The sequence below is a fragment of the Hypanus sabinus genome, chromosome 16 (genome assembly GCF_030144855.1).
Source record: "Hypanus sabinus isolate sHypSab1 chromosome 16, sHypSab1.hap1, whole genome shotgun sequence".
NCBI classification, from domain to species: domain Eukaryota; kingdom Metazoa; phylum Chordata; class Chondrichthyes; order Myliobatiformes; family Dasyatidae; genus Hypanus; species Hypanus sabinus.
This window is the reverse complement of record NC_082721.1, coordinates 61,715,361-61,837,256: the sequence shown is the minus strand read 5'-3', so window position 1 is coordinate 61,837,256 and position 121,896 is coordinate 61,715,361. Positions and strand designations below refer to the sequence as shown.

The following is a 121,896-nucleotide window of genomic DNA, read 5'->3' as shown; positions in this document are numbered from 1 at the left end:
CCTTATGAGGATAGGTTGAGTGAACTCGGCCCTCCTTGGAGTGATGGAGGATGAGAAGTGACCTGATAGAGGTGTACAAGATAATGGGAGGCATTGATCGTATGGATAGTCAGAGGCTTTTCCCCAGGGCTGAAATGGCTAGCATGAGAGAGCATAGTTTTAAGGTGCTTGAAAGTAGCTACAGAGAAGATGTAAGGGGTAAGTTTTTTTACACAGAGAGTGGTGAGTGTGTGGGATGGGCTGCCAGCGGCGGTGGAGGCGGAAATGATGGGGTCTTTTAAGAAACTCCTGGATAGGTACATGGGGCTTAGAAAAATAGAGGGCTTATGGGTAAGCCTAGGTAGTTCCTAAGGTAAGGACGTGTTCAGCACAGCTTTGTGGGCTGAAGGGCCTGTATTGTGCTGTATGTTTTCTATGTCCTATGTACTATTTAAAAAATGACATTCAATTTAAATTAAATGTAAATTTGTCAAAGTACTGAGGAGCAGTATCCAGAATCTGTTTAATGTTTATCTCATTAAAAATAAAAGGCTCATTAGATGGAATGTAACAAAGCATCATGTGTCCAAGGGCCAAATATCATTGACTGATTCAATGAGCAAGCTAAAATAAAGGACCAGGAGGAATTTGCTGATGAATGCTCAAGGTATTAACATATCAGAGAATGAAGTGGACGAAGGCCAGAAGCAGAAATACCTGCAGCTTAAGCACTAGTCAACTTAAAGTGTAAGTGTCTTCTTGTCAAAGCATTTTATTGCCACTGCCCCCAATATTTGGGTTTACTTTGACCAGAAACTGACTAAGCCCTGCTAGTACTGCAGCTACAAGAGGCTAGTAGTTCTTGGCCATCACTCAACTCACATAAAACCTTTGGACCACCTGCACGTCTTCACTTGTTTCAATGATGCACAACTCCAACACTGTTTAACAGTAGCCAGGGCAAAGCAGACCTCAATAAAACACCCAAATCTGACGGTCTCTTGAGAATCAGAAAATATCATGGGCACATGTTGTGACATTTATTATCTTAAACTTGTTGCTTGCAGAAGTTTAAAATTCAGTGAATTACCAGCTGCAGCCCTCACCATCTACTAAATTTCCAGGGGCAGCATTATAGAGTAGCAGTTGGCATAGAGCTTTCAGGGTTCCATTCCTGCCACTGGAAGGAGTTTGAACATTCTCCCTGTGATCAGGTAGGTTTGCTCCCACATTCCAAAGATGCATTGGTTAAAGTTAGTAAGTTATGGGCATGGTATGTTGGCACTGGAAGCATGGCAAGACTTGCAGCATGGCCCCAGCTCATAATCAGACTGTGTTGGTTGTTGACACAAAAAATGCATTTCACTAACAGAAGAGATTCTGCAGTTGCTACAAATCCAGCACACATACAAAATTCTGGAGAAAGGGTCTCGGCTTTACTAATTTCCATAGATCCTGATGAGTTCCTCCAGCATTTTGTGTGTGTTGTGATTTATTTCACTGTATGTTTTAAATGTACCTGTGACAAACTAATCTTTAATGTTTAAATCTGTAACTCCACCACCTAGAAGAAGATCAAAGGGTCATGTTAAAAGAAAGTTTCATGAAATGTGGATAGCCCTGGCAAAATCTGCCTTTACTACCCATTCTAACGACGAGCCTTCTCTGCTATGACTACTGTTGAGTAGGGCTTTGATCAGTGAAGTTGCAGGAATGACTGGTACTTCCAAGACATTATGTTATACACAAATACAATTTTTTCTCAACAAGCCAAAGTATTTAGCTTTGAATATGAATTAACTTCTGGTAACTTCTTCCCATCCCCTTCTCTTTCTTTATCATTCCCCATTTTGGCTCCTCTTACTTCTTTCTCTTTACCCACCAATCACATTCCTCTGGTTCCCCTCCTTCTTCCCTTTCTCCCATGGTCCACTGTTCTCTTCTATCAGAATTCTTCAGCCCTTTACCTTTTCCACCTGTCACTTTCCAGCTTCTCACTTCATCTCATTACCCCACCCACTCACCTGAATATCCTTATCACCTTCTAACTTGTGCTCTTTCCCCTCTCCCCACCTGCTTATTCTGGCTTCTTCCCCTTCCTTTCCAGTCCTCATGAAGGTCCTTGGCCTGTAATGTTGACTATTCCTTTCCATAGATGCTGCCTGACCCGCTGAGTTTCTTCAGCATTTTGTGTGTTTCACAAAGCATTTAACTGTTTGCATCTCAATCAGCTTGTGCATTTCCATTTAAGAACACTGACATTGCAAGGATGTTTCATATTGCCCAAGGTCATGCATTCTTTGTGTTTTGTTAAACCAAATTCAAGTCAATAACAAAATGATACATTTATTGCTTCTTTTGCAGATTATACACACACAGAACATAAATCACACAAGTAGGACTGTAATTATTAAATGCACATACAAAAGGTATTCTGTCTATTACTACTAAAGATGAAATATTTACATCACTTTTGCTATCCAAATAAATCGTGTACACACTGTGATCAACTCCACTGAGCTTGTCTACAAGCATATTACCTGGCAGAGGATGGAATTAATTAGTCCACTTCCTATTTAAGGTATGTGGGTTTTAAATGACAGGGGTGAACTTGTGATTATAGCAACACCTGCCCAGCCAACCAAACCCCTCCCACATCCTCCCTCCATTTTCACAAAAAATGAGAAGCCCCAGCTGATTGCTGAAGGAAGCCCGGGTTCAAGAGCTGGTCAATATGAAGACTTATATTGTGTACAGCACCAGAAAAAACCTGGAGATCTAATGAAGCCTAAGTGATGTGACAGAGTTTTGGAGGAGGTGAGGAAAGGGAACAAAACATCTAAATGATGGCACCATTTGGAGCACAATACTAATGTAGCATGGCTTAAAAAAAAGATAAAGCCACAAGTATGTGTAGTCTGCAGCTACTGATCTTAGATTGGAAGCCAAACTCTTCTCAAAAGAAACCAAAAAAATGTTTATCACATTTAGCCAGTCACAGATTTGACAGATGGCCTTTGAACCATTTAAGAAGTTGACCATGTAGAAACCAGCTGTGCTATAGATATTTTTGGTTCAATGTAGAACAGATTAGGCATTTCAGAGCATTCTGAACGATCCAGTATCATTCTTTTAAATGCTCCTCTCAAAACTGTAGAGTCAGGGGAGTTCAAGCATTCATTGCAATTAAGATGGACACAAATTATGAACACGTGGATAAAGACAAGAACTTGAAAATTAGCATGCTAGCTATCCTGTGGAATAGTTTAGACAAATGCTAGACTGCTATGTTATCTATAGCCCAGAGGATCTATCTAAACTATCTACATGTCATTAAAGAAATTCTCAATGCAGACAAATGAATTAAACTCTGTATAGCTTTAGATCAAATTTACAAACTTGGGGAAAAAACATCCCATTTACAATATTAAGCAAATGAACTTATTTACAGAGAAACCGCAATGTGATTAGTTAGTGCAATAAAGCTTCCAAAAGTGAACACATGCTATTAGGTAGACCCCACCTTGACCAGAGACCTCACCTTATCAATGCCCCATAGAGCTAGGAATTCTTGGAAGCCCTTTGCAAACTAGCTTTGTGCTGCAAATATAACAACATTCCCTTAGTTGTGAAATCCAGCAACAAGTTTGTTGCAGCTTGGAGCTGTGTCCTGGTCAGGCGACAATAAGACTACACTCACTACATACAGCTGGACTGAACATAAAACAACTGCAGGCTCAGAAACATGGATTCAACTTTTAGGCTGGGATAAAGAAAATAATTCTGTGAAATTTACTATCAAATAAATTTAAAATATGCCCTTAAGGAAATACTCATTCTAATAAAAACTTCATTCATAATTTATCTTTGAGGTATTAAGTGTTTATGATAAATGCTATGAAAATATCTTTGGATACAAATGAGGTTAAATAATTTAGATAAATCAATTCAACATCTCTTAGTTTACATCAATGAAACACTGTGCAGTGTGCCAAAATCTGTAATGCAGGTTGCTATCCTGTGATAGATGTAGGTTCATGACATTATTTGACATAAGCTACTTAGCTTTGTTGGTGCTAGGGGCAAAGAAGGTGAGGGTTGCAAAACAAAAACCCAGAAGCTCAAATTCGGTTAATTCAGAGTAAATGAACATTAACCCCTTCCTTCCTTCAAGTGCGCTCAATAGATTTGTATACGATGACCAAGATAATGAAGGAACCAGTACAAAAGGAAGAGGACAATCAAAATACCGTGTCTGCTAAATAAAGCATAGGCAACCTGTCATCAATCGGAGATTATCCTGCAGGATGTTAATTTAAAGGAAGATTAATGGCAATGGAAAATTTTATGAATATAAAATGTGTATATATAATCTGCAATACTTTATATTTGGTCTCAGATTAAATGTGTTTATTGCAATTGTGAAGTTCAAATTTAACGTCTGCCTCACTGATCTTAAAATAAATGTCCTAAATTTGATTTTCCTTATTTGTTTTATTAAATATATATAGTTTAATAAATGTTAAACAGATTAATACATGCCTAATGCCTATAAAAAGCAACAATGGGATGGCTTTACTGTTGGTATTCTAAGGGTGAGATCAAATGCATATAGAAATACTTCACCTGAACCTATGGAATGTAAATAATTAAATATACAAAATTAATCCCTTGTTCACACAAATGCAAAAGAGGCACGGCAAAATATTATGCAATGCAATACAAATATATAATCTTTTATGATTTGATCCCCAATTCCAGTTTACAAGTTATGCAAAGTGCAGTAAAAATTCTCAGAAAGTGATTCCTGTTGGTACGAAGGCACACTCTGCAGTTACAGTATACGTTAAGAAAGGCTTTTTAACCTCGTTGGGAACAGAACTAAAACAACTAACTAGAAAGCAAGTTGCTTATGAGCTTTGGTTGAGCTTACAAATCGAACCCCTTCACAAATTAGTAGTTCACCTTATTCCTCCCTATGCAGCTTCTGGGTCTTCCCACTGCTTAGAGTCAATTTCACCCTCTTTTCATCCTTATCAGGGTGAGCCACAGTTCTTTGGAATAATCTGCTGGTGAAAAGTATGTGGTGGGGTGATGGAGGAAGGGGTTCTGACAGCAGAAACCAACAGAAGGGCAGAGCGAATGATAAGTGGGAGGAAGAGCCAGTTATGCCAAGCATGGGCAAGTATGGAAATATCAAGGGCCCATCTGCACTCCTTGCCACGGGACAGTTACAGGACTCCTTGAAACTCACACAGAGCACATGGCCATGTTAGGCAACAAAATAAAGAGCTTGCTGACTTGCATAATACCATAACCTAAAGGTTAACCTGCCAGTTATTGGAAAAAATACACACACACAAACCAACCTTTATTCCAAGATGAGTATGTACAAGGTGATTGAGAACTGGCAGCATGTAATGAATTGCAATCCAAGTGGCACAGAAACGGAGAAATGTTGGGAAGTGGGGGGTGAAAGAGGAAGAACTGATGGGAAGTTCACAAAATAGCAAGTGAATTAGGAGTGACGGTAACCACGTGCGACAATTAAGGATACAACTGTAAACTTCAGTTGAAGGATAAATAAATAATTACATTTATCTCTGTGAGCTTAACACATAATCAGTTGACTTAGAGTCACTTCCACTTTCCTGCAAGTTTAATTAAAGTCAGAAAACTACGAGCTGTTGAAGGGACGGGAATATCCAACAGTTGTTTCAGCTCTGGGTCTCCAAAGGCTTATCTAAATCCTTCAGACTGCTCAGGAATTTTTCCGGAGTGAGGATGTGAGTGGAACCTACAGTGGAAACAAAAAAAAAGAGAATGTTGTTCTGCTATTGATCAATTTTTTTTTTAAAAAGTGACCGAGCCTCAAGTGAAAGATCAAACTTGTTGCCTTGGTAAAGCAGACTGTATAATCAAAGGCATTAACCATCCTGGACATTCTTTCCTCACTTCCTCCTCCACCCTCAACCCTCCCTCCAATCTGGCAGAAGTTACAAAAGCCTGAAATGAAGCACCCTAGCAGTTATATTTCATTAAGAGTTTGAGATGATTTGGCACGTCACCAGAGACTCTCAAATTTGTGCAGCTGTACTGTAGAGAGCTTTTCGACTGGTTGCATCACCACCTGGTATGAAGGCACTAATGCACAAGATCAGAAAAATCTGCAGAGGTTGTAACGCAGCCATCTCCATCATGGGCACTAGCCTCCCCACCGGAGAGGATATCTTAAGCTCTGCAAATACAGCACCACTTTAATTATTTAATTCTTCTTCATATGTGCACTGGAAACTTCATGAAACAATCTTGAAGCTAAAAAAGGATCTAGTGCTTTTCTGGTACACTTGACGAATAAATTCTTCTTGGACTTCCAGCTGGGTACAGGTATCAATTATAAACAACATTTATAATTGATACCTGTCATCAAAACATTAGTTATAATCTATATCTGTCATCGAAACATCGATTATAATCTATACCTGTATTTGGCTGGGAACAAAGAAGAGTTTAACCTTGAATCTTCAAAATGGCAGCATCCAACATTAAGGACTCCCACCATCCAGGACTTAACTGAGGAGATACAGGAGCCTGAAAACCCACACTCAATTTTTTAGGAACAACTGCTTCTTTGTCTGCGCCATCAGATTTTGAAATAGCGCATGAACCCAGTTACTACCTCACTATATACTGCTTATATTTCTTATTGGAATTTATAGTATATTTTATATATTGTATTGTACTACTACCATTAAAAAAAATCACAACATATGTCAGTGATAGTGAACCTAATTCTGATAGCTTCTATTCACTGTTAAAAGACTATTGAATGATCTCCTTGTATGACAAGATGAACTCTTGACCTCACAATCTACCTTGATATCTTGGAAAAGAATGATCAGAGTATGCTTGAGTATGTCAAACAAACGGAAGGTGCATAGTTCCAACTAAAACCAGTGTATAATGCCTAAACAAAGGAGACAATAATGGTTCGAGGGAGGAGTTGGATAGGGTTGGTTGGGAACACAGGCTATATGGTTGCAGAACAGAGGAAGACTTTCAAAGAGATCTTTCACGGTGCTCAACAGAAATAAATTCCAGTTAAATGAAAGGAGAGTAAGATATGGAAGAGGCAGCCATGGATAACTAAAGAAATAAAGGAAGGCATCAAGCCCAAAGGTTATGTGTACAAAGTCACCAAGAGTAGTGGGAAAGGGGAAGATTGGGGACAGAACCACTAAATAAAGGGAAGATATATTATGAAAATAAACTAGCACAAAATGTATAAATGGATAGTACAAGTTTTTATAATTATATAAAGCGGAAAAAGGTGGCCAAAGTGAATGTAGGTCCCTTGGAGGACAAGAAGGGGGAATTGATATTGGGTAATGAGGAAGCAGCTGAGGTGTTGAATGACTATTCTGAGTTGATTTTCACGGTGTGGAGGGCATGTTTAACACGCCGAAGAGAAATGATACGGATGCAATGGGAGGTAAGGACCTCGACACAATAATCATCACTAAAAAGTAGTGTTGAGCAAAATTGTGGGCCTAAAGATAGACAAGTCCCCTGGTCCTGATGGAATGCATCCCAGGGTACTGAAATAAATGGCAGAGATTATAGTTGAGGCTTTGGTGATAATTTACCAAAATTCTCTGGATGCTAGACAGGTCCCGACGAATTGGAAGGCTGTGAATGTCACACCACTTCAAAAAAAGGATTAGGCAAAAGGCCAGTAACTATAAGCCAGTTAGTTTAACATCTGTATTTGGGAAAATGCTTGAAGCTATCATTAAAGAAATAGTGAGGCATCTGGAAAGAAATGGATCCATCAGACAGATGAAGCAAGGATTCAGCAAAGGCAGGTCCTGTTTCAGTTCTTTGAAGATATAACAACCACAATGGATAGAGGGGAAAAGATGGCTGTTAATTACTTGGGTTTCCAGAAAGTGTTCGATAAGGTGCCACATAAAAGACTTATCCATAAAATAAGATGCAAAGAGTTGCGGATGATGCATTAGCGTGGCTAGAGAATTGGTTAACCAATAGAAAGCAGAGAGTTGGGATATGTGGGTGTTTCCCTAGTTGGCAATCAGTGGTGAGCGGTATGCTACAGGCATTGGTACTAGGCCTGCAACTGTACACGATATACATTAAGAGGGGACTGAATGTAGTGTATCTAAGTTTGCCGATGAGACTAAATTGAGTGGAAAAGCAAATTATGCAGGGGATACGGAGAGTCTGCAGAGGTTATGCTGCAACTGTTCTGGATACTGGTGAGGCCGCACTTGGAGTACTGTGTGCAGCTTCTGGTCTCTTTACTTGAGGAAGGATATACTGGCTTTGGAGGATGAGCAGAGGAGGTTCACCAGGTTGATTCCAGAGATGAGGGTTCCATTATGAGGAAAGGCTGAGTTTCAGATGACTGTACTCGCTGGAATTCAGAAGGATTAGAGAAGATCTTATGAAAGCAAAGTTATGAAAGGGATAGATAGATAGATAGAGGCAAGAAAGTTGTTTCCACTGATAGGTGAGACTAGAACTAGGGGATATAGCCTCATGATTTGTGGAAGTAAATTTAGGACGGTGATGAGGAGGAACTTCTTTTCCCAAAGTGTGGTGAATCTGTGGAATTTTCTGCTCAATGAAGCAATGGAGTTTACCTCACTAAATATATTTAAGATAAGGTTGGATAGATTTTTGCATGTTAGGGGAATTATGGGTTATGTTGGAAAAGGCAGGTAGGTGGAAATGAGACCAAGGTCAGATCAGCCATGTTCTTACTAAATGGAGGAGCAGGCTCGACTGGGCAGATGGCCTGTTCCTGCTCCTATCTTTTTATGTCTTGATATGGCCTTGCACCTCATCATCTGCCTGCACTGTACTTTCTCTAACTGTAATACTGTTTTGCATTCTATTATTGTTGTGCCCAGTAGTAGTTCAATGCATAGTTGTAATGGTGTGCAAAACATACTTCTCACATCTCAGTACAGATGACAACAATAAACTGATTTACCAAAATTCCTCACAGGAAAACTTTCATTCAGAAAGACTGGGGATGACGGTTTAACCTTTGCCTAAAGCCAGTCCTTTTATCATACATGCTGCAATATTCAATCCATTCTTTTTCAAATGTGAGCTGATATTGGCTCACTTGCCCAATTGTACGTCAGTTATTGCACATCTTCTTACAAAACATTTCATGAAAAAGTTCTAGCTAACTTCCCATCTTACTCTGAATGTCCAAGCTAGTAAACTTCTCTTCTCAATCAGAGGTGTTGTCTCTTAGGTTCTGAAATTATTCATGCAGTTTATTCCAAGTTTTCAATGAATTTAAAAGAGTTGGTGAACTCAAATATTAAATTTTTTGTATAATCAAATATTAAGTGGATATCAAAACAACCATATTACAAAATAAACTATGCAGAAAAAATTTTGGGAAGAAAAAGCTTTGCAGAATTTTGTGATATCAGCTTTCAATTTGGATAGCTTAGATAAGATTCTAAGGTTAATGGCCAAGCCCATTTTAAATAGTTTGTAGAATGGAGAAGGTGAAACCGCAGCACCCGGGAGGAAACTACACAGTCAAGCAAGAACATGCAAACTCCACAATGAGCAGCAGCCTAACACAAGTATTAGTATCGTTCAGGTGATCCAAGGTCGTGGGAAGTGCCAATGGCATGCATCCATTGTAGACCTGTTGTAGTGACAGACAAATGGGTTCTGATTCTTCTTTAGCAGGAGTTGATTTCTGGCATAACCAACCTCTCAAAGCACTTCATCACCGTAGATGTGAGTGCTCCTGCCTACTCGTTAAGGCAGCACACCCTGCTCGTCTTGGGCCCTGGCATGATTGTTGCCCTTTTAAAGCCTGTGGGAACTTCCAACTGTAGCAATGAGAGATTGAACACATTTTTGAACACACCCACCAGTTGGTTGGTACAGGTTTTCAGAGCCCTACTAGGTATACCATCAGGTTCTGCTACCTTGCGAGGATTTACCCTCCTGAAAAACATTCTGATGTCAGCCTCCGAAACATTAATCACAGGGTCACCAGATGCCGCAGAGATCCTCATAGCTGTAGTTTTATTCTTCTTTTCAAAGCTTGCACAAAAAGCATTGCGCTCATCTGGGAGTGAAGCATCACAGCTATTCATGTTAGGTTTCACTTTATAGGAAGTAATAGCCTGCAAACCCCACCAGAGTTGACTTGCATTCAATTTTGCCTCCAACCTCAATTGGAATTGTTCTTTTGCTCTTGAGATAGCCCTCCACAAGTTGTACCTGTACCTGTATGGTCCTGGATCACCAGAGTTGAATGCCACAGCAAACTGTTTCTCTTAGTTCATCTATGTCATTTGATTCAGGTATGTATGTATATATGTTCCCATAGGCACACACTCATCCACACAAGTTTTAATGAAGTCAGTGACAACTGTGGCACATCCATTCAGACTCCAAGATTAATCCCCGAATACTGTCCAGTCCGCTGGCTCAAAGCAGTCCTGTAAGCACTCCTCGTCTCCCTTGTTCATTCGTTCGTGGTCCTCTCTACTGGTGCTGCCTATACTCAGGGAGTACAAGTACAGCTAGGTGATCAGACTTTCCAAAGTGTGGATATGGGATGGCACAGTAAGCGTTTGTGATGGTAGTTTAACAGTGGTCCAGTGTGTGGGATCCTCTTGTTTCACAAATGATATGCCGGTGATAATTATTTAGGGACTTTTTCAAGCTAGCCTAGTTAAAATGTCCCAAAAATGATGGAAAAAAGTATCAGGGTGCGCTGTTTCATGCTTGTTGACTACAATGCTCATTTTGTTTGGAGCCTGTTTGATATAGGCCTGAGGTGGAATATACACCACTACCAAGACGATGGCAGGTAAAATGGATGACAGTTTATCCAGATGTTCCAAGTCAGGAGAGCACAACTAGGACAGAACCACATCCGTGTACCACAAGGAGTTAACTGTAAAACACACTCCACTTTTTCTGCCTTTGAAAGGCTCAGCAGTCCTATATTGGAATTGAATCATAAAGCTGTATCACTGCGTCTGGAATGGCAGAGGACAACCAAGATTCTGTGAAGTAGTCTCAGATGTCCCTCTGGTACAGCAATCTTGCTGAGGTCTTTGATTTTATTTTTCAGAAACTGCCTGTTTGCCAGCAGAATAGATGGTAGTGGAAGTTGAACCTTCTTCTCCGCAGACTTGCACTGAACTGTGAAGCAGCAGTTTAACAAGCTATTCTGCTCTGCCTCGTCATTGAAAAGAACTGATTTTATGCAGTTTATTTAACATAATCATATCCACAGAATGTAGAAACTGAATGGAGATTCTGCAGATACTAGAAATCTGGAACAACATGCAGAAAATGCTGGACGAACCCAGCACATTAGGCAGCATCTATGGAGGGAAACGAAGATGAATCTTGACTTGAAAAATCCACTGTTCATATCCCTCACTAGATGCAGAGTTCTTCCAGCATTTTGTGTGTGTTGCTTCAGTTAGTAGTACACTTGCCCAAAAAGAAGTTTGTGGTTAAAGTGCTGCTGCAGATATTTGAGCACAAAACCATGGCTAGCAACCGAATACATACTGGCAAGAGTTCTCAGATGAGACATGGAAACATACTGCAATCAGATGGATGCTGCTGATCCCATGGCATTATTTCAAACAGCAGGCAAGTCTCCCTGGCATCCTGGCCAATACTTTATCCTCTGTTTAGCATAACTGTTGAGCATGGTCATAATCATGATATTTGAGACTTTTCTAAACACAAATTAGATTTTTGGTTTCCTATACTGCAAGAGCAAATTAGACAGCAAGAATATTTTGCTAGCAACAAAACAATAAATACTGAAAAGAACACCAAACCAAAAAAGCCTTCCATTTTGGAGCCACTGATAGTATTCCTGACTGCAGAATTGAGGTTTAAAAATTCAGAACTAATACTGCCCAAGGTGAGGAACAGGGTAATAGGCATGACAGGGCTGGGAAGCTCCCATAAGCGACGGAGGTCTAGACTCCAGGCATGACCCAATCCTCTAGGGGTTCCTGACATTAGTAGGTACCTCACCAGAGACTCACTACAAATGCGCTGTAGAAAGTGTCCTGACTGGCCTAGTACGGCAATTCTAATGAACAACAATACAGAGAATAGTGGACACAGCCAGGTCTATCAGGGGCATAATCTTCCCCTCCATTGACAGCATCAACAAAAGGCACTGGTTTTAGAAGGAAGCATCACCAAATGGACCATGCATTCTTTTTATTGCTACTGTCAAGCAAGACGTACAGAAGCGTGTAGTCCCACACCACCAGGTTCAGGAGCAGCTATTTCACTATAATAATCAGGTTTGCACAACCTTAACTCTACCTCAGCAATGGAACACTACTGAATGCCTCTTGCACTACCATGGACTTGCCTCCGATTGGGATTTTGTTTTGCTGACTTCTTCTCTCTTCACTGTCATATATAACTTATGTCCTGTGTGCTGTCTGTGCCTTAATGCCTGTGATGCTGCTGCACATTTTTGCACTGTACCTGTACCTCACCATACTTATGCATATGACATTAAACTCAACTTGACTTTTGAATAAACTGAAACCACAGTACTCCCCCACGCCACCAACATTCCAAGTATTAGCTGTCATTTGGATAGATTAGGTCAGGGGATACAATATTTGGTCAAATGCACAAAGCATTCCCAGGAAGTGCAATGACAGAAATCAGTATGGAAAGTAAACAGAGCTGTGCCACACTTACCGATCAGCACCTCCCATTTGTTGTCGGTGGCCTTTGTAACTTCATACGCACAGCGCATCTCTGACATGGCAATGCCTCCGATAACAAAAACAATGAGTCGGGGTCCGGTTCTGTACTCTGTTGGAGTCTTGCTCTTATGCCAATGACCAAAGCGGGCGCTGAAGGCGGAAGAAATACTAACTTTAGTTAAGGATCCCTCACATGCTATTAATGGAAGCATTGCTCTAGAACTGTGAAATACACACACAGAATCTAAAGCTTCATGAATGCAAGATTTAAGCCTTCAAATTGGCAGTGGGCACATGGTCAGCATTTATTGCCTGCACTCAACTGTCCAGTGACGTGCTTGGTACAACTGAAGCCAATTAAAAGTGAGGGCGGCACAACAGTGTAACACTACAGTCTGAGCAATCTGGGTTAGATTCCACTAGTTGGTACGTAACTTATGCGTTCTCCCTATGAACGTTGTCCTTCCACATTCCAAAGGTATGCAGTTAGGATTAACAACTGAAGCCAGTTAAAAATGAGGACTGCACAGTAGTGCTTCGTATAACATTTTACAGCACTGACGGACTGGGTTCTATTCCTCTATTGTCTGTAAGGAGTTCTTCATATGTGGTCTCCTTCCACACTCCAAACTCACTATGGATTAGTGAGCTGTCAGTAGGTGCTAGAAGTAGGTGACACTTACAGACTGCCCCCCACCCCCTCCCAGCACATCCTCAGATTGTGTTGGTCATTGATACAAATGACACATCTCGCTGTATACTTTAATGTACACTTGACAAATAAAGCTGATCTTTTTTTTAAAACTATCAACCTTGTTAGTTAAGACTGGAGCTGCATACAGTTCTGGCAGGATAAGGTGGCATGTTGCACTCCACACACGAATGGGGGGCTTTAGCAGCATGACAGCTGGGTTTCCATTTAAATACTTCAGCACAAGTTCTAATGCTGACAAATGAACTCCTGACAATTATACTTTCATGTCTATGATTAACAAATCCATCTCTACATTATGTTAGCTTCACAGACACATAAAATTATTCACACAGTATCTTTGTAAGGGAGAAAAAGTTACTTTACTGGTCAATCTGTGCAACAAATCCCACCACTGATTTGTGATTTCCACCCAATAAGTTAATGTCAGTATTGATCACATACCTCACTGCCGGCTGAGTGGCAGTTGTTGGAGTGGGGTCTGAGACAAATGGCCACTGCTTTTTGCAAAGCTTTTCCTCTGTGGCATCCTGTGAAAACCACAAGTGATTACACAAAAGTACACAAATGACTGACTCTCATGAATGGTCCCAAACCCAGCTACAAAAGGAGGGTTGGGCACGGGACTAGCAACCCCATCCCGTTTAAAAAAAAAGTGCTTCAGAAAAACCAGCAGAAGCTCAAAAGACCTCATCCCTAGGAGAGGAAGGATACACCAAGAGGGGGTATACCTGGAGACAACGTGAAAGACTGACCTAGGAGAGAGGACTATTGTGGTGGCTTAAATTCATCACTGCAAACATCAGATTTGGACTGATTAATATTCTTTCAGACACAAAGTAAACTATATTAATCAGGATGATCAATATCCAGCATACAGATATCATGAACTGTGGCATCTTTCTTGATGACATGTATATTCAAAAAATTTACAACTGCAACATTTCTAAGAATTCACATTTTAAAGCCTGTTTGCCTAGTTGATCTATTAGGACAAGATATATACCCTCTGCTTCTCTGTGATACGTGGCACAAGCTTGTACTGATATTACAAATACTGATCATTTTATATTGCAAGTCAGGTAGATTGTAGCGGTCATTTCACGATACCTCTAAGCGAGAACAAATTGCTGGAGGAACTCAGAGGGTCAGATGGCATTTGTAGAGGGAAATGGAAAGTTGGCATTTTGGGTTGATACCCTTCATCGAGACTGAAAGAAGTCACTATTTCTACTCTCCTCTCCTTCATTTCCCCATCAACCCTCATCACCAGGATCCACCTGTTGCTGGTCAGCATCTGCTCCACCCCTTCCCCTCACCTCATATTGGCCAACTCTCCTATACCCTTCTAGTCCAGTTAAAGGGTCCTGATCCAGATTATTAACTGTCCACTTTCCCCTTCAAATGCTACCTGCGATCTCCCAGCAGTTTGCTTTGTTTGCTCCAGACTGCAGCATCTGCAGTCTCCAGTGTCACCGTACCTCCATAATATCTTTAATGATTGGTGTCCACCTGGAGAGCTGGTACGTTGACTCTGTTCTTACTTTTCTTTCCACTTTTGACTTTGATGGTGATCCAGTCTGAAAATGAAATTAAAAAAAGATAATCATCTAATTTCAGCAGGTCAAAATTTGCTATCTTTTAAACATATCTAAAAAGGCACATCATTGTGCTGAGACCTTTCAGCATTTTGTGTGTTGCTCCATTTTGCAGTCTTTCTAGTATCTCTATCTTGCTGAAGAGGTATGCTCACAGTGAAAAGAATACACATGCATGAATTGTTACCATATTTACATTCCTCCAACCAGGGAGTCTTTTCCATTTCCAAATCAATGAAGAATGATTAACTCTTTTGATCTTTATCAGACTTTGTAGTATCTAGTCTTGATGAAGCAAAGATGCAGTGTTCCAGTAATTTCTCCCTTTTTCTATTCCCCATTCTGACTCCTTCTTAGCCCTTCCTTCTCTTCTTCTCAACTGCCTGTCACTTCCCTCTGGTGCACCTCCTCCCATCAAATCATTTCTTCTTCAGCCCTTTACCTTTTCCACTTATCACCTCTCAGCTTCTCACATCATACCCCCTCTGTCACCCACTCATCTTCTCTCTCACCCGGTCTCACCTATCACCTGCCAGCTTGTACTCCTTCCTCTCCCACCACCTACCCACAACCCCCCCCCAGTCTTTCCAGTCCTGATGAAGGGTCTTGGCCCGAAACACTGATGGCTTATTCTCCTCCACAGACTCTGCCCTGACCTGTCGAGTTGCTCCAGTATTGTGTGTGTTACTCTGGATTTTCAGTATCTAGAGAATCACTTGTGTTTAAGAACTCCAAATTCTTTTCCACTATCAAAGATGACCTGTGCATTACTCATCTCCACTCTTACCAGGAGAAATCTTAGTTCTTGTTCCTGTATTCTCCAAACTAAAGTTGCCCAATGTATCATCTACTTCTTCCCCATTTTCCATAAGTAACTGAAACATCACAGACTAATGACTTGATAGAGGTGTACAGGATAGAGTGGACAGCCTGTGCCTTTTTCCAAGGGGACATAATTTTAAGGAGATTAGAGGAAAGAATAGGGGCAGATGTCAGAGGTGTTTTTTAAAAATATATACGCAGTGGTGAGTGCATTGAATGTGTTGCCAGCAGTAGTGGCAGAGGCAGATACAATAGAGGCATTTAATAAGACTCTTAGATAGGGACATGGATGTAAATGGAAAAATGGGGTGTTAAGTGGGAGGGAAGGGTTAGGTTGATTTTAGAGTAGGTTAAAAAGTCAGCACAATGTTGTAAGGGCCTGTATGTGCTGTACTGTTCCATGTCACGTCAAAGTCCTTTTTAATAGGCTATGAACTTCTATTTCTCTCTCCACAGATGCTCCCTGGCCTGCTGAATGTTTCCAGCATTACGTCCTGATGTATACAAATACAAAACAGAAGAGGTCCCATCTTGAAGCACAACACTAGCAAATGCAGCTAAAAGTACCCAAAATATAGCTGAATGTGTATAAAATTGGACAATGATATCTATTATCACTTCAGTAAGTACAATAATAAAAATCAATTATACTTGATAATGTTAACTCACACCTAATTATATTTCTAAAACACATTGAACAAAAGCAGTAAGAATTTAATTTGTGGTAAGTAGCTAGATTTTGTTTCCAGTCATTGTAACTATGACTGGAAACAAAACTGAACTACAGTCAATTTGGGTAATACATACCTCAGTTATGATGGTAGTATCTAGCTTCTGAATATTATGGATGATACTGCTGTCTTCCTGGATGTTTGCGTGCTGTACAAGTTTGGCGATGTTCTCCTCCGTGATCCCTGAAAAACCAAAGACCAAGTTCACTTCCAGGAATTATACAATTAAGTACCCACTATGGCTTAACACGTAACGTTATTGAGCAACACACACACAAAATGCTGGAGGAACTCAGCAGGTCAGACAGCATCTATGCAGGGGAATAAACAGTTGACATTTTGGGCTGAGAAGACCCTTCATCAGGCCTGGAAAAGCCAGAAGCCAGAACAAGGTGCGTGGTTGGGGGTGGGGGGGGGGGGGGAGAGAAGAAAAGGGAAGGACTGGCAGATGATAGGTGATACAAAGTGACGGGGAAAGGGTGTGTGGGGGAGGGTTGTTAAGAAAGCTGCTGGAAGGTGATTGCTAGAAGAAGTAAAGGGCTGAAAGAGGATTCTAATAGGAGAGGACAGTGAACCATGGGAGAAAGGGAAGGACTGAGCGGTGGGTAGGTGAGAATGTAACCAAAAAGGGGAATGGACCAAGAGAGAAGGACGGAGGGAGGAGAAATTAATGCAAGTTGGAGAAATCGATGTTCATGTCAACAGGTTGGAGAATACATTGATGGAATATCCGGTGTTGCTCCTTCAACCTGAGTTTGGCCTCATCACGGCAGCAGAGACAGCCATGGACAGACATCCCCCTCCCCTACCCACAATGCCTGACTTGCTAAATTCCTCCAGTGTTTTGTGTGTGTTGCTTTAGATCTCCAGCATATTCAGAATCTCTTGTATTTATGAAACATTATTATCTTGGTTCTATAACAAGACTTTACTCTGAGTACAAAGATTTGAGGGCAGTTTGGAGGGATTACACCTTTTGAATAAGTACTATCTTGTCAACTGAGTGTAATAGTAGTAATGATTCCTCTGAAGTGCAATGAGACCCTCCGTTGGTCAAGATTGACCATGGATGCTGCGTCCTAACTGTCTATGTGATATGCAAGCCAGTACACCAGCTAGGACAGTACCATATGGAGAGCAAGCTGTCCCCATCCAGCACTCTCTCTCTCCATGCAGTTGATGAATCCAAAGTAATGGTAGAGACTGATAGCTTGGCACCAGTGATATCACAGGAGTTGCCAGTCAGCTTTGAACTCAATGTAGGACTACCTTAGAAATTCCAGCTCTAGATTTTTCCTTGGAGTTTAATCCCAAAGCTTTCCTCATGAGTAGGCATAGCCATAAGGCAGGGAGGTTTGAGATCAGAGTTTTCCTTCTCCTAGATGAGTTGCCAACTACAGCTGACAAGCACCATCTGCCTGAAGTGAATGGTTTTAAAGGGACAGTAACCCACCTTTGCTCCTTGTCCTGTTTGTAGAAATGGTTCTGCTGAGGCTAAGCCATATGTGAAGTCCAGGAGTTGAACTTAGTTAACAGAGGCTATTTGAAACACACACCACTGAGAGCATTTCATAGGTAGTGGGAGCTTATTCCCACCACCACCCCTGTCTATAACAATCTTAGAAAATTCTGAAGTGCTGTGAAGCTGGCTACCCCGGCATCTCTAATCAACACTACCAGACCGCCTGTTACTTATTTAAAAAAATCATATCCTGCTTTGTGGGAGCTTCCTGTACAACTTACATGTGAGCAATGACTTTAATTCAAAAGTATTTCAGTTGTTGTAAAATGCCTTGGGAAATACAGAGCTAAATGTTACCAGATTAATGGAAGTTTAAATAATATCAAAACAAAATAACATTTATAACTTTCTCTTGCATTGCAAAATCAGGCTGGGATGCCTAGAAATTAAATTGGAACCCTGGTCCAGAAGGTGTAATGTCAAACCACTTCATCGAAGACATCACTTGTCAACATGGCACAGCCCAGCAACTATCTTTATGTCATTATCTTACTGAATCTCAAACAAGGCAGCATAAGAGAAATATCACACCAGCCACTTTGCTACAAAGACTCAAGTTCCCGGTCCCTGGCACTCAATGAGTGAAATATAAATGACCATCACTCCACCAATCTTTCTACCACTAATGCAAATCTAAGCTTTGGTTTGTGGTATTCTATAAATGGGATCTTCCTGGAACTCTGCTTTATACCCTGCAATTAAGTCTGAATGCAAGAATAAATGAATATTTTTCAGAAAAAAATACTGCACCATTTTTGAGGAAGATATACAGAAGGATAATCCTGATCTTGTCATAGGATTTAATGTTTATATCAAGTAAAATCGGCACAATTATCTTCATTGGATCTTTGACTTTCTCTCCCTCCGAGTCCGTCCCCATTGCAAGGTCCTGTTTATAAACCACAGATATATTGCATTAATCTTGTCTTTGAATATTCTGTTTAATTACACAGAGCAACTGCAAAGAAAACTTTACTAGTTTATGACTGATTCCAAACTCCTTTGAAGTCATTTTGATCTGTCCTTTCAAAGTCAAAATAAATTTATTAACAAAGTATAAATATGTTACCACAAATCAACTACCCTGAGATTCATTTTCTTGCAGGTATTTACAGGAAAATAAAGAAATACAGTAGAATTTATTTAATTCTACAAAGACCAACAAACATCCAATATGCAAAAGATGATAAATTGTGCCAATAATAAATTTAAAAAGTAAATGTATAATGCTTTGTCAAAGACAGTTTGTGCCTTATGAGTCTGATTGACTTTTTTTGAGGATGTGACTAAACATGTTGATGAAGACAGAGCAATAGATGTAGTGCATATGGATTTCAGCTAGGCATTTGATATGGTACCCCATTCAAAGCTTATTGAGAAAGTAAGGAGGCATGGGATCCAGGGAAACCTTGCTTTGTGGATCCAGAATGCAAAGAATGCACAGAAGGCAAAGAGTGGTTTTAGACTGGACATATTCTGCATGGAGACTGGTGACCAGTGGTGTGCCTCAGGGATCTGTTTTGCAACCCCTTCTCTTTGTGATTTTTATAAATGAGCTGAATGAGGAAATGGAGGGATGGGTTAATAAAGTTGCCGAAGACACAAAGGTTGGGGGGTGTTGTGGATAGTGAGGAGGGCTGTCAGAGGTTACAGTGGGACATTGATAGGATGCAAAACTGGGCCAAGAAATGGCAGATGAAGTTCAACCCGGATAAGTGTGAGATGGTTCATTTTGATAGGTCAAGTATGACGAACGAATATAGTACTAATGGTATGAGTCTTCACAGTGTGGAGGATCAGAGGGACCTTGGGGCCCAAGTCCATAGGACACTCAAAGCTGCTGTGCATGTTGACTCTGTGGTTAAGGCGGCATACAGTACATTGGCCTTCATCAACCATGGGATTGAGTTTAAGAGCAGAGAGGTAATGTTACAGCTATATAGGACCATAGTCAGACCCCACATGGAGTACTGTGCTCAGTTCTGGTCACCTCACTACAGGAAGGATGTGGAAACTATAGAAAGGGTACAGATGAGATTTCCAAGGATGTTGCCTGGATTGGGGAGCATGCCTTATAAGAATAGGTTGAGAGAACTTGGCCTGTTCTCCTTGGAGTGTCGGAGGATGAGAGGTGACCTAATAGAGGTGTATAAGATGATCAGAGGCATTGATTGATCGTGTGGATAGTTAGAGGCTTTTTCCCAGGGCTGAAATGGCTAACATGAGAGGGCACAGTTTTAAGGTGCTTGGAAGTAGGTACAGAGGAGATGTCAGGGGTAAATTTTTTTAAACATGCAGAATATTGAGTGCGTGGAATGGGTTGCCAACTATCGTGGTGGAGGCGGATATGATAGGGTCTTTTAAGAGACTCCTGGATAGGTACATCGAGCTTAGAAGAAGAGGGCTATGGGTAACCCTAGGTAATTTCTAAAGTACGTACATGTTCAGCACAGCATTGTGGGCCGAAGGGCCTGTATTGTGCTGTAGGTTTTCTACATTTCTATGTAATACTGATGACATGAGCTGTAGAGTGCTAGAAAGTTAGTCTATAGGTTGTGGAGTGAGTTCAGTGTTAAAGTGAATGAATTTATCTAGTACCATTATTGTCACTGAGAACAAACAACAGTGTTTAATCAATAATATGAACTCCATTAAAACATGCTCTCAATGATCTGACCTGTTCCACTTTGCACATCTTCTCCACTGTGCCTTTGAAGTGCTTCATACAGTCTTCAACTAGGTGTAAATGCATTGAGTACTGGAAGGGAAAGAGGTTATTACTGTCAAGGTGATGCAAATAACTAAAACATCAGGATGGTGGAATAAAGGTAGGGATTGGTGGACAAAGGAAAAAGATACTGACTATGCCTCTCATAACCTTATAAGTCTCCCCTCAGCCTCCACTGTTCCAAAGAAAACAACCAAAGTTTATGCAATCGCTCCTTATAGCATATGCCTTCTAGTCACGGTAGCATTCTGGTAAACCTCTTCTGCACCTTCACCAAAGCCTGAACATCCCTCCTGGTGATAAGAACTGAATGCAATATTTCCGATGCAGCCAACTAAAACCTTACAATGCTGTACCATAGCTCTCCGACTCTTGAACGCAATTCCTTGACAAATAAAGACAAGCATGCAATATGCTTTCTTTACCATCCTACCACCCAGTGTAGCCACTTTCGAGGAGCTACAGACTTTGACCTTAAGATCCCTCTGCACAACAGCACTGCTAAGGGTCTTACCCATTAACAGAATACTGTCTCTGCATCTGATCTCTCAAAGTGTAACCTGGGCAGGTTAAAAATGTTCTTATGACATTTAAAAGTTGGACAATCACTTAAAAGTCCTTAACCACTTCACTTTTAATTGACTGTTCCCCCTTATTTTGTAACTACGTCCCCTCACTTAAGATTCTTTCAACCATTGAAACATCTCAGCATTTACACAAGAGATCCTGCAGACACTGAAAATCTTGAACATAAAATGCGGGAGCAACTCAGCAGTTCAGGTAGCATTAATGGAGAGGAATAAACAGTAGACATTTTGGATGGAGACCCTTCATCATGACTCAACATCTACTCTGTACTGTTCCTCCAATAATCTTGCATATTTCAATATAATCACCCTCATTCTTCATAACTCCAAAGAATATATATCTAAATTTCTCTAGCTGTTGGTGATAAGATAACCCTCTCATCCCAAGAATAAGCCTCATGAATCTCCTTTAGAATGCCTCAAATTCCTCTACATCTCTATATTCTTTCTTAGATATGATGACCAAAGCTGCAGTTCTCCAGACATTGTGTTTGTCTATCCAGGATATTTTCATTCTGGATTTAGCTGAGGTGACAGATTGCTAGGTGTACTTTTCTTTAAGGGTGTCAAACTACCAGCCCACGAAGGGGTCCATTCTGGCCTGCGGGATGATTTGGGGAAAAAAATAGTATATTCACAACCATTTATTATGTATCTGTACAGCAGCTGTACAATAAGCGGCAGTTAACCACCTGCTGTGCATAAGCACCTACCACCCTGCACTGAAGACCACTAGGGCCCCACTTACGTCATCAGACACAGTATAAACACACAAAGTACTCAGGTAAGTAACACCTGCAGCAAGGCTGAGACTGCTTGCTGCCGTGGTTCAAAATGCTTCCAAGAAAAGTTGACATCAAAAGTGGGATACTCAACAATAATTGGAAAGATTGTTTTTTCTTCTGTGAGGTCAACGGCAAACCTGTGTGTCTGATATGCTCACAAGTGGCTGTGGCAAAAAAGTAAAATATCAAATGACACTATGAGATGTCACACGTAAAATATGACAAGTACGCAGGACAACTCAGAATGAAAAGGTAAACGAGCTTGAAGCAGCTCTGAAAAATCAGCAATCAGTGTTCACCAAAGGTCGAGGGATTCATGATGAAGCAGTCAAGGCCAGCTATATTATTGCCAACAAAATAGCTGCTGCATCGAAGCCATACTCAGGGGGGAATTCATCAAAGCATGCATGCTGACGGCGGCTGAGCTGGTGTGCCCTAAGAAGAGACAGGCTTTTGGTAATATCAGCTGCCAAGAAATACCATGGCAGAGAGAATCGGAGACATTGCAGGAGATTTGAACAGTTAACTAAAAGACAAAGTGAAGTCATTTAATGCCTTCTCTAATGCAATTGATGAGAGCACCAACGTGACTGATGTAGCTCAGTTGTGAATATTTATTCGTGGTGTTGATGCATCTTTGACTGTCACCGAGGAGTTTGTGGAGATGGTGCCCATGACAAACACCACAACGGTGAATGACGTTTTCTCCAGCCTCGTCGAGGCCTTGGACAGACTGGGGGTTGACTGGAGTCGATCTGTCAGCGTGGCAACTGATGGCACACCGTCCATGGTTAGGAAAAGGGCAGGTGTTGTTGCGAAACTCAGAGAGAAAGTTCAGTCAGAGAATCCAGAGCAGGAATTCTGGAATTTTCATTGTATTATACACCAAGAGGAGTTACGTAGAAGAAGCCTGAAAATGGACAATGTCATGGATGTAGCAATCAAAACAGTTATTTTTTATTAAAGCCAAGGGACTCAACTATCAGCAATTTGACACTCTTTTGTCCGAAAGTAATACTGAATATGGCCTACCCTACCACATTGAAATCTGCTGGTTGAGCAGAGGGGTTGTGCTCAAACGTTTTTTTCATTTACAAACGGAAATTGGACTATTCATGAACAAGAAAGGGAAACCAGTGGCAGAGTTGGATGACCCAGACTGGCTTCATGATCTTGCATTTTTGGTGGATATAACAGAGCACTTAAATGTGCTTGATGTTAATATTCAAGGCCGCAACAAACTTGTTACGGAATATGACGACAGCATTCGTGCCTTTCAAATTAATTTAGGCCTGTGGGAGATACAACTATCCCAGAGCAACCCAGCTCATTTCCCCTCTTTGTAGTCTGTGTGTGTCGCTCATGGGAATAATGACAACATGGACAGGTACAAGGACAAAATATCACGGCTGAAAAGTGAGTTTCAGAATCGTTTCCTAGTCTTCACTCAGCTCGAGAAAGAATTCTCTCAATTTTGCTTGCTGTTTGCCGTCAACTCAGTACCAGATGTGCCGGAGGAACTCCAAATGGAACTAACTGAAAGTCAGTGTAACTCGGCTTTGAAATATAGATTTGAGACTGTGGGTCTGGACTCATTCTATCAATACCTGGGACCGATGTACTCCAAGATGACAGACTGCCTCAGAGATCTTTTGCATGTTCAGGACAACATATCTCTGTGAGCAGGCTCCATAATGAACATTAACAAATCCAAACTGTGCTCACAGCTGACACACAGACATTTAAATGACATTATAAAAATCACAACTGCCCAGAAACTGGTCCCTGATGTTGACAGGCTGGTTAAAGCCAAGAGATGTCAGGTGTCTGGAAGCAGCAAGTGAAAAATGAGTGACACTGTTCGATGTACTGCGACATGTAAGGAAAATAAATGCATTGTGAAATATTGAGTGTCATAATATTGTGATTCATTCATTTTATGACTATTCTATTATTGTAAAAGTGATCACTTCAATAAAAATTAGAGTCTACCTGCGTTCATTGTCTGAGTTTGATTGATGGAAGAAGGCGAATAAAAATTAGGTGCAGTTGTATAGACTACGTTTACAATTTGTTTCGTTAGGTCTACATTTGTGTCTGCTAATATTCAGTTTCAAATGGTTTATTAATGGAACGGGTGTAGCTCCCAAAACAATCTTAGCTAAAATAGCATCGTTTTTTCTTTCTCTCATCACAACTTTCTTGTAGCCTCCGACTGTAAGTTAATACCAATCATAAAAATAATGCTTGCTAGGCAATTTTCTTCATAAGAAACAAAATTCATAAAGTGAAACCCTTTGTAGTTATAGCAGAGAGTGAGACACATGACAGCAGGTTGAAAAAACGAAGGCAACGAAAGCTGTGGGAACATGCGTGTGTGTACAACTGATCCGGCCCGCATGAAGTCGCATTTTGCCCAACCAAGCCAGTGACCTAAAATGAGTTTAACACCCCTATATTAACAGAAGGAAAACAGAAAACTCACTTTGCTGAGTTCCTTTTGATATTGCGGCATTTTCTTCAGCATTTGAGAAAGGTCCCGCAGATTTGCCTGAAAGAAACAAAAGTACTTTTGTCATCAGTTCCACTTCAACATTTCCTCTTCAACACAGAGGACCCTGCGGCCTTCCCTCACACGTGATTTAACAGTAATGTTCAATTATTGATGAGTCCTTTAGGTACATGGGCCGAATTGGATTATTTTCATTAATCCATAGGGCCAGGGGAGGTTTAAGTAGATGAGTGGTTGATCTTGCTGAGCAATCCCCCTTTGACTTTCAAAGTGACTCAGAACTCTTATTAACTTCTTTGATGCTTCTCCAACACCTACGGACTTGTGCCAAGTGCTTTCACAAGTTGGTGAGGAAGTTATATTCATATTTCTGAAAAGTGCTAGAAACTCACTAACTGTGACTGGCAAAGCAGACTGAAGAGTCCATTAAACACAACAAAGCATTGGAATTTAAATTTATTATTAGCATGCCTTATGTCTCAACATTGGTTTGTTGCATGTTCTTCATCTTTCATATTTAATTTCTGTGTAATACAAATCCTGTTCATCTGTAAATGACACTAAAATTCTGAACCTCAAATTATTCTGATACTAAGGATTACTGTCACAAACACACACCATATAACTAATGTATCTCATGACAAGGAATAGATGCAGCTAAGCAAAAAAGGTTCAAGTAGTCTTCATTTATGATTAGTTATTATACTCCATTTTGTTGCAAAAGTGAGGAGAGAAAAAATATAAAATGAATGTGCAGCACTTATTCCAATAAGCCTAGGTTACTGCTTTTACCTCAAAAAAAGTCTCCACCCATTCCATTTTCCACTTAATTCCAGAAAATCTTTCTATTCCCTCTGATCTTACGGTCATCCATACTGATGAAAGTGCCCTTACTCTGGATAGCTCTTCCCTCCTTTCAAAGTTATTATCAAAAAAATTATTACACCATTTCTGACTCTCTCCTAACAAGTTGAGTTAGAGGAATTTTAAATTTAAAGTTACTGTGTGAGAGCAGTGGTGGGGTTTGTATCAAGAAGCTATGCATCTGCTATAAGCATTGAAGAAATGGCTGCTCACATTATCCGTTGTCATCCTCTTGCTTTCACAGAATGTCTTCAATAACTCTGTCACTTGCCTGTACGTGAGGATATAAAATCACAAGATGCATGTAATTGCACAGTCTTGGACAGAAATAAGCAATCGACGGTACATCATAACATTTATACTCGCAGTGCAGTCCCACAGGACCCAGATACAAATCAAGAAGTCACTGCACAAATACATTTATGTCTCAGAGTTGCAATAATTGATTCACAGGACATTCAGGAAATATCATTGATTTAAAAAGTCTATCGATATATTTTAAGTGGTCTTTGTACTAAACAGTTATTACACAATGATTACCTTCTAGCCTCTAAATCTAGTCATTTCTGAAGATTAAAAGATTAACCTAATGTGTCACACGTGCATCAAAACATACAGTGAAGTGCATCGTTTTTTGTCAATGACCAACACAGCTTGGGGGTAGCCCGTAAGTGTTGCTCTGCTTCCAGCACCAACATAGCATGCCCCAACTTATTAACCCTACACCATATGTCTCTGGAAAGTGGTAGGAAATTGGAGCACCTGAAGGAAGCCCACAAGTCGTGGACAGAAAGTACAAACTCCTTACAGACAGTGGCAGGAATTGAACCATACTCTTCCAATTGTGCTACTAAAGAATACATAATTTATCCTCTTAAAATGGAAAACAAAGTCTCATTTCCTCTAGGTTATCAAGAGAATTTAAAAATTCTGTTTAGACCACAGGAAAGTCTTATAATGTTGCCAAAAATAAGAACATTAAAGTCTAAAAAAATTTCAGTAATCAGCAAGAGTACCAAGGGATTAAGGGAGTCAGCTAGCAAGAAACAAAAACAAATTTTAAGAGCTTCTAAACTACAGACATAAAAGAAATAGATTATCAATTTACACTGGATCCCTTGCAGATTGAGGAAGGAAACACTATGTTCTGATGGACGCATTTAGATTTAGAACATTAACTGTTTCTCTTTCCAGATGCTGGCTGCCCTGATGAGTGGTTGCAGCATTTTGTTTTGTATCAGATTCCAGCATCTGTAGGTTTTTTTAAATTTCAGGAGAAATTAGATTGGGGAATTATTGATTTGTAATTTTATATCTAATTTCTTTCCTAATGTGCGTGAACCAAGCAACTCAAAAATAGATGAGAGCAGGAAGATTGGAAAAATTGTAGTATTGTTCTATTTCACAATTTTGAACCCTTTGCAGTTACCTGGTCTTCTGCATTAATTACACATAAAATGTGGTCTGATCTTCATCAGAGTCACAATAATAGACAAACACAATCTGTCTAAACTCATAATGCAAACAATTGTACTTCTTGTCATTACTGAGCAGACCATTTAAAAAAGTCTAGGTTCTAGACTAGACAGTCTAGGTTCAAGAAAGTATGTAAACCCCTGGGGTAATGCCTTCTACAAAAGCTATTTGGAGTCGGGTGTTCCAATCAATGAGACGAGATTGGAGATGTGGGTTGTAGAGGTGCCCTGCCCTATTAAAAAAAAAGACAAACTCAGGTTACTGACAGAGCCTGCTCTTCTCATGAAAGATCTGTTTATGTGCACCATGTCTTGATCAAAACAAGTTTCAGAGGATCTTAGAAGAATTGTAGAGATACATGAAGCTGGAAAAGGCTACAAAAGCATTTCTAAATCTGAGTGTTTATCAGTCCACAGTAAGAGAAATTGTCTACAGATGGAGGAAACTCAGTACTGTTGCTACTCTCCCTAGGAGTGGGCATCCTGCAAAGATCACACCAAGAGCACAATGTGTAATGCTGAAGGGGGTGAAAAAGAATCCAAGGGTAACAGCAAACGGCCTGCAGAAATCTCTAGAATTTGCAAAATTCTGTTTATGTGTCCAGTATAAGAAAAACCCTGAACAAGAATGGAGCTCATAGAAGGACACCACGGAGGAATCCACTGGTCTCCAAAACAAAACAAACATATATTGCTGCACATCAAGTTTGAAAAAGACCACGTAGATGTTCCACTATGCCTCTGAGACAATGTACTGTGGACACATGAGACAAAAGGTGAATTTTCTGGCAGAAGTGCACACCTCTATATTTAGAGGAAAAAGGGCTCTGCACACCAACACCAAAACCTCATCCTAAATGTGAAACATAGTAGAAGAAATGTCATAGGTTAGGGCTGTTTTGCTGACTCAGGGCCAGGACAGCTTGCAAACATTGAAGGAACAATGAATTCAAAATTGTATCAAGACATTTTATAGGAGATCACCAGGGTGGCGGTCCATCACCTGAAGGTTAATACAAGTTGGATAATGCAAGAAGACAATAATCTGAAACACAGGAGTAAATCAGCAACAGAATGCTTTAAAACGTGAAAATTCATGTTTTGGAATGGCCAAGTCAGAGCCTAGACCTTGACCCAATTGAGAGGCTGTGGTATGATCTGAAGAGATCATGCAAGGTATCCCAGAAATACTGATGAACTGAAACAGTTTTGTATGAAGGAATGGTCTAACATTCCTCCTTGCCATTGTGCAAATCTGATCAACAGCTGCAGGAAACCTTTGGTGGAGGTTATTGCTGCTAAAGGAATTTCTACCATTGATTAAATAAAAAGGTTCACATACTTCTCCCAGCCTGGACTGAGAATGATTAAACAATGTGTTCAATCAATACATGAAAAGTGTAATTGTTTGTATGTTATTAGTTTAGGCAGATTGTGTTTGTCTATTATTGTGACAGATGAAAATCAGACCCCACTTTATGAGTAATCAATGCTGAAAACCAGGGTGTGTCTGTACATGTGTATATGTATATATATTTACTTTTATATATTTTTTCATTGCTAAAGTGACTTAATTACATGGGCGTGATTATTTAGTTAGCTTTTTGCGAACGTATTCAACCAAAGGACATGGTACTTGTGTGAAAATTCTGAGCGATATTAGGAATACATAGGAAATTACGAATATACTGAGGTTGTTAACCAAGGCATCACGAACTGGTATGGAAACAGCAATGTCCTTGAATGGAAAATCCTACAAAAAGTAGTGGTACGGCCCACTCCATTACAGGTAAAGCCTTCCTCACCATTGAATACATCTACACTGAGTGCTCTTAGGAAAGCTCTACCCATTATCAGGGTCCCCACCATCCAGGTTGTGCTCTTTATTCATTGCTGCCAGCAGCAAGGTACAGGAGCCTCAGGGCTTACACCACCAGGTTCAGGAACAGTTATTACCCCTCAGCCATCAGGTGATTAAACCAGATGGCATAACTTAACTCACTGGTAAATTGGTTTATTGTTGTCACACGTACAGATGTAAAGTGAAAAACTTTTGCATGGTGTCCAGACAGATTATTTCATTACAACAGTACACTGAGGAAGTACAAGGGAAAACAATAAGAGAATGCAGCAGCACGATAGCTTTGTACTTAGTATAACACCACTGCAGTGCTACTGACCTAGGTTCAATTCCTGCAGTCGTCTGTAAGGAGTTTGTACATTGTCCCATGACCATGTGGGTTTAGTCTGACCTCTCCAGTTTCCTCCCACATTTCAAGGATGTATGGGTTAGTGTGTTAATTGGTCACATGGATACAATTGGATGGCCCAAGCTCATTTGGTTGGTAGGGCCTGATACTGCTCTATACAGTAACTCTAAATAAAAATAAATAAATCCAGAATGAGCAATACACACCAAATGCTGGAGGAACTCAGCAGCATCAATGGAGGAAAATAAACAGTTAGTAGTTTTAGGCCCAAAATTATGACTGTTTATTTCCCTCCATAGACATTGCCTGAACTTCTGAATTCCTCCAGTATTTTGTGTTGTTTAAGACTGGCAGCATCTGTAGAATCTTGTGTTACAGGAAATGCAGCAGAGTGCGTTAAGTTACAGAGAAAGGGCAGTGCAGCTAGATAATGATGTAAGTTTTGAGGGCAATAATGACTAGATAATCTAGTCCATATTAGCCCCGGACACCAGGGACAATTACCCTGCTTCTCTTAAAAATAAGGGAGATTTCTTGCACATCCTCGGGAGGGCAGGTGGAACAAAAAAGGTGACATCCCTAAGTATGGCTCTAAACTTTATGCTGGAGTGTCTAAGAGTGGGGCTTCAACACATCAGTATGCTGACTCACAAGGAGGGACCTAGCCAGTCACAGTGAACACTTTGTTAGATTCAACAGGCTGCTCAATACCCCATACGTACTTGGAGACATCAGCAATGTGCATATGGCGCAGCTTTAACCAGAGCTCATCGTCCTCGTCAAGAAGAGTTTCTTTAACTCGTGACTCTCCAACTCCTGTGGTTTTATATCTGAAGAGCAAAGTTACAGTTTTCAAACATGTCCCTAAAGTAACACAAATCTTAATAGTTGTATCCTGTTGAAATTGAATTTCATTCTCCTGAGTTATATGCTACTACCAAACAAAATATCTTAAGTTTCATCAGCTTCTGTTCTTTTCTCATGAATTACAAGGTATTGAAAGAAGGAATGTTAAAATCAACTAAAGGTAGAAGAAAATCTCAGAATAGTCACTGGAGAGTTAAAGATCACAAAGGAAACAACAAAAAGCATTTCATGTTGTTCAAATTAGCATTTATGCCAAACATCATACTAATTTTTAAAGGAATAATTTTGCAACCTTAAATTGTATGAGAATGGTGATATGACTTGAGGGACTGAATTCTAGAGAGGTTGGGTAGTCTACTCATTGGAACACAGAAAAATGTGGGGTGACGTTATTGATGGCTATAAGATCACGAGGGGAATAGATTGTACTACCTGTACTTCCCCCCCCCCCCAAAAAAAGGTATGGAAAATTAAGAACTACAGTGCAGAGGTGTACAGAGAGAGAGGGAGAGATTTAATAGGGACCTGAGAGGCAACTTTTTCCATCTGGAGAGGGTGCCTCATAAATGGAATAAGCCACCAGAGGAAATAACTGAGGTATGCACATTAACAACATTAAGACGTTCAGACAGCTACCTGGATTGGAAATGTTTAGAGGGACATGGGTCAAATGGTGGTGAATTGGACAAACGTAGATGGGCACCTTGGTTGGTATGCACCATGTGGGCTGTAGGCTGTAGGGCCAGTTTCCTTACTTTATGACTCTAATATATCACAAGAGTTACAGATTAACTTACGAGTAAATATCTTGATCAATCGACAGAAGATCATAGGCCATTGCCTGGAGGGTAAGCTCATGCAGTATTGGTGACACGCAGTCATAACCCCGGTCAAGGATCAACAATTGTGAACGTGACTTTTCAGGACCCTGGTCAAAAGGTTGCAATTTGAGCACATGCACTACACACAGCACCAATGTTAATCTTTAATTATCGACAATGACAGCAAGTTAAAATGTATTCCATAAACCTCACTGACTTCTTGGTTTAATCCGAGGCAACATTAGGTTGGGAGTTATTGAAGTTTAAAAAAAAATGAAACCAGTTTAATGACCACAAACCTCCTCTCCAACTCCCTAATTCCACAAACTTGAACTGCTTAATACCCAAACCACAGTTGATACAATTCCAGGGACTAACCAAGTTCAGAACAGTCCAATGTAAACTGCTGATGGTGGAAATCTGAGCTAAAATATAAAATATCGGAAACAATCAGCAAATCAGGCAGCATCTGCAGAAAGAGAAAGATTCTTTGTCTTCCATACCCACTTCTAGTGAAGTGCCTCTGATCTGAAACATTAACTCTTTCTACATATGCCACCTAACCTGCTGGTTTCCAGCATTTTCCAGTAAAAGTTTATAAATGATATCAAAATAGCTTGATTCAGCACCATTTCGTAGGTCTGTTATTCCAGCCTGATATCACAGCAGCGGCATTATTTCAGAAGAAGTGACATTTCCTATAAACTCAGGCACTATTTCAAATAAATAAGAACTGCTTTAAAGTATGTACTCCTGTTAGATGACAAAGTAAAAGCAGGTAAAAATATTTATGTCAATCCACAAAGAAATCTTTATGGAATATAAAAAGGTACAAAATAATGAGCAAAATGAAACTAACACCTCTACAATGCCAAGATCTATAGCTCTGCTCAGACATTATTGCAGAGTGAAATGACCCAAGTTACAACTATGGCCAAGAGTTGGAAAAAGGACCACGAACTTGCTGTTGCACAGTGAGCATAGAGGGAAGACTTCAATCACCATTCAGCAGTTTACTCACAAGTTTCATTACATAAGTCCAATACAAATGCAGAGAAAGCAGCTGAATTGGACTGCACTCCTACAGGGGACTGTACATGGACCCTATACAGACTACAGAGGAGGAGGTGTTTACTTCCCTGAGGCAAATCATGGTGGATGAATCCCCAGGGTCTGACAGATGTTCCCTTGGACCTTAAGGGAGGCAAGTACAGAAATTGCCGGGGCCCTAGGAGAGATATTTAAATCCTTAGCGACAGGAGAGGTACCAGAGGACTGGAGGACAGTTAATGTCGTTCCACTGTTTAATAAAGGCTCTAAACATAAACAAAGAAATTATAGGCCAGTGAATCTGACATCAGTTGTGGGAAGGCATTCTAAGGGGCTGGATAAACAAGTATTTGGATGGACATGGACTGATTAGGGATAGTCAGCATGGCTTTGTGCGTGGTAGGTCATGCCTAAGAGTTTTGAGGAAATTACCAGGACAGTAGATGAAGGCAAGGCAGTGCATATTATCTACATGGAACTTAGCAATGCATTTGACAAGATTCCACACAAGAGGCTGGACAAGAAGGTTCAATTGCTAGGCATTCATTAAACACTGGCTTTGTAGGAGAAGCCAGGGAGTGGTAGTAAATGGTTGCCTGTGGCTAGTGGCATACCCCAAGGATCAGTACAGGGTCCATTGTTATTTGTCACTTATGTCAATGATCTGGATGGTAATGTGGTTAATTTGATCTACAAATTTGCAGATGACACCAAGATTGGGGGTGTAGTGGACAGCAAGGAAGGCTGTCACATTTTGCAGAGGGATCTGGATCAGCTGGAAAAAAAAATAGACTGAAAAATGGAAGATGGAATTTAATGCAGACAAGTGTGAGGTGTTGCCCTTTGGTAGGGCCAGCCAGCATAGGTCTTACACAGTGAATGGAAGGGTATCGAGGAGTGTGGTAGAACAAAGGGATCTGGGAATACAGGTCCATAATTTGTTGAAAGTGGAGTCACAGGTAGATAGGGTTGTAAAGAAAGTTTTGGAACATTGCCCTTTATAAATCAAAGTACTGACTACAGGTGATGGGATGTACAAGACATTGGTGAGGCCTAATTTGGAATATTGTGTGCATCCTACCTACAGGAAAGATGTAAACAAAGTGAAAAAAGTGTAGGGAAAATTTACGTTACCGGGTCTGGAGGACCCAAGTTATAACGTAGTAGATTGAGAGGAGATTTGATAGAGGTATGCAAAATTATGAGGGATTTAGATAGGGTAAATGCAAGCAGGCTTTTTCCAGTGAGGTTGATTGGGACTACCAGAGGTCATGGATTAAGGGTGAAAAGCAATAGGTTTTAGGAAAACACAAGGGAAAACTTCTTCACTCGGAAGTGCATGAGAATGTTGAATCAGGTACCGGCATAAGTGGTACATGAAAGCTCAATTTCAATGTTTAAGCGAAGTTTAGATAGATAGATGAATGGTAGGGGTATGGAGGGCTATGATCCTAGTGCAGGTTGGTGGGAGTAGGTAGTTTGTGGTTTTGGCATGGACTAGATGGGATGGAGGGGCCTTCTTCTGTGCTGTATTATTTTTTGAACATGACTAACTATGTTCACTAGCAACGCACACTAAGTGCTGGTGGAACTCAGCAGTTCAAACATATATGGGCTGAGACCCTTCATCATAACAGGTCTATGTTCACAAACTATCCAAATTCTAACTATATTTGCGCATGATTTGGAAAAATAAAAAAAAACTATATTATATTCATATATTACATTTAGTCCTGATGGGAGTGTTTTAGCCAGAAGCGCCACCTATTTATTCCTCTCCATAGACACTGGCTAAACTGCCAAGTTCCTCCAGCATTTTGTGTATGTTAGTCTGGATTTCCAGCATCCGTAGAATCTCATGTTTATAATAGATTCATCATACTTTACAAAACGAATAAGAAGTGAATAATGTGATAATGTGGTGGCAACCACAGAGGCAAATGAATATAACTGAGAAATATTTCTATTTAAATGAAGCTGTTAAAAGATTGCAAATCCATGTTTATTTTAAGTAGTGCCATCAATGACAGGCTATAATAACAGAGTATACAAAATGCATAAACTGTATACTATACTACACAGAGAAGTAAATATGACAGTTGAGTTAGAAGACTATATATTGTAACAGAAACAAGTGGAATCTGTAGTGATAGGCTCCTATGTATTATTGTAGCTTCCCACAGATACAAAACATTTCTCTAGGCATGTTCTGAAGAGGAAGACCCGAATTCAATATGCTATCAACTTTGCTGAAGCATTCTTTAATTAATAACATTGTTAATAGAGTAATAGAGACTACCAAAGTCTCCTCACTTGGACAGTGAGCTGTTTACTGTACTGTTTACCTTGCTGCGCACTTTACATGCATTTTGAATTATATTTTATTAACTGATTTGTGGTAATATTTTGTTTTATGTTATGCATGTGATATATGTATTGTGGGTGCACAGAGGAACATTGTTTAGTTTGGTTGTGTATATGTGCAGTCAGATAACAATAAAAAACAGGTACTAAACTGAAGATTTACTTTAGCCATTTCCAAAATTTTTCTTCAGCTTCTAACTACAGTTGAAATCCACTCCCTCAGTGGATGCCTGGACTCTACCCAATCTGGGGTCAGTAGTGGAACTGGGTGGAAATCTTCAATTATGATACTTACCTTCTCTTTCCTTTCTACTCTTCCAAGACATTTTGTTTTATGAATGTCCTTTGTAGACAGAACTTGTTGGGTTAAATCTTTACAAATTCAAATATTCAATGCCCCTACCCATATCACACTTTGCCAATGTCAAAAACGGGAACTTACGGGACAATGTCAATGATAAATGATCCTTCCTTGCTGTTCCTGCTCACTCCCAACATTTGATTGCCTAACTGGATGAAAGCCTCCTGCTTTTTTCAACCATTTTGTCAGAGCCAGGGAACACCAGCAATTGTTTCCCTTCCCATCCTGCAACATTACCTCAACAACCAAATAAGGATCTAAACCCAGTCCTCCCACTTTCCATCCAGGTGACACGTTTCACAGATGGCATCATAATAAAAGATAGTCATAGAAAAGTACAGCACAGGACTAGTCCCTTCAACCCATCTAGTCGGTGCCAAACCAATTAAACTGACTACTTCCATCGCCCTGCATCAGGACCATAGCCCTCCATACACCTACCATCCATGTACCTATCCAAACTTCTCTTAAATGTTGAAATCAAGCTCGCATGTACCACATGTGCTGGCAGCTTGCTCCACTCTCTCACAACCCTCTGGGTGAAGTTTCCCTTTATGTTCCCTACATAGTTTTCACCTTTCACCCTTAACCCATGACCTCTAATTGTAGTTCCACGTATCATCAGTGGAAAAGGCCTGCCTGCGTTTACCCTATCTATACCCCTCATAATATAGTATACCTCTATCAAATCTCCCTTTAAATTTTCTATTTTACAAAGAATAAAATCCTAACCTATACAATCTTTCCTTATAACTCAGCTCCTCCAGACCCAGCAACATCTTGTAATTTTTTTTCTGTACTCTTACAGCCTTGTTTGCATCTTTCCTGTGGGTAGGTTACTAAAACTGCAAAATATTCCAAATTAGGCTTCACCAATGTGCTATGTTGAAGTTGTATAAATCCTTTTTCCTATACTCAATTCTTTGATTTATGTGGACTAATGTGCCAAATGCTTTATGACTATTTATCTAAGCTGCCCTCAATAAATTATAGACCTGTATTCCCAGATCCCTTTGTTCTACCACACTCCTCAGTGCCCTATCGTTCATTGTCTAAGACCTACATTGATTGGTCCCACCAAAATGCAGCACCTCACATTAAATTCCATCTGCAATTTTTCAGCCCATTTTTCCAGCTGGTCCAGATCCTACTGCAAGATCTGGTAGTCTTCCTCGATGTCCACTACACCCCAATCTTCGTGTCATTTGCAAATTTGCTGATCCAGTTAACCACATTATGATCCAGATTATTGGTATAGATGACAAACAAAGGACCCAGCACCAATCCTAGTGGCTTCCACTTGTCACAGGCCTCCAGAGAGGCAACCATTTTCTCTATGCTTTTCCCATAAAGCCAATGTTTAATCCAATTTACTACCTCATCTTAGCCAGCCAGTGGTGTAGTGGCACGAACACTGGACTTTGAGATGAATGATCCCGAGTTAGAATCTGGCTGGCAAGTTGTCTATCTGTGAGCATCAAGCTAGCAACTTGCCTCATAAAAAAACAGGCAAATGCTATGGAAGTGGCAGAAATGCCTCCTGATGCACTGCAAAGCATGAAAAGGAACATCACAGCCATCTTGAATACCAAATGACTGAACAGTCTCGATCAACCTTGCGGGACTTTGTCAAATACCTTCATCAGCTTTCCTGGCAACTTTCTCAAAAAACTCTAAGACTGGTTAGACACAACGTACCATGCACTAAGCCACGCTGACCATCCTTACTCAGTTTATGTCTATCCAAATATGCATATATCCGGTCCCTTAGAATACCTTCCAAATACTTACACATGACTGATGTCAAGCTCACCAGCCTATAATTTTCTGATTGATTTAAACATCTCTTTTGGCTTCACACATGGATTATCAGAAGAGAATTTTATCTCTTGTAAACCTTTTGCTCTAACATATCCTTAAAATCCTTTTGGATTCTCCTTCAATTTGTTTGCTAGGGTATCCTCATGCCTTCTTTTAGTCCTGATTTCTTTCTGTTCTCTTGCATTTCTTATACTCCATAGGCTCCTCATTTGTTCCTACCTTCCCTATACCTGCTGTGTACTTTTCTTTCTTTTCACCAGCACCTCAATATCTTTTGGAAAACCAAGATTCCCTAAACCTGTTACATTTACCTTTTATTCTGACAGGCACATACAAGCTCTGTACTCCCAAAATTTCACTTTTGAAGGCCTCCTACCTTACATTTTTACCAGTAAACAGCCTGTCCTAATGTACACTTGCCAGATCCATTCTGATACCATTGAAATTGACCTTTCTCCAATTTAGAATGTCAGCCTGAGGACCAGATGTATCCTTTTCCATAATTATCTTGAAACTAATGGGATTATGACCACCTGCCTCTTAGTTCCTAATAGCACACTCCCTCCTTGGGAGTCCTATATAGTGATTAAGGAAACTTTCCTGAACACATTTGACAAACTATCCCATCTAGTCCTTTTACCATATGAGAGTCCTAATTAATGTAGAAAGTTAGAATCACCTTGTATTTCTTGCAACAGTCTATGATCTCTCTGCAAATTTACTCCTCTAAATCCCACAGACTGTTGGGTAATCTGTATATAGCCCCATTAAGGTGGTCACACCTTTCTTATTCCTTAGTGCCATCCATAACACCTCACTAGACAAGTTTTTCAGTATATTTAACAGGGCTCTGCTGTGACATTTTCCCTGACAGCACCACCCTTTAAACCCTCTCGCTCCGGTGTCTAAAACAACAGAAACCCAGAATACTGAGCTGCCAGTACCGCCACTCCTACAACCAAGTCTCATTAATGACTACAATATTATAAATCCAGGTGTTGATCTATGTCCCGAATTAATCTGCCTTTCCTAGACACTTCTTGCATTCAAATATACGCAGCCCAGAATATTAGCTGATTCCCGACCTTGTCTGAGGGCTTAACAACATGTGTCCACAACCACTCCACTATCTGTTCTGGCACTCTGTTTCCCACCCCCATGCAACATTAGCAAACCTTCCCGCTGGGGTATTAGTCCCCCTAGAGTTCGGGTGCAAACCATTTCTTTGGTACAGATCCCACCTTCCCTAGAAGAGAGACCAATGATCCCAAAAATCTGACACCTTCACTCCTACACTAACTTCTTAAGCCACATGTTAAACTGTATAATTTTTCTGTTATTTCTGGCCTTACTAACATGTGGTATGGGTAGCAATCTGAGATCACAACCCTGGAGGTCCTGTCCTTTAACTTAGCACTCAACTCCCTGAACTCATTCTGCAGAACCTTGTCACTCTTACTACACATCATTGGTACCTACATAGACCAGGACCTCTGGCTATTCACCCTCCCAATTAAAAATGCTGAGGGCTTGATCCAAGATGTCCCAGACTCTGGCATGCAGAAGGGAACATACCGTATAATCAGAACAAAGATAAAACCTCAAAATACCCATTTTAACACTGTCCTGTCCAATGATGGTTGCTCTGCTTGTCCCTGCCTCATTTTAATTTGTTCTTGCCAATCAATCCTGATAGATGATTGGCCGCTGCTCAAAACATCAAACTGCTATGAGTCAATGCCTTATGTCCTCAATCGGCAAAACTGAGTGAGCCCCTTCTTCTCATGCTTCGGATCTCTGGTTGGCCGCTGCTCAAAATAAGAGCAGGAATTGGTCATTTTGCCATAGTTACTTGACTCACCTTTCAAAATGATCATGGTTGATTATTTCAACTCTGCCAGTTCTCCATATTGCTCAATTCCCTGAATGTTCAAAAATATATCCATTTCCTCTTTAAATACCTTCAGTAATTTAAACCAAATATTATCGGAGCAGCATTCGGTACATCGCCTGTACTCTCCCATTCCATCAAGGCTGATTTATTATCCCTCTCAATCTCATTCTCCTGCCTTTGCCCCATAATCTTTGACTCTCTTACTCATCAAAAACCTATCAACTTCGATTTAAATATATCCAATGACTTGGCCTCTACCACTGACTATGGCAATGAATTCCAGATTCACCACCCTCTGGCTAAAGACATGTCTCCTCATCTCTACTGCCCTGGCAGTGTGTAGGTAGGTAGGAGGTTAAACACCTTCTCAAAAATCATCCGAGCCAGAAGCTTTCTTCGGGGTTTTCAATGAGAAAACTTTGTGACTGCAGAAAGTTAAGTAAAATACAGAATCGCCTATATACACTAATGTCTGAATACACTTATACTATTGATTACCCTCATGAGAATACACATTTGTAAAATTTCATAATTATGCTGTGCAGACCAGAGTGAACACATGGCACAATAGCTCAACAGTGATAAACCATAAACATTATACTTCCTTCAAAGAACATCTACTTAATGTTTACCAATGTTAAGAAAGCTCAAGACTCAGATATTGCTGTTTCAAGGGCAAGAAGGGTGGATGGAGATTAATCTCTTTCTATCGTGTGTGCTTCAAGTTCAAATCCAAATTATCCTATGTGGGAAATGATGGAAAAACAGCTCACTAACAGGAGGTGAGGCTTATACAAAAACAAACTGCATGCAAAATGTACAGTGCCTCTAGAAGCCAGAACATCTCTTCCAAAAGTGACACCCTACGATTCAGAGGCAGTACCTTCTGGTCCTAGACTCCCCCATTATTGGAAACATCCTCTCTATATCCACTCTACCTGTCCTTTCAATATTCTGTATATTTCAATGAGATCCCCCTATTCTTTTAAGCTCCAACAATTGATTATAGACCTACAGCCATCAAATTATCATCATGTTAATCATTCCATTCCAGCAAACACTCCTATAAACCTCTGCTAGACCCTCTCCAGTGCTAGCACATCCAATCCTTAGATATGGGACCCAAAACTGCTCACAATACTCAGAATGTCATGTGACCAATGCCTTAAAAAGCCTAGCTCTACAGTGCTATGGCATGGAGATTACTCTCCATCTCTTAACCTCTTATCTAATGGATTCAATGATTCCACTAGTTGGTACACACAGCAAGCTCCCCTAGTGCCCTGAAGAACATTTATCCTTAATATTATATGACCAGACATCAACAAGTCACTTATCAGAACATGGTCTGTGGGACTAAACTTCCCTCAAAGGATTTCTGAAAATAATAGAAAACAATTCTTGAAGCTCCTGGTGATGTCCTGTAGATGTGATTAAAGGTGTACAGATCTTCACATGTTCTGTATTGAAACCCAATGTATCTTTATCACACCCCCTTTACATTAGTCATCTTTGAATATACCCATCATAAAAAAACCTTCCAAAATTGCTACAAAAAAAACCCCCAAAAAGGAAAAAGAATGGTCCGAATGATTGTAGCTCAGGATATTTAGACAACTGCAACCACCCAATCCACAAAATTGCAATTTCTTGTGGTATGTAGGGTTTCCGTTCCCTCAGTTTTAGTTTGGGTATCATTCTACAGATTGGGATTTGCATGTGAAACACATCATGTTTTTATTTACAAGAGCAGAACACGCGAAAACTAACGAATTGGTATTGTATCTTTCCAAATAAAGACACACAGTAAACAGATAAAGGTACAATTATTTACCCTTAGCTGAAATGTAGTAATTGTTCGCATTCTGGAAGAAAAAACACAGGAAACTGGAATGGACAAGGAAGGATGGGCCAGAGGAATGAGAAAGAACAGAATTTAAAAGAAAAAGTGAGAAACAACACTGATACAAGAGCTGTGCCCCTACCCCACAAGGTTTACTCCAGAGATGTTCCAGAAAAATAAATCTCGTTTATACATCAACATCTAGGTAACATTCAAGTTCAAATCTATTCTAAAAAGTCATCATTGGTAGTCTGTAGCATAACTGATATTCAGCTGTCAACATGGCCTAGTATCGTTGAAGTCAAGGGGTTCCCAACCATAATGGCATGGACCTCTAACAGAGGGGTCTGTTGTCCCCCAGGTTGGCAGCCCCTAGCTGGTTGTTCACTGAACAAATCTGTGCAATTGAAGCAAACACATTAATATAGCTAACTGTCCCTTTTGGGTTCCAGCTTAATGTCTTTGTTCTGATTATATTAAGACATTTTCTCATTTTAACGTGTGCAATGCTACAATACAAAAGGAATACTTTTTCAAAGACGGGAATTGTTTTCAATTCAAAGGAGTGATTGCCAATAATATGTCTGGGACTTTCCCATTCTGAGACACAATACACCTACTGAAAGCAATAACTATAGTCCGGAGGAGGAAGTTTTACACACAAAAAACTAAAAACTCCAGAAGCTAGAAAATAACTAAAGCAACAAACAATTTGCTAGAACTCAGCAGGCTGACCAGCATCAGTGGGAGGAAAGGAATGTCAACACTTTGGGTTGAAACCCTGCATCAGATCCTGACGAGTTCTTCCCAGAAGATTGTTTGTTGCTCCACATTCCAGCATTTGCAGTCTCTTCTGTCTCTCTAGAAAATAATTGGTTTGATTTTGGACCCAGGTGCTAGTCAGGGAAACAGCCATTTGCTACTTGAGTTCCCAAAGAGAGACTCATTAATCACAGGAGGCATTAAATACAAACTAATCCTGTGTTAAAGATGACAGCACGGATAACCAGATGAATAAACAAGTGACTACTTACTTCTCCCATGCTTGGATTATCAGCTTTGTATGCATTCAGTTTATCATGAACCAGATTTGCCAATACTGAGTTAAGTTTTGGGCCCCTAAGACAAAATAAAGAGAAAACAAAATTCACAATGCAAGTAGTTTGCGTTAAGAAATGAGTGTTTGTGGGCCGGAATAAAGAGGTGGGAGTAATATTGGGTCCAAACCTTGTAGTTGGTCAAGAAAGGAGGCATTATTGAAAAGACTAATGTGCGTTTCTTAAAATGAGGGGGTTCAAAGCTCAAAGTAAATTTATTATCCAAGCACGTATATGTCACCAAATACTACCAAGATTCATTTTCTTGCAGGCATTTGTAGCCGAACAAAGAAATACAACATTGAAAAACTATACACAAAGACTGACAAGCAAGCAATGTGCAAAAAAGTGTGCAGATGCAACAAAAATAAAGCAAAGCAAAGCAAAACAAACCACAAACACGAGTCGCAGAGTCCTGGAGGCAGGGTTTAGGCAATGAGCAGAGATTGAGTTGCCTTGTACTATACTCTCTGGAATTCAGTAGAGGGGTTCTTATAGAAACATAAAATTATGAAAGAAATTGTTAAGGTAGGAGCAGGAAAGCTGATACTGTTGGTAGGTGAGACTACAACTAGGGATGTAGCCTCAAAATTCAAGAGACTACATTTAGGATCCAGATGATGACGAATTGTTTTTCCTGGAATCTATGGAAATCTCTGCCCAAGGAAACAACAGAGGTTATTTCATTAAACGTTTAAGACACAGTTAGAAAGATTTTTGCACAATAGGGGAAATCAAGAGTGATGGGGAAAAGTAGATGGAGCTGAGTACATCATCAGATCTTACCGAATAAAAGAGCAGGCTCAGCGGGCCAGATGACATACCTCTGTTCCTATTTCTCATGTTACGTTCTTTATGTTTTATCACATAATACTTCAACTCCCACAAAATTTGCTGAATCACAGTGTTGCTTGGCCATCATTGAACAGTCAGTCAAATAAAAGAATTTCAAATACAAACACAAGAGATTCTGTAGATGCTGAAAATCTTGAGCAGCACACAAAATGCTGTTGGAATTCAGCAAGTCAGGCAGCATTTATGGGAGGGAATATGTAGGGATGTTTCAGGTCAGGATTTATTTCCCTCTATAGATGCTCAAATACAATGCTGTATACCACCTTTAAAAGAAGCAATTGCAAACATTTTCTTGTCAGAGTTATACAGCACTAAAACAGGCCTTTTGACCCACTGAGTCCATGGTCCGATTCCCTCTTATATTAGATTCTCACTTTTTCAGCCCTTTAACTCTTCCACCTATTCCCCTCCATAGATGCTGCTTGATCTGCTGAATTCTTCCAGCATTTTGTGTATTGCTCTAGATTTCCAGCAGCTGCAGAATCTCGTGTTTATTAATCCCAATTTGCTTTATTCTCTCCATATTCAACACCTTTCTAGATTATACTCACTCATCTACACACGAGGAAATTTAGAGTGGCATATCACCTTACCAATTCACATATCTTAGGGATATAAGAGAACAGAGCACCTAGGGGAAACTGACAAGGACACATGGAGAAAGCGTAAACTCCTTAGTCAAAAATATTCCAAAATTATCAAGCACAAACCTTGACTTTACTGTGGAATGATGATAAACTCTAAGTTAAAAATTTACTGAATTGCTTTCAGAATATTCACTTTTCCAGAACTTAAGTTTCATCTTCCTGCCATTAATAAGATCTTTGCATAATCAATAGTCTTTTTTAAAACCAAGCTGTTAGAAATTGCATCACCCCTTACTTATCTCATTACCTCCCTTGCTCTTTTCAGTTTTGGTGACAGGAGCAAGTCAGTGCTCAGGGGATTAAGCTTCTCAGGTCTGTTCCTTATTCAATCATAATCTGTACCACAAACCTATCCATCCACCTTGATTGGTAACCGAATGAAATTTAACCTCCACTCAGTACACTGGCAAAGGGTATTCCAGAATTGCACAATCTTTTGTATGATAGTGTTCTATCAGCGTACATCAAAAGCCATGCAACTTTTGAAATGACATACTTTCTGTATCTAACAGCTGGATATTCCTTTAGAGTTTCACATAATGTTGCTATCTGTTCAGCCATATCCTCCAGCAAGGCACTGTTGCTGTCTGCTGCATGATCATTGAAGAGGTGATAGAATGAATCCATTGAATCCAATGAGAACACCTTTTGGAGATTAAACAAGCAGAACATGGATCAGTCACTCGAACTACACAAACAACATTATACTGTCTTCAATACTTGAAGTAAGAATTCTGTTTCATTAAAGAAAAACTTGAAAATATACTTTTGACAATATGGCACCACTGTAGTGTAGCTGTTAGTGCGATGCTATTATACAGTTTGGGGCAGAGTCTGGAATTCAATCCCAGCTTCCCCTTTAAGGAGTTTGTACTTCCTCTCAGTTAAATGCATGGATTTTTTCTGGGTGCTCCGGTTTCATCCCATAGTCCAAAGATTTACCGGGTAGGTTAATTGGCTTTTGTAAATTGTCCCATAATTAGATTACAGTTAAATTAGTGTTGTTGGGGGTTGCTGACTCGAAAGGACAGAAGGGCCTAATTGTACTGCATCTCTAAATAAATAAACAGATTTTAAAAAATGAAAATGCAGCAAAAGCATCCAAGTTAATTTTTTCTTTTTCTTTTTAAATCTTTTTATTGATTTTTAACAAATATTGATGTTTGTTTTTGTAGTACAAAGAGCTTGAGAATACATAATAGGTTAAAGTATAAATACAAATATGATAATCCATATATAACCTCCCAAACTCATAGTAGTTACAGAAAGTGGAAAGTTAATTTTTTCTAGGAGTTTATTTAAAGCTATACAAAAAGAAATCAATAGAAATGCTGATGAAGTTAATTCTGCAGTATTGTGTTGTGAAATGTTCCTGAATCTATTAACCACTCAATCCTAAAATACTGAAGAGTACTAGGATCTTGGTAACAATGTGTACAGTGCTTTAGATTTCACTGCTAATGTAATGACTGCTCTATAATGTTCCACTGCTAAAGTAACAGTTTCTCTGTAGCAGCAATGTTTGGGTTATGACTGGAGATAACGGGGCCTTTGAGGAATGTATGTTAGCCAATGAGTGGGATGTTGTTCTTTCTTGTGAGTCTGGGATCAGGGATTTCGTGGTCTTTTGCCGGGGAGAGAAGACATGAATGGAGAGTGTTGGTAGACTGCTGGACAGAGTGGAGGAGGAGCGAGGGTCTGAGGGTCGGCTACATTCAGAGGAGGTCGACAGGGAACAAATGAACGGAACAGTGAGCTCCAATGTTCAGCATTAGACTGTTTCATGAGAATGGGCCCTTTTTTTTTTATTTACCAACTATATATACTTAAATTAATTACAAAGCTCAATCATTTAATCACATATTGTGTACTGTCTGTTATTTTGTGGTACTGATTTGTAACAGGGCATACATTGCGCAGCATCCACCCAAACAAGATTTCTTAAGTTTGGTCGAGCCAAGGGCTGTTTCCTCCTAGATTAAGCCACTAGACAAACTGAGAGTTACAAACGTATTTGCAGATATTTTAAAAGTGTTGACTAGGGTACAAATGAGATAACAGTTTTAATAGATACAATTATGTAGTCAGATCAAAATTTCTCATTTAAAAGTTGAATATGCCGAGTTGTCCGAATGATTTTTATTGAATTTGAATATATTAAATGAATTTTAATACTATTTGATGTAAGTTCATAAGCACAAGGCATCACTTTAACTGTATTGCAGAAAAACTTTAAAGGTAGCTCCCCAGAGTGCAGTATCTTTTAATTTACCTCAATCAGAAAGGACTTTATATGGTAAATTTATAGTAACTGCCATTCATCCGCTCATACAGTACAATCTAAAAAAAGTTGCACACAACTTAATTGATCTATAATTCAAACACACTTGTGGCAATTGCTCACCTGGGACTCAAGAGGAAGAAAAGATGCATGTATTTCTTTGAGGGTTTTGATGACTTTTGTGCATCGAGATTTTCCAAGCTCAGTAAACAGTGAATTGGGGCAAGCTGTGAGAAACAAATATGATTGAAACAAATTCACATTCACATTTTTCAGGTACATTATGACAGCAAATGCAAAGACTTAACAGATGAAAAGGATAGTGCCAGAGTGTGGGGGAAAAATGTAACCTCTGAATGACTGAAACTGAAAGCTCAAACAAAAAATGTTAATTGTATTGTAAAGGATAAATTTAGTGAGCATTTTATAATAAAATTCTAATTTTGATTTATTTCTCGTTCTTCACTGTCCCATAAGCAGACCATTCCTCTGGGCTATGGACAAATTAGATTATATGGAAGACTAGTATAAATTATACCTTCACATCAGGAGTTAAAACATTTTTGAATTTTGCTTTCAGGAACAATTTGGTAGGAAAAATAATACTCATCTTCAAGCACAGTTAAAATCCAGTCCATAAGAGCATAAGATATAGGAGCAGAAATAGGCCACACGGCCATCAAGTCTGCTCCGCCATTCAATCATGGGCTGATTCAATTCTTCCAGTCATCCCCACTCCCCTGCCTTCACCCCATACCCTCCGATGCCCTGGCTAATCAAGAACCTACCTCTGCCTTAAATACACCCAATGAATTGGTCTCCACAGCCACTCATGGCAACAAATTCCACAGATTTACCACCCTCTGACTAAAGTAATTTCTCCACATCTCAGTCCTGAAGTTGTGCCCTCTTGTCCTAGAATCCCCTACCATGGAAAATATCTTTGCCATACCTAATCTGTCCAGGCCTTTTAACATTTGAAATGTTTCTATGCGATACCCCTCATTCTCCTGAACTCCAAGGACTACAGCACAAGAGCTGCCAAATGTTCCTCATAAGGTGACCCTTTCAATTCTGGAATCATTCTCGTGAATCTTCTCTAAACTCTCTCCAATGTTAGTATATCCTTTCTAAAATAAGGAGCCCAAAACAGCACACAATACTCCAAGTGTGGTCTTATGAGTGTGTTATAGAGTCTCAACATCACATCCCTGCTCTTACATTCTATACCTCTAGAAATGAATACCAACATTGCATTCACTTTCTTCACAACCAACTTAACCTAGAGGATAACCTTTAGGGTATCCTGCACAAGGACTCCCAAGTCCCTTTTCATCTCTGCATTTTGAATTCTCTCCTCACCTAAATAACAGTCTGCCTGTTTATTTCTTCCAAAGTGCGTGACCGTACAATTTCCAACATTATATTTCATTGCCCATTCCCCTAAACTATGTAAGTCTTTCTGCAGGCTCTGTTTCCTCAACACTACCTGCTCCTTCACCTACCTTTATCTCATTGGCAAGTCTAGGCACAGACACACACACACACGCAATATTGGAGGAGCTCAGCAGGTTAAGCAGCAGCTATGGAGAGGAATAAAGAGTCCGTATTTTGGGTCGAGAACCTTCTTTCAGCATCGACAGTTTATTTCCCTCTATAGATGCTGCCTAACCTGCTGAGTTCCTCCAGTATTGTGTGTATTACACTGGATTTTCAGCATTTACAGAATCTCGTGTTCAAAACTCTAATTTACATGCACTGTACTTTTGCTGAAATTGCAAAATTTTATTCTGCATCACTTTCCACTCACTACCTCAATGTAATTAGCATGGAATGATCTGCCTGGATGGCATGTAAACAAAAGTGTTTCCTGCATCCCAGGACTTGTAACAAATACAAAACAATGCCAATAACCTGGAATTCAACTGTTCAGAAATCTTGATGGTTCAGCATCTGGAGAAGTTATTGGTCCAGAATGTCGGAGCAGTTCAGATGCAGGTGGTGAGAGGCCAGAGCTGTGAGTTCAGTGCACAAATAGGACTATGACTGGGTTCCAGAGCACCACTGGTCAGTACTGTAGGCAAGTCTGTGCCAGAGTGAGTGTGTTGGCATTTCCTTTGCCTTTTAAATATCTACTAGGAGCACCATAAAGGAAAGCAGCATCCAGCATTCAGGATGCCCACCATCCAGATCATGCTCTTGTCACACCATTGCCAAAAAGAGATACAGGAGCCACAGGACACACACCACCTGGTTCAGTTATTATCCCTCAACCAGCAAGGAGGAAATCTTCACTCACTCCAACACTGAACTGATTCCACAACTTATGGACTCATTTTCAAGGTGCCAGCAACATGTTTCCAATATTATTTATTTATTACTGTTTTGTTTTTTAAATTTATTTTGTATTTACACAATTTTTTGGCATTTCACATTGGTCATTTGTCTTTGTGTGTTCAGCATTTCATTGATTCTATTGTGTTTTTTTGTATTTACTATGAATGCCAACAAGAAAATGAATCACAGGCTAGTATATGGTGACAAACATGTGCTTTGATAATAAATTTACTTTGAATTTTGAATTCAGCAGGCTCGCTGTAAAATTTATTATACCACTGTAACATTTGAAGTAAAATAAGTGTTCAAATATTAATATCTAGAATGATCTAGAAAACTTGTTAGCCTGGCATCCAAGTCCTAATGGTACAGAATTAGAGTTTTACTGCATAATATTTCCATTGAGTAAATGTTCATGCAGCTGAAGCTAATATATCTAGCTTTTGACAAGGATGGTTGGTGTGGTGAAAAGGAAAGGAATTATAACCAACTGTCATAGGCGTAATCTAAGGGGAAACTTTGCACTTACATTAAGAAAAAAAACCCAACTTGACCAGATAGATTCAATGGAAAAGGAAATGTCAAAGTAGGACAGTATTCTGAATATGGAAGTAGTTCTAAATGTTTTGAATTCAAAGGGATACAAAGCATATCTTAATTAACCTCAGGTCAGCTGTTCAAAACTGTTCTCTCAGGTAGAAACATTTCAATTACAGTTATTCAGTTACAATATGGATGCTTTTTCTTGCCATATACTTCTATATTCATTTCAAATACAGACTAGCCACCTTGAATCTGGCAATACTGTTCCACTGATGGTTCAGACATAACTTTCGCCTAATTTCAAATTTCTCATGTCACCGCATCATCCCATTGCCATTGTTTTGGTGGTGCCATTAGCAGAAACAGCTGTTGGCAGGGTCATTCAAAGAAGCAAGTCATTACTCTTATTCTGCATTTCTTTTTATAACCTATGCTTATATAGTCTCAGTCATATCTTCATTGAATAAAGGAAGTGCTTCTTGTGGTGTAAAGCACAAACACCACATGTTATCTATAAAAGATAAAGTGGAAGTTCTGAGAAAACAGTGGTGTGTCTGTGAAAAGCATACATGATTTGTATAACATTGGCTCTTCCAGCTTATATAAAAGAAACTAAAAGTTGTTCCATTTCTTTGCTGATAGCAAATCAGAAGAACAGATGTGCATAAGGAAAACAATGAAAGATGGAAGATGTTCATAACTAGATAAAGTTTTCATAAAGTGGTTTAAACTGTGTCAGCGAAGGTGTAGGACTATCAGGAGAGATTGTTAAGGAACAAGTAAAATTATTTCATGAAGAATTAGGACTGGACTACGAGTATGATTACAGTGAAGGGACGCTTCAGCATTTCAAACACAAGTATGGCATAAAATTTCATACAGTGTGTAGTGCGAAACAGTCAGCAGACAAGGAAGTAGCTGCTGAGTCTGTTGACCTGTTTGCCAAGTTAGTTTCTGATGGAAACTTATTAAGTAATAAACTTCATTTACTTTTCATTTATTGTTTATTTTTTCTTTATTATCCATATTGTACTATTTAGACGGTGTCTTAAAAGTAGAGCGAGGTGATCATCATGTGGGTTAGAGGTGTTTATTTAATCCTAACCTAACCATCAAGTTCTTGAAAAAAAGGGGATAGCTATACTTTAAGGACTCTGTTGTATTGTTATTCCATGCTTATTATTTATTGCTATTTATTTGTACCTACATTTGCACAGTTCGTTTACAGTCAATAGTTCCTGATGTTTACAGTTACTGTTCTATAGATTTGCTAAGTATGCCCGCAGAAAAAGATTTTTAGGGTTGTACCCTGTGACAGGCACGTACTCTGATAATAAGTTTCACTTTGAACTTTGAGCTAACCACCTGTGATTCAGCAAAATCACTAATCCGGTACTGCACAGGTCCCAATCACTTCGTATTTGTGGTAGTCAACCTGTACTTCATTTCCAAATACAAAAATATTAGGCTCTGCCTCAGCTGTCATTTGTAATTAACCCAAAAAATAACAAGACATATTGCTTCCATGAGTTAACATAAGAAACAGATGTCCCTCTTCCTCCATAAAGAACTCATACATATTACATTTAGAAATGATTTGCATAGATAGCCCTGCCCTCTAGAATTAATATCACAAAACATCAGGACAATGGTACATACATGCATATTTAAGTTAGTACTATCTCCTGCAAGATTAAGGAATACAATTAAGAAACTTACTGTCAGTGAAGAACACGTGGGCTGCTTTGTACATAAATGTTGGTGTGTCTTTGAAGTCATTAATCAGGGCCCGCACAGACTACAAGAAAAATAACTCAGAACAAAAGAAAATACATGCATACTTTGCAAATAATGTATTATGTACAACTATGAATAACTAAGGTACCTTAGTTACTGACTTTGGAACTAGCCTGACATTACAAATGTTGCAAATTTAAAGACATCAATTGCACTGTTAAAATCCAAAAGGTTTGATCAGTTACAACAGTTAGATATACATTTTTCATCAGAACAGTATTGAGACCCAATGTGTTACAATCCATTCATCCCTTTAACAATGCTTACTGGCATGTTGTTTTAATTTTTCATCTTTCAGTTCTGAACTCAAAATTTCAAAATGGATGAAGACCCAGAAACAGTATAGTTTATGCATTTTTGACCAATTTCAGATTGCTGAAAGTTAACTGTAGAAATTATGCAGGCTTCCAGTTAGGTGATCATGAGTTAAACCCAGGCTGGTTATCCCCTTACAAAGTAATTTAACACTGGGGTCCCAGAAGTTCAATTCTTCTTTTTTACTCCCATCTTATAATGATTTGTCAAAACTGCCCCCCTTTACAGTTCAGTTCTGGTCACCGAATTATAGGACAGATGTCAACAAAATAGAGAGAATAGAAAGGAGATTTACTAGAATGTTACCTGGGTTTCAGCACCTAAGTTGTAGAGAAAGGTTGAACAAGTTAGGTCTTTATTCTTTGCAGCGTAGAAGGTTGAGGGGGGACTTGATAGAGATGTTTAAAATTATGAGGGTGATAGATAGAGTTGACGTGGATAGGCTTTTTCAATTGAGAGTAGGGGAGATTCAAACAAGAGGGCATGAGTTGAGAGTTAAGGGGCAAAAGTTTGGGGTAACATGAGGGGGAATTTCTTTACTCAGACAGTGGTAGCTGTGTGGAACGAGCTTCCAGTAGAAGTGGTAGAGGCAGGTTTGATATTGTCATTTAAAGTAAAATTGGATAGGTGTATGGACAGGAAAGGAATGGAGGGTTATGGGCTGAGTACAGGTCGGTGGGACTAGGTGAGAGGAAGCTTTCAGCACGGACTAGAAGGGCCAAGATGGCTTGCTTCCGTGCTGTAATTGTTATATGGTTAAATGGTTTAGCACAACTTAAACCATGTTTGAAACAATTCAAATGAAGAAAAATCTACGTGCCTAGTAAAAGCCATTTCTATTGTAATGAGAGGAAGGCAATTTACAAGTTAAATTCCATCTAGAAGCACAAGACTCATCAACAGATTCTGACAGTGTATATAAACAAACCCATCAAACAGGTTCCTTTAAATTCCTGCATAGGTCTTATCAGCTCTCAATCAGGATAATAAAACAAGATTGCTGTCCACCGAGACAAAAATCTAGCAGGACAGGTACACATTTTGCATGACCACCCTGGAAACTCAACCTACAGCTCTGCAATAATCAGAAAACAAACTAAAGATCAGCCAAACTTAAACAAGGCCTCTCCATCATTGTGTATACATTTGCACTGCCACTTTGTCCAATCCCTTTTATCTCAGCAGGAGAAGACCAAGAGCTGGCAAGACTTTCACAGAGGGATGCCATGGAGTATGGTATTCTTGTCAATGCAGAGACACAGAGACCATTGCAGAGACAGTAGGACAGGCAGCATCTATAGAAGGGAATGAACAGTTGATGTTTTGGGCAGAAACCCTTTGTCAGGACTGGAAAGGAAGGAGGCAGAACCAGAATAAGAAGCAGAGGGAGAGGGAGGAGTACAAGCTGGCAGGTGACAGGTGGTGGGGGGGGGGGGAGTTGGGTGCATGAGGGAGCAGTGATGAAGCTGGGTGATGACAGGTGGAAGTAGTAAAGGGCTGAAGGAGGAATCTGACATGAGAAAACGATGGGTCATGGTACTGCCAGCAATGCCATGATAATTCCATAGAATTAATGGCTTTATTACTGAGTTTAAATAAGTGAAACTTCCAGCTTATCAAAAATTACAATCTGTTAAGCAGCCTTAACCAGAAGTTGCATTTTTTAAATTTCTACTGATCTTTAAAGATTATAGCTGTGTACTATTTGAATTTCTACAGTATTATTTAACCTCATTTTTTTTACCAGGTGTTTATATTTGTGTAAAGAAGTTAATTAACAGATTTAAAACCCTAATGTAATAAACCCCACGAACAATTCAACAGGAGAAATACTTAAATTGCTTAACACACCCAACATGTTTAAATTTCTGACATTTAGTGCTACTCAACCAGGAGGCAAAGTGCCCATATTTGCTAATACCAGCCTAGCCTAAATCTTTTAGCAAAAACATTGAGAACAGACTTGCAGCAAGCAACTGCATTTTTTTCCTTACTTGCTTTGGGGGTGCAGGGGCATGGTGCAGTCATACTTCCCTTACCTGCCTCTGTCTCTCCCCTCCTTCCTTTCCTCCATGGACCTATCCCGTCTTAGTAGATTCTTTTGACTTCAACGCTTTACACTTCTATCCGTTCTGTCCCAGCATCTTACTTCATAACCCCACCTGCATCCACCTACCTTCTCCCTCACTTGGTCTCACCTGCCAGTTTGTACTTCCCTTCCCTCCACCTTCATATTCAGGCTTCTACTCCCTTCCTTTCCAATCCTGAAAGGTCTTGGTCTGAAACATCGACTGTTTCCCCTCCACAGATACTGCCTGATCAGCTGAATTCCTCTGATACAGGGGTTCCCAACCTTTTTCTCATGCTACAGAACCCTACCATTAACTGACTGGTTGGGAACCCTTACTCTAGTGTTACTTACAGATTTGTATTTCAGATTTCCAGCAAATGTGTTTGCCTCCCAGTTCCACCAACTTCTTTTACTGTTAATTCTCCATAACTGCCCTCATTCAGCCGTTAATTTCAATATTCTGGAGACGCTGCGTCACTTGGATTCACTCCTTCATTTTTTTCCAAATCCTCCCTGCAGTGGAAGAGCACATCCCTAGTTCTGATGAAAGGTCACTAACCTGAAAATTTAATGGTGTCCCTCCCTCTATAAAATACTGGTTGTCTTCTGAGAACCTGAAGCATAATATTTCTAAACCAAAAAACATCTGATATAAGCAAACACGAGGAAATCTGCAGATGCTGGAAATTCAAGCAACACACACAAAATGCTGGTGGAACGCAGCAGGTCAGGCAGCATCTATAAGGAGAAGCACTGTCCACGTTTTGGGCCGAGACCCTTCGTCAGGATGGAGGTCTCAGCCCGAAACATCGACAGTGCTTCTCCTTATAGATGCTGCCAAACATCTGATATAACTGGGAAAAGCAAGTTACCAAATGCAGCAATTCACAAAATGCTGGAGGAACTCAGCAGGTCAGGCAGCATCTATGGAGGAGAATTAACAATCGATGTTGCGGGCTGAGACCTTTCATCTAACCACCAGAGGCAAATTTTTATGGGCGAAATGCAGATGACTGGATAGCGTATTATATTTATCTATCTATCTATAGAAACATAGAAAATAAGTGCAGGATTAGGCCATTTGGCCCTGCACCGCCATTCAGTATGATCATGGCTGATCATCCAATTCAGAACCCTGTACTGGCTTTCTCTCCATACCCCCTGATCCCTTTAGCCACAAGGGCCATATCTAACTTATCTATCCAATCTAGTTATCTATTTATTAGAGATACAGAAAAGTAACAGTCCCTTCCGGCCTCATGCCATCAAATGACACCCATGTGACCAATCAACCCACTAACCTATTTATCTTGGAGTGTGGGAAAAGACCAGAGTAGCCAGAGGATGCCCAAATATTTATGGGGAGAATGTACAAACGCCTTATAGGCAGCAGTGCTAACTGAACCTGGGTCGCTGATACTCTGTAATACCAATCCACTAATGCTATGCTACCATGCTTCCTTCAATATTACAGACTTTCTTACTATTTCACATTTTCTTTGAAGAACTCCAGCTTTCAATTCTAATCTAATAGAAGACTTAACCCTCTCATTGTCAAAACCCACTCCCTTCTCCCAAATCATCAACTCTTTACTCACTGATTTTCATAAACTTTGGTTTGAGAGCACCTAGATTACAATATTCTTGTCCTTGCTCTCAAATATTTCCTTGAATTCTTCCTTTCCTAGCTGTCTCCTCCGGTAACAGTGAAAACCTTAAAATGCTGCAATCCAGATCTGGCCTCTACCACACCGCAGATTTTCTTCACCCGACCTTCGATCATGGTGTCCTCTGTGGTCTCATCCTAGAATGAAATTGCACCTACATATTTCTCCTCCAGAAGACTAAAATCTCTTTCCTAATATCAACTTACTGTGGCTGGCAGTTCCATATTACTTCTTGAGCTTACCATGATAACAATAACATGAAATTCATGTTGGTGGTACAGCATATTTCTACATCCAACACATTTTGGATTTACATAACTGCAGTGCAAGTCACACCTCCTTTTCACAGCCCTCAAACTGTGGTGTTTCTTTTTGGGGGTGGAGTTTTATTCTTGGGTAATTATTAGAGATACATTGCAATAGCTATGTGCCACACCCAGAGTGCACTGAAATAACCATAATGGCCTGTGTGGTAATACTGAGAGCAGCACATGCAGCTTGCATTCAGCACTTACCTTTTCTGATGGTGTGATTAAGTAGATGGCTTCCAAACTTGGAATAGGCTCCCGTCGCTTATTGATATCTTCAACAACTGGAAGAATAAATCAATGTTAGAAGAGAGTTTTAATTGTTGCCATTTTGTATTGTGCAACTAATACATCACAGTAGAATATAGAATCTGCTAATGTCTTTCAACACAAGTACAAAGAAAATGATGCTCACTAATTAAAGGACAGAATTTTTAATATCAATCTTTCACAGCAGCATATAATACTTTGGCAAAGAGCCTCTCAACAGAAGTTATATACTGACTTTAATAAATTCACACTCATTGTAAATAAACTAGAAGGGAAACATCTTAATTGTAATTTTGGAAAATTTCTGACACTTTTACAATACCCTAAGTTGAAAACTGCAGTGTACTGCATTAACAAACAATCTGCCTTTCTTCAAATAGTGTTACATAATACTGAAATATGTAAATAGTCTTTCACTCCTATTTCACACTGATTCCTTTCTCTTTAATTATTGCCAGAAGAGAGATTCAATCAGCTTATTCCCTTCAAGAATGTATAGTGAAAGGGGAAACGCAGGGATCAAAGAGGATGTTTTCCCCATCATTAGAGATTAAGGATTAATGATAACTGAGTAACAGGCTTGTTTCTTATTTCATGGATTTTATTAAATTTTACTATTGGCTAAGATGGTGTTCAACATCTGTTGGTATTTTAATAAGGCAACTTTCACATTAGAGTTGATGATGCCAATAATGAAGTTGACAACATTGTCGTTATAGCTCTAGTCAATTATAGTTCATTAATCTAAATTATAACTCAAAGTTGTGGTGTAAAATGGTTTAATAATCTGTCAGAAATGAGTATTTTTGAGTTAAATACAGGCTTATACTGGAAATACCTCTCTGTTAGTAACAGGTACTTCAAACCAAGAGCAAATCATGGAGTCATAATTGTAAAACTGCTTCTCTAAATCCCTAGATTATATACCACCTTTCAATTAACTGCTCTCTATCTCCTTCCTGATTACGAAATGGTTGCATTGTAGATCTCCTCAACTTACTGGTTATGCCTTCTGCCATGATGTCTGACATCTTGCAGCAGGAAGATAAGATCCTCATGCTCAGATGATCCACGAGTAACACCTAGTAAAGGACAATGGTAAATTAAGTTCAATTTTGACACTTAAAAACAGTAGAAACCTAAAATGTCCAAGGTGAAGTTCCTTCAGCATTTTGTGTCTTCTCGTAATTCAAGCCCTTATGTCCCAGAAACATCATTAAAAATTTTCCTGCCCCTTCTCTAGCATAATTTCACATAATTTCAGATACAATCTATCCAATGTCTTATACAACTGTAACATGACTCTTGTACTCCGTGCCCCGTCTAATGGATGCAAGCATGAACACAACATACACAAGGGATTCTGCAGGTACTGGAAATCCAGAGTAACATACGCAAAATGCTGGAGGAACTCAGCAGGTCAGGCAGCTTCAATGGAGAGGAATAAACAGCTGATGTTTTGGGGTGAGACCCATCATCAGGACTGGAAAGGTGGAAAGGAGTACAAGCTGGCAGGTGATAGGTGAAACCAGATGGGGGGGGGGAGGTGAGTGGGTGAGGGGGGTGAAGTGAGAAACTGGGAGTTGGTAGGTGGACTGGGGTAAACGGCTGAAGTTATCAAATAGGGGAGAACCATGGGTAAAGGGAAGGATGAGGGGCACCAGTGGGAAGTGTTAGGCAGGTGAGAAGAGGAGAAGAGTGGAGCCAGAGTGGGAAATGGAAAGGGGAGGGAAGAATTACAGGATATTCATTCTATCATGTTGGAGGCTCCACCAATCTGAGAGTGGCCTCATCACATGAGTAGATGAAGCCATGGACTGGCATATTGGAATGGGAATGGGAATTAAAGTGGTTGGCTACCAGGAAATCCTGTTTTCTGCGGATGGAGCAAAGGTGCTTGATAAAGCGGCTTCCCCCTCAGTCTATGTTTGGTCACACTGATGTACAGAAGGCTGCATCAGGAGCACCGGATACAATAAGCAACCCTAACAGATTGCCATAAGCCTTCTGCACCACTTCCAGAAACTTACGTACCCTAGGTCTCTCTGTTCTACAACACTCCCCAGGGTCCTGCCCTGGTTTAATATATTCTCCCAACAAGCATGCATCTTTAGATCTTTCTATAATTTGCCCATCTCAAGCCAATTCATTGAATGAGGAAAATGCATTCACTCTTCCAACATCTAATTTCTTTCACTTTTATTTGAACTTATAAATTCTGGATCCTTTGAAATTGTCAGAGCTTCTTAGCTAGTACATTAACCTCTCTTCTAAGCATCAACTGATTCACATAGTGTTCTCTTTAAATCAGTGGCCTTAAGCTTACATTTCAGCATATCAAGAGAACATTATCTAGCACTTCTAGAAATGTGAAAAGGTAACATGATTCAAATATTTTGCAACATACACAAAATGCTGGAGGAACTCAGAAGACCAGGCAGCATCTTTAGAAAAAAGTACAGTCAACATTTTGGGCTGAAACCCTTCAGCAGGACAGGAGGGGAAAAAAGCTAAGGAATAGATCTGAAAGGTGGGGGGGGGGAACGAAGAGGGGAGAGAGAAACACTAAGTGATAAGTGAAACTTGGAGGGGGAGGGATGAAGTAAAGAGCTAGGAAGTTGATTAGTGAAAGAGACAGAAGGCCATAATGTCGACTGTAATTTCCACCCCCCACCCCGTAGATGCTGCCTGGCCTGCTGAGTTCCTCATTTTGTGTGTGTTACTTGGATTTTCAGCATCTGCACTTTTTCTTGTTTGTGATCAAATATTTTGCATTCTATGTTAGCTACTGTGGAAAATTTCACTATCCTCCCATTTTTGTGCAAGCCGTGGATGTAGAAGACAACTTTAGACATCAACATTTGTCACTTAGAGGGCCGCATTCTAACTCTAAAGGGGTGTCCAGAAGAGGGGCTGTCCACACACTAAGGCAGTTTATCACTAGGGCTTGTTCGTACGACTTTCATCTAAAAGCATAAACTAATATCACAAAATGACTGCAGAATTGTTGATACTTCAAGCACAGAACATCTCATTATTTTCAATGTCCACCATAATATACAAAGAAACTTTTAAAGCACTAGTTCAAAGATCTGCAACATTTGTACTAATGAAGTTCAAATGAATGACTAAACCCAAAACTCAAAGACAGCCTCTGCCTCTTCTCTCTAAGCTGTGGATGCTATTACTTCTGAGATCTAAAAGTCCTTTCAGAAGTCAAAAATGAGGTACAAAACTTAACACTTACAATCATTTTATAAAGCGTTACGTGAGCGAAAAATGACCAAGAGAAGTTGAGAGAACAAAGACAAAAGAAAATAAACAATTATAGTTGTCTCATACTCAGAATAAAGATAACAAAATTCCATTGATACATAGAAAACCTACAGCACAATACAGGCCCTTCGGCTCACAAAGTTGTGCCGAACATGTCTCTACCTTAGAAATTACCAGACTTACCTATAGCTCTCTATTTTACTAAGCTCCATGTACCTATCTAAAAGTCTCTTAAAAGACTTTTATCCGCCTCCATCATCATCACCGGCAGCCCATTCCATGCACTCACCATTCGCTGAGTGATCTATAAAATAGCCACATTCAAGTGACATGACGTGCTAATGGAAACTACAAGTTTCTAGAAAAATACAGAAGCAACTGCACTATGATATTGGAAAATTCATTGAACAATTATATGTATATCGTACAATATATAAATGTTCAAACAAGCATCGGGAAGTTAAACTACAATAAAAATACAAGGAAAATAATAATTTTACACCCCAATCCAACAGTGCCAAAGTATTTGTGTTATTCAGAAACAAGCTGTCACAAACCTTCCATTCTCCGTCTTTCTTCAAATTCTTTATCACTCCAGATAAAATTTCTAAAAAAGAGAAAATAAAACCATTAAACTACCAGAAATTGAAGAAATGGGGGGGGGGGGGGGGGGGGAGAGAACAAATTTTGCTCATGTTACATCGCAATGCAACAAGAGCATTAGTGGTATTAGTTACATTAGTGGGTGGCCAAGGACAAGCTGTATCCTTAGAAATCAAATTATAAACATTCAGCAACAGATCTAAATACAGAGAATTTAAATGTTCTTCAAATAACCCTCGAGGAATGTGTGATTCAGGCTCTCAATTTTTTTCCTAAAGAGTAGATATTTTTCAAATGAACAGAATCAGCTAGAGTTAAATTATTTTACAAAAATTGGTACCTGTCTGTAATATAATCCACAAACATGAGGAAATCTGCAGATGCTGGAAATTCAAACAACACACACAAAATGCTGGTGGAACACAGCAGGCCAGGCAGCATCTATAAGGAGAAGCACTGTCGACGTTTCGGGCCGAGACCCTTCGTCAGGACTAACTGAAAAAAGCAATTAGTCCTGATGAAGGGTCTCGGCCCAAAACGTCGACAGTGCTTCTCATTATAGATGCTGCCTGGCCTGCTGTGTTCCACCATCATTTTGTGTGTGTTGTTTGTAATATAATCTGTATTTTACACATGGTGATGTCTTAATTTTTTTGCAAGCTGCGATACAAGTAAGTCACACATAGCTGTAATACTATTTGTCATAATATTACCCTCTAGTTGCACTTATGAATTTATTCAGATATTAACAGCTATCAAAAACCCTTTTTTTTAAAAAGTCCTCAAAATTCTTAATGGTTTAAGTTTTTTGTCAAATTCAAAGGGTACAATTATGATGAAAACTGATACAGGTATTTAGTTTCCTCCTATAATTCATGGAATGCATAGAAATAATTAACACAAGAGATCCTGCAGATGTGTGTTTCTCTGGATTTCCAACAAAATTTTAGAGGAACTCTGCAGGTCAGGCAGCAAATATGGAGAGGAAAAAGCAGTTGACATTTCAGGCCAAGACCCTTCATCCCTATCCCAATCCCTAAAGGGTCTCAATCTGAAACATCGACTGTTTATTCACTTCCACAGATGCTACCTGACCTGTCCCATTTTTGATAAAAATGGAAAACTCCATTCAATTAATTTGTCAAATCAAATGAAATTTACATTGTTTCTCCACATACTTGCGGGGTGGGGGGGGGGCAGATAAATGACCATTAACATCATTGGAGAAAAATAATCCTGGTAAAACAGCAAGAGTCTGCAGCCTGCCTTATTTTATTAAAGTACAAAATGGGAATCTGCACCCTGATAAAATTTGCTCAGACACCAAGGATTTTACAAAAATGCAAGTTGCTGCAATGAAATTACAGTAAAAATCTGAAATAGTAGAAACCTTGAATGTCACAGAATATGATTCCTTATTTATAATTAACCCATCTGATTCCATAATTATTAAATCACAACAAATGAGTTACAATATTATTATAGTTCCATAGCCACCAACTCATTCTTCTTGCACAGCAATCTTCTGAATTTGAAAATGGACTGGTAAAAATAATTTAAATAAATTATTGAAATACACCTAATGATGAGGGGCATTGAGAAGGTGGGTACAAGAACCTTTCCCCTCCATAACAGAGACATCTCATACCAGAGGGCATAGGTTCTAGGTAAGAGTTTGAGGGCTGGAGAAATTTTACTCCCATCCAGGTAGGTGACTGCAGTTTGGTTTGCTCTGCCTGAGCACAGAGTAGCACTAAGTATCCCATGATGTTTATAAAAGGCATTGGAGTAAATATTTAATTTACCAAGGCATTGTAGGCTATGGACCAAGTACTAGTAGATGTGTACTTGAGGGAGGCATGGGCAAAGTGGGCAGAAGGGTCAGTTTCTGTGCCAATGACTATGAATTCCCCAAAGTTAACCTGAACATTAATCTTTGATCAGGTTAATACCAAAGATCTCCATCGTGTCATTTGTAGTTATCCCTGTCTCAGATCATTTGTTGCAGAAACCCTCGGATACAGGCAGCCTCAGCCCTCATTCTATGTCCTATTGTCCGATTAAAGTTCATCCAAAATCCTGTTGCTGGTATGCTAATTTGCATTAAGTCCCATTCATGCCTCCAATCCCATTCTTCCTAACCTACTGATATCACCTTTAACGACCTGGTTACGAAACACCTCAACGGAAAAAATACTTCCCAATTCTAATATCCATCTAATCTCCAATTTATTGTGCATAGCTTGGTCATTTCAATTCACTCTGCTGTCACAATGTCAAGATCTTTAAATACTTCATCTGTCATGACTCACTGAAAATTACTAGGAAAAGGAGAGGCTGATGAATCGCTGGAATGCACTCAGTGCAGAACATTCACATTCCTGACAATACTTAGATGGCAATTTAGATTAAAATGCCACAAATAATGCCATCGCTAAAAAGTGAAGTATTTCAGAAAGTTCTAGCACACCTCCCTAAACTCAATCGTTTGAGGCAATTATTAGCAGCAAGTAGACATTTCTTTTATATTTAAATAGAAAATCCAAAAACAGCCGTGCTTAAAACATGCATAAAGCCTCAGAAAACCTCTATTTTAAAAGACCAAGATGCTGTGGTGTACAACAGCCTTAAGAATTCAAGATGTCTATGAACAGTTGGTACACAACGCTAACAAGCTGGAATACATTTTAGTACTATCCTACAACACTTGCTCAAATTGTAAATTAACACGTAGAACTGAGCAATTACTATTCAATGAATATGCTAGTGTAGCATGAGCTCGTTACATTAGGTACATTAGGTAAGAGCCTTACATTAGGTACATTAGGTAAGAGCCTTAGACACATGGATGAAAGAAGAATGGAGGGCCATGCAGGGGTTAAATGCAAGATTAATCTTGGATTAGGTAAAAGGGTTGGCACAACATCATGAGCTGAAGGGCCTGTGCTGTTTTATTGACTAATACACTGGCTCAAGATCTGAGCCCAAACAATCCTTTAAGTTAATCCGGACACTTAAAAGCCAATATTTACGCTCAATAAACCAAAACTTGTGCAATATTTAATAAATATACTGTTCAACTTCCTAGATTCTGTCCAGTGCATAAAAGCTATAGTGTTTCTTTTTTTAAAAAAAGCCTAACTTTTAATTGGACAGAATTCCTGACGAAGGGTCTCAGCCCGAAACGCTAACTGCTCGTTTCCACAGGTGCTGCCCGACCTGCTGAGTTCTTCCAGCTTGTTGTACGTGCTCCTTTCCCCAATCTCCAGCTTTCCTCTTAAGCCTCAACTCAAATCCTGCCTCTTTGACCATGCACAATTGCTCACTTGTTCCTATGCTCTCTTTGTAGCAAAACATCAATTTGAGGATTCCTTGAACCACTTTGAATAATAGTAGTCTATATGACAACTTAAGAATTCCACCACAAAACCACAGCAACTTTAACAACTCTTACTGAATTTACAGGAAAACCTACATAAAAGACAAATTCCAGGGAAGATGGACTTGTGTGACTAAAGAATGTGTAGTGGAAGAAAGTTCTCTGAAAATGAGCAATTTACAATGGTACATATTCCTTGTTTTGTCCAGGACACACCACTGTGATTGTTTCTGTTTTTCAAAATGGTTTACTTTAAACAATCTTCAAAAACTAAAATCCTTAAAATTTTAACCAAATACAAATCAATTTAGAACTCAGACAACAAAACAGCTATTGAAATAAAATCAGGAAAACAAGCAGATGCCGGTTAATCTAAAATAAATGCAGAAAATGCTGCAAATTCTCAGCAGCTTAGTCAATCTAGAAGTGCTTCTCGCTGAAGACCATTCCACAGAACTCTGTTTATTGTAAAACATACAGTAATGTATAGGGAAAAATTACAAAAGTGAACACTTTTCAACATTGCACTTCATTTTCAATATTTCACTTCAAGCTGCTTTAATGATTTCCAGCCATACAAATGAAAGCTCTTTGATCACATAAACTTCAAATGTCTCCTCAGTCAAACTCAGGTGAATGCTATTCAATCTATCACATCAACAAAGAAATACTGTCGGACCCATCACCCCCCCCCCCCCCCCCAAGTACACTCCTGTAGACCTGCAACTTATGCTTTCCTCACAGAAAAACAAAAACAAAGAGAAACTCAGGTCAGGCCTGACCTGAATTCTTACAGCATTTTGTGTACTTTGTTCTGGATTTCCAGCATTGTTGAAGATTTTAAAGATTAGTTTTTTAAAGATTCACTTTATTTGTCACAGGTATATTGAAACATAGTGAAGTATGTCATTTGGATCAATTAAAATTAGTGAGGATTTTGCTGGGTAGCCCACTAATGCTTCCAGCACCAGCATGGGCATCATGTGCCCACAACTTTTTAACCCTATCCTACACTTCTTTGGAATACGAGAGGAAACCAGAGCACCAGGAGGAAATCCATGTGTTCATGCAGAGACTCCTTATAGACAATGGCAGGAATTGATCCCCGGTCAGTGATCGCTGACACTTTAACGCAATGTGCTAACAGCAATGCCACTATGCTGCCCAGTGACACTCGTGTGTTTATTATTCAAGATTGTTTATTGTCATTCTTCAGTACACGAGTGTAAAGGGACAACAAAAAAAGTGATTGTCATTCCAGATCCGATGAAGCATGTTCTTTCTCACTTACCCTCAACTGATCATCAACTCCCTTTTGAACCCTTTGCCATTTAAGGGATAATTTAAAATAGTCAGCATATCTTTGGGATCTGGGAGGGGAAAAATACACCCTTCATAAGCACTCACAACCATAAGCATAAATAATGCAAACTCCAGACAAAATGCATTTATATTCCTTGGCCTGAGAGGCAGCAGAGCAACTGATATACCATACATGAACACTAATGATGTACAATTCAATAAAGAAATACAGAAAACAAAAGCCATTTTGTCAGCAAACACGAGGAAATCTGCAGATGCTGGAAATTCAAACAACACACACAAAGTGCTGGTGGAACACAGCAGGCCAGGCAGCATCTGCAGGGAGAAGCACTGTCGACGTTTTGGGTCGAGACCCTTCACCAGGACTAACTGAAAGGAAAGATTCTAAGAGATTTGAAAGTAGTGGGAGGAGGGGGAAATGTGAAATGACAGGAGAAGACCGGAGGGGGTGGGATGAAGCTAAGAGCTGGAAAGGTGATTGGCGAAAGTGATACATAGCTAGAGAAGGGAAAGGATCATGGGGCAGGAGGCCTCGGGAGAAAGAAAGGGGGAAGGGGGAGCACCAGAGGGAGATAGAGAACAGGCAGAGTGATGGGCAGAGAGAGAGATGGAGCGGATGGGGTGAGGGCAGATGTGCGGGAAATGGGAGATCCTTCCTCTTCCCACCCTGTCTCTTGCAAAAATGCCATCCCCTTCTCACAATTTGTCCGTCTCCACCGCATCTGCTCTCAGGATGAGGCTTTTCATTCCAGGACGAAGGAGATGTCTTCCTTTTTTAAACAAAGGGGCTTCCCTTCTTCCACCATCAACTCTGCTCTCAAACGCATATCTCCCATTTCCCGCACATCTGCCCTCAACCCACCCGCCCGCCACCCCACTCGGGATAGGGTTCCCCTTGTCCTCACCTACCACCCCACCAGCCTCCAGGTCCAACGTATAATTCTCCGTAACTTCCGCCACCTCCAACGGGATCTCACTACCCAGCACATCTTTCCCTCCCCCACTTTCTGCTTACCGCAGGGATCGCTCCCTATGCGACTCCCTTGTCCACTCGTGCCCCCCCATCCCTTCCCACCAATCTCCCTCCTGGTACTTATCCTTGTAAACAGAACAAGTGCTACACCTGCCCTTACACTTCCTCCCTCACCACCATTCAGGGCCCCAGACAGTCCTTCCAGGTGAGGCGATACTTCACCTGTGAGTTGGCTGGTGTGGTATACTGCGTCTGGTGCTCCTGGAGTGGCCTTTTATATATTGGTGAGACCCGATGCAGACTGGGAGACCGTTTCATTGAACACCTACACTCGGTCCGCCAGAGAAAGTGGGATCTCCCAGTGGCCACACATTTTAATTCCACATCCCATTCCCATTCTGATATGTCTATCCATGGCCTCCTCTATTGTCAAAATGAATCCAAACTCAGGTTGGAGGAACAACACCTTATATACCAGCTGGGTAGCCTCCAATCTGATGGCATGAACATTGACTTCTCTAATTTCCGTTAATGCCCCTCCTCCCCTTCTTATCCCATCCCTGACATACTTAGTTGTTTTTTCTCTCTCTCTCTCTCTCTCTGCCCATCACTCTGCCTGTTCTCCATCTCCCTCTGGTGCTCCCCCCACTTTCTTTCTCCCAAGGCCTCCTGTCCCATGATCCTTTCCCTTCTCCAGCTCAGTATCACTTTCGCCAATCACCTTTCCGGCCATTTTGTCAGCACATCTCAGATCTAATGGGTAGCCAGGATATATTGAAGCAATCATTAAGTGCAACTGATTATGAGAGGATACAAGCCTTGAGAGTATTGTCTAAAGAACTGAAGAATAGTGCTCCACAGAAATGTGGCTATGTTACTACAACGTTAGTCCAAGGAATGTATTTTTTTAAATAACACACACAAAATGCTGGAGGAACTCAGCAGGTCAGGCAGCATCTATGAAAATGAATAAACTGAGAGCCTTCTTTAGATCATTCTTGAGTTCCTCCAACATTTTGTGTGCATCAGCTTGGATTTCCAGTATCTGAAGAATCTCGTGTTTACATCTTTTAATAATATTCCTTTCCAAGCCAAAACGAATGAGCAGGTGTGATTGGCCAAAGCAGTCCAAGCAGCAAAAACATCAGCAGCTGGGTTGAACCATGGAACCAACACTAACAGACTCATTAGAAAATGGAACAAGGGTAAACAGATGGCTACTTTGATCAGCTCATCTATAATTCACCTTTTCTCTTTCCCATCCATCTCCATTGAATGTCACAGCCAGTTATCCATGTGCATTCCATTTTCCACCATTTTCTAATGTCTCCGTTCCCTTTGTGTCCAAAATACTATTGTTAAGTAAACAATTCCCTGCATCCACATTGCTGAGGTGGTTCCTCTGCAGTAGGCCCTTATTCTATGGCTGCTAGCTCTAGACTCTTCAGACAAAGGAAAGATGCTCCCTACATTTAAAAAAAAGATCATCTTCAATAAAACCAATCTGTAAGGAACAACATTAGACTCTCTCTCTTCTGTAGACACAACTACAATTCAAAACTAATCAAAATTACAAACCCAAATATTTGCCACTTTTAATTTCAATAACCCTGTGACCATAGCTATCCCATTTCACTATCACACCCATCCTCACTTTCATAGTGAGGATTTCCAAATCCTCAAACACTTCATAAAGCTCTCCAGCAACAGACAAATCAGAATTAGGTTTATTATCATTAACATGCAATATGTTGTAAAATATAATGTTTTGCAGTAGCACAGAGCAATATTTAAAAATAATAGATTAGTGCCAAAGAAAAAGCGACTCTAAATCTGCAGCCCCATTTGTTAATATGTACCAAACACCTATGGCTAGCTATACATTCCTCCGAGCATGCTCCATTAATAGTATTTTCTTTTGCAGCATCTGTCCTGGAATATTTTTACTGAACTTCTTTATTAATCTCACTGAAAATATTTTCTTCAATAATGACAATAAACTGGACTAATTTTAACTTTGAAATTTCTTAAGTCTATTATTGTTCATCTATAGTGTTTGTGAAAGACTTCACAATGTCTATTTAAAAAATCATTGACAAAACAAGCAGTGTTAGCCAGCACTTACTTTCAATTCCCGTTTTACAAGCCTATGACAAAATCAATTTGAACTGACACATTTTGACAAAATCAATTTGAACTGACACATTTTGACAAAATCAAATTTGAACTGACACATTTCTAAGAAGATTTCTGAGATTTTGATCCAATGATGAAGAAACGCAGTAGAATTCAAAGTTATGAAATGGACCACAAGAGAGGTTGAAAATAAAATTAACAGGTCAATTCTATCTGCTCATCTCACTGTTAACAGTTGACAATAGATAAATTCAGAAAATGTTGCCTGATCAATCTTGAGAAGGCAAGTTCACCATTTGAATTTAAATGTTCTGTGCTAACCCACAAGTTTACAAATACAGAAACTTACAAATGGTGTTTTCACAATTCAAGCAAGAATTTGATAAGAACTTCATAGAATTGCTACCAAGATCTTAATGATAACAACATTGATGGCAAGAGTTCCAAAATATTTTCAAGTGCTTTTAAAATTAAAGTCTTGTGATAAGAATTGCCAAAAACTATTACAAATCTGCAAAGTATTTTAAATGAAATTCAGAATCAGGTTTATTATCACCGGCATGTGACGTGAAATCTGTTAACTTAGTAGCAACAGTTTAATGCAATACATAATCTAGCAGAGAGAATAAAAATAATAATAATAGTAAATAATCAAGTAAATCAATTAAATATATTGAATAGATTTTTAAAAACATGCAAAAACAGAAATACTGTATATTAAAGTGAGGTAGGGTCCAACGATTCAATGTCCATTTTGCAATCGAATGGTAGAAGGGAAGAAGCTGTTACTAAATCGCTGAGTGTGAGCCTTCAGGTTTCTGTATCTCCCATCTGATAGCAACAGTGAGAAAAGGGCATGCCCTGGGTGCTGGAGGTCCTTAATAATGGATGCTGCCTTTCTGAGACACCGCTCCCAAAATATGTCCTGGGTACTTTGAAGGCTAGTGACCAAGATGGAGCTGACTAGATTTACAACCTTCTGCAGCTTCTTTCGGTCCTGTGCAGTAACGCCTCCAAACCAGACAGTGATGCAGCCTGTCAGAATGCTCTCCACGGTAAAACAATAGGAGTTTTTGAGTGTATTTGTTGACATGCCAAATCCCTTGAAACTCCTAATGAAGTATAGCCGCTACCTTGCCTTCTTTATAACTACATTGATATGTTGGGACCAGGTTAGATCCTCAGAGATCTTGACACCCAGGAACTTGAAACTGCTCACTCTCTCCACTTCTGATCCCTCTATGAGGATTGGTATGTGTTCCGTTGTCTTACCCTTCCTTAAGATCACAATCAGTTCTTTCATCTTACTGACGTTGACTGCCAGGTTGTTGCTGCAGCACCACTCCACTAGTTGGCATATCTCACTCCTGTACACCCTCTTATTACCACTTGAGGTTCTACCAACAATGGTTGTATCATCAGCAAATTTACAGATGGTATGTGAGCTATGCCTAGCCACACAGTCATGTGTATATACAGAGTAGAGCAGTGGGCTAAGCACACACCCCTGAGATGCGCCAGTGTTGATTGTTAGCGAGGAGGATATGTTATCACCAATCTGCACAGATTGTGGTCTTACTGTTAGGAGGTCGATGATCCAATTGCAGAGGGAGGTACAGAGGCCCAGATTCTGCAACTTCTCAATCAGGATTGTAGGAATGATGGCTATAGTCGAACAATATCCTGGCGTAGGTGTTTGTGTTGTCCAGGTGTTCTAAAGCCGTATGCAGAGCCATTGAGATTGCGTCTGCTGTTGACCTATTGTGGTGATAGGCGAATTGCAATGGGTCCAGGTCCTTGCTGAGGCAGACGTTCAGTCGAGTCATGATCAACCTATCAAAGCATTTCATCACTGTCAATGTGAGTGCTACTGGACGATAATCATCAAGGCAGCTCATATTATTCTTCTTAAGCACTAGTATAATTGTTGCCTTTTTGAAGCAAGTGGGAACTTCCACCCGTTGCAGTGAGAGGTTGAAAACTGCTTTGAATACTCCCGCTAGTTGGTTGGTACAGGTTTTCAGCGCCTTACCAGGTATTCCATCAGGACCTTCTGCCTTGCGTGGGTTCACACTTTAAAGATGGGCTAACATCAGGCTTTGAGACGGAGATCACAGGGTCATCAGCTGCAGCAGGGATCTTCACAGCTGTAGTTGTGTTCTCCCTTTCAAAGCGTGCATAGAAGGCATTGAGTTCATCTGGTAGTGAAGCATCGCTGCCATTCATGTTATTGGGTTTTGATTTGTAGGGAGTAATGTCTTGCACGCCCTACCAGAGTTGCCGTGCATCCAATACTGCCTCCAACCTTGTTCAAATTTGAAGATGCAAGGTAGTTTTACAGAAGATTTAAATATTCAATTAAAATAGCAGGGGAAGTAATTTCAAATTAAGGTTTAAAGTTCATGGACTTTTAGTAAAATGGAACAACTAATGGATAAGCACACGTTGACCTAAGTTAAGTTTGAGCTTGGTTGTAAGTGACAATGTATTGTTTGCTATTCAGTGAAGACAGAATCTACCAGTTAATTAGTGAACAAGGAAAAAAAAATCAGATTCACATCTCTTCTCTTCTCTTTTGGCTTATTCACAAGCAGATACAGGGAGAAGTTGTAAAAACCAGCAACTCAGTCAACAAGTATACAGGCAGCACACTTGTTGTCTTCTGTGGTTTATTGTTCCATTGTTGTTTTAGAACAAAAGTCAGAATCATAAAAGTACTTTAAACAAAGTCCAGTTTGTCATCACGTGAAGTGCAATGAAAAACATAAATTAGACCATTTTTTTCAAGAAAGACCACAATTAGAACACTGAAGTCCATTTTAGTGCAAGGTGGTCAAATCCTGTAGATATGGCAGGAGGGATGTGCCCATTATGAATTGGGCAGAGTCCACAATAGCTTGCAGCTTCTTATGTTTCTGCACATTCTAATTGCTGTACCAGACCACGATGCAACCAGTCAGGAAATTTCAACCATACCCAGGATATGCCCTCTTCAATGTTACTGTTGGAAAGGGGGTACAGAAGCCTGAAGAGACACACTTAGTGATTCAGAAACAGCTTCTTCCCCTCTGCAATCCGATTTCTAAATGGACAGTGAACCCAGAAACACTACCTCACTACTTTTTTAAAATTTCTGTTGTTTTGCACTACTTATTTTAACTTTACTATTTAATAGATATGTATACATACACACGCTTGATGTAACTCAGGTTTTCCCCCCTCTATTTATCTATCATGTATTTCATTGTACTGCAGCTGTAAAGTTAACAAATTTCATGACAAATGCTGGTGATACTAGATCTGATTCTGATTTATCTTGCTTCAGGAATCTGACTATTCACCAGCTATGATCCATCCACCAATAGTAGTGACTCAGCAAATTTGAAGATGTCATTGGAGTTGTGTTTAGCCACACCTGTGTGATGTTGTAACCAATCCTCAATGATTGAGTTTGCTGATGAGGAAATGAGGGATCCATTTGCAGAGGGAGGTACAGAAGCTCTGGTCTCAAAGCTTGATGATGAGTTTGGATGGGATGATTGTGTTGAAATCCGAGGTGTAGTTGATGAATAACAGTCAGACATATGAGTTCCTGTTGTCCAGATGGTTCAGAGCAGAGTGAAGAGCTAGAAAACTTTACATCTGCTGTTGATCTGTTGTGGCTATAAGCAAACTGGAGTGAATCCAGGTAACCTTTGAGGCAGAAGCTGATTTGTACCAAAACCCAACATCTCAAAGCATTCCATTATGGTTGTTCTAAGTGCAAATCAGATAGTAGTTATTGAGGCAAGTCATAACATTCTTCATAAGCACCAGTATAACAGATGACTTTCTGAAGCAAATGGGAACTTCAGACTGAGGTTGAATAGGTCTGTGAATACTCCAGCCAATTAGATTCATACAGATCTTTTGTCCTCCACTAGGTAAGCTGTCTGGCCTTTTGTGGATTCATCCTCTTAAAGGATGCCCAGATACTGAAGTTACAGGGTCATCCAGAGATGTGGGAGCTTGCATGTGTCATATCAAAACATGCATAAAAAGATATTGATCTCATCCAGGAGTGGTGGATTTTTGCCACTTATACTGTCTGATTATTGCTAAAAGATATTGTGAAAACCTAGTCAGAGATCACAAGGAAAAAAAAATCAAGTATAGAGTTGGTCAACTGGAATTATCTGCAGCGGTAGGAACACAAGTAAATGAAAGTCAACTTTTATAGATAACAATTATACTGGACTCTTGTGGCTTTTTAAACCACAGCTTATTGGGTTACAAGCAGTTGTAAAGTGGATCAGAAGGCAACTCCAAAAAAAGATGTTTCCCTTTCTTACAACTCCATTTCCCAAGAAGATCAAGATCACTGGACTTAATGATTATAGACCAGTCGCTCCAACTTCAGTAGTTATGAAAACTTCTGAACATCTGATGTTGGCCTACCTCAAGTCCATTACAGATCCTCTTGATAAGCTACAATTAGAGCAAATCACTTAATTGAGGATACCATTAACTTGAGCCTTCATTACATTTTTCAACATTTGAACTCTGCCAACACTTACGTGAAGATCTTGTTTGCAAATTTTAGCTCTGCCTTCAACACTATTGTTCTGGAGTTGCTTTACAGCAAGCTAACCTAGCTAGTTATAACCTACTAGATAACCAGGTGACCCGTTTGAGAGAAAGGCAGTGCAGTCTGATGTGATGTGCTTTGGAAATTAAAAAAGAAAAACTCTGTGTATTAAGGAAGACGTATAGCAAGATAAATATAGCTCCTCCTTGTTTTAATGAAGGACACTTTTGATGACAACATTTCTGATTGATCTGCCACCCTTCAAGAAAACTCAAATAACTTTTTCATTTATTTTTCCCCAGCTTAAAGCCACATACAGCTGACCATGCTGGAATACCAGTTTCTCCAAATAAATCAACACATTCTCCATGGGTTGGCCTTGTGCCTTATGTGTAGTCACAGCAAAGCATGACTGTATCGGGAACTGGCTCCGCTGAAGAGGGACATCTTCCCCTTCTGATAAATTGAGAGTAATTCCTGCGATCACGACAATGTCATTTTTGAACGCACCAATGTTTATCTTTGCTATGATGAGATTGTCGTGCAGTTCTTCCACCATCATTCGCGTTCCATTGCAAAGCCTTGGTGGATCCAAGTTCCTCATTGAAATGATGGGAGATCCCCTCTTAAATTCCAGATTATGTGGTGGCAATCCAGAGAGTTCCACAAAATCAAGGAATTATGTTGGAAAATGAGTGGCGTTAGCTCCTTCACTTACGTCATTGAAGGAACAGTATTCTTTCATGATTCCACCCCACCTGACTCTTTGATCCTAGAGTCACGCAGCCCTGGCCTCATCTGATTCTTGTTCTCTCCCTCTCCTTGCCGCTTCCTGACGACATTTGGTGTCATCTCTTGACCGTAACGTCCCCCTTCTCCTTCCACGTGGCATAATTAGGCTGTCCATATTTTTTTAACCTAATGCTGGATAGAAGATATGAAGCAGTAACACCAAAGCCTCCAGGATGCTCATTTTTCTTGATGATGTGGTTGGCATTCTCCTAAATGGGCGTGATAGCCCTGCCCTTTTGCTGTGTTTGGTGTCGTTGCTGTGAGCATCCTGAGGTGCTGCCGAGGCTGGCCATGCACATGCATCATGGTGTCACGTTGTGGTTTCCATGAAAGGTGGAATCGGCTCTGTGAGCATCGTGAGGCGCTGCTGAGGCTGGCCGTGCACATGCATCATGGTGTCGCGTCGCAGTTTCCATTAAAGCTGGAATCAGCTCGGGTTGTGGAAAGCAGGGCCTGATTGACGAGTGAGCAATTTTGCTCGAATATATAACCCTGAACTTTGCATGCATTCAGTAAGTTAGTGCATTTTTAGTCGACTTAGTCAAAAAAATACCGCTGTAAAGCACCGTTTGGGCTAATTGGAGGTCACAAACAGACAGAGCACGAGAATTTTAGTACAGTTGGCTCTCCTTATCCACAACTTCCGCATGCGCGAATTCAACCAACTGCGAATCACGAAAACCTGGAAGAGTTCTTCCAGCACTTGTTGTTAGACCATGTACAGACTTTTTTCTTGTCATTATTCCCTAAACAATGCAGAATAACAACTATTTTACATAGCATTTACATTGTATTAGGTATTATAAGTAATCTAGAGATGATTTGAAGTATACAGGAGGATGTGCGTGGGTTATTGTGGATCGGGATCGAAAATAATTGCAAGTTCTCTTACTAAGTAAGTCAGAACAGGTACATCCAGTATTATTTAGCGTCAGTTAGTCAAACATTTATTTTAGTATATAATATATAATTTACCTTGCTATGCATATAAAACAGTTAAGAAATGTATGTTTCAGCGCCAGGTGATCCAGTGACAGATTGCTCCCCAGCATGCTGTCCATCTATGCTGGGTTGATGTGGAGGATCTAAAACCCAAAACCCAATAATTAAACCATTGAGTTGCTTAGTAATAATTGTAGCTTCCATCAGGGCAGAGCCTTTCTCACTTTATCCTTTAAAATTGTTCCCATTTTTGACCGATGTAGCCTAACGCTTTTCCAATGATCGATAGCATTTCACCTCCTTCCGATCGCTTTATTATTTCCACTTCATTTTCAATCGCGTTTGTGATTATTTTCGTGAACAGAAACACTGCAGATTCAGAGCTTAGCTGCCGGGTCCTAACGTCCGTGCACTGAGACAGGTTAAATAAGGTCTGGGGTTCCGCTGGGTCCTAAGGTCCACCACATTGAGACAGGTTGAATGAGGGACTTGAGCATCCGTGAATTTTGGTATTCGCGAGGGGTCCCGGAACCAATCCCTTGCGGATAAGGAGAGCCAACTGCAGTATAGATAGTATTGGTTGGTGGATTATGAACTTCCTGACAGGAAGGATGCAATATGCAAGGCAGGGCTCCTACTTGTCCAATCCAATATCTATAAACACAGACTCTTACCAAGGCTGTATTCCTTCACCTCTGTTTTCATTTATACAAATGACTGTACCTCCACAGACAAATCCATTAAAATCTTAAAATTTGCAGATTACATGACTGTAGTTGGTTTCATCTCCAACAATGTTGAGTCCTGTAATCAGAAAGAGGTAGCCCATCTTGTAACATGGTGTGCTTGTAACAACTTGGAGCTTAATGCTATCAAGGAAGTGGAAATGAGGATTAACTGCTGCCAACTACCTCTACCTGCCCCTCCCTTGGAAGTTAATGGTCAGGCTGTGTCTATGGTCGAGTCATTCAAATTCCTGGGGCCCACCATTACTAATATATTGAAATGGCACAAGCATGTTATACTCATCTGAAAAGCCCAGCAGAGACTGTTTCTTTCCCTACGCCAGCTTAGGAAACTTAACATTTCAGGGTGTATCCCGATTAATTTTTATTCAGCCATCATTGAGTGTTGTTACTATCTCTATCACTATTTGGTTTCCCACTGCCTTCTTCCTCTCCAAGTCTAGGTTGCAGCAAGTGGTCCACTCAGTGGAGAAGATCATTGGCCGTCAGCTACCAACATTAAAAGGCCTGTTAATTACTAGAGCAAAGAAGAGAGATTTACCTACACACAAAAATACAAGGACTGGGGTGTTGAATAAAGGTAACTACTGACTGAGGAGTGAAAATTTGAAATTTTTGGCTCAGAAAGACAGTTTGTCTGGAGAAGGGCTGCTAAGAGCTCCATGGATAAATGTCTGCAGTCAATAGTGAAGCAGAGTGGAGTTTCCCTGCAGGTTTAGAGTAGCATTTCTGCAAATGGGAGTTGGTGATCTGGTCAGAATTGATTAAATTCTCAGTGCTGAGAAGTACAAGCAGATTCTCATTCATCATGCAGCACCATCAGGGAGGAATCTGATCGGTCTCAACTTCATGCTGTAGCAGGATAATAACTCCAAACATACGGCCAAGGTCATAAAGAACTATCTTCAGTGAAAAGATGATCAAGGAGTTCTGCAACAGATCGTACAGCTGCAACAGAGTCCTGATCTCAACATAGAGGTTGTCTGCAATTATCTTGAGACAGAAGCAAGCAAAAGACTGTAGAAGAACTGTGGCAAATTCTCCAAGATGTTTGGAACAACCTACCAGCTGATTTTCTTATAAAACTCCATGACTGAATACACAAGAGAATTGATGCAGTTTTAAAGGTAAAGGGTGGTCTCTCCAAATATTGGTTTAATTTAGTTTTTTACAGTTTACTGCACTTTTATAGTAACTTTTTTACATTTAGAAACTTTTCACTTTTCATTCCTCCGCTACACTGAATACTGCATAGGCACTGATACTTGCAGCCATGCTGAGCTTGTCAATTTTATCAACTTTGCCCTTCACTTCCACTCTGCCCTTAAATTCACATGATCCATCTCAGACACCTCTCTCCCCCTTTTCTCAATCTCTGTCCATCTCAGTTTAAGATGGTGCTACTGAAGGCAAGTCACAGATAGTTCAAAAGGTAAGAAATGTGACCAAAACATTATTAATAACACCTCTCCTGAAGTAAACAGTGGTAAACTATCAATACAAATGATGAAGAGGTGAGCAGAGGTCAAGCTGATTAGAAGGGTATTCTGTGCTGATGTGTTGCAAATACAAAGTGTAAAGTGTTGAAGATGAGGTCACAGACGGAGATGGTGTTGCTGTCGGAGATGGAGTTGAAGTTATACATTCAGTGAGGAGGAGTTTTGATGCTTCAGGCTGGGTGGCAAGGTCTAGGTCTAAAGCATATTGATCCTGGGTCCTAATGCAGGTCACGATTCAGTGTTTGGACAATTTAAGCGCCAGCCTAGCTGGACCGGAAAGTCAGGGTGTCAGGACCAGAGGTGACGATCGGGCTGATTTCGCTCACTCTCCTGTGATGTTCACTCCTCTCGCCACAGTGCTGAAGCTGCAAGACTGCTCCAGCTGCTGTGCTTTATGTCTGCAAGCCTCACAGCTAATTGCCCTGCTAATATGACGTACAGAGACCAAGGCTTTGGCCATACTCTGGATGCTCCAGTGATTTGGATCCATGGACTCGGTTTGGTTCAGAATGCTGTTGCTACTGTAATCACCCTATCTATTAACAACAAGAAAAGAACCACCATTATCAAAATAAACAGAAGCATTTTCCAAGGCAATTCTCTAAGTACACTATGGTTCTGGCTGGGTTTAAACCCGCTCTCTAATTTACTGCATTGGATGAAAATTGAGCATCAAATCAAGCAACAAAATGAGTTATACTGTAACACACCTTTGATACACAGATGATTTGAAATTATATGCAACTTCAGTTATGCTAAATCAATGAATTCAAGTAGAACTATTTTCGAAAGATATAAACAAACTTTGGACTGGATAAATGCAGAACATTAAACAAAAAAAGTGCAATAGAGCTAATAGAATACAAAATCAAGCAGCAGTATATAATATAACCAACAGGTGAATATGAAATGTAAATATCTGGGATATCAACAAGAAATGAAAATAGATCATAGTGTGATAAAGGAAAAACTTGACAGAATTTACTTCAGAGCTTACAAAAATCTGTCAAACAGCTCAACTGTAAAAACATCAAAGGCAATAAACTCTTCGCTATACCATATTATTCTGGTACAATATATATTTTGGCATAATATCTTAGTCTGAAGAAAAATACGAACTGAAACGACAAATTTCAGAAAACATTACATATATTTGAATATGCTTAGATGAATACTACCTTAGAAGGGTGAAAAGGAATAACAGACATTAAAAATGTACACAACAGTCAAATAAAACTTTAAGGATATTCTTTCATTAATGAAAACAGGAATCAGCACTCCATGCAGCAAGCATTTGCAATTCTGATAAGTACACACCGCTAAACTTAAGAGACCACAACCCAGACAAATGAAGACCATCAGTATTGAAGAAAGAGTTAACCAACGGAAGAGCACAATCTTCCATAGAAGATATCCCACAATCTGGGCAGATTAGATGTTGACAAGGAAGCGTCGAACACCTGGCTCAGAGTTGGAGACCTCTTCCAAGAAACAGAAGAGCTCCTTGTGGCTATATAACACCAGGTGATTAACAAAAAAAAATCAAAAATACATAATAAAAGACCAACAAATTCAAGATAATAAAGGTAGAAAATGCCAAGAAAAAACAGAAATAATCTAACACATTACAGGATCCTGTAGCAGCTTAACATAATCTGATTACTACTATAGGGAGAGCTACAGTGATAGGGGATTCGATTGTAAGGGGAATAGGCGTTTCTGCGGCCACTAACGAGACTCCAGGATGGTATGTTGCCTCCCTGGTGCAAGGGTCAAGGATGTCTCTGAGCGGCTGCAGGACATTCTGGAATGGGAGGGTGAACAGCCAGTGGTTGTGGTACACATAGGTACCAACGATACAGGTAAAAAACGGGATGAGGTCCTACAAGGTGAATTTAGGGAGTTAGGAGATAAACTAAAAAGTAGGACCACAAAGGTAATAATCTCTGGATTACTACCAGTGCCATTTGCTAGAAAGAGTAGAAATAGAAGGATATTTCAGATGAATACGTGGCTTGAAAAATGGTGTAAGGGGGAGGGATTCAAATTTCTGGGGCATTGGAACCAGTTCTGGGGGAAGTGGGACCAGTATAAACAGGACAGTCTGCACCTGGGCTGGACTGGAACCAATGTCCTAAGGGGAGCGTTTGCTACTGCTGTTCAGGAGGCTTTAAACTAATGTGGCAGGGGGATGGGAACAAGTGCAGAGAGACAGAGGGGTGTAAAATGAGGGTAGAAGCAAAAAGTAGTAAGGTGAAAAGTAAAAGTGGCAGGCAGGCAAATCCAGGGCAAAAAGCAAAAAGGGCCACTTTTCAACATAATTGTATAAGGGCTAAGAGTGTTGTAAAAACAAGCCTGAAGGCTTTGTGTGTCAATGCGAGGAGCATTCGTAACAAGGTGGATGAATTGAATGTGCAGATAGTTATTAATGAATATGATATAGTTGGGATCACAGAAACATGGCTCCAGGGTGACCAAGGATGGGAGCTCAACATCCAGGGATATTCAATATTCAGGAGGGCTAGACAGGAAAGAAAAGGAGGTGGGGTAGCATTGCTGGTTAGAGAGGAGATTAACGCAATAGAAAGGAAGGACAATAGCCTGGAGGATGTGGGATCGATATGGGTAGAGCTGCATAACACTAATGGGCAGAAAACGCTGGTGGGAGTTGTGTACAGGCCACCTAACAGTAGTAGTGAGGTTGGGGATGGCATTAAACAGGAAATTGGAAATGCGTGCAGTAAAGGAACAGTAGTTATAATGGGTGACTTCAATCTACATATAGATTGGGTGAACCAATTTGGTAAGGGTGCTGAGGGAGAGGATTTCTTGGAATGTATGCGGGATGGCTTTCTGAACCAACATGTCGAGGAACCAACTAGAGAGCAGGCCATTCTAGAGCAATGAGGAAGGGTTAGTTAGCAATCTTGTCGTGCGAGGCCCCTTGGGTAAGGGTGACCATAATATGGTGGAATTCTTCATTAAGATGGAGAGTGACATAATTAATTCAGAAACAAAGGTTCTGAACTTAAAGAAGGGTAACTTTGAAGGTATGAGACATGAATTAGCTAAGATAGACTGGCAAATGATACTTAAAGGGTTGACGGTGGATATGCAATGGCAAGCATTTAAAGATCGCATGGATGAAATATGACAATTGTTCATCCCAGTTTGGCAAAAGAATAAACCAGGGAAGGTAGTGCACCCATGGCTGACAAGGGAAATTAGGGATAGTATCAAGTCCAAAGAAGAAACATATAAATTAGCAAAAAGAAGCAGCACAACTGAGGACTGGGAGAAATTCAGAGACGAGCAGAGGAGGCCAAAGGGCTTAATTAGGAAAGGGAAAAAAGATTATGAGAGAAAGCTGGCAGGGAACATAAAAACTGACTGTAAAAGCTTTTATAGATACGTGAAAAGAAAAAGATTGGTCAAGACAAATGTAGGTCCTTTACAGTCAGAATTGATCATAGGGAACAAAGACATGGCAGACCAATTGAATAATTACTTTGGTTCTGTCTTCACTAAGGAGGACATAAATAATCTTCCAGAAATAGTAAGGGACCGAGGGTCTAGTGAGATGGAGGAACTGAGGGAAATACATGTTTGTAGGGAAGTGGTGTTTGGTAAATTGAAGGGATTAAAGGCAGATAAATCCCCAGGGCCAGATGGTCTGCATCCCAGAGTGCTTAAGGAAGTAGCCCAATAAACAGTGGATGCATTAGTGATAATTTTTCAAAACTCCTTAGATTCTGGATTAGTTCCTGAGGATTGGTGGGTGGCTAATGTAACCTCACTTTTTAAAAAAGGAGGGAGAGAGAAACCGGGGAATTATAGACTGGTTAGTCTGACATCGGTGGTGGGGAAAATGCTCGAGTTGGTTATCAAAGATGTGATAACAGCACATTTGCAAAGAGGTGAAATCATTGGACAAAGTCAGCATGGATTTGTGAAAGGAAAATCATGTCTGACGAATCTTATAGAATTTTTTGAAGATGTAACTAGTAGAGTGGATAGGGGAGAGCCAGTGGATGTGGTATATTTAGATTTTCAAAAGGCTTTTGACAAGGTCCCACACAGGAGATTAGTGTGCAAACTTAAAGCACACGGTATTGGGGGTATGGTATTGATGTGGATAGAGAATTGGTTGGCAGACAGGAAGCAAGGAGTGGGAGTAAACGGGACCTTTTCAGAATGGCAGGCAGTGACTAGTGGGGTACCGCAAGGCTCAGTGCTGGGACCCCAGTTGTTTACAATATATATTAATGATTTAGATGAGGGAATTAAATGCAGCATCTCCAAGATTGCGGATGACTCGAAGTTGGGCGGCAGTGTTAGCTGTGTGGAGGATGCTAAGAGGATGCAGGGTGACTTGTTTAGGTTAGGTGAGTGGGCAAATTCATGGCAGATGCAATTTAATGTGAGGTTATCCACTTTGGTTGCAAGAACAGGAAAACAGATTATTATCTGAACGGTGGCCGATTAGGAAAAGGGGAGATGCAACGAGACCTGGGTGTCATTGTACACCAGTCATTGAAGGTGGGCATGCAGGTACAGCAGGCAGTGAAAAAGGCAAATGGTATGTTAGCATTCATAGCAAAAGGATCTGAGTACAGGAGCAGGGAGGTTCTACTGCAGTTGTACAAGGCCTTGGTGAGACCGCACCTAGAATATTGTGTGCAGTTTTGGTCCCCTAATCTGAGGAAGGACATTCTTGCCATAGAGGGAGTACAGAGAAGGTTCACCAGATTGATTCCTGGGATGACAAGACTTTCATATGAAGAAAGACTGGATCGACTAGGCTTATACTCACTGGAATTTAGAAGATCGAGGGGGGATGTTATTGAAACCTATAAAATTCTAAAGGGATTGGACAGGCTAGATGCAGGAAGATTGTTCCCGATGTTGGGGAAGTCCAGAACGAGGGGTCACAGTTTAGGGATAAAGGGGAAGCCTTTTAGGATCGAGATGAGGAAAAACTTCTTCACACAGGGAGTTGTGAATCTGTGGAATTCTCTGCCACAGGAAACAGTTGAGGCCGGTTCATTGGCTATATTTAAGAGGAAGTTAGATATGACCCTTGTGGCTAAAGGGATCGGGGGGGTATGGAGAGAATACAGGTACAGGATTCTGAGTTGGATGATCAGCCATGATCATACTGAATGGCGGTGTAGGCTCGAAGGGCCGAAGGGCCTACTCCTGCACCTATTTTCTATGTTTCAGTTTCTACTTACACGGGCACAATCAACTGGCAAACATTATTTATCAAAATCTTGCTTTAAAATACAAACTCATAAATAAAATCACAAGCAAAAGAAAAATATGCAGATGTTGGAAATCCAAACAACGTACACAAAATACTGAGGCCTGGATCTCGGCTTAAGACATGGACTGTATTCTTTTCCACAGATGCTGCCTGGCCTGCTGAGTTCCTCCATACATTTTGTGTGTTGCTCATAAATAAAATCACACCTTGCTATAAATACAAGCCTGATCTAGTTTTAGAGTCAGAATACCCCAAATTATATTATGATTGATTGGTTATTGCAGATAGGACAATCCATAACAATATGGTTATAATAATATAGGACAAACAAGAACAACTTGCTTAATAGATACAGCCATTCCAAACAAACAATTTACAGAAATCAGTTAGTGAAAAACATCAGAAATATGATGAATTAAGAGTAAATTAAAGTATTTGGAACATGAACAAGGTACACATTGCTCCAATAGCCATATCTCCAACTGGTGTCATCCCAAAGGCCCTACACAATAACATTAAACAATGAGGGCTACACAGTAATACGTATCTATGCAAATCTTCAAAGAGCCACAATACTAAACACCACTACAACAGTCCAGAAGCTCCTAGCAATTGACAAATTATGGTACTTGGCTATGTCCGTACCTCAGGTTTGTCAGCTGAGCAGTGAAAATAAGTAGCAACAATTATTGAGAATGTGAGTTGAAGCGTCCTTGAAAGTGAGCCCATAGGTTGTGGGAACATTTCCATAATGGGGCAAGTAAAGTTGAGTGAAGTTATCCTCTCCAGTTCAAAACCCTAATGATTGAGGGCCAATAACTGTTCCTGAACCTGGTGATGCGAGTCCTCAGGCTCCTGTACCTTCTTCCTCATGGCAGCAGCGAGAAGGCATGACCTGGCTGATGGGGTTCCTGATGATGGATGATGTTTTCCTGCAAAAACGCTCCATGCAGATGTGCTCATTGGCAGGAAGGGCTTTAGCCATGATGGACTGGGCTGTCAACCCAAAGTTCAAGGTAAGCTGAATTTTGATCTTAGTTAACCCTTTCTCACTCCAAGCCACTGAAACTTCAGAATCTGACCAAACCTATCCTCTTGCTCATTAAGATTTCTCGACATTGATGACAGTACCCAGATCTTATTCTCAGAAATTCTTTCATGTTCTCAGTATTATTTATTAATTGCACATTTTATCTTGATGCATAGCTTTTCATTAATCCTATTGTATTTAACTATAAATGCCAAAAAAGTCAATGTAGTATTTGTAATAGATATGTAGTTTGATAATAAATTGACTTTGGAAAGTGAATTGTTATAATTGTTATATATATCAGAATTTGTTTATGATGTAACCTTTTTCAAAATCTCTAAAGAATTAAGACTGGCATTGGTTAATCATTTAAAGGTAATTAAATTAAGTGATTACAAATCAGTCAATTAAACTGAGGGATATTACCAATACAATTGTTATAACAGCATTACAATGGTAGGCAAAAAAAAAACTGAGAAGCTTCTTTGAATCTCTGACACCTATCAGAAGCAAACATCAGATTTACGTGTCAAGCTTCCATGATACTGGGCTGTTCTACCTAGAAGTATGATTACATATCTGGACACAAGCTCTTAAGGAGTGTGTATTAATATTTTTAAATATATATGGTCTACACATTGACCTGCAAGTTTCTGAAGTTCTAACTCAAAACCATTAATGGTTCACAATCCGTGGATATATTTTAAATACTTCAGATGTTTGCAACCAAGTTGTACAGGATAACTGCACAAGATAGTTTAGTCCCAAGTACACTTAATGTACTTGACTTTAATGTACTTTGAACCAAACTCATCCTATCACTCTCATTTCAATTTTATATTGAATTGATTAAACAGGAAAAGATACAGTTGCAAGAAAATTTGTGATCCCTTTGCATTGACCTGAGTTTCTGTATTAATTACTCAAAAAATGTGGTCTGATCTTCATCTAAGTCATATTAATAGCAAAACACAATCTGCCTAAACTAATAACAGAACAGAACTAATAACAGAAACAATTGTACTACTTCTTGTCAATACTGAGTACATGATTTTAACAATCACAGCCTGAGTTTTAAAAAAGTATGTGAACCTCTGGGGTAATGCCTTCTACAAAAGCTACTGGGAATTATGTGTTCCAATCAATGAGATGTGATTGGAGGTGCGGGTTGTAGAGGTACCCTGCCCTATAAAAAAGACACAGAAGGTCAGGACACTGACAGAGCCTGCCCTTCTCAAGGAAGATCTGTTTATGTGCACCATGCCTTGATCAAAACAATTTTCAAAATACCTTAGAAGAATTTTAGAGATGCATGAAGCTGGAAAAAGCAACAAAAGCATTTCTAAAGACCCAAGTGTTCATCAATCAAATGCAAGAGAAACTGTCTACTAATGGAAGAAACTCCATTCTCCCAAGGACTGGGCGTCCTGCAAAGATCGCATTAAGTGCACAACATGAAATGCTGAAGGAGATGTAAAAGAACCCAAGGGTAACAGCAAAAGACTTGCAGAAATCAACAAAAGAATGGTTTAAAACAGAGAAAGTTTGTGTTTTGGAATGGCCAAGTCAGAGTCCAGAACTTAACCCAATTGAGATGCTGTTGCATGACATGAAGAGGTCTGTTCATGCAAGGTCTCCCAGAAATATTGATGAATTGAAACAGTTTTGTATGGAGGAATGGTCTAAAATTCCTCCTCACCATTGTGCAAGTCCAATCAGCAGCTACAGGAAAGGACTGGTAGAGGTTATCGCTGCTAACGGAGGTTCTACTATTTAAGTACAAGGACTGTGAATGATTAAATGTTGCATTTAATAACGACATGAAAATTACACTGGTTTGTGTGTTATTAGTTTAGGCAAATTGCAACTGTATGTGCAAAGATTTTACAGAACAAAGTTAAGGGTTACACCAACTTGCCCAAATTATTCACTTAATAATAAATTTAATGAGCAAGAGAAACAAATGATTATTCCTTTGTCAATACACACAAAACAGTGGATGAATTCTGCAAGTCAGGCAGCATCTATGGAAAGGAGTAAGTAGTTCTGATGAAAGTTCTGTGCCCAAAACGTCCACTGTTTATTCCTCTCTACAGATGCTGCCAGATCTGCAGAGTTCCTCCAGCATTCTGAGAATGTTGCTTTGTATTTCCAGCATCTGCAGACTTCTTGAGTTTATTATTCCTTTGTCCACTTGTTAATTGCCTCCAACAGCATTAGGATTAGTTAAAATACATCATTTCTTGTTAGAACAGACGAACAAGTGGTGCCCATGATATCATAAAGGGAAGCACATGTCGAGTAAGACAGATAAGAGAGAGTGGAACTCAGGACCAGAATAAAGTGCAGTTAGTGAGAGAAGGATATTACGGAGACTTCAGAAGGGAGAACTGAAGCTGATTCTACAGTTGCTGCAAATCCAGAGTAATACATTTCTGAGTTCTTCCAGCAGATCAGGCAGCATCTACGGAGAGGAATAAAGGGCCAATGTTTAAAGGCTGAGACCACTCATCAGGACTCAGTGATGTGATGAAATTTTGAATCCAAGGTCACAAAGAAGCTGGAAAGATTTCTAATCCTTGATGGTTCAAGGCCCAGGAGTATCGTGAAAGCAAGAACAAGGGCTGGTAAAACAGACTGTCTGCAGGAGTATCATTGCTTTTACTGTGTGTGGGTACAGTAGTGTGCCAGAGATTGGGTGTCAAATCCAACATTAACAAAGCTGAACTAAAAGGCAATACAGCCTGGCCATACATAGACTCCATTTCATTCCACTCCTTCAGCACCTGCACACTCCTGTTTTCATCTGTGTTCTCCCCTTCAAAAAAAACAATTCACATCAATCTCAGGCACCTCTTTTGATCCTTATACCATTTTCAAATTAGTGTTTTTCAAATCAGTGTTGAACCTTGCAAAAATGAAATACTCAAGACTAAAGTAACCATCCTCAGTGCCCATCATTATTTATAGACATACAGTGACATGCAAAAGTTTGGGCACCTTGGTCAAAATTTCTGATACTATGAATAGTTAAGTGAGTAGAAGGTGAACTGATCTCTTAAAGTCATAAAGTTAAAGATGAAACATTCTTTTCAACATTTTAAGCAAGATTAGTGTATTATTTTTGTTTTGTACAATTTTACAGTGTCAAAAAGGAAAGGAGCACCATACAAAAGCTTGGGCACCCCAAGAGATTTGAGCTCTCAGATAACTTTTACCAAGGTCTCGACCTTAATTAGCTTGTTAGGGCTATGGCTTGTTCACAGTCATCATTAGGAAAGGCCAGGTGATGCAAATTTCAAAGTTTTATAAATGCCCTGACTCCTCAAACCTTGTCCCAACAGTCAGTAGCCATGGGCTCCTCTAAGCACCCAATGGTTTCCTCAGTTCATAATGTAATTAAGAAATGGCAGTTAACAGGAACGGTGGAGGTCAAGTTGAGGTCTGGAAGACCAAAAAAAACTTTCCAAGAGAACTGCTCATAGTATTGCTAGAAAGGCAAATCAGAACCCCCGTTTGACTGCAAAAGACCTTCAGGAAGATTTAGCAGACTCTGGAGTGGTGGTGCACTGTTCTACTGTGCAGCAACACATGCACAAATATGACCTTCATGGAAGAGTCACCAGAAGAAAGCCCTTCCTGTGACAAGTTTGCAAAGGAACATCTAAACAAGCCTGACGCATTTTGGAAACAAGCCCTGTGGACTGATGAAGTTAAAATAGAACTTTCTGGCTGCAATGAGCAAAGGTACGTTTGGAGAAAAAAGGGTGCAGAATTTCATGAAAAGAACACCTCAGCAACTGTTTTGCACTGGGGTGGATCGATCATGCTTTGGGCTTGTGTTGCAGCCAGTGCCACGGGGAATATTTCACTGATAGAGTGAAGAATGAATTCAATTAAATACCAGCAAATTCTGGAAGCAAACAGTCTGTAAAAGAGCTGAAGATGAAAAGAGGAAGGCTTCTACAACAGGATAATGATCCTAAATACACCTTAAAATCCACAATGGACTACCTCAACTACCTCCCTGACCTAAACATCACCAAAAATCTGTGGATAGACCTCAAAAGAGCAGTGCATGCAAGACGGCCCAAGAATCTCACAGAACTAGAAGCCTTTTGCAAGAAAGAATGGGCGAAAATCCCCCCAAGCAAGAATTGAAAGACTCTTAGCTGGCTACAGAAAGAGTTTACAAGCTGTTAAACTTGCTAAAGCAGGTGTCACTAAGTACTGATCATGCAGGGTGCCCAAACTTTTGCTTCGGGCCCTTTTTCTTGTTTGTTATTTTGAAACTGTAAAAGATGGAAATAAAAAAGTAATCTTGCTTAAAATATTAAAGAAATGTCACCTTTAATTTTATGCCTTTTGGAAATCAGGTCATCTTTTACTCACTTAGCTATTCACAGTAACAGAAATTTTGATTAGGGGTGCCCAACCTTTTGCATGCCACTATAGCAGTATAATATTGAAATGCCTAGATGCAGTGAATGTGGAGGGGACATTTCCAATAGTGAGAGTGTCTGGGACCAGAGGGCAGTCTCAGAATACAAGGTCATCCCTTTAGAACAGAGATGAGGAAGAATTTCTTTAGCCAGAAGGTAGTGAATCTATGGAATTCATTGCCATAAACAGTTGTGGAGGCCTAGTAATTGGGTACATTAATAGTGGAGGTTGATAGGTTCTTGATTTGTAAGGACATCAGAGGTTATAGGGAGAAGGCAGGCGAATGGGGTCTTCATCTTATGGTTTCAACATTTATTACTTATTTATTAATTTTTTCCTCTTTTTGTATTTGTAGTTTGTTGGGTTTTTTGCACATTGGTTGTTGTCTGCCCCATTGGGTGTGGTTTTTTCATTGATTCTATTGCGCTTTTTGTATTTACCGTGATTGCCTGCAAGAAAATGAATCTTAAGGTTGGATATGGTGACACTTTATGTACTTTGAACAGGGTAATAAATCAGCCATAATGGAATGGCAGAGGAGACTTGATGGGCCAAAAACTTCAATTCTACTCCTTTGTCTTAAGCAGCCGTTCTTTACAGACACAAGCTTAGCACTAACCATTCAGCTGCCTGAAGGCATTTCCACCATTTGCTTCAATTAACCTGTTCAGTCCACTGATGACAAAAGGGCAAGCTCTTGCTATTAAAGACTCAGATCTTCAGATTTCTTTGTACATATTTATTAAGAATGTGCTTTCTTCTAAATCAGTGAAGATTGAAGTAAACTGACAGATGTACATTGATATTAGATATACTTAAATAACTGCCTTCATAAATTTAAGAGCAAACATTACAGGATAGTTGCAGTAGAGGAGCTGGAATTTGATCTGTCAAGCATTGCTGTAGTGTTAATGTAAATCACTGAGCCCACCCTTCTTTACCTCCGCCAACAACCCAATCTTTTCTCAGCTTTCCCATAAATGTATCCATGCTTTTCATCACAAGCAATTATAGTGGTTAAGATGCACATTGTGACCTTTATATGAAAAGGCATTCCTTCCTGAACTCCTTAATGGATATTATAAACAACTAAGGCTTTAATTCATGAGGAAACATCTCTGCATCAATTCTATCAACCCAGTCATAAACCTTAAGGCATCAAATAACTTCAGTTCTTCTAAAACAGTCCAGCCAATTCTATCTTACATCTGAGGTTACACCCAAGTAACTCGATGTTTTTACACTGACAAGTCACTGTTTAAAAATGAAATCTTCATTAGTATTGAATTTCCAAACAAAAAGGGGTAGTTGATATGAGCAGCTTGAACTGCACACACCACACCCACTAAGCAAAAAGATAGCCTTCAAAACTGATACAAACATCTCATTAAGCTTACACGAGGAAAGCAACTTAGTCTTCTACTGAGATCTCCATTCATCATTCTGCTTCAAAGCAGTATTTGTGTTTTGAAGTGTCATTTAAACGTGTTGCATTTCACAAGTTTTGCAAAACGAGAAACTATCAGCTCTCAGCTGATAGCAGGAAAGACCACAGGGCTGATCTAACTCCTTCCCCTTTTGCAAAGCAAATCCGCGCAATATCCCTATAAGAGGAATAAAACAGAAAAATACAAACAAAGCCCACTTTAAAAGGAAAAAGACTGCACAGCACAATACGCCACACCCTTCCCCAGCTGTTTAAATCCAGAACTTGCAGCTACACACAGCCCCAAAGTAGGGAGGACGAGCGGAAATGTTAAGAGCTACTCGATTGACAGCGATGACAACAGATCAGGGGTGAAACACTCCCCGAGTGACAGGCCAAAGGACCAATCGAAGAGAAAAAAAGAAAGGACCTTCAGTCTTCACCCTCCTTCCCCGTCAAACAGCGTCGGCGAAACTGGAGTTCAACAAATCCCTGGCGTCAGTGCCATCTATCCACTCTCTGTGTTTCTGCAGCAAGGTACTTAAACCGTGTGATTTTCCCGAAGGGAGGTTAAAAATGAGAAAATAACGGCAGATAAACTTACTCTCCCCGACAACCGCCTTCAGCCCAATCGGCGCCATCTTGGCCTTTCCGCGTCTTCGGAATGGTTACGTCACTTCCTTCTATGACGCAACGCGCTTCGTGTCGTCATCGGTTGATGACATCATATCGTGGTAAGGTGATGTAACGTAATTAGATACAGCTTTAGTGACGTAACACTAAGACTATAGGAGCAGAATAAGGCCTTTCGGCCCATTGATTATGCTCCACTATTCTATCATGACTGACATAATATCCCTCTCAACCCTTCTCCTGCCTTCTTCCTGTAATCTTTGACAACTTACTAATCGAATTGACTTTCATAACATACTTAAAATACACGAGGAGTAAAAATCTTTACGTTACCTCTCCATTCAAATGTGCAATTATAGTAATTTATAATATTATGTACAACAGAATAGTCAATATAACATAGAAATACCCTAGGGTTAGCATGAATTCAGCAGTCTGATAGAAGCAGCTGTCCCGGAGCCTGTTGGTCCTGGCTTTTATGCTGAGGTACCATTTCCCGGATAGTAGTAGTTGGAACAGTTTGTGGTTGGGGTGACTTGGGTCCCCAGTGATCCTTCAGGCCCTTTTTACAGACCTGTGTTTGTAAATGTCCTGAATAGTGGGAAGTTCACATCTACAGATGCGCTGGGCTGTCCGCACCACTCTCTGCAGAATCCTGCGATTGAGGAAAGTATAGTTCCCATACCAGGCAGAGATGAAGCCAGTCAGGATGCACTCAATCATGCCCCTGTAGAAAGTTCTTAGCATTTGGGGGGGACATATCAAATTTCTAAGGTGAAAGAGGTGCTGTTGTGCCTTTTTCACCACACAGCTGGTATGCATAGACCATGTGAGATCCTCGGTAATGTTTATGCCGAGGAACTTAAAGCTGTTCACCTTCTCAACCTCAGATCCATTGATGTCTGTAGAGGTTCAAGAACCAATCAACCTTTGCTTTAAATGCAAAGTTCAAAAGTTCAAAGTTCCAAGTAAATTTATTATCAAAGTACATATATGTCACTAATTACAAACCTGAGGTTCATTTTCTTGCTGGCATATGCTATTTAAGGTTGCTGACCCTCTGCACCTCTGATCCCCCAATGAGGACTGGTTATGGGCCTCTGGTTTCCTCCTCCTGAAGCCAATAGTCAGCTCCTTGGTCTTGCTGACGTTGCTGTGGTGCCACTCGGCCAGATTTTCAATCTCCCTCCTATACTCTGATTCCCCACCACTTTTGATTCAGCCCATGTCAGTGGTGTCATTAGAAAACTTGAATATGGCATGGGAGCTGTGCTTAGCTGCATAGGCATAAGTATAAAGTGAGTAGAGCAGGGGGCCAAGCACACAGCCTTGTGGCGCACCTGTGTTGATGGAGATTTTGGAGGAGATGTTGTTACCAATCTAAACTGACTGGGGTCAGCAAGTGAGGAAATGGATGATTTAATTGCACAAGGAGGTATTGAGGCCAAGATCATGGAGCTTACTGATTAGTTTTGAGGGGATGATGGTATTGAAAGCTGAGCTGTAGTTGATAAAGAGCATCCTGATGTAGGCAGATGTACTGTCCAGATGTTCAGGGTTGAGTGAAGAGGCAATGAGATGGCATGTACCGTGGACTTGCTACTCTAGTACACAAACTGGAGCGGATTTACGTTGCTCCTCAGGCAGGAGTCATTATGTTTCAAAACACTTCACTGCTGTGGATATAACTGCTACTGGACGATAGTCATTGAGGCAGGTTACCATGTTCCTCCTAGGCACTGGTATAAGGGAGGCCTGCTTGAAGCAGGTGGGTATCTCAGACTGCCGAAGTCAGAGGTTAAAGATCACAATGACCACTTCAGCCCGTTGATCAGCACAGATCTTTAGTACTTGGCCGGTTAGTCTGTCCGGGCCAGATGCTTCTTGTGGGTTCATCCTCCTGATAGATGCTCACATGTCAGTCTCAGAGACTGAAATCACAGGATTGTGGGAGTTCATGATGGTCCCTCCATGTTTTGACAATCAAAGTGAGCACAGAAGGCATTGAGCTCATCTGGAAACGAAGCCCTGTGTCACTTATGTTAATTGATTTTACGTTATAGGAGTCCTGCCACAACTGTCGAGCACCCTTCAGAGATTCGTTTGGTCCAGAACGGCCACTTCACTCGCATGGCTTTCCTGAGATCGTACCTGGACCTCCTGTAATTTTCTTGGTCACCAGACTTGAATGCCTCTGACCTGGTCCTCAGCAGATTGCAAATCTCATGGTTCTTCCAGCTCTTGTCATTGGAGAAGACTTTGAGGGGACACACAGATCCACTGATGAGTCCTTGAAGACAGTCCAGTCTACTGACTTGAAGTAACCCTGCCTTCCACGGCCACCTCTTGGCTGTCCTCATCTCTGGAGATTTTCTCTTTAGCCTCTGCCTGTATACAGGTAGGAGAGGGACAGCCAAGTGATCTGATTTATCGAAATGCAGGCTGGGTGTGGTACAGTAGGTATTCCTTATCTTAGTATAACAGTAGTCTAATGTGTTGGGACCTCTTGTGCTACAGGTTATATGCTGACGGTAAGTGGGCAAGGTTTACTTCAAACAAGCCTGATTGAAGCCCCTGCCGATGATTTGAAATGTGTCATGGTGATCTGTTTCTTGTTTGGAGATAAGATTGTGTGGTATGTCAAGTGCATGATTCTAGTCAGCTGCTGGTGGTATGTAATCTGTGGTTATTATTATGGAGGAGAACTCCGTAGATAAGTAAAACACATGGCATTAAACCATTAGATATTCAAGGTTGGAGAACAAGAATTCGACAATACCACCACATTGGAGCACCACAGGACATTTATCATGAAACACATACCTCCACCTTTTGCCTTTTCCAAATCAGCAGTTCAGTCCATCATCCTATGATTCAAGAATATTTGGGTCTGATCCCCATATCTGGCGATCAGACAACTATACCCAAAGACATAGCCTCCACAGCCTCCTTTGGCAATGAATTCCACAGATTCACCACTGACTGGCTAAAGAAATTCCACCTCATCTGTTTTAAATGAGGCTGTGCCTCAGATTGGAAACATTCTCTCCACATCCACTCTATCTCAGCCGATCAATATATGATAGATTTCAATGAGATCCCTCCTCATTCTCTTAAACTCCACACCCAGGGCCATCAAACGCTCCTCATATGTTACGCTTTTCATTCCTGGGATTATGGGATTCTGTCTTCTATGTCTGCCTGAAGGCATGAATATTTTCAGCCTTTTGTTTCAAATGTTCACAACCACTATATCCCGTATCTCACAGTTCCAGCATGTTTATTTTTCACTCTGATTGCTCTTAGTTATCTATATATGTTCTAGACGAATCAGCAATAATTAACTAGATAGTACCCAAAAACAACGCTGTCACATGAAACAACCTTGGTCTCCAGTTATCCAGATATTTCCTTTGTCCTCCCCACTTGTTAGGGTGCTTTCTCCAGATACCTTATGAGGTAACCGTAGCCTTCAGCCAGGAGTAGATGTCATCAGGTGGTTTCCAACCTTCTCAGAGAGTCAGAGAGTTTCGACCCTTAACCACAACACTCTCCAGGTGGTGGGCCGGTAGTGGTGGCCAAATCACTGCCCATCTGCTCCTGGCTTACAGCTTCCGTCCTCTCGCCTGCTCCAAATCCAACAAGTGACTCATTCTGCCTCTTCTTCCCACCTCTTCAGCTGCTTGTTTTTTGCTCCTTTCGTCCAAGCCCAGAGCTGACAACAACCACCATGCTCTACAGCTGATCTTCAAAGGGAACAACTATGCCTGCCACCCCTTGTCTTTGCACTCCTGCACTAAGGGCTGGTACTTAAGGCCTTTCTCTCATGGGCCTCTTCCCATCCCTCCTCCCATGGCACCTTCAGCTCAACCAGAATTATTTTCCGGTCTTCAGTTGACCACAATACAATGTCCGGGCAGAGGGTTGTGTGCACCATCTCCGGGACCTGCAGCCTCCTTCCCACATCAACCCTCATCTCCCAGGACCTGGCCGTTAGCAGCAGATCTGTCTTTAGTTGTTTGCAATTTAAGGAACACTCATTTCCTCATTTTCCCAGTTCTGATAAATGGTAATTAACCTGAAATGTTAACTCTATTTGTCACTCCACAGACGCTGCCTGAAAATATTTTCAAATTTTTTTTTTGTTTTTAATTAGGGAAGAAACCTGTTGGTCTTATCTGGAGGCACAAGAGTATGTAGATGCTGGACAACAAACAGTCTGCTAGAAGAACTCAGTGTATCTGGCAGCATCTGTGGAAGATAACGGACACTCGATGCTTTGGGTCTAGACTTTTCATTAGGGTAGTCATCATAGTCATAGTCATAGCACAGAAACAGGCTTTTCGGCCCATCTAGACCATGCCAAACAGTTATTCTGCCTAGTCCCATCGACCTGCACCTAGATCATAGCCCTTCATGGCCCTCCCATCCATGTACTTATCCAAATCTCTTTAACATTGAAACATTCCTCTTAAATATTTCACCTTTCTCCCTTTATCTATGACTTCTATTTCTAGTCTCACCCAACCTGAGTGGAAGAAGCCTTCTTGTATTTACCCTATCTACCCTGGACTTATTTCCACTTGGCATAATTTACTTCTTATTATTTAATTATTTATGGTTTTATATTGCTATATTTCTACACTATTCTTGGTTGGTGCGACTGTAACGAAACCCAATTTCCTTCGGGATCAATAATGTATGTCTGTCTGTCTGTACTGCTCATAATCCACAAAATGATGAGGATCATGTTCTAGTTACAAGGATGACACATTAAGGGAATTTTGGATGATGTGCATTTGGCAGTGCATTTAGTTAAGAAGAGAAAGGAAGCATATGCAATGTTTAGGAAGCAAAAATCAAACAGCGACCTTGAGGATTAAAAAGTGCTAGAAAGAAACTCAAGAAGGTAGGTTTTTTCCACGAAAGAAAAGACAGCTTGTCTCCAAATGTTAATGGCACTGGGTACTAGTTTTAAATCAAAGCTGTAAAACCTTTATCACACCATGGTTATTAAAACAATGTGGTCCACATCACAAGGTGAACAGTGGGCTGGCATACATTTGTCCAGCAGAGGGAGTGAGCTGCTGGGGATAAAATCCAATAAAATTTCAAACAAGTGAAAAAACAGTACATTTGAACATACTAATAATTAAAGAAACACAAACATTGATCTAGTGAAAGGAGCCTTAATAGGAGATTTCATAGAGGTGGAGAGGCTGAGTGCTGCTTTACGAGGATGATGCTAAGACTTAAGGACCTGAGTTATGGAGAAAGGTTGAATAGGTTAAGACATTTTTTCCTTAAGCGTATGAGAACATGGAAAGATTTGATAGAGGTATACAAAATTATGAGATGTATAGGTTGGGTCAATGCAAGTGGCTTTTTCTACTGAGCTTGGGTGAAACTAGAACTAGAGGTCATAGGTTAAGAGTAAAAGGTGAAATATTTAAGAGGAACCTGATAGGGGATTTCTTCATTTAGAGGGTGGTGCAAGGGTGGAACAAGCTGCCAGCAGAAGTGGTACAAAGAGGGAATAAAAGGAAAAAACTTTGTTATAAGACCACAGATCATAAGATATAGAAGCAGAATTAGGCCATTTGGCCCATTGCGTCTGCTCCACCATTTCACCATGGTTGATTCCCTTTTCCCTCTCAGGCCCAATCTCCTGCCTTCTCCCAGTATCTCTTCATGCCCTGACTAATCAAGCAATTATCAGCCTCTGCCGTAAACATACAAACATACTTGATCTCCACAGCTGTCTGTGGCAAAGAATTCCACAGATTCACTACTCTCTGGCTGAAGAAATTCCTCATTTCCATTCTAAAAGAATGTCCCTCTGTTCTGAGCTACATCCTCTGGTTCTAGACTCTCCCATCATAAGAAACATCCTCTCCACAACCACTCTGTTGAGGCCTTTCAACATGCAATAGTTTTCTATTAGATCACCCCTCATTCTTCTGAATTCTAGTGAATACAGGCCCAGAGCCATCAAACACTCTTCATATGACAACCCATTCAATCCTCGGATCATTTTCATGAACCTTCTTTGAACCCTCTCCAGTTTCAGCACATCCTTTCTAAGAAAAGGGGCCCAGAAATGCTCACAATACTCCGTGAAGCCTCACCACTGTTTTATAAAACCTCGTCACATCTTTGCTTTTATATTCTAGCCCCCTTGAAATGAATGCTAACATCGCATTTGCCTTCCTCACCACAGACTCAACCTGCAATCCTGCACGAGGACTCCCGAGTCCCTTTGTGCCTCAAATTTTTGAATTTTCTCTCCATTAAGAAAATAGCCTACCCTTAGCACTCCTACCAAAGAGCATGACCGTGCACGTCCTGACACTGTATTCTATCCGCTACTTCGTTGCCTATGCTCCTAATCTGTCTAATTCCTTATGCAGCCTCTCTACTTCCTCAAAACTACCTACCTCTTCACCTGTCTTCCAACCATCTGCAAACTTTGCAACAAAACCGTCAATTCCATCATCTAAGTCACTGGCATATAATATAAAAGAAGTGATCCCAACACAGATCCCTGTGGAACACCACTAGTCACTGGCAGCCAACCAGAAAAGGCTCCTTTTATTCCCACTCCTTGCCTCCTACCAATCAGCCATTGCTTCATCCATTCTAGAATCTTTCCTGTAATATCATGGGCTCTTGTTAAGCATCCTCATGTGCAGCACATTGTCAAAGGCCTTCTGAAAATTCAAGCACACAGCATCCACCGATTCTCCTTTGTCTATCTTGCTTGTTGTTTCTGCAAAGAATTCCAACATATATTTCAGGCAACATTTTTCTTGAGGAAACCATGCTGACTACAGCCTATTTATTATGTGCCCCCAGTACCCCAAAACCACATCCTTCAACATCTTCCCAACCACTGAGGTCAGACTAACTGGCCTATAATTACCTTTCTTCTGCTTTCTCCCTTCTTGAAGACTAGAGCAACATGTGCAATTTTTCACCCTTCTGGAACTATTCCAGAATCTCATGATTTTTGAAACAGCATAACTAATGCCTCCAAAATCTCTTTAGCCACTTCTTTCAGAGCTCTGGAGTGTACACCATCTGGTCCAGATGACCTGTCTATCTTTAGATGTTTCAGTTTCCCAATAACCTTCTCCCTATTAATGGCAACTTCCTACAGTTCTGACCCGTGATATTCTTGAACTTCCAGCATACTGCTAGCATCTTTCACAGTGAAGACTGATGCAAAATACTTATCAGTTCATTCGCCATTTCTTTGTCTCTCATTACTGCCTCTCCAGCATAGTCTTCCAGTGGTCCAATATCCACTCTTTCACACTTTATGTGCTGTATCTGAAGAAATTTTTGGTATCCTCTTTAATACTACTGTATTGGCTAGCTTATTTTCATATTCTATTTTTCCCTTCTTAATGACTTTTCTACTTGCCTTCTGTTTGTTTTTTAAAGCTTTCCAATCCTTTAGTGTCTCACTAATTTTTGCTCTATTATATGCCCTTTCTTTGTCGGCTTTGACTTCTCTGCTAGCCATCTTGTCTTTAGAATATTTCTTCCTCTTTGAAATGTATATATCCTGTGCCTTCCAAATTGCTTCCAGAAATTCCAGCCATTGCAGGCTTTGTGCCATCCCAGCTAGTGCTCCTCTCAAATCAATTTTGGCCATCTCCTCTCTCATGCCTGTGTAATTCCCTTTACTCTACTGTAATACTGATACATCTGACATTAGCTTCTCCTCCTCAAATTTCAGGGTGAATTCTATCATATTATGAGCACTGTCCCCTGAGGGTTCTTTTATCTCAAGCTCTCTAATCAGTTCTGGTTCATTGCATAATACCCAATCGAGAATAGCTGATCCCCTGGTGGGTTCAACCATGAGCTGCGTTAAAAAACCATTTTGTAGGCATTCTAGAAAACTCCTCCTCTTGGGATCCACCACCAACCTGATTTTCCCAATCTGCTTGCATACAGATATCCACCATGACAATTGTGGCATTACCCTTTTGGCATGCATTTTCTGTCTTCCATTTTAATTTATAGACCATGTCCTTACTACTGTTGGAGGAATCTGTACGTAATACCCATTAGGGTCCTTTTACCCTTACAGTTCCTTAGCTCTGCCTACAATGATTCAACACCTTCTGACCTTATGTCACCTCTTTCTAATGATTTGATTTGATTTTTACAAGCAGAGCTACACCTTCCCCTGTGCCTAATTGCCTGACCTTTTGATACTATATGCATTCTTGCATGTTAAGTTCCCAGCTATAATCTTCTTTCAGCCATGCTTCAGTGATGCCTACAACATCATACATGCCAATTTGTAACGTTATATGCTAATATGCTAACGTTCATCTACTCTTTTCGATTTTGTCTGCATTTTACATTGTAACTCATTCTGTTGATTACAATGTAGCCCCATCATCAGCCTCTCCCTGCTAACAGTCTCACTACACACTGCCTCGATTTGTAAATCCTCAGCATTATCACTCTGGTTCCCACCCACCTGCCAAATTCATTTAAACCCTCCTGAGCAACTCTAGCACATCTGCCTGCAAAGATCTTGGTCCTCCTTGGGTTCAGGTGTAACTTGTTCCTTCTGTACAAGTTGTACATTCCCCAGAAGAGATCCCAATGATCCATAGATCTGAACCCCTGCCTCCTGCACCAATTCCTCAACCTGCCAAATCATCCTATTCTTACCCTCAGTGGCGCTTGGCATGAGCAGCAATCCAGAGATTATTACCCTGGGGGTTCTGTGTCTCATCTTTCTACCTAGCTCCCTAAAATCTCTCTTCAGGGCCTCCTCAATGTGTTTATCTATTTCATTTGTGCTGAGACTTCTGGCTGCTCACCTTCCCTCTTAGGAATGACATGGACCCAATCCAAGACATTCCTGACCCTGGCACCTTGAAGGCCATTTGGATGTCTCTATCGTACCCATCATATTTCATCTCTGTTCCTCTAACTACTTACCGGAGACTGGTTAATATATTAAGTCTCACCTTGGGAGGAAAGTGGAATTGAAAAAGTCACTGAAAGAGAACAACCAGTGGGTTGGGGGAAAAGAGCAGGGAATGAGAGTGTTACAGGTTGTTCTACCAGGAACTGGTATGAAGTTGATGGGGCGAATGGCCTTCTTTTCTGCTGGTATATTTTTATGATTCTAATTTTATTTAAATATTTGTCGGATCATGTTGTGTAGAATTTCTTTGCTCCTCTCTTACATTTATATCCACAGTCAAACACACACATACACACACAGAAGTTTGAAGATGACCCTAAAATAGATGGAAATGTGGACAATGAAGAAGTTTATCAAAAATAACAGGGGGATCTTGATCAGCAGAGTAAGTGGGCTGAGGAATGGCAAATAGAGATTAAGTGTGATGTGTTGTGTTTTGGAAAGTCAGGTCCAAACAGGACTTTCACAGTGAATGGCAGGGCTGTGGGGAATGTTTAGAACAGATGGACCTTGGAGAACTGGTCCATGGTTCACTGTAAGTGGAGTCATAGGTGGACAGGGTGCGAAGAAAGTTTTTTGAATGCTAGCCTTAGTATGTCAGGGGATGGACTAGTAAGCAGAAAAGTTGGGGGTCATGCTGCAGTTGTACAAGACTGCGCTTAGAGTTTTGTGTTCAGTTTTGGTAGCTCTGCTGTAGGAAAGCTGTTATTAAACTGGAAATAGTGCAGCAAAAATTTTGCAAGCACATTGCCAGGACTGGAGGGACTGAGGTAAAGGGAGAGGTTGGGCAGTTCTTAAGCCCATCCCTCCTACTGGGGCAAAGGCTGCTAACATAATTTCACAAGAGCACTCTGTCCTGAGCCAGTCTTTCAAGTTGACCCCAGGTGTAACTCATCTTTGAAGATCCTTTCTCTCCCAGGTATGAAGCCTTTGGAGTTACTGTTGGTGTTTCTGTAGCTCTGGGTTTTTAAGAGGATGGTGTGGCTAGCTCCATGTCCAACTCTCCTCCTTTCATAGCCAGGCTTTGGACCGTCCATGGTGGAGTTGTTGGACAGTTCTGGTTTCATTATTGGAAGATTCAGAAGCTTTAGAGAGAGTTCAAAGGAGATTTACCAGGTTGATGCCTGGATTAGAGAGCATGTGTTATGAGGACAGGTTGAGTGAGCTATGCTTTTCTATTTGGATTGAAGGAGGTTGAGATGTGATTTGATAGAGGTGTATAAGATGTCAAGAGGCATAGAGTGGATAGCCAATGTCTTTTTCCCATGGCAGAAATAACTAATACAAGGAGGCATAATCAAAGTTCAAAATTCAAAATTTATTACGAAAGTACATATATGTCACCATATATAACCATGAGATTCATTTTCTTGTGGGCTTACTCAATAAATCCATAATAGATTCAATGAAAGACTGCACCAACAGGGTGGACAACCAATGTGCAAAAGACAACAAACTGTGCAAATACAAAAATATAATAATAATAATAATAATAATAATAATAATAATAATAATAATAATAATAATAATAATAATAATAAATAAAAAAGCAAGAAATATTGAGAACATAAGATAACACAAGTCCTTGAAGCTGAGTGATGTTACCCTCTCCTGTTCAAGAGCTTGATATTTGAATCCCTAAGCTGCCTTGCTTTCTTCATAATTGCATGTATGTGCTGGGCCCAGGATAGGTCCTTCGAAATGATAATACCAAGGAACTTAAAGATAAAATTTTAAGGTGATAGGAGAAAAGTATGGGAGGGGGTTATGTCTTTACACAGGAAATGATAGCTGCATGGGTGACGGTAGAGGCAGATACATCAGTGGCATTTAAAAATTCTTAGATAGGCACTTGGATGACAGAAAAATGGAAGACAATGTAAGAAGGAAGGGTTAGATTGATGTCAGTGAAGGTTCAAAGGTCAGCACATCATGGGCTGAAGGGCCTGTACTGTGCAGTAGTGTTCTGTGCTCTATGTCATATGTTCTAATGCCACTAATTGGTCAAAGTAAGATGTATGTTCTGTGTTTGAAACTGTGAGGAAGCTATTTGCTTGCATTAGCAGAGAACTGATGTAGCAGCTTAGGATTGGTATTAGGATTGGTAGCTCGGGTTGAGATGTTGTGGTGTTCACTGAGCTTGGCAATTAGCTTGCAGGTGTTTCATCACCAGTTGAGGTGACTTTCTCAGTGCTCAGTTGTTGGTGTTTCTCTCACAGCAGTGCTCATGTTTATATAGACCCTGTTCGCATGCTCCGGGCCTGACTGGCTACTCTTTCAGTTATAGACAATAGACAATAGGTGCAGAAGTAGACCATTCGGCCCTTCGAGCCTGCATTGCCATTTTGAGATCATGGCTGATCATCTACTATCAATACCCAGTTCCTGCCTTGTCCCCATGTCCTTTGATTCCCCTATCCATAAGATACCTATCTAGCTCCTTCTTGAAAGCATCCAGAGAATTGGCCTCCGCTGCCTTCCGAGGCAGTGCATTCCAGACCCCCACAACTCTCTGGGAGAAGAAGTTTTTCCTTAACTCTGTCCTAAATGACCTACCCCTTATTCTCAAACCATGCCCTCTGGTACTGGACTCTCCCAGCATCTGGAACATATTTCCTGCCTCTATCTTGTCCAATCTCTTAATAATAAGTCAGAAGTTGACTTTTGAATTCTACTGGCTCACACATCTTTGGCTCTTAGGTATTTGTAGGTGGCTTCTATTTCGCTATGTTTGATACAGAGTTATTGGAAGAGAACCACATTTCTAAAAATTCTTGTGCCTGCTTCATGTTTGCCTACGCCAGCACCTCTGTGGTGTCCCAGTTAAAATGGTCTCCTTGAACTTCATATACCAATATCAGTGACAGTGGATCATGTCTCCCACCACCAGTTGTGTTCCCATAAACAAGTTGACATTGTTCATGTTGCAGTCTCCACAGGTGATCCTGTATCACATTGCTTTTGTTGGTTGCCTTTATTGGTACCTTGGTTTTCTACCCAAGTTTCCTTAAAGTTGCTGTTGGTAATTGCTGCTTTTCTTGAATTGGTTGAAGAAAGTGTAAGCAAAAAGTAACATTTAAATTGTGCCACTTTGACCAATCCATGAGAGCATACACTGGGCAGAGCTCAGCACAACATTTCCCTCCATGGACTCTGTCTACATCTTTTACTGCTTCAGTAAAGCAGCCAGCAAAGTGAACACCCCAGACATTCTCTCTTCTTCCCTCTCCCATTGGACAGAAGATATAAAAGCATGTCCCACCAGTCTCAAGGACAGCTTCTATCCCACTATTACAAGACTATTGAATAGTCCTTTGGTATGATAAGATGGACTCTATGATCTCACCATCTGTCTTGTTATGGCCTTGTGATTTATTGTCTCCCTGCACTGCACTTTCTCTGTAAATCTAACACTTTATTCTGCATTCTGTTATTGTGTTCCATTGTACTACCTCAATGCACTGACATGGTGAAATGATCTTATGGATGGCATGCAGAACAAAGTTTTTCGCTTTACCTTGGTCAGGTGTGAGAGTAATAGATCAATTTACCATTTTACAATAAAAAAAAGAGATTGCAGATTTATGACCTCAGATGTTGAAAACAGGATTCAGTTCTAGTTATTACTTTTAGAAAGAAAGTAGCTCCTTGCCCATGTTCCACTCATATTCCATTGGGGCAGCTTCCAACCGGACAGCATGGATGAGATCACTCTTAGATTGGAGGAGCAAAACTTCATATTCCATTTGGTTAGCCTCCAACCTGATAGCATGAACATCAAATTTCTCCTGCTTCTGGTAATTTCACCTCCTACTACTTTTCTCTAATTCATTCCACATTCTGGCTCCCTTCTTTCCCTTCTCACCTGCCTATCTGGTTCCCCTCTTCCTTTCCTTTCTCCCATTGTTCACTCTCCTCTCCTTTCAAATTCCTTCTTTAGCTATTTCTACCAGTCACTTCCTAGTTCTCACTTCATCCCCTCCCTCCTGCACCAACACTCCTTCCCTCTCTGTTTTGGTGGTGGAGAAGGGAAGGGATGAAGCAAGAGCTAGTTTCACCTAACACCTTCCAGCTTGATCTCCTTCCCTTCCCCACACCTTCTTGTTCTGGCTTCCTCCTCCTTCCTTTCTAGTCCTGATGAAAGGTCTCGGCCCAAAACGTTGACAGTTCATTCCTCTCCATAGATGCTACCTGACCTGTTGAGTTCCTTCAGCACTTCATGAGACATACTCTGGGTTTCCATCATCTTCAGAATCTCTTGTGTTTAGCTCTTTGCCTTATAGTTTTTCTACCATATAATGGTGACTGTGGAGCATTCATTCAGGCAGGCATAGATAATTGTTCAATGGTTCGAAGAGACAGTAGAGGTTCCCTCTTCCTCTGCTGTGTTTATTAAGCATACTCATTAAATTATCCACAATAAGAAGGGGTTCAGCACTGTTGCATTGCAATGCCTTAATTTCTCAAGTATTTAATTACATGGAAATATAATTAAATGTCATTGCATTTTGATTATTTAATCTTCAGACTAAAAGAGATTTTCCTAAATGAATTAATTTTATGATGCTCCTGAATTATTTTCCCTTCTGGCAATTTCACAGATGTGCAACCACTAAATCATCTTACTGGTTTCATTTGCATGATAAATGTTAAATAATGACACTTTCCAACTGAGTTGATACTTAAATTCAATTAAAATTTACATTTCAAGGAGATTTTGGACAGTCCGATATTTTCCTGATTGAACATTATGCATTTCGGGACTTGGTTCCCTACACATCTATTAGAAAATATTAAAGAACCCAAGCTTAATAATGACAGGTGATATTGAAGTTTAACAAATCATATTTTACTGTCAATTTACACCCAGTGGGTACTTCATTAAGTACACCTGTACACCTGCTCATTAATACAATCCAGCAGTTGAAGAGTACAAACATACACTCAGTGGCCACTTTATTAAGTATAAGAGATACCTAATACATTGGCCACTGTTTTGTTTAATGTTTCTCATCAATGCCTGGTTCCTTGTGGTGAGCAGGAAGTTCTTTATGAATCAATCCATGAATTGCACTACTCTGAAAATGGGCAGCTCATGTGAGTTTCATTAAGTTCCAACATTACAACATTAATTAATTAATTAATTGATCCAAACAGTAAAGACAGCACTAATAAAGACTAAATAAAGACTAATAAAGGCAGCACTAATAAATGATTGCAAAGGTTCAATATGAGGCCGAAGATTTTTGCAGATTTCTACTGATGTACAGTGGAGAGAGAGCATTTGGACTGGTTGCATCACCATCTAGTGCGGAGGCATCAATGCGCAGGATTGCAAGAGGCTTCCCAGGGTTGTAGACTCAGCCAGATCTATCATGAGCACCCCCTCCAACCATGGAGGACATCTTCAATAGACAGTACCTCAAAAAGTGGTATCCATCACCCAGGGACCCTCACAATGACATGCCCTCTTCTCACTGCTACCATCAGATATGCCTGGAGACCCACACTCAATTATTCAGGAACAGCATCTTCCCTTCCACCATCAGATTTCTGAATGATCCATGAACCCAAGAACTGTTGTTCCTTTTTTTTTAACTATTTATTTTTGTAATTTAATGGTAATTTTATGTCTTTGCACTGTACAAGCACAGAACAAGAAATTTCATATCATACAAGTCAGTAATAATAACCCCCAATTCTGATCCTGAAGCTATTCAACTTTTGGAAATGGAAGTTCTGAATAACATCAATAATGGAACAATTTAAACCATTATTATAAAATACTTTTGTAATAAAATATTGAGTTTTTTTGGTATGCTCCCCCCCATCTGATTTTTCTTTCCACTTCTCAACAATAAATACAACAATAAATAAAAGCCAAAAAAACACAACACATCTCGATCAGACCTTCATCCAATATCACCCTCCAGAGTTTTCCCCAATGTGAAATGCAGGTGAAAGGTTTAGTAGAGGTCAGAATGCACTGGATTTCAGTCCAGTGATTCTGAAATGATGAGGTGTGAATGGTTTCTGCTGATGGCAGAATGATAAAAGTTATACAAGAGAACATTGGCAGTGGCCAAAGGCTGAAGGTGGTTGCAGATGGGTCGTAGATTACAGATGCCTCCTGATTTCCACAGACTGCAACCTACAGACTATGTCACGGTTAGACAGAATGACTCTCTCTTTCACAAAGGCAGTAGAAGTCTTGTCTTTGTTGACTCCTACATCTGTCACAAAAGGTGAGATTTCCAAATGGCTATCCATTTTAATTTGGCTTCCCATTCCCATTCTGACATAGCAGTCCATGGCCTCCTTTGCTGTCGCAATGAGACCACTCTCAGTCTGAAGGAGCAACACCTCAAATTTCCAGTTGGCAGCATCAAAGTTGATGGCATGAACAATAATTCATCGATCTTCCCATAATCACTTCTCCTCCCTCCTTCTCTCTTTTTATTCCCCATTCTGGTTCCCCTGTTACCCCTTATCTTCTCCTCAACTACCCATCACCTCTCTTTGGTTACCCCCTCCTTCCCTTTCTCCCATGTTTTCTCCTATCAGATTCCTTCTTGATCAGCCCTTTATCTCTTCCACCTATCACCTTCCAGCTTCTCACATCATCCCCTCCTCCCCTGCCCACCCACCTTCTCCCTCACCTGGTCTCAACTGTCAGCTGACAGTTTATATTCCTCCTCCTACCCTTTATTCTGACTTTGTCCCCCTTCTGTGTGTGTTGCTCAAGATTTCAAACAACTGCAGTATCTCGTGTCTGAGCGGCATGCTAATTAATGCATTCAATTAAATGATAACAGAACACAATGCATTAACAATTGTTTACCAATGCTGAACCCACTCAATCACGCTGTTTGTTTTCATAACCTTTTCTCCAGATATTGCCTGTGGCCTCAATCTGAAATTACATAAACAAAATGTATCCCAGAAATTGACCAAAACGATGAATGCATTAGGCAATCAATTAACATTTTGAAAGTACTGTTGGTGAAAATATTCTTTGAGGTTGATAACTGATATTAAGATGGAAAGGAAGGTTAGATCTTGATAAAAATCTTTGTTTAAACATATGAGTCTGAGCAACCTTCAGATAGGTTTAAAGAATAGTTGCTGTTAAGCCTTAGATAATAGCAACTATGTTCTCACTAGCGTAGAATCTTAAAAAGTATTTGATGCGTACCCAAAGATTGAAGATCTGCAGAGTTTCTGAAAGTTGGGGTGGGCTTCACTAAATCAAGATTCTGAAGATGCTGGAAATGAAGAGCAACGCACACAAAATGCTGGAGGAACTCAGCAAGTCAGGCAGCATTTATGGAGGGAAATAAAGAGTCAATCTTTTAGTCCGAGACCCTTCACTGGGATTGGAAAGACATCCATCTGGCCAGGTACAGGGTTAGAGGGATATGGATCAAAAGCAGGGACATGGGACTATCTTAAATACAGGATTCCGCAGATGCTGGAAATCTTGAGCAACACACACAAGGTGCTGGAGGAACCTTCCTTTCCCCACTGGCATTAGAACAATACAGCACAATACTGGCTATTCGTCCCATGATGTTGTGCTGATCTTTTAAGCTCTTCTGAAGATCAATTAACCCTTGGCTCCCACATAGTCCTCCATTTTTCTTTCACCAAGTGCCTATCTAAGAGTCTCTTAAATGACTGAATCTATCCGTCTCTACCACCAGCCCTGGCAGAGAGATCCATGTACCCATCTCTCTCTGTGTAAAACAACTACCTCTGACAAACCCCTATACTTTCCTCCAATCACCTTCCAGACCAATGAGCCCACTCCGCCTAACTATACTCATGTGACCTATTGACCTAGTAACCCGTGAGTCTTTGGAATGTAGGAGGGAACTGGAGAACCACACAGTCATGGGGAGAACGTTCAAATGCCATACAGACAGTGGCAGGTCACTGGTGCTGTATTAGTATTACTCTAGCTGCTACATTACTGTGCCACCCTATTTAGCCATTGGCTAAATAATGCTTACAACATTATTTTTCACCTAACACACACAAAATGCTGGTGGAACGTAGCAGGCCAAGCAGCATCTGTAGGAAGAAGCACTGTCGACGTTTCGGGCTGAGACCCTTCGTCAGGACTTCATTAGTTCTTCTCCCTATAGATGCTGCCTGGCCTGCTGCGTTCCACCAGCATTTTGTGTGTGTTGCTTGAATTTCCAGCATCTGCATATTTCCTCATATTTATTTTTCACCTAGATTGCTTTTCATATCTTGACAGCCACCTGATGGTGAAGTCAGACATTGGCAATTAAATTCACCACCACCTTCAATACCTCAGATAACCAACAGTTGATGAGGAAAGTGAGTTTGAAGTTCTAGGTCTCTGACTTGGCATGGTCTACCAGGCAGCTTTGATCTCTGCCCTTCTAAAAGCTTCTGTGACGTAGACCACTTCAGGGTACTAGAATACCGTTAACACTGGCTCTACAAGATAGGTTATAGATAACAGTCCAGCAGGCTAGTCTTTATTTGTCGTAGTGTAGCAGAATGAGGGCTGACTTTATAGAAATGTGCAAGATCACGAGGAGCATAGATATGGTGAATATACTTAGTCTTTTTCCTAGGTTGGGGAATCTAGGAAATTGGTTTAAGGTAACAGGAAACTGAAGAGCAACATTTTAACCCAGAGGGTGGTCAACATATGGAATGAGCTATTAGAGGAAGTAGTTGAGACAGGACATTTAAAAGGCACTTTGACATGTACATGGATATGAACAAGAAAGATTTAAGGGAATTTGAGGAAAACATAAACAAATGGGACTATCTTAGAATGGTATCACAGACTTTTTCCAGGGAGTGGGAGTCCAGAGAACGAGGGCATATGTTTAAGGTGAGAGGGGAAATTTCTTAAAGGGACTTGAGTCAGAGAAAGATGGCATATGTCTAAGGTGAGTGGGGGGGATTTTAAAAGGGGCTTGAGTAACTTTTCACACAGAATTGGGTGGGTGTATAGAATTAACTGCCAGAGGAAGGTGTAGATGTGGGTATAATTACAATGTTTAAAAACATATGGACAGGTTCACTAATAGTAAAGTTTTTAAGGGATGTGGGTCAAATGCAAGTAAATGGAAGTAGTTGAAGTAGATATTTTGGTCAGCATGGATGAGTTGAATTGAAGGGCCTATTTCTGTGTAGTGTATCTCTATGACGCTGTAGAATATTCAGAGTGACATGATAATGGATCTGCACACAAGATAACAAGTCCTTCAGCCTACAGAATTAAAACCAACCTTTGTTTGCACCCATATTCTCCTCAACTTTGGATGTGAGAGTAAAGTGGAGAATGTGGAGGAAAGCCATAACCCAGTAAGTATGTGAAAACTCTACTAGATTTGAACCTAGGCAACTGAAGTTGTGAGGCAGCAGCTCCAAGAATTTTTTCTCTAATTTTCAGTAACTTACCATTCTTCTTCCATTCCCCTCTTAGCTCCTCTCCTCACCTGCCTATCACTTCTGCTGGTGCCCCTCCTCCTTCCCTTTCTCCTATTCTATCAGATTTCTTATTCTTCTTCAGTTCTTTACCTTTTCCACCTATTACCTCCCCCCTTCTTACTTCATTCTCCCACCTATCTGGCTTCACCAACACCTTCTAGCTTGTACTCCTTCCTTTCTCCCCATTTTATTTTAGGTTCTCCCCCCTTTCTTTCCAGTTCTGACAAAGGATCTTGCCCAAAATGTTCTGTTTATCCCTTTCCTTGGATATTGCCTGACCTGCTGAGTTCCTCCAGCATTTGTTATTAGTAGCTTTAAGAACAAGCTGTCCAGTAGTCCTTAGAAAAAAACAATGATGAATTTTAATTAATTGTCTTCAGTATCACAATGTGCAAAAACGCAACTAGTTTATCAGCTGCAGGGTGAAACGGCAACAAAGCTTAGTATGAAATCTCCAAAACCAAAGGGTTCATTCAAGACTTAATTTCTTTTCACAATGCTCAATTCATCTCCAATAAAGATAGATCACTAAATACTGACAAAGCACACTCAAAACCAATGCTCCTCAATCTTTAGTTATATAGATTTAACGAACACTGAATTTAACAGCTAAATTACATTACCCAAGTAGCAGAGAACCTACTTTGTCTAACAATAACTGTAACTAAAAGCATAATTAAAACAACCCATATATGGTTAAATATTAATATTGATGTAATTTTTCATTAAAAGATATTCAATTCATGCAGTCCTTAACCAGATAATACATTTTGGTAAAAGGAATAGTGCAGACTATTATCTAAATAGAGAGAAGGTTCAGACATTGGAGGTGCAGAGGACTTAGGAGTCCTCATGCAAGATTTCCAGAAGGATAATTTACAGGTTGAGTCTGTGGTAAAGGCGGCAAATGCATTGTTGGCATTTATTTCAAGGGCAATAGAATATAAAAGCAAGGAGATAATGCTGAAGCTTTGTAAGATACTAGTCAGGCTGCACTTAAGAGTATTGTCAACAGTTTTGAGCCCCATATCTCAGAAAGGATGTGTTGTCATTGGAAAGAGTCCAGAGGAGGTTCAAGGATGATTCCGGGAATGAAGAGGTTAACATATGAGGAGCGTTAGGCAGTTTTGGGCCTGTACTCAATGGAATTTAGAAGAATGAGGGGGTATCTTATTGAAACCTACTGAATGTTGAAAGGACTAGATAAGCTGGATGTGGAGAGGATGTTTCCCATGGTGGGGATATCCAAAACTAGAGGGCACAGCCTCAAAATTGAGGAAAGACCCTTCAGAACAGAGGTAAGGAGGAATTTCTTTGGCCAGAGAGTAGTAAATCTGTGGAATGCTCTGCCACAGTCTGTGGTGGAGGCCAAGTCATCGGTATATTAAGGAGGTGGTTGATAGCTTCCTGATCGGTTGGCACATCAAAGGATATGGTGAGAAAGCAGGTGTATGGGGTTGAGTCGGATCCAGGATCAGCCATAATGAAATGGCGGAGCAGGCTTGATGGGCTGAATGTCTTAATTCTACCCCTATGTCTTATGGTCTTACTTATTTAATTTTTGTAATATATTTATTATTGTAATTTATAGTTTTTATGTATTGGACACATACTGTCACAAAACAACAAATTTCATTACATATATCAATGAGATTAAATATTCTGATTTTCACCGGCAGGATCCATTGCTCCCCCCCCCACCCCCCCCCCCCCCCCAAGAGAAAGCATATGATATGGAACATATGCCTTTACTTTGAAACTAGAGGAATACTAGAAAATTTGTAACTTTTAAGTATTGCAACACCTACTGTTTTAGTCAAATTCAGACTTCTGCAGGAATCGAACCTTGGTTGACAGAAACAATCAATTGAAAGCCCAGCTAAGTACAACAATGTCTTTATGTATTACCACAGGTCAGAAAATTGCCACACCACATTGCCAATGAGGTAAATGCATTAAAGCAAATTCCACAAATGAAAAACCCGGCTGATCAAAAGCAAATATAAATACTCATTAGCCTCTGCAATTCACAAGTGAAAATTTGTAAAACAGTTGTCTCCTGCATCGCAATTATATTAAAGTAATTTTATTGGATAAAGTAATCAACAGGTGTTAAGGCTTCCCAGAAGACAGAAAAAAATAAGTTTACAAAGTTCCAGCAGTTGTATTAATTGAAGATCTGTTACAAAGTGCGTCAGCTTCTGCAGTATAGAATATGTTTTACTGATCCTGAACTTTCAGGGTTTCTGCATGTTGTAAGAGTTTCTGCTCTCGCTTTTTCCTCATCCGTTCTTTGAAGTCTTCTAGTTCTTTTCGCTGTGATAAGAAATAAATTCCAGTCAGAAGCATTCTGAGGGTTAGCAGCACTTGTGTATATGTAACAGCAAAAAAAAATCCTCATGGATGTAGCAATTGTGGTTTTCACAAGTTACAACTTATGCACTAATATAGTTTCCCTCAAAGCAATAATGCAATATCTTAGTAGCAAACAGCCTAATTTGTGAGAGAATATGGAGCATTTTGATTGCCATGGACCAGTTGGGCCAAAGGGCCTGTTTCTGCATTGTATAGCTTGATGATTCTAATGTACATCTCAAATTGAAAGTTCCTTCGGTGATAAAAAAAATGAGTGACAGCCACTCTCCTCTCCTATCAGATACCTGTTTCTTCAGTCCTTCGCCTTGAACACCTATCACCTCTCAACTTCTCACTTCATCTGCCAGCTACTTACCTTCCCCCTGACCTGATCTCATCTATCACCTGCCATCTTGTACTCCTTCCCCTCCCCCCATCTTCAAATTCTGGCCTCTTTCCTCTCCATAGATGCTGCCTGACCTTCTGAGTTCCTCCCAGCCTTTTGTTTGCATTGCTGTGGATTTTCAGCATCTGCAGAATCTGTGTTCAAAAAATTACTTAGATAATAGGTACACATTCTTTGGAACTCTGAAACTTTTATTTGGACAACTATCTATACCTTGTAAGGAAACCGAAAGTATATTTACAATTTTCAGTAATTGAAAGAGCCTAATGTGTTGATACTAAGCAAATTAAAGAGCAATTACCATCTTTCACGCTTCAAGGCCAACAATGTTCACGTGCTGATCTGGATCTTGTAGTGCGTGATAAAGTGAAGTATCTGTCATTAACCCCACAAATAACAGTTACAGAGATCCACCAGCACAGACTTCCCACTTTTTTATATTTGTTGGGTTCAAGTGCAGGCAAAGAGATTGCTGGTGGATAGGATCAGTGCTGGCTAAGCACACCATCTTAAGAATTTTCTCAGAAAGCCTACAGAAAAGCTCTCAACAATTACTTTTAAATTTATTACAGAGCACGAAACAAGATTAGAAAACAATTAAAATTAAAGAAGGAACTGAAAGCAAATGTAAAAAGATTCTGAAATATTTTGTTGAGGGAATAATAAATCTCTGTATTTAATACTTTGTTTTTTTTTAACACGAGATTTTGTCAAATTAAAATCTCAGTATGCCATTAATATCCATTTTTATCTTATGCCATGGAACAGTACAGCAAGAATAATTTATAATTTTGTGACTCATTCAGATATATTTATTAACCCAGATAATGCTGAAAGAGGTAACAAAACAGCACAGCTTGTGTGGGTGCTGGGAACCACTGATAGTAAAGGCTGGTTTTCTGTGTTAAACTGCGCTACTGTGGAAATCTTAGTTGCTGCCAATTTCACAGTATAATGATGGCAGAGCATGGCTTTGTAAAGACTGTACCGATGAAGGGTCTCAGTCCAAAACAGCAACTGTTTATTTCCCCTCCATAGATGCTGTCTGACCTGTTGAGTTCCTCTAGCATTTTATATGTGTTACTTTGTATAGCCTCCTCAGTTTAGGGGGAAAAAAGAGGGATTAACAAAAAAAAAGGCATAGCCTGTAATGTCCATAGCCTGAAAACAAATTAAAAGATCTTCAAAGTGTAGCCTTTATTTCAATCACTGACTATTTCTACCTCCAGGAAGATATATAGAAGTACTTTACTTCCAATAAGTTTCAAATTTGTTAATGTCCCAATCATCCTTGTGTTATTAAGCCCCATAAGAAGAATTTAAATTTTATTGACAAAGCAAAGCGCTACAAATAGAAGGTACTAACTAATATGAAACATTGTGTTTCTCTTGTCCTTTCCCTGCAAATGTTGTTCAGTGAGTATCATCAGTATTTTTGTTTTCATTTTTTCTTTTTTATGGTTACAGCTTTATGGCTTTGAAATCAATGTTTGCTATACTGTCTCTGATTACTTCACAAATTTATAACACCTCATTTTCACTAATATGCTGCTTTCCCCACAGCATACAAAAACATTATGAATTATTACACATAGAGCACTACAGCACAGAAACAGGTCCTTCAGCCTATCTAGTACATGTTGAACTGAACTGTTATTCTGCTTACCCATCAACTCACGCCCTCCAAACGCTTCTTGAGGTATTTACCCAAACCTAATCAAACCTACATCTACCAATTCTACATGTTCCACACTTGCACCACCCTCTGACTGAAGAAGTTCCCCCTCAGGTTCCCCTTAAATATTTAACCTTCCATCCTCAATCCATGACCTTGAATTCTAGAGGAAAAAAGCGTTGTTTGCATTTACTTTATCTATACCCCTCATAATCTTGTATACCTTTCTCAACTATCCCCTCACTCTCCTATGCTCCAGGGAATAAGGTCCTAATCTTTCAACTATTCAACTTTTCCCTTTAACTCCAGTTGTCAAGTCCCAGCAACATCCTTGTAAACAACAGCTCATTCTGTTCAACTAAATGCCTAAACCTAAGTGCAGACCAGTGAACCCTGAGACACATTACGATGAACAATTTGGATGAATAGCTTAGATACACAAAACAAAGAAAGGAACATGATATTTTAGATTAATTAGATAGAAATGGGTCATTCGATATTCCTGCAGAGAAACAAGACTAACCATAACATGTTGAGGGTCTAATAACTCATTTCTACAAATTCTAATACTAAATGACAGAAAGCTATAACCACATTAAAAATTGAATCTGTAACTATGCCATGAATAAACTGCAGCAGTTTTGTAAATCTTAAAGGTTAATTGCAAACTCTAATATGAGATTTATTCAAAATGTTCATCCCTTGATATAATTACGAAAAATTATTTGTAAAAAAAGTGGATAAAAGAGTGTTCTTGATTTACTTGTAACCAGTTACTTGCACAACAATGATCATTTTCTAACATATAGATTCAGGAGCTTAGATACTTACATGCATCTCCTCTTCTGGTGGATATATTTCTCTCTGGAAAAACAGAAATTGAAATTGGTGCTTTAAGAATATGGATGCAGTATTACAATGTGATTTTAAGTAACAATCTGAAATCTAAGGGATTCAAATATTCCATTGCTTTGCAAGGTAGAGTTATTTCATTCATTGTCAAGCTCTGGATATTGCTGCCACCCTGAAAAGTTGCAGTCCTTCTAGTGAAAGTACTTTTACAAGTGCCATTGGGGAGGGAGTTCCTGTACTCAGATTCAGCGAATCTGAAAGAGCCAGCAAAATGGCTTTGTAGCGTGTAGTTAGCTTAACACTTTACAGGGCCAGCAACCTGGGTTCAATTCCTTCCTGTTGAATTAGACTATTTAATTATTATTTTCTTAATAATTAATTGCCTGCTTGTATTTTATATAACTATTTGTGTACATATAAGTGTATAGGATGCTTCGTAGTGGTCACAGTATGTATATGCAATTGTTCAGTGTGTCCTCTAGTAGTTGCATATGTATGATTCTGGAAGTTTATCCTCGTATTACATTATTTGAATGGGGCAATCTGATTGGTCAACTCTTACCTACAAATTCTCTTATCTACGGTATAAAAAGAACTGACTATGTTTTGCCGCCATCTTTGTTTCTTCTCTCCCTTCCCTTTCTTGACCTCTGTCATTGTTCGTTTTTACTTCTTTGTTCTATTAGTGCTTAATAAAACAATTGTGAAGCAATTTCTTGACTTCTGAAAGAACTTTGGATTAAAAATACCAGAATCCAACATGTCACTGTCTGTAAGGAAATTGTAACCATGTGGGTTTTCTCTGGGTGCTCCAGTTTCCTCCCACATTCCAAAGACATGTGGATTACGGTTACTGAGTTGTCGGTATACTGTGTTGGTGCTGGAACACTGGCAGCACTCGCAGACTGCTCAGCACAATCCTTGCTGATTGGATTTGATGCAAATAGCATACTTCATCATACGTTTTGATGTGCATGTAACAAATAAATCTGATCTTTATAAAGCATTTCCAAGTCAAGATGATGTGCCAAGGCCATCAAAAGGTTGGAGTTAATGAGGGAGAAGTATAAGTGATCAACACCTTTCATCAGGACTGGAAAGTAACAGGGGAGATAGCCAGCATAAAATATTGGGGAGAAGGGAGCAAAGAGCTCAGGTGATAGTCAGAGAATGGGAATGATGTAAAAAGCTGTGAGGTGATCAGTGGAAGTGAGAAAAGACTAAAGAAGATGGAATTGAATAAGAAAGGCCAGCAGAGAATGGAATAACAGGAAGGAGATGAAGAAGGGAACCAGTGGGACGATTGTGTGGGTGATGGGTCAGATCAAGAGGGTGATGGAGGGGAATGTGAGGGAGGCTAGTGGGATAAGAAAATTAAAAGGGACAGCAGGGGGTGGTTACTGGAAGTACAAAGTGAAAATAAGTTATTTTTTTGTTTGTGTAACTTCTTTATTTAGATGCTCAGTTGCAGATTTTTATCCCTAAATCTCAAAACTCTTACCCCTCTTTCAAAGGGACTTGATTTAATGTTTGGCTACAAGTTTTAGGGACTCTTTAGATAGTGTGAACTGCTTTATTCACTAAGCAAATGGCAATGAATCACCTGCTCTAACTGTTGAAACTGCATGATATAATTGGATTGGAAATTCTAACCTAGACTTAATGGCAATGAATGAAGAACATGTATCTCCAGTTCTGTCTTGTATGCAGCTCAGAGAAGAACCAATAGATGGTGGTAGTCCTATGAACCTGCTTTCTTGCTAAGTTTGGTAGAGCTGTTGTAACGGCCTTTGCAAGTAATCACCATGCATTTGTGACAGTTTGGAGTCATGGTGTGTCTGTGATAAATGTTTATTATTTTTATTTTGGGATACGGCATGGTAACAAGCCTTTGTAGTCCAATGAACCCGCACCACCCAATTACACCTATGTGAACAATTAACCTACTAACCAGAATGTTTTTGGAATGTGGGAGGAAACCAGAGCATCTGGAGATTCTTTCAAGAATGGAAAAAAAGTTTCAAAGGTTGTGCAGCACTTGAAAGTCAACTTGCAATTTGTTATTTTTATTTCCTTCAACAAGTAAAAAATGACTCAAATTGGTAATCACATTCCAAATTAAGTGAATGAATGTTTAGGGTGATGAATAATTTGTCTGATTACATGCCAGTGTAATACCTTTGAATATCTTCCTGTGTTAGAGAAGCAGCATACAAAATAAATGTTTTTGGTGTAGCTTGTTGTTTTACCAGAAAGATCTTTGGGTTGGTTTTAGCTGTAGCATTAACATTTATTATTTGTCCTCTTTGTAACCAAGAAACTCATTAGTTTACAGCTTTAGTAGGATAGGATCTACAATGTTAACATGCATTCTACCAAGGGGAAATATTAACACAGAACCTATATGGCAGCTTGTTGAACCTCTGCATCTAGTTCCTGTATACATTATCTTGTGAACAATTATAAAATGCATCTTGTAACTCACTGACCTTTCTTTTGACCACATATGCCTCAAAGTATTCTGCTTGATTTGAGACCCAAAATACTGTCACAGGGAATGACAGATAAAGGCACATCTGAAGTAAAAATAAAGCAGCATAATTAGATAAACTGGTGCAGATTGAATTAAACATTTAGAATCACTGACAATTGTAAAAATAACCACAGATTCCTGTCTTCCAAGTCTCACTCCGGTGTTTAAGAATGGCTTTACACAACAAGAGCAATTGAAGCAGGAATAGGCCACCTGGCCCCTTGGCATTCAATATGGCCTTAACTGATGTACTTCAGGCCTCAATTCCTCCTCTGCGTCATATTCCCATTGCCTTCAGTTCGATAATCTCTAAAAAATGCATCTACCTCCATATCACCCGGAGATTCATTTTCTTGCAGGCATTCTCAGTAGAACAAAGAAATACAACAGTCAAGTAAATATTACACACAAAGAACAACCAGTCTGCAAAATAATACAAACTGTGCAAATATAATAAATATGTTGCCCTCTACTTTCATTCCAGATTGAGTCTTAACCCAAAATATCAACTGTCCATTTCCCTCCAAACTTGTTGCCTGACCTGTCGAGTTCTTTCAAACCTCTCTATATCACTTTCACCCCATACATCACACCAATCCCAGCTCCCTCATCTCCCCTATATGCCAGACATAGAAAGACATGACTGCAGAGATTATAAGTAAGGAGATGTGGTGGCATTTGGAATGTCAGAAGGGGATGGATAAAATCGTGCACACATATGAACTTGGGGTTAATATACTGCAATAAATTGATAGTTAACTGCTGGAACTGCAGGGCTGTGCTCCAAATTTTCAGACTTTACATCCTCCCTTGTCAAGTTTATCCAGTCCCGTTGCAATTTTATAGTTTTCCAGAAGACTGCTCTGATTCTTCTATACTCCAGTGAATACAAATCCAATTAACCCCATCCTGGTATCCAAGGGCCAGTACAGTATTCATTGTTGCACTTCTTCAATGGCAAGAACATCTTTGCTCCTGTACTGTGCTTTCCTATGTTCTACGTTTACTACCCGCTCATGATTATCAATTGAATTACTTAGTCCCTCTAGGCCATTAGAAAGCAACTGGTCAAACTCACCTTCAAAAGAGCTCACTGAGATCACCAATACATGCAGGATTCTTTACATAAACACCTCAACAACGACAAGAAAAGGCCTGGATCTGATCTGATTATTGGTTGATAAAGGACGTTTAGCCACTTCCATGAGAAGGCTTGCTGCCCTTCGATTGGTTCCGATACACCTACCGTAGATGACATAGGCTGAGTGGACAGCCAGTATCTTGCTCACAGTGTTGAAATGCTTAGTATCAGAGGGCATGTATTTAAGACAAGAGCAGTTACGCCCAAAGGAGAATGGTCTGGTTTTGTTTTACACAGAAAGTGGAGGGTGCCTGGAATGCTTTGCCAGGTCTGTTGGTGGAGGCAGATACAACAGAAGAGTTTAACAGACTGTTAGATCAGCATATCAAGGTCCAGTGAATGAAGGGATATGGTCATGGTGTTAGGCAGATTAGTTTGACATTTAATTAGTTCAGCACAACATTATGTGCCAAAGGGCCTGTGCTGTTTTAGTAAATTAGTTTATTATTGTCATATACAGTGGGAAAGCTTTGTCTTGCATGCCATCCATATGGATCATTTCATTGCATCGAAGTCGTGCAAGGGAAAAGCAGTAACAGAATGCAAAATAAAGTGTTACAGTTACAGAGGAAGTGCAATGCAGACAGAAAACACCCTGTGCAAGGCCACTGAGAAAGCAGACTTTAAAAAAAATATTTATCGTACTGGTGGATTGTTCCCCATGTCTTATGAGGAAAAGTTAAATGATCAATGTGCTCATTGCCAGATCTCAAAAGGTTAGGTGGTTATGGTCATGTCACAGGAGAAACTATAGCAAGAAATTAGGTCGGTTTTTAATAACACGGTTTTATCAAGGATGGAACAGTGTGACTGACACTGAGTGGCAATTGATTTATTGATATACGTGCACCAAAGTACAGTGAAAATAGATTTGCATGCCATTCATACAGATCAATTCATTACACAATGTATTTGGGTAGTTCAAGCGAAAAGTAATAACAGAATGCAGAATAAAATGTTACATTTGCATCTCCCTCCCCGAATACTAACGCCCAGTATCTTGTGGACAGCAACTCGGAGCCTGGAGTGACCCCACTGCCCCAGCTCAGGATTAATCATATCCCGAATTATCTCCTACCCCCTCCCTCTCGGCTGTAATACCCCGCCTCGTTTATTCCCCCAAGCGGGTATTTACCCGGAATATTTCCAGCCTCACTCCTCCCATCTTCCGTCTTCTCAATGTCGTCGGGAGGAACAATAAAAACCGTTGCCATTGGCTGTGAACCACGGCCAATTAGCACTCCCGATTCATGGCGGCCTCCGATAGGCTTGGCCCTTTCTCCGGTAGCTACGGCGACCGAGGCCTCGCCCCTCAGCCGCCGGCGAGGAAAGGAAGCGAGCAGGAATGTTAGAAGTGACCTTCCAGCCAAGCAATCGCTAAAAATTAAGGACGTACATGTAGTGGTGTTCTTGCACAAAGGAGACGCGAAAGCCATAATTAAAAGTATATTCAATCATTATGGCAATTGTAATCAAATGGCCAATGTACTTGTATCCAAAATTCATTCTCAGTCTCATCTCTCCTTTGTAAAGGCTGATGCGTGCAGGTATCTTGGAACTCAGACCTAATCCTAGCGGATTGTCCAATCCAGCACTGCCAGTCACCCCATCCGTTGGATCCCAAACCTCGGCTAATATAGCCATTTATCCATGGGTACATATATGATGCCACCCTTGGCATGCTCTGGTGGTGTACGTTCTTCTGTTGGCTATCACAGTGTGAGAGGCTGCATAGGGAGAGAAGACAAAGCTCTGTCTCTATCGGGTCTGTACAATACCCTGTATGTGTATTGCTAGTGATCAGTATGGCTACTGTAACTGTTAAACTTATAGTCAAACACAGGATGTGGATGTCGCTGGCTTCTGTTTATTGCCCATCCTAACTGAGAAATAATAAAAAGTAGATGTAGAGTCACATATAGTCAGAAGGGTGTGGATGACAGATTTCCTTCTCTGAGGGATGTTAGTGAAAGTTTTAAAAAGCAGTCTTGTTCTCTTGTTAGCTTGATGCAATTACAGCTCAAAGTTTTGCAGTTCAAAGTTCAGTCCCAGGGTCTGTAGAGGGTATCTATATGTTCACCCTGCGAAATGTGTGGGTTTTCTCCGGGTCCTCCAGTTTTCTCCCACTGCTCAAAGATGTACCGGGTAGATTAATTGGTCATTGTAAATTGTCCTATGATTAGGTTGGGTTAAATAGGGTTTGTTGGGGGTTTCTGGGCAGGGAAGCTCAAGTGGCTGCAATGGCTTTTCTGTGCCGTATCTCTAAAGAATAATTTTTAAAAATTTATTCAGATACAAATATTTATAATTTATTTTAATTAAAATAACATTAAGAGACATTGAATTTTTTTCCTTCTAATGTTGGCAAGCTGTGCCCCAAAGTTTCCTCATCCAATTGGCACTGTGCCAGGCTGAGGTGGACCAGAACCGTGTCATGGCTGTTGAAGAGGACAAAGCAGTGGCAGCATGGCTAGCAAGGACTAAGTGTCTGACCAAAACCTCACAACATACAGACATCACTCATTTGGCTAGAGACCGTCTTCCCTGGACTAACACCACCAGCTGAACCTGGAGGTTACACATTGATCCCTTATTGTGACAGTTCACATCCTTCCCTCATTTTTGGAGGTTATGTCATTGAGTATATTTAAAGCCAAGGTCAATAAGTTCTTGGTTAGTCAGGGATAATAAATCAGCCATGATGGAATGGCAGAGCAAACTTGAATGACCTAATTCTACTCCTTTGCCTTATGGTCTTTTTATAGGTTTCCTTAAAAGTTGGGATAAGGAAAGAAAGGACTAAAATTCAGAGGCTGGTGGGAGCACAACTGAGAGATGGCTATCACTGGAGGGTAGAAGTTATACTTAAATGTTTCGTATTGGACGTACTAGGTTAAATAACTCCTTATTCAGAATGAATATGCATTTCTAAGGAGTGTGCTTGTTAACAAACAGTGCCACATATATTGTTTAAATGTTAAATTGAGATCTTTGGGACAGACTATTTAAAATGGATGGTTTGTTAGGATATCACAGCCTTTGTAATTTTTATTTATTAATTTACTTAACTCTTCCTTTCCATCCTGTTAGATTCTGCAAGAAGTTGCAGAACCTGGGCCTCTGTACCTCCCTCTGCAATTGGATCCTCGACTTCCTAACTGGAAGACCACAATCTGTGTGGATTGGTGGTAACATATCCTCCTCACTGATGACCAACACTGATGCACCTCAGGGGTGTGTGCTTAGCCCATGCTCTACTCTCTGTATACCTATGACTGTGTGGCTAAGCATAGCTCAAATAACATCTACAAATTTGCTGACAATACAACCATTGTTGGTAGAATCTCAGGTGGTGACGACAGGGCATATATGGGTGAGATATGCCAACTAGTGGAGTGGTGTTGCGACAACAACCTTGCACTCAACGTCAGTAAAATGAAAGAACTGATTGTGGACTTCAGGAAGGGTAAGACGAAGGAACACATACCAATCCTCATAGAGAGATCAGAAGTGGAGAGAGTGAGCAGTCTCATGTTCCTGGGTGTCAAGATCTCTGAGGATCAAACCTGGTCCCAACATATTGATGCAGTTATAAAGAAGGCAAGACAGTGACTATACTTTATTAGGAGTTTGTAGAGATTTGGTATGTCAACAAGTACACTCAAAAACTTTTATGATGTACTGTGGAGAGCATTCTGACGGGCTGCATCACTGTTTGATATGGGGGGGGGGTGCTACTGCACAGGACTGAAAGAAACTGCAGAGGGTTGTAAATTTAGTCAGCTCCATCTTGAGTACTAGCCTACAATGTACCCAGGACATCTTCAAGGGCAGTGTCTCAGAAAGGCAGGACCCCAGCACCCAGGGCATGTCCTTTCCTCACTGTTACCATCAGGTAGGAGGTACTCACTCAGCGATTCAGGAACAGCTTCTTCCCCTCTGCCATCCGATTCCTAGATGGACATTGAACACTTGAACACTACCTCAGTTTTTAAAATATATACTATTTCTGTTTTTTTTGCATGATTTTAATCTATTCAGTATATGTATACTGTAATAGATTTACTTATTTGTTTATTATTATTTCATTTTTTTCTTCTATATCATGTATTGTATTGAACTGCTACTGCTAAATTAACAAATTTCATACATATGCTGGAGATAATAAACCTAATTCTGATTCTAATCCCACAACATGAGGGAGTAAAAGTCTTTGCATTATGACTCCATTGCAGTCATATAAAATTATATACAATTTATGTAAGTTTATTTTACTTTCTGAAAAACATTGGACTTTTTGATATTATTTGAGACTTTGTCTGGGGAGGAATTAAAGAGGGTGTACTTCCTGTTTCTTTGCTCCACACTGCTGCTCAGTAGGTGGCGGTAATTCGCCTTACATTTGTCTCCCAATCATCATTAAACTTAATAGAAGAAGAATGCTGGAATCAGCAGGTCAGGCCGCATCTGTGAAGAGAGGAACACACTTAGTTCTTTATGGAGATATCAGAGACAGCACATACAGGAATGTAGAGCAAAGGTTCACGAGTGTTTAATGTCATTTCCAGTTCACATGTGTAAAGGAGAATTAAATAATTGTTACTCCGGATCTGATGCAATACAAAAAAACATTGTAAGATAAAGAACACCATTATAAAATTAATACAATAAATATAAATACACAGATAGTTTATATACACAGATTGATTGTATGCACTGGAGTGTCTGCACATAAGGTGACTGACAGGAAATGATAAAGTCGTGGTAGTGGGGTGATGAGTGGGTAGAGGTGTTGATCACTCTTACGACTTGGGGAAACTAACTGTGTATGAGTCTGGTGGTCCTGTTGTGGTTGCTACAAAGCCTCCCCCTGATGGGAGTGGGACAAACAGTCTATGAGCAGGGTGTGTGGAATCCTTCATGTGTTACTGGCCCTTTTTTGGCACCTAGCTGTATATACATTCTCAATGGCGGGTAGGCTGGTGCTATGATGCATCGGGTAGTTTTGACTACCCATTTGTAGAGCCTTCCCATCTGCCACAGTGTCGTTTTTTCACCATACAGTGATGCAACATGTTAGGATGCTCTCTAATGCCCATCTGTGGAAAGACATGAGCATAAATGTGCAAAGTCCAGCTCTCTTAGGCCTCATCAGAAAGGAGAGGCATTGGTGAGCTTTCCTGATTGTATATAATGTGTTCTGGGACCATGAGAGGTTGTGTGTGATGTATATTGCCAACACATTGCTCCTTCATAGAGAGAGTTAAGTGCACCAGTTTCCTGGGCATTCACATCACAGATGACCCCACCTGATCTCTTAACATCACCACCCTGAACAAGAAGCACGGTAGTGCCTCCACCTCCTAAGAAGTTTGAGGCAAGCAAAGCTCCCCCCCTCATCTTAACTGTGTTTTACAGGAGCACTGTTGAGAGCATCCTGACAAATTGCATCTTCATCTGGTATGGGAGCAATCCAGCATCGGACCAGAAGTCCCTACAAAGGTTTGTGAGAATGGCTGAGAGGATCATAGGGGTCTCCCTACCATCCATGGGGGTCATTTATCAGGAGCACTGCATATGCAGGGTCCTTTGTATTATTAAGGATCCCACCCATCCATCCAGCATCCTCTTTGACTTTCTACCATCAGGCAGGAGACTCTGATGCATAAAAACAAGAACGGTCAGGATGAGAAACAGTTTCTTCCAGCAGGTTATTAGGCTCCTGAAATCCCTGCCACACTGTATTCAAAGTATCGCTGGTAATCTGTTTCATACTTTACAATACTTAATATTCATGCACTTTAGTTTGATATTTATGTGTGATTCATCTGTGGATTTTATCCTTACCTTCATGAGTTATCATGTGTTATGTCTACTACAGTGCTTTTCTCCCTGGTTCGAAGAAACATTGTTTCATTTCTATAAACATTATGTTGTTATATATGTAATATACATATACATCGTTAAATGACAATAAACTTGACTTGACTTGCCTCCCAGGAGGTTGAAACTGCTTGCAGTTTCCACTGCTGTGCCATCGATGTAGAGAGGGGTCTGAATGGTGTGAGTTCTCCTGAAGTCAATAACCGTCTCCTTTGTCTTGTTGACACAGAGGAAGAGGTTATTTGCCTGCACCAGGCCTCAAGTTCTTCCATCTCTTCTCTGGAGGCTGTCTCATTGTTGTTGGTGATGAACCTCACTACTGTCTTGCCATCAGTGAACCCGAGAATGTGCTTATTCGGGTGTTTGGCTGTGCAGTCATGTGTGAGCAGAGTGTAAAACAATGGGCTTTGCACACAGCCATGGGTGGCACCTGTGTTGAGGATGATGGGGGCAGTTGTGCATCCTGACTGTCTGAGGCCTGTTGGTTAGGAAGTTCAACACCCAGTTGCTGAGTGATGTATTTAGTTGAGGAATCTGTGGGACAAACTGAAATCCAGAATCAGCATTCTGACATAAGTATTCTTTTTTGCTAGGTGTGTCAGGACCAGGTGCATTAGAGCATATTGGTGAGTGTCCAGTAGAGTTTTCGATACGTGCGAATATCAGCTATTCAAAGCATTTCATGATGTTTGGCATCAGTGTCACTTGGGAGCAGTCATTTACTTGTGAAGGTGAAGAGTTCTTTGGTGCTGGGACAATGGTGGCTGATTTGAAGCATGTGGGGATGGTAGCCTGGACAAGTGATGTGTTGAAGATGTCAGTGAGTTGTTGTGTGCACTCACTGAGTATTCGGCCTGGGATGTTGTCTGGCAAAAATAAACTGTTGGATGGATTTGGTGGCAACACACACAGAGTGCTGGAGAAACTCAGCAGGTCTGGAGGGAAATGAAGAGTCAGGTGGGGAGCCTTCATCAAGATTCTGCAGTCTCTCTTCTGTCTTTACCCTCCCAGTCGTATTGCTCACCACTTTGTACCCTCACGTCAAGTGCAGCTAAAATTTTGGACTTCCTTTAT

At 40.2% G+C, this 121,896-nt stretch overlaps 2 protein-coding genes across 2 annotated transcripts; both read right to left on the bottom strand.

Moving 5' to 3' along the window:
* Positions 1 to 2,305: 2,305 nt before the first annotated feature.
* stxbp2 (syntaxin binding protein 2) lies at positions 2,306 to 87,591 on the bottom strand. Its single transcript, XM_059991911.1, has 19 exons — positions 87,513 to 87,591; positions 58,341 to 58,390; positions 55,508 to 55,589; positions 54,445 to 54,521; positions 49,799 to 49,877; positions 45,323 to 45,426; positions 43,415 to 43,563; positions 41,354 to 41,438; positions 30,963 to 31,093; positions 30,021 to 30,128; positions 25,827 to 25,884; positions 24,723 to 24,788; positions 20,815 to 20,895; positions 18,888 to 19,026; positions 16,692 to 16,798; positions 14,946 to 15,044; positions 13,909 to 13,994; positions 12,745 to 12,902; positions 2,306 to 5,776 (listed from the first exon to the last, which is right to left on the bottom strand). The coding sequence occupies exons 1-19, from the start codon at positions 87,547 to 87,549 to the stop codon at positions 5,697 to 5,699; spliced, it is 1,776 nt and encodes a 591-aa protein (XP_059847894.1). The 5' UTR covers positions 87,550 to 87,591; the 3' UTR covers positions 2,306 to 5,696.
* An 18,722-nt stretch (positions 87,592 to 106,313) lies between these two features.
* On the bottom strand, positions 106,314 to 116,208 carry LOC132406358 (protein PET100 homolog, mitochondrial). The gene is made up of 4 exons (XM_059991910.1): positions 116,075 to 116,208; positions 113,755 to 113,841; positions 111,245 to 111,277; positions 106,314 to 108,293 (listed from the first exon to the last, which is right to left on the bottom strand). Exons 1-4 carry the CDS (start codon positions 116,102 to 116,104, stop codon positions 108,198 to 108,200), a joined length of 246 nt encoding a protein of 81 aa, XP_059847893.1. The 5' UTR covers positions 116,105 to 116,208; the 3' UTR covers positions 106,314 to 108,197.
* Between the last annotated feature and the right edge of the window lie 5,688 nt (positions 116,209 to 121,896).

Coding starts and splice junctions, on each gene's coding strand:
- LOC132406358 (XM_059991910.1), bottom strand. CDS start 116,104: ATGGGAGGAGTGAGGCTGGAAATATTCCGG. Junction 111,278..113,754: donor CATATGTGGTCAAAAGAAAG/GTCAGTGAGTTA, acceptor CTGTTTTTCCAG/AGAGAAATATATCCACCAGA. Junction 108,294..111,244: donor CACCAGAAGAGGAGATGCAT/GTAAGTATCTAA, acceptor TTCTTATCACAG/CGAAAAGAACTAGAAGACTT.
- stxbp2 (XM_059991911.1), bottom strand. CDS start 87,549: ATGGCGCCGATTGGGCTGAAGGCGGTTGTCGGGGAGA. Junction 45,427..49,798: donor CCACGTGTTCTTCACTGACA/GTAAGTTTCTTA, acceptor TGTTTCTCACAG/CTTGCCCCAATTCACTGTTT. Junction 5,777..12,744: donor CAAATGGGAGGTGCTGATCG/GTAAGTGTGGCA, acceptor TTTCCACTGTAG/GTTCCACTCACATCCTCACT.